The 119,204-nt window shown below is 41.5% G+C and overlaps 2 protein-coding genes across 6 annotated transcripts in view; both read right to left on the reverse strand.

Moving 5' to 3' along the window:
* Positions 1-6,412: 6,412 nt before the first annotated feature.
* On the reverse strand, positions 6,413-88,506 carry QSER1 (glutamine and serine rich 1). 5 transcript variants are annotated; one of them, XM_032799589.2, is made up of 13 exons: positions 88,227-88,506; positions 62,026-62,138; positions 60,711-60,872; positions 50,838-54,542; positions 44,350-44,639; positions 42,349-42,465; positions 41,367-41,500; positions 26,737-26,948; positions 24,042-24,179; positions 22,080-22,177; positions 12,628-12,780; positions 9,876-9,971; positions 6,413-7,576 (listed from the first exon to the last, which is right to left on the reverse strand). In XM_032799589.2, the coding sequence occupies exons 1-13, from the start codon at positions 88,343-88,345 to the stop codon at positions 7,436-7,438; spliced, it is 5,478 nt and encodes a 1,825-aa protein (XP_032655480.1). In that variant the 5' UTR covers positions 88,346-88,506; the 3' UTR covers positions 6,413-7,435. The 5 variants fall into 5 exon arrangements, with proteins under 5 accessions (XP_032655480.1, XP_074921305.1, XP_074921304.1 ...); XM_075065204.1 differs by lacking the exon at positions 88,227-88,506 and adding an exon at positions 63,570-63,656; XM_075065203.1 differs by lacking the exons at positions 6,413-7,576; positions 9,876-9,971 and adding an exon at positions 9,997-10,526.
* Positions 88,507-111,230: 22,724 nt separating this feature from the next.
* PRRG4 (proline rich and Gla domain 4) overlaps positions 111,231-119,204 on the reverse strand; it is a 20,839-nt gene continuing 12,865 nt past the window's right edge. The window contains exons 3-5 of the mRNA XM_032799566.2: positions 118,551-118,599; positions 117,592-117,727; positions 111,231-112,543 (exon numbers count right to left, since the gene is read on the reverse strand). Of these exons, the coding sequence (XP_032655457.1) occupies positions 112,303-112,543; positions 117,592-117,727; positions 118,551-118,599 (426 nt within the window). The 3' untranslated portion in view covers positions 111,231-112,302. The remainder of the gene's footprint in view (positions 112,544-117,591; positions 117,728-118,550; positions 118,600-119,204) is intronic.

A 119,204-nucleotide genomic window follows, 5' to 3' on the forward strand; every position in this document is an offset into this window, starting at 1 on the left:
TGCGGGGCCGCAGCAACCCCTGGAGTGGCGCCACCATGGCGGCTCATATTTAGCCCTGCCGGCCCAACGCTTCTCAGTCCTTCTACCGCCCGTGTCGTCGTGGAACGGTGGAGCTCAGATTATCTATTCTCCCACCTCCCTAGCATTCACTCGTTTCCTCTTGAATTGTATATAGTTTGAACTTAAATAGTAGTTAGTAATTAGTTTTGTTCTTTAGTTGTTTGTAATTAGTTCGTAGGGATCGCGGTTAGCCGTCCCCTACCCTGGCACCGGGCTCATGCCCGGTCGCCAGGCTTCAACCGTGCTGGCCTGCCGTCGCCCGATGCCCCAGGCGACCCGCACGATGTCGTCTGAAGTGTCTGGGCAACTCCACCTGACAGACAGATGCAAGATTTTAATGCGTTCAAGCCCCGCACCAGGAAAGAGAGGAGTTCGCCTTAAACAGTTGCTCATGGAGGCAGCGCTCACTCCACCTTCCTCGCACCGTCTGCGGCACTGGAACAAGCGCCTCCTCGCACCACATCATACACCCTCAAAGAGACACCTCACCCAGTCTCCGGCACCAACTCTGGTCGGCACCGCTCGCGCTTTCAGAGAGGCAAAGAAGCTTAAGCCTCCTGCGGCCTCTATACCAGCCCCAACAGTCAGAGCGCTTCCCCACAGACCGGCCGGCACCGACTCCTGCCGCAGCATCAAGGTCTGTTGCACCGTTGATTCCGGCCCCGACAGGCCGTCGAGTCCGGGTGCCTATTGGCTCCCTGCGCGTGCCGCGTTGAGCTCATTGTGCCTTCAACCCCAGAGACATTCTCAGCCGCCCGAGACCTCATTGCGATGACAGAGCCCGAGCTGCTCCGACCCCTGGCACCGCCGGTAACGGGGTCCCACAATCTCTGGGCAAGCCGCTCTCTCGTGAGACCTTCTCACCCGCACCTGTGGACTTCGTTCCAGGTGAGGTCACACAGACAGTCCGGTCTCACCATCGCTCCGGATCCCGCGGCCGGCTCGCTAGTCCCGTACCGTTCCCTTCACGGTACCTTGGACGTACTCGCGGTACCGCTCACGGATCCCGATCGCCGTCGCGCATTACCGGCGCCGTTCTAGATCTCGGCCCGCCCGGCACTGTACGTCACGGAGCCCGGTCTCGCACGGAAGGGTCCCGCGCCCGGATCGACCTCCAGGCACCGCAGGTCTCGCAGCCGATCTCGGCACAGCGGCCCCGGCACCGTCGATCTCGCGGCCTCGCGCTGGTATGAGCCGGTCGCATTGCACGGATCCGCGGGACTCCCAAAGTATCTATCCCGGCACCACGTGGACGTGATTCACCTGGCTGTAGAGAATCATCTCCCACTCTGCGCCCCGCCGTGGCCAACCCGCCAACCATCCGTTTCCTCCCATGGCGATCGGCGTCTTATTGGATTCGGACCCTCAAGGCCCTCGCAGTGGCCTTTTGGACTCCGTGGGCATGCCACCAGAGCCAGGGGCGTCACCAGCCCCCGCCTCGCTCAGTTCCCTCTGACGAAGGCACCTGAGTCCACGTGAGCAGACCACCTGCGGACACTATGGACAGGACGCGCCTCACCCTGACCAAGCCGCAGATGCCCGGCCCACCGAGTGTTGCTAGGGTAAAAGTCTCCGACGAACGTGCACGCGGCGCGCGCACACCTACTGGAATGGATATGAGCAAGCACTCGAAGAAGAACCTTTGCTTCTCTCTGAAGAAATGTTGGCAACCAAGTTATTTTCAGGATTGAAAAGAGACAAATCCAAAAAATCAAAACACATCAAACAAAGGTAAATCTAATAAATATTCTTCCATTTTATCCTGAAGCTCATTGCACTCTCACAGAACACTGAGGGAATAAAATCGGGGGGTGGAGGGAAAGAGGAGAAGGTCCTTAATTTTGAATGTTCACCAACTACCAGATCATGAAGGTAAGTCAATGCTACCTTATGGTCATAAATTGCTGATATATCTAATTAAATTAGTACAAAAACTTACCCTAGGAGAAGATCGGTGACTACTGATATGATCTCCATTTTACACTAATCACTAAAATGAGACTGGTATGCAAGAGTTAATTTTTGTATTTTTCAAGGGTATTGAAATTTATTACAAATTTGTTTTTTCAATTCTGTATTTTCTTAGACTGATCCATTTACACTGTATTCTCCTGTAATTTTTGCAACTCACACTTCAAAACCAATAAATCCTCAGTTGTCAAGTATGAAAAGCACCCTCATCATTCAAAGTAATGATCCAACCCACCCTAATGTCCACATCAAAAAAAATAAATCCTGCTTCTCATAGTAGGTTGTTTTTTAAAAAGTTGTATGGTTTAGATTTTTCCTTAAGGTTTTTGATGGCTATGAGAAGTCTGCGTTTGTTGTTCTTCCTGACTCATCTTTTATTTTTCTTCTGTCTTAGTTGCTTGCTCTCTGTATTTATCATTTTGCTGTTCCAAGAAATCAAACTATATAAGAAGCCTTAAGAAATTTTGTTCTGCTCTTTTGTTCTCCAAAAAGGAATAAAAGATCTGTTATGATACTCAAGTGAGGGAGAATCCCCAGTGGAAAATAAGTTCTTTGACAGCTTGAATTATTCACCTATTCTTCACAACTATTGATAGTGAGAGCTGCATCCCTGTTGTTCTTTTCCCTTAAGAGGGTTGTACACATTTGGCTCCGTACACCTTCTTTCTTAAAAGTTCCTTCGTAAAATATAGCTTCATTGCATTTGAATGCAGAATTAAAATATTCGCATCCCTCCTTTGCAATATGAAGCCCTCCTCACCAACTGGCTCCCCAAGGGGGTTTGGAGGACAACAGCTGTTGAGGCCTCCATGGAAGTATGGGTCTTGCAGGACTTGTGCTGCACAGGGGTTGGGAAGCAGTGCAGATGCATATGGCCTTCATAAAGATGTCCCAGGCCTCCAGTAGATCTCTCAAGAGCCACCCATTTCTGCTCACAGGGAGTTGGGAGAAGGGCAGGCCATGGTTCCTGGCCAAAGATTCAAAACTTGTGGGCCTTTCAGTCCCCTGTATGGAAATAATATGAATGGGAGATGATTTGGGTTTAAAATATGATGTTTTACCATAACTAGACAAGCAAATCCCTAGCAATATCTTTCTGTAGGCATGACATATTTGTAAAACTTTGTACAGTTATCCACTCTGTACGAAGAGGATATATTTTTCCTGTTTTATCAATGTCCAAAATCTTTTATCTCCTTATTTTACATCTGTTTAGGGACTGCCTTGCTGGTAGTTCTACAGTGGAAGTAGATTTAAAACATTTGGAAACCAGACACAAGTTAAACAAAATTACAGAGTTAAACATGATAGCATGTGTCTGAACTAAAAGAGTATGATGAAACACACTAGATCAGTTACAGAGACTTCTTCATATTAAGTGAGAGATCAGAAAGCATTATGCCTCAAACATGCCAATTTTCTCGGCAGTCTAGCTGTTCAAGTTTTGATGTTTTAATAATAAATCACTGAACATTATGACTTTTTGTTTAAAAAGTGTTTTCATTTTAATGGATTTAGTTAATAACATCAAATGAATGGTACAAAATTGTGTCCTTACTCACATTTCCATACATTGTATTATGGACCACCTGAAAATCTGGACTAAAAATGCATAAGGTGTTTTAGTCCTAACGTAATTTTTGCTATATGTAGAGGAGATATACAGAAACATGCATTTGTTAACAATGACATGTTAACATTAACTTAAACAATAAGATATGTTCAGGTGCGCACTGTATAATAATGCACAGGTGTGTGATACGATGTGAAACCAAATGTCAAGTGCTACCAACAAAAATCAGAAGTGATTGCACACTGACATCTTGGGATGATATTTTTAGTTTGTTTTTTTAAAGTTTGCTTTAAATATTTAATATTTAAAATATATTTTCCCTACAGAAAGCATTTATTGGAAGACAGTCTGGAAGATTTTCCTTTTCTAAAAGTATATCATTTAAACAATATATTAAATATGACACAGGTGATAAGACTCTAGAGGCCCTAAAGCCATTGGAGGTTTTCAGAGACAATCTTTCAACCCAACGGTTTTACTGATTTTTACTAGCAAAACTTTGAAAGTAGCAGCTTGGAGAGCACTCTGCCTTTATTGAAATACTATGCTTTAATTAAAACAAAAACAAGAGAGAGAGGGATGCCATACTGGTTGGGGGAGGAATGGGAACAATTAAAACCTGAATAATTTACCATGGATTTGATTTAATTAGTTTCTCTACTTGCTAATGAAATGTCTATATTGGAGTTTGTTCTTTCCTAGTGCATCTTCTCTTCCAATTTGTTCCTGCAGTCAAGTAAATGCTTGAATTTTCATTGGCAACAGAGGTTAAAGGACTTGGACCCTACTGCAGGAACAAGGAGGAAAGAACATTGGGGTGTGGTTGCAGAATTAACTCTTACCTACCAGTTATCTGAAATTGCAACATAACAAAACAAAGCGAGATATTTGTGCAAAAAAAGTAATTTGTACATTGACATTAATTCTAAATTTGCTTCAGTATAAAAATCCCTCTTCAATTTCCATTGACTAAGTTTTATTCCGCCTGAATGTTCCTTCATTTTCCTAAGATTCCCATATTTTTAAATTCATCCTAGTTTAATTGCCTAAGTAACCCAACCACCATCTTTCTAGCCAAGGGCAGGATGACATGGAGTTCCTTTATATTGCTCTTTAATAGTCTGGAGTGGTTGCTTTTGAGCAAAGCAGGGTGCTTCCTATCTTTTATAGGCAGAGTGCTCTGTCTGCTGGCCTTGGGAACGCAACAGAGCTGGAATTGAAGCCAGGTCTCCCTCCATGGCAGCGCAGAGCACTGCAAATGACTGGCCGTCCCTTTTTCTTTTCAATGTACCTGCTTTTATGAAAAGACCAGCTTCTCCATAAGCCACTGCTTAGTTTCCAATAGTCTGAGGGCTTAGTCTGGGGCTTGGGCTGAAATGACTGGTTTCTTAAAGCTTCCATTCAGGCTCCTACAGGAAGCATAAAGTAGAAACATATAAAATCAAAAATGTAGAAACATCTTCCATTTGTTTTTTTCGTGGGTGTATTAGGAAGGCACCTGTGGCTAACAAGTTCTGACTTTTGTTGTATAACCAAAGAGCCAACCATATTGTTCACTCAATCTATGTCATCATGCTTTTATTTTTAAATGAGAGATTAATGAATATTCTAGATAAACGTCTATATGCTTTAGTGTTCATATTTAAATTAACAGATTTAAAATGAATACTATTAATGTTTGTAACATTGCTGATTGGTACCACCTCATTAGTTTAATTACAAAATCAGGAGGGGAGACGCGGGGAGATGAAGCAGTTCATTCCAGATTCAGTACTGCATGAGAGAAATATAGCAGATCTCCTATCCCATCACACCTCAGCTCCCTCCTTTTCACTGAAAGAGCAAATTACCTGCATGATGCTTCTTAACATTCTACACTTCCTAAGTCAAAATCCATACTGCTCCCCTTGATTATGGTACACATAGCAGTAACATAACGGACCTCCTGTCATGGTAATAAACTGCCTTTTTAAAGCAGGTACAGCATGAAGAAGCTTTAAAGTAAACAAGGGGCATTTACTAACTTCCATTGTTCAGTCAGTCTGTTCATAGTAATGTGGGTACAAACCTTAAAAGGAGAATTATTGCTTTTAACAAGTTGAAAACCTTTGGAAACATGGCAAACATCCAACTTAACAAGGAACTAACTACCAGTTAAAATGACATACATTTTGATTTTCGAAACCCTAATTTGATTATTCAAGATGGTATCACTTCATTTTCACATCTCTTCATTATATTCTTTACAATTCTAAGGTCAAATGAATATATTAGCAGCTAAATAGATCAAAACAGAAAACTGGAAAACAAACCACACTGTATACAAGCATGTCCTATTTGGCCAATCAGTGGTGCACCCTGCTTTCCTGGTTGAAATTAAGGCACTAAGTGGCAGTTAAAGGATAAAAGAATTTTAAAAACCAAAACAAGATATTATCTGAGGAAAGAATGACATGTCTATTTCTTTTGGGCCCCAGCACGTACACAGTTTGAATGACTGAAAGTAAGGCATTCTGTTGGCAAACTTAAAGAACATGTTCTACTGTTTTGAGCCTATTACATTCGTTGTCTGAGTGGGACTAGTGGCACTATTAACTGTTAAGAAACTGGATGGGAGGGATGCTACAAAAGTATGTCTGAAGATCTAAAAGGCACCAAAAAGGAGAATAGCTCTGCCACTGCCAGTTCTAAAAATAACTATGTAAGCTGTGTTTAACACTGCATATAGTCTATTCACAATCATAAATCTTTGTTGACCAGAAGATAAAGTATAGTAGCTTTTCATTTAAACTCTCAGTTAATCAGGGGCCAGTTTAGTAAGAAATTTATTTTCACGTATGAGAAAATAACTGCAGTGTCTAACACAACTACACTTAAAGCAAAATTCGTCTATTATGCATTATTCTGGTTAACACTGAAGAAAACCTGTATAAACAAAAAGGGTTACCTCAAGATATATAGTTTACAATATGAAATCAACATATAAATGAATAAGATTTACTGAAAACAATGAAAAGCGTATTACAAAGATACATGAAACAACTTTAACCACAATATTTTCTCTGTGAAAAATACAACTATTAGTGAGATAAAATGTACAATTGAATTTTTTTTCCAAAAGAACAAACAAAAAACACAGTATAAAGGAAAATATTTTTCTTCAAAACAGGGAAAATAGTTAAGGTCATTGTCTTTCATTACAATATAATTTGACACAAAAAGCAGTCATCGGATTGCACCAACTCCATGTTCAGTCTCCTGAACATGATAATAGTAAAAGGAGTCCATAAAGCATAATTACATTTCTGAATTTTATGATGGCAATATTTGTATACAGAATTTGATGTCACACCAGCTCTGTTTACAAAATGCATAATACTCTAAATTTCATGGCTAGACAGAAATGCAAATATTAGTTTACCCCAGCCCTGACTCTTTTTGGTGTTCACCAGAGTCGGAAACAGCCATAGTATTTTAAGTGTTATCTCTATAGCAATAAAGAAAAAATTATACTTAGTGCATGCTTTATCATTTGTCAAAAACATTTCTGAAAATAAAACTAAGTTACCCAATAGTTTACAAAATACAAAAATCATTATTCAGGTTAAAATGTGGTGATGTTTATGTTTACTTCCATCTCTAAAAGACTCATTTCCTTGGCAGCATCACTTTTCCTTAGCAGGCGCCAAAGTACAAAGTTCCATAAGAGAAATAAAATGCCTGTGAATAAGAACATAGTCTGGTATTGTACAAGAATCAGAGTCTTTCTCTGAGCTTTCTTTTCCATCAGGTTAGTGCTGTAGAAAAATGTCAGATTCTGAAGAAAGTTTGTTATGAACACTTCTGCTGTACATGATTCAAAAGTTCACCAAACTTTTCAAAAAGATCCTCCACCCATTTTATATTTTTCATGCACAGCTGAACAATCTCCTCCTGTCCTAGATCTGCACTCTTTTTCTGAACAGAAGAAATCTATTTGAGAGAAAGAGAGAAAAAAACATATTAGCCTGCTCTGTTACTCATTTAAAATGTAGCATGAAGCTCATAAATACTTCCTTGATCCATATGCTAATGTCTGCAAAGTGGCAGGAATTCTTAGCCAAGCTTTATTTGTCCAGGGCCGTTTCTTCTGCAGACATGGCTAGCTAAGGTCCAGGTCTATTATTCATTACTGAAGTGATCTAGTTAAAAAATACCAATCTAACGTCTGATTTTCCAAGGTGCTAAACACCTTCAACTCCTGGTATCTTAAGAAATGTGTAGGAATGATCATAAGAAATGCCATAAATGTGAACAATGCCGTGTTAAAATATAAGATCCAATAATATAAATAAATGCTAAGATATTTTAAAAAATATATTTAAAAACATGCAGAATTAAAAGACAATACTATCTTATTTGCTAGAGTTTGATAACTAGTTTATAGTTTATGACAGAACTGTAACAATGCAATGCTGGCAGAACTTGTCAACTGATTTTCAGAATTGGCTTTAGGATACTTAAAGAGGAAGTATATCAATAATTAAAGATCTTAGTCTAAAAGAAAGTTCAAGCAATGAAGTACACTATTAAAAAACCTTGAATTTTTCTCCACAAACACAGCACGAAAAAATGTAAAAATAAAAAACAGTTGCGCCTTCTTTAGCAACATTAGGAAGAATGAACTTAAAAACAAATGAATTATTATGAATACACAAATAAGATTTTTTTTATATTAAGTCTAAACTATAATATATTCCCCCCCTCCCCCATTCGTTAAAAACCTTTTAAAAATGCTCTAGCGTTCGTAACATCAATACATCTATAAAAGAGGCAGGATATCAATAGTTAAGTCCTCCCCAACCCTTGCAACCTTATTGTCCAGGGTTTCATGAACCATCAGAATTGAACTCCACTTCTCTTGCTGCAGATCCAATCTAGGGCAAACCCGACTTCCTTCCATGCTCCCTTCACACCAAGTTTTTTCCCTCCCTCTCTCCCTTTTACCTTGTTACAAGATAGCCTAATGCTCATAGTATTTCTGCTACTCTCAGAGGTCCCCACAGTGCTGTGAACATTGGGCTTGCAGAACTGAGTGGTGATTTATTAGTCTGTTTGGAGGTGGAACCAAGACTGTACATGGCTTAGGCATCTCTGAGAATGTGTGCATGTGTATAAGGAACTCAGTGCATTTGCATCCAGGCACTGGCACCAAAGGGCTCTATTGGTAGTTGTGGCCTCTGTTCACCGAGGAAGATAAATCATAGGGAAACCTTGATATGCCAATGCCTTATGCAGAGGCAATGGGCTATCTCTTCTCTTATCCCTGACTCTCTGCACAGCCACAAACACCCCAGTCTCAGGCTCTCCTTCCCCCACCTCAAAGCCACTTCCCTCCAGATCTCCTACATCTTGGCTGGAACACCCTGTGTCTCCCAAAGTCCCATTCAGTCTATCCTTCAGCATCCCTACTCAAACCTTATGGGTCTCTAAAGGTGCCTCTAATCCACAGAGCACAATCCTCATGCCTCTGGCTACCTAGCCTGCCTCACCAAGGGTTTGTGCAAAGCACAGGTGGTGAGACATGTTTTAAAACAGAAACAACTGCTGGTCTGAGCAGTTTTGTCAGTTCATCTTGATGAAACTCAATTAGGTCAATAAGCATATGTGTTTAATTAAAAAAAAAAGCCTTATGTCCAAAATGTTATCAGAATGTGTGTATGTGAGGATGCAATGTGTGTATGTTGGCAAGAAAGAGTGAGAGAGAAATTTGGAGTCTGTGGGGACTGTTTAGTCAGAGGAATGAAGAACTGGTAGAAAAACAGAATATTTTTAAAAACTGGTGTTTTTAAATGCTTCTTCTATTAAAGTTAATATTCTGCTAAAAAAGTTATATAGAAAATCCAGTTGTCCTAGGAAGAGTTACTGTCCCAAATATACAGATTAATTTCAATTACTAAAATACAAAGAGAAAATTTGAATCAAGTTATATGCTAATGCCAACACAGGCTTAACTGTGGAGTCACTTACAATACTTCCATAATATTCCCTATTTTAACATATCAGATTTTGCAGAATAGAAAATCATCACCCACTAATGTCAGCTGTTGATCACCTTGACTTGGCTGCAATAGAATCATTACTTTGGTTGGGTTAAAAATCAGAAACACATTTAGCTGCCTCCTACTCATGTTTTGATAATGCTGTTATATAGAGATAATTTAACTTTCTGCACTACTTCTTAATTAATCTAAAAATAATGCCACATATAAGAAGCAGAACAAATACTCACCTCCTCTTTACATGTCAGATATATGTGGTATTTGTAATGATGGAGTGAGTGATACAAAGAGTACAACTGTATTTTTTCTGGATCTACAGTAAACTCCTGCAGAGAAAATAGTTATTTTTAGGCAAATTAATGATATTTGTTCTGAGATAGGCTTCTTATTACCAAATGGATCATGTCAATTTTAGCAATTCAGAAATAAAAGGTAACTATCATCATGTCTGAAACTGCATCAAGAGATATGTGACACCAAAATTAGTATACCCTTACCCACTTTGTTTCTCATGTAAATTTAATGTCTTCTTTAAAGCTGGGCTTAATAGTTCTTTCAACCACTCTGAATATATGGAAGGTGTGTTAACTTGCCATTTTTCAAGTATTACTAACATCTCTAAAAATAGCAAAAGATATAGCTATTTCTTGGTGTTCACTTAATCTACCAAATTCTGTATAGATTTTTGGAGAAGGGCAGATCTTTGTCTGAGGAACTGTGGAAAGAGCTTGCATATATTGCTGCGATAGTTTTTTCTTTCCAAAATTTACAAAAATATGTGGATATTCACTGGTTGGTGGCATCTCCTGCATCTACTGATGTTAGCTAAACGTGCTTTAGGTATGTCTTCCAGTATCCTGTAAAATCTAGTTCAGACTGTCCTGAAAAAGCCACAAAGATGAGTTATATGAATTTCTCTAATATTTCTTTTCAATATTCTTTTTAACAGTAAGATATGAAACAACTTTTGTCACTGGAGATAAATGAGAAGCTACAACAAAGAATTAATTTATTTATATGCCTGGCCTATGACATGCCTTATGATCAAATTAAAGTTTCTCCAGTGGAAACATTCATTTTTCCATGTACTGTCTAGCAGTTATTGTACAGTTTACAGTAGAAATCTACATCAACTTTAAGTAAATGTTAATATTAAAGGCTAAACTGCCACCAGCTGCATGTAGGGGCAACGTGGTGTTGTGCTCTGCCAGAAGCTGTCCCGTATTCTCCCTTGGCTCTGGTGGGAGAATGATGGAGGGGGGAAATGCACCCTGAACCAGACCTAGTTATGGTCTAACATTTTCCGGCTAGCACAGCTGTGCTTCCTGTTACACTATGGAGATGGGAGGGCCACCATCTAAGGCTGAGTCCATTCCCTCCTCTTGCCTGTGCAAGAGGGGGAGCAGCTGCTCCAAGGAGACTGTTTCATCCTGCTACCTGTGATGCGAGTAAATTGCACAGGGGAGTAAGAGGTTGCCTCATACCTCCTTAATTCTTTGCTTTAGCATACAGGACAGGTCATGATGGATATGTCTACATAGGAATAAAAGATCAGTGGCAACAGCTGTAGCTGGCCCAGGTCAGCTGACTTGGGCTTGTGGGACACAAGCTGTAAGGCTACAAATTGCAGGCTCCCAGAGCTCAAGCTCCAGCCCAAGCTTGGAACATCTACATAGCCAACTTTTCAGCCCCAAAGCCAAGCCCTGTTTCAGCTGACCTGGGCCAACTGTGGGTTTTTTTTATCCCTGTGTAGATGTACTCAATGTGCCCCTACATACATTATTCACATATGCACATGATTCCCTTCAAGAATTGTGTGGAATATTATTTTAATACATGCACCATATTTTGCTTACCTATTTGGAATAAATTATACAGAGTTGCCAAGTTTCTAACTGCAGAAACTGAACACCCTTGCCCTGAGGCCCCACTCCTTCTCCAAGGCCCCGCCCCCACTCTCTCCATCCCCCCTCTCTGCATCGCTCACTCTCCCCTACCCTCACTCATTTTCACTGAGCTGGGGCAGGGGGTTCAGGAGCAGGAGGAGGTGATGGCTCCGGGGTGGGGCTGGGGATGAGGGTTTGGGTTGTGGGAGGGGACTCCAGGCTGAAGCAAGGGATTGGACTATGAGAGTACAGTCACTGGGCTGAGAGTGCAGGCTCCAGGGTGGTACCAGAAATGAGGGATTCAGGGTGTGTGAGGGGGCTCCAGGCTGGGGCAGGGGGGTTGGGTGCGGGAGGGGGTGAGGGCTCTGCCTGGGGATGTGGGCTTTGGGGTGGGGTGGGGCCAGGGATGAGGGATTTGAGGTGTAGGAAGGGGGCTTGTGCTGGGGCAAGGGTGCAGGCTCCAGATGGTGCTTTCCTCAGGTGGCTACCGGGAAGAGGCAACATGTCCATCCAACTCCTAGGTGGAGGTGCGGCCTGGGGGCTCCGCACTGCTCCCACCCACAGGCACTGTCCCCGCAGCTCCCATTGGCCAGGAACCACAGCCAATGGAAGCTGCGGAGTCATTGCTTGGGGCGAGGGGCAGTGTGCAGAACCCCGGTGGCTGCCCCTATGCCTAGGAGCTGGAGGGACATGCTGTCCGATTCCTGGGAGCCACCCAGAGTCGGGTAGGGAGCTTGTCAGCCCTGTGCCAACTGGACCTTTAATGGCCCTGTCAGCAGTGCTCACTGGAGCCGCCAGGGTCCCTTTTTGACCAGCTGTTCCGCTTGAAACTGGACATCCGGCAACCCTATATCTATAATGGTTTAATAATAGAAGGAAACAGGTCACCAAGACAAGTGATTTAATATGCTGTAGATTTCAAACTAATCATTATTTTCAAAATTACTTAATTATTAAATATGTTTACAATTTTATCTTTTTTATATATTTGCAAAAAAAAATAATTACCAACAAAATGCAATCCTTTAAGGTATTTTTTTTCATCTGTCATGCTAGAAATAAGATGGCAGCAGCAATGAATCTTCTAAACACTTACGTGTGCTAACTTAGTGGTTGATTTAGAAGTCCTCAGTGTTTTCTTGTTGTAAGCTTTACCATTCATTCTGATTTTAGAAAGAGCAGCTCCTCCACTTTTTGTTTTAGAATCGCGAGTGATTACTGTCAGTTCAGGAAAGTTTTCCAAAGCACTCTTAAACAGAGCATAAAAGAAAAAAGGATTCTGAATCATGTAAAAATTCCACCAAAAGAGAACTTCTCAATCAATCAGACTGCTGAAAAATTGACCATTATTTTCAGAGAAGTTAAAAGAGTGAAAGCAATCAATCATAAAATATTTTACATACAAGTCTAAAAGCCTCACTCAGTCAATCAGCTATAAGACAGCAACATAAAAAATACAGACACACACACAAAAGTGACTTTTTTTGACTGGCTTTAAAAGTAATGTCTCAAGGGAATCAGGCCCTTTCTCATATCACAGTTGTCATCTTTGTGTTCCTTCATTAAAAAAACAAACTAGCAAGAAATCCAGCAGGCAATTTTGATTGCTTACAATTCTCTATTTTACTTTGCATTCTATCGCTCCTTCCATCCAAGAATCTGTGAGCGTTTTTAAAATATCAATAAATTAGACTTCAATACACCTATGAAGTAGGGAAGCATTATCATCTTCATTTTACAGATGGGGAAATTGAGTCACAGAGAAGTTTTACAGCAACGCACCTCAGTGTCACACAGCCAGTCTATCAGATCCAAGAATAAAACTCAGACTTCTGACTGTTAGTCCTGTACTTAAGCTATCAGACTACTCACTATTTTCTCTACACTGCTCAGAAAGGAAAACACACCCAGTCTCATTAACAAATTTGTTATCCAACAATAGTTGGGAATATTTCAAAAATAAACTTTCCTGTTTTAGACAACAGTGTACACCATTGCAGGAGGATAAATTTGCATTGTAATTAAAGTTACTGCTTTGTAATATAGGTCCTCTGAATTAACAGAGTTAAATTCTCAATTTGCTCCCAAAATGCGAGGTAGTCTTTTGATCGGACTTAATCTCACTGAAAGAACAGTTTGAATACTGCAAATGTTTTAAGATGTGGGAACTCTCTTTATTTTAAATTGAAAACCTCATCAAGGGCTGTCTTTGTTTAACTCCCCTCCACATCTGCACACAAAAATCTGAATTTTGACATCCGTTCAAAAATGTAATACAATTTTGAGAACTTACAATTAAGAAAGTTTTAAATGAATACATTGGTTAGTCAGAGGGTGCACATGAATGAAAAATAAGTCAGAGGGAGACAAACACAAAGCACTGTCTGTTACTAGAAAATTAGAATGGAGGAGGGGGGGGTCAATAAAGAGCAAGACCTTACAAATTTTAAGATTAAAGAAGGAAATAGTAGTAGCTAGATAGCCAAAGGGGTCTGAGATATCCTCTAGAGTGTCAAAAACAAACAAACAAACAAACAAAAAAACACCCAATCCCTTCACAGAGGTCCATTCCTTGACCTAAACTTCTTTAAATGAAAACAAAACCCCCCTGAAAATCCTAATTAAGATTTAGAATGCCTTCTTCTTTCCCCTCCTTCCCAAGTCTATTAGCAGCATCTGAAGCAGCCCTAATTGCTGACACCCAACTAATTCCATATGTTCCCAAATTTTTTTCACATGGATTTTATTAATCATAACATTTGATTTCCAGGTGAAGTAGTGAGCTACATCCATCATAAAAAAACCCTGAACTCTCTACAGGGTATAGAAATAGGCATGCTATTTTGTTTTGATTCCTTTTTTAAATGAGGATTTGTCCATCCCATTTTATACAGGGGCACCAAAAAGCTGTAAAACAGTAGCGACTTTTGGGCACTCTTGATCTGAGTTAGTCAAACTACTAACTCAGAGATGAATGGCAATTATATGTAGCAGTTCCCCACCTTTCAGTTCCCCTTTTTGTAACATGCTTTAGAAGGTCTCTGTATCCAATTCCCAAAACAAACAGTACAAAAGAGACAAAATTCCTACAATTAATTCCCTTGATAGCGGAATGCAAAGGACTGTATGAGTAGAGACACTCAACTGTCCTTTAAGTTCAGATTGTGGTAGCTCTAGAACAAAATCTAAAGTGAAACACAGTAACTATCCTTAGTTGCATGTGTTCTCGTTAATTAATAAAGCTTTTGAAAGTATCCTTCAGGCCTCTGTTGTTGTAGTACTGCCAATACCACATGTTCAAAAACCACGAGTGAGGCCCAAAAAATATATGCAATTGGCATTAAAGTCCAAACCATTTTAAAAAATACCATTTTAATTTATTTATAGTTGCCTTCTGATGTATTTTAGGATTCATGTTTTCAAACTTTTCTCTGCAAACACAAGGGTTAGAAACTTTTTTAAAGTGAAAGCTGAGATTGTCATGTAATCACATGAATCCAAGAGCTGGAGCTTTAAGAAAAATATCAAATATTGCAAGACTTGCGATGAACTCATGACTGCTGGTAACACTGCAGCTGGCTCCAAAAAAATGCAAGCTCCCTCTCCAAAATGTTGCTCTGCTGCTTTAGTTAGAGCATGTGACAGTAATACTTTGGATTCTTGAAACAACTACCCTAACATGGAATCTTCATCTAGAAGATGGAATCACTGCAGTGTTAAATTAACATTTAAGCCTTATCTATACCAGAAAATTATACTGATTTTAATAGTAAACTGGTTTATAATTAAATTGGTGCACCCCCTAGTGCAGATATTCTTACTTGGTTTAAGAGAGCCTTAAGGTCAGTAAGGAGAGGTATTAATAATCTCATTTTAAAGACAGAGAAACTAAGCTAAGAGAGGTTAAGTAACTTGGCCAAGGACATGCAGTTAAGTGAAGAGCCAGGATTAGAATTTAGAGGTCCCAGTTTCCAACCCAGTACTCGTTCCTCTGTATCACTTGCTGGTAGAGCTATATGCTGGCAGAACCCCTTAGTGGAGACACAACATAAACCAACAAAAGGAGTTCAGCTGGCATATAGCTACATTACCTCCCTGAATGACATTAGCTATGCCAAAAGAAGCACTTTTCCGCTGGCACAGTTGCATCTACACTGGGAGTTTTGTCAGCATATCTGTGTCTGCAAGGGTATGTAATTTTCTCACGCCCCTAGCTGACATAGCTATGCTGGCAAAGCTTTGTAGAACAGGCTACGCCTTAAGCCTTAGTTAATTTCATGGGGAAAGGGTATCTATAGTTCATCTTCAGAGAAGGGTTTGGATATATAGAATTTCACATGAAAGATGTGTTGTCACTACATTTGCAACAAATGGCACTAGATGTCATCATTCTGCTATAGATATATCTATAGATCTCCAGCAAAGCATGAGATCATTTCTGAGACACACACTAACTAAATGGTGGTGTATTTTATTTTTACTAACTTCAGTTTTGCATTATGTGTTAAATGAATAACACCTTTTGCAAAAATGTATAATTATTTTAACAAATAATTTTTAAAAGTTCCACTGTATTATGTAATATCTTACTTTCATCCAGAGACAATATATTCATTTAACTGATTATATTTCTTTACTTGCATGAATTACTACATTGTTCAGGGAAATGTGACTATAACAAATTACAGGAAAGAATTCGGCATACAGTTGGACTTACTGCTACTAGAAATTAAGGAGTTAAAATGTTCAAATTAAAACTAATGGTGCCTTATATAGTCTCCAGATGATAAGATGAACTTTTTAATGAACAGTTACAGAATTCAAGGACTCTCCTATCCAGACTCCTACAGTTTCCAGGCACTGGTACTGTGTCCCTGAAAACAAAATGTGCTTAATTAGTGTTTTAACAGATTAGTTACTTTTCCCTTAGTAACAATCTCAGGAGGAAACTAAAAATCCATGTGCAAAAGAGACAGTTGTATTCTGGTACTAGTCAGCTCAAGCGACCAAAATGTAGACTAGTCATAGCAGCAGCCTTCAAGTTAAGAAAAATGACTCCACCAGATTGTTTTTCCCTCCGTGAGTTTAATTTTCTACCTGTTATAGAATTCTCTGTAGAGTTTCACTGCATTCTCTGAATTTCAGTCTTATGCCAGGAAGTTCTGCCTCATCTGTCACTGGCTCAATGCTATTGTCTATTAATATGGAGTAGAACAGACTTCAGACAGGAGCACTGACCCAAAACAGGACTAGTTTTGAACTGGAAGGAGGAGGAGGAAAACACTAGTCATTTCCATGTTCTGGTGGGTCAAGAGAACAAGCTATAAATCAGACTTGCTTAGTGGAAAGAGCCAGATGACTTTGAATGGTAAGTACTTTATAGAAAATGAAACTTCCAAGAAATGAAGCACAATTGATGTTAACTAACAATGCTATTCTGAACAACATTTGTAATAAGTCTAATAAATTACCAAACACGTACATTGTTGAGTTGTATCTAAAAGACTGAGAGTTAATTTACAGAGATGAAACTAACACAGAAAGAATAGTTTAATTTTGTTTACTGAAATAAGATTATAACCGGACAGAGTGGGATTTTATAGCTGTTAGAACTGTGAAGAAAAGTGTATACACAAAGCTGCTGATTTGATTATTGATTGGTGATTTTACTGTATGATTTTGTTTGCAATTCTAAACTCAAATATCCCATATTGTCCATTTCCATTTTAATTAATATATAATTACTATACACGGTTATCAGTACAGAGTATTAAAAAGTATGCAGAAATGAATGGTGCTCCTGAGTAACCAATCCATTTCCATCTTTTACTTGTTGGTTGCCTAGTCTGAATCTCTAATACCTAAACTACTCATTTTTATTAACATTATTATAAAAACAGGCTTTCTTGTTCTAAATAATGGATTAAACTGGATTTTAAAAGTATGTAACCTATTTGGTATCAAACCAATAGAGATGTTCATGTAGGAAATTAGCTTTTCATTACTACAAAATTGCTAACACAGACATGATACGGGCTTGTACTTCTGTACTAGAAATATAGACATACTAACAAAATGAGCCATTTTACAAACATATGCCCTGATCCTGGAATCTGATCCATGTGGGCAGATCCTTCCATACAGATCAAGCTGTAGGATTGGGCCTACATTATCTGATTTAAGAGACATAATTTATTTTCTTTTATTGAGTGAACAGAAAGCAAAAGCTTCTTTATACAGCTGGAATTTGTAACACAATATAGGGAGTAAGTGGATATAATATTATATAACTGTGACAATCTTGTGCATGCTAAAGATGCTTTTCTTCTAACTGGGTGTAATGATTAGCTACAGAAGTATTAGCACAGTGGGAATCAAATTGGCATTATGTCCCTAACTCTCACTGTAAAAACAACAACAATAAAATAAAAATGGAGGCTCAGGGTCAGTTAAACAGACCATTTGTATTTATTATGAGAAGTATCAGAGAGATTTAGACACCCTCCAGGAACTTTGCTGTTGCAATGAGGGAGCCACAGAGGGCTACTGGGAAGATAGGAGCAGGAACTACTGCTTCTGCAGGGAACAGCTTTTCAGTAGTGATGAGATGGGGAGGTAATTAACCCTCTTGTCCCAAAGTCCTAGATTAACAAAGAGAGGAAAACAGGACTGGTGCCTACAACACGGTGGATAAAAATTAATTAAAAAATACCTATTTTTTTAAAAAAATAATTAAATATATTTATCTTTTTAAATATAAACCTATTTAAATTAAATCTGAAAATTATTACAGCCCATGTTAAGGTTTAAATTTAGTAGAATCTATTAAAATAATCTAAATTAAACTAAAAAACTATACTAAGCAGCATATGTTTGCTGCGAAAGTTTTCAAAAAAGTCAAACCACTGAAAGGTAGAAGTCACTAGCTAACACCTGGAAACGGAGTTTGATGATGGGGGGAGGGAGAGCTCAGTGTTTTGTGCATTGGTTGCTAAACCCAGGGTCATGAGTTCAATCACTGAGGGGCCATTTAGGGATGGGGCAAAAATCTGTCTGGGGATTGGTCCTGCTTTGAGCAGGGGGTTGGACTAGATGACCTCCTGAGGTCCCTTCCAACCCTGACATTCTATGTTGAATCTATGATGTGCCGCTAAATCAGCTTTTGTCAGCAGTAGCCTCTTTTGCACATCCAGAGTGTATATTTACTTATTTTCAGTTTATTTAACTAGTTCAGTTTAATGACTGTTCTTCAATGTTAAGAAACACATTGGGAGATGAAAAGGCTAAAAGCTTGTCTTCCTCTTCCAACTGATGAATAAAACTGTGTGAGAGAAGATGAGATCTGTTAGTTCTAAAGTCTTGATGGGACATGTGACCAGAAACAATTAGTTCAATTCACTAATTACAGATAATAGTATTTTTGATAAATCAGTTTTAATTTTCTGCATGTTATAGGGATAGTTTGACAAGATCTTTTTTTCTTATGCAGCCAGCAGATTTATGTTAAAGTATTTTAACTAATAAAAGAACAATTTGAACTCGTGTTTGTACATTTGTAAAAATTCCAATTTCTCCAAATAAAACTTGACAAAAACCAAGAGTAAAAAACAACCCTAAACACTCCATCATCTAGTAAATAAGAAATGCGTCATTCTAACACAATAAAAAAGTGAAAACGAAGAATCTAAATAAATGTTTGTAAAGCTATATAACAGCTTAAATAAACGTGTATAGATATCCTCTTGGTTAGCAAAAAGGATATACACAGATGTAAATCAACATGTTTTAATGGATACCTACCAACGCAAATAAACCCTTCTTTAGGAAACTGACTGGAAAGTGCAAATACAAAACAAAATTAAAAGTGATGATTTAAATCAATCCACCCTAGTCAACAATGCCTTCATCCCTGGAACAAAAAGCCATGATGACACCCACAAAATAGGCAAGGAAATCAGTTAGGAAATAAACATCCCTTATTAGGGCTGTCAAGCCATCAAAAAAATTAAACGTGATTAATCGCACTGTTAAACAATTTATATAAATATTTTTGGATGTCTTCCGCATTTTCAAATATATTGATTTCAGTTACAACACAGTTTGGGTTCTGTAGTTTCTGCATGGGAGTGTTGCTCTTTGAAGACTTCTGAAAGCATGCTCCACACCACATCCCTCTCAGATTTTGGAAGGCACTTCAGATTCTTAAAATCTTAGGTTGAGTGCTGTAGCTACCTTTAGAAATCTCACATTGTTACCTTCTTTGCATTTTGTCAAATCTGCAGTGAAAGTGTTCTTAAAACGAACACATGGTGGGGTCATCATCCAAGACTGCTATAACATGAAATATATGGCAGAATGCGCATAAAACATAGAGCAGGAGACATACAATTCTCCCCCAAGGAGTTCAGTCACAAGTTTAATTAATGCATTTTTTTTTAATGAGCGTCATCAGCACGGAAGCATGTCCTCTGAAATGGTGGCCAAAGCATGAAGGGACATACAAATGTTTAGCATATCTGGCACGTAAATACACCTCTACCCCAATAAAACGCTGTCCTTGGGAGTCAAAAAACTTTACTGCGTTATAGATGAAATGGCATTATATCGAACTTGCTTTGATCCACCAGAGCATGCAGCCCTGCCCCCAGAGCGCTGGTTTACCGCGTTATATCCGAATTTGTGTTATATCAGGTCGTGTTATATCAGGGTAGAGGTGTATCTTGCAATACTGACTACAAATGTGCCATGAAAATGTCTGTTCTCACTTTCAAGTGACATTATAAACAAAAAGTGGGCAGCATTATCTCCTGTAAATGTAAACATATGTGTTTGTCTTAGCAATTGGCTGAACAAGCAATAGGACTGAGTGGACCTATAGGCTCTAAAGTTCTACGTTGTGTTGTTTTGTTTTTGAGTGCAGTTATGTAACAACAACAAAAATCTACATTTGTAAGTTGCCCTTTAACAATAAAGCATTTTTACAGTGCAAATATTTGTAATAAAAAATAATATACAATGAGCACTGTACACTTTATATTCTGTGTTGTAACGGAAATCAATATATTTGAAAATGTAGAAAAATATCCAAAAATATTTAATAAATTTCAATTGGAATTCTATTGTTTAACAGTGTATTTAAAACGGAGATTAATCAACAGCCCTACCCCTTATTATTTTTAGCATAAGGGGGCAAAAATGACACTGATGTTTACCCTTGCTCTCTTCCTCATACAGACACGTATGCACTCAGCCCCAGAGATAGGCAGGTGGTAGGGATGGAACAAACAACTCTCCAAAAAAGTGCCCCAGTCCTGTGGGCAGGAGCAGATTCAAGAAGGTAGGGCACGACAGCTGCAGCCAGTTTCACTGATGCTGGAAACTGCCTGCAGGATGCAGGAAACAGGATTTTATCTCCCGGACTTTGTCTGCTGTCTACAGATAGGGCTGATACAGTGCTTCTTTCTTTATAGATTTTGGGGCCAAAAGAGATCATTATGATCACCTTGTCTTAGCCCATCCATAACACAAGTCACCGGATTTCACCCAGTGATGCTCTGTTCTGCTGAAGCACCAAGTGTAAGACAAGAAGTGGGACTGTGTCTTACCAGCTCCATTTTAAACCCCTGTTGTGATTGAGCTGGGAAAGGAGAGAGAGGGGCAAGAGACAAACCTACTTCCTATGCTTTACCCACAGTGTTTCAAGGAGCTGTTTTGGCAGAAAAATGAAGCAGCATTGGGACAGTCCTGCTTATAAATAACCAGGAGATCAGAGCCTGGGTAGCCAGTTTCCAGAGGCAGTAAAATTAGTCTCTTTTCTCTTTGTCCCTCCTTCAAAACCTACTCCATCCCTCTTGTCTATTTTGGATGGGTTATGCACAGCTGTTTGGAACAGGGAGAAGAGTAGGTGGCACTATAGCCTGTCTTTCCCATCAATACACAAGTTGTGGGGTGGTAGTGCTGGTGTTTCTTGACCCTGACCAGCCCACAACAATTTATTGTCCACTGTTTCAAAGGATGAGACACACTGCGGTTGTCTGACCTATGGTGCTCCCACCCCTTAACTCGGGACTGTGGGTATGAAAGGGTGCTTGACTGTTTCATCTTCCTTGATCTCTCACCTCTGGCTCTAGGGAGCCCTAGTGCTGCCCTCTGCACCTCACCACAGCTGAAGAGCTGGGATGCACGATGGGGCAGCATCATGGGGCAGAAATACAGGTATCCTTTAAAAAAAAAGAAAAAAAGAAAGGCAGCTCCAAAGGGACAGTAGTTTGATTTTCTGATAAGAAACTTGAGAAGCATAGAAGACAAAAAGCTTTAAAATGAACATTAAAGCTTAGGAAGTTAAATTGAACTTTACGCTCTACAGCAGAAACATCTCTACCACAAAATGTTAATATATTCCACTTAGCAAACATTTAACTCAAAGTATCTTTCAAACCTCATATTCCATTCCCAGTACAAATTTTGCCATCTCAGTATACTTGTATATAATTAGTGATTTGTTTAGGAGTTTGTTTTAAAATAATCTGAAATTTTAAAAGGAAATACCTTGAACGTATGCTCCAAACGTAATTTGGAAAGCAGTCTTTTCCTGTTGTCATTCAGCATGCCATCAATTTTTCTCATATGAGGCAAAAGAAGCTCATCTGAAAGACATGAAAAAATACATAATAATTAAGTACAGATGTAAGGCAATTATTTACATAAAACCCTTACGCCAGGTGGGCCACTTTACCCTATTTATTAGCATAAAATAATCAAAGTCCAAAATAATACATTTTGCTCATATACCCTTGCTTTAAATAGGAAAGGGAAATTACATATTGAGATCTACACGTGAAGATATAAAACTCAGTAATTGACTCAAACTTGGCAAATATGGAAAGGCCACATACATTATAATATCCAGGACAACAGTTAAATGTAAATCTAACTGTTATTCTGTTCTTTGATTTGTGATGAAAATTTCAGAAAGGAGACGGACAGGGCAGTGCAGAGAATGAACCTTACAGACAACTTTAAATTGTTCTCTAAATCTCTCCCTGTTATGCAAGACAATTTTCAGTTCAGAAACAGGCTCCTCTCAGCTGAAGAGTCTGTGTGTGTTTCAAACTGCCTGTCATATATTACACATATACACGGCTTAGCTTGGATTTATTATAGGTAGGGGTAGTAGCACTGCCTATTAGTAAGGCTTCCCATCACTTACCATTATATATAGTTACACAATTGCATAAGAGATGTTAGAACCTAGGTAGCAAGGTAGGTGGCCACTGGTGCTTGAGAAGATTGTTCATTAGCTTTTAATTTGTGGCTCAATCCTGCAGTTTTTACTCGCATCAGCAGTCCTATTGCCTTCATTGGGACTGCTGACATGACAGCTGCAGGACTGTGCCCTTTGTGTACACAGAGAGAGGGCAGAGTCTCAAACAGCAAATAGCTTTTGAAATATGGATAAACTGAAATTAGCAACACAGAGCCCCATGTTGTAGCAGCTGTATACTACGTGAAACCCATGCTTTCTATCAGTGTCTCAAGTCTAATGCTTTCTGTGTTAAATTTCCAAGACACAGAACAGATATTTGTATGCTACAGTCCACTACAGTGCATAGTTCTAACAAGTTGAAATTCAAATGACACGCCCACCAAACATCAGTTCTCTTGAAGACAACCTGGACATGTGTGTTCAAACACTAATCTTAAACCGAAACAGCTCAGAAATCAGAACTTCATAAAGTAATGAGTATGTCTCTGCATGAAAAACTAGGCACACAACTGAAATGGTTTTTAAATAAAATTAGCATTTGTAGGTCTATTATTGGTAACGGTGATCTCGATTTAAAAAAAAAAAGTGAGGTTCATTAGTGATGCTAACAGGAGAGGGGCCCAATATAACCAGATGACAAGTCCCTCTGGAGTAGTTTAAAGCAATCGGAATAATACAGTAATATTTTAAACAAAACATTAAGTTAAAAAATTCCTCCATTAAATCCTGATCTGGATTTAAACAATACAGTAATATTAGGGCAGTATGGTAAACTCATTCAGATACATTAGTATTTCACCCACTCATTTATATTGGTGTCCACTTCTCATGAAAGTCATGATGTGATGAAACTGAAATTTGAAGCAAAGTGGTCACAGACGCTATCATGGCAATACTACTACTCTGGCTGCTCTACTGGGGCAAAAAATACTGTTTGCTCTGAACATCTCCCTGTTTAGAACTTTTAGATACAGAGCAAGTACAAACTTAAAACAGTGTCTCACGTGGTACTAAAGCGTGCGGAATCTGGGAAAACAGGAATTTGTGGCAACCTGAAACCAATACAAATTACACATAGTACATTACTTGCATAAAAAAGTGTAGGTTAAGGTACAGCTGTGAAACAAGAAGAGTTTTCATATTTGCTTTATTAATAAAAAAAAGGTACGTAAAATAAAAATAAATAATAATCATGGGGAAAAACAAAGCAGAGCACAAAGAAATTAATGTAAAACACACCGTACCATTGCTCTTTTCCAAGGCTTGCATTGTATCTGGATCTAAGGCAATGCTAACAAGCAGCTCCATATAACTCTTAAAGGTCTCCTTCATAGCTCTTGTGTTCAAAAAGCGGGTGAAAAAAGGAGATGGAGGGACAAGTTCTGAAAAGTAATTGGAATACAATTAATGTTTTCTTCCTCAGATATTCTGAAAACATTTGTATATTAGCATATGTTCCTATTTTGAAACAAAAGGCTTTCATTGTTAAACACAAGCAACCTCTAGTGGTATCCCAAGAGACTACAACACATGTTATTTCTCAACAGAAATAATGTCAAACTTTGCATTTATCAAAACAAGGGAGGTTTATAATGTATCAGAGAAACAGGGCAATATTTCTCAGAAAGATGCAGAATTAGCTGCATTATCAGCATTTAGATACTCTGGTTATAGGAGCCTTCTAAAACTCTGAGGCAGACAAATATCTGAAGAAAAGGGAGGATGAAACATTCCCATCAAGGAAACTAGACTAAACACCAATATTCAGTGGCAACTTAGACATTCTCTGAGACCAACTGATTCAGCTGAGTCAAGGGGTAAAACCTTCAAAAACGCTGAAGTCACTAAGCATCATAAGTACCATTGAAAGTCAATGTCATTTTTTCATGAGCTCATGAAAATACATATAACCAATTATATTAGCAAACAGATATATGTATAGCTACTGTCATTTTCCAAGATGTTTCAAAAGTTTTGTAGTCAGCCATTTCAATCACGCATATATTATACAGAAGTCATTAACACTTCTAAACTGTTTGCTCAGCTTCTTGAGGCACTTTACTGATTCCAGCATGCAATGTTAGAATTTGCAACGAACTAGGTAGTCAGACTGCTCCATTCTGTCAGGTTTCCAAGTTACCATAGGTGACTGTCCTCACCAGAATAGTCCTTACTCTAATAAACTGAAAGCTGTATGTGTTTGAGAGATTGGTACCATGATAAGTTAGATCAAAAATTAAAATTATTTTTAGTTGCGACCTTCAGCACGGGGGCTCTAGACCAGGGGTCGGCAACCTTTCAGAAGTGGTGTGCCTAGTCTTCATTTATTCATTCTTATTTAAGGTTTCACATGCCAGTAATACATTTTAACATTTTTAGAAGGTCTCATTCTATAAGTATATAATATATAACTAAACTATTGTTGTATGTAAAGTAAATAAGGTTTTTAAAATGTTTAAGAATCTTCATTTAAAAATTAAATTAAAATGCAGTGCCCCCTGGGCCGGTGGCCAGGACTCGGGCAGTGTGAGTGCCACTGAAAATCGGCACGCGTGGCATAGGTTGTTTACCCCTGCTCTAGATTATCTGCAGTAACTCATCTTTAGTCTAAGTCAGTGGTTCTCAAGCAGGAGTACCTAGACCCCTGAGGGTATGCAGAAGTCTTCCAGGGGGTACATCAACTCATCTAGATATTTGCCTAGTTTTACAACAGGCTACATAAAAAACACTAGTGAAGTCAGTACAAACTAAAATTTCATACAATGAGTTGTTTATACTGCTCTATATACTATACACTGAAACATAAGTACAATATTTACATTCCAATTGATTTATTTTATAACTATATGGTAAAAATGAGAACATAAGCCATTTTTCAGTACTAGTGTGCTGTGACACTTTTGTATTTTTATGTCTGATTTTGTAAGCAAGTAATGTTTAAATGAGATGTAACTTGGGGGTATGCAAGACAAATCAGACTGCTGAAAGAGGTACAGTAGTCTAAATTCCAGTGGCCAATGTGCCTTGGAAATCCAGCAGCACGGGGTCAGGGTGCTGCCAAGTTTATCTTCATATGCAGGTGACACTTAAACAACAAACTGAGAAAAACAAAACTATGGAAACTCTCTCAAAGTAATCTAAATATAGTACAAACAACCTTTGAAAGGGTTGGTCTACCCAGAAAAATGACTGCAAAAATGGCATCTCAAGGTTCCATGATTATTGTGTGAATGACTCCAGATCAAATCTGGTTGATTTTTCTATCAAAAGATTTTTTTTTTCCTAACTGCCAGTTTTTCAAACTTAACATGAACCTGAAAATCAAGCTCCTTTTTGTTCCAGTTTATGCATCACCACCAGTAATAAAGATTCTGTGCATCCAAATTCTGCCCACTTTTACATCCATGCAACATCAGTGCAGACACTGGGTGTCACAGATGTGGTTGAGGACATAATAAGGAAATTGGTAAGCAATTCTGTTAAGGAGGCATGACAGAATCAACTTCTTCTGCAATAGATGTCCTGGCTCTGTGGGACTAAAAGGAGCTAAGTATTAAAAATTGATTCCTCTCACTCAACTAAGCAAATATGACTCTGAATATACACAAAGAACAGATCTGCTAAGATTAAGATGTGTCATTCTTACATTATCACTCTTTAAAAGCAGAACTGCATTCTGAAGCAACCTTGTAAAATCTGCCCACTCTCAAAGGGAGAGTAAAATATTACATTTTTAATAATGTTAATCATCAAGGTAAAGGGCTGGAAGAACAAACTTTATGTGGAGGGTGTTAAATTTTCATGACAAATTCCCTGCCTTCTAAGGGAATTTTGCATATGACACAACATTTATAGACTATATGTTATAATGTACTTATGATTTCAGTTTAAATTCAGTTAAAAATAAATATAGAAGACTGACAACAGAGCACCACTCACCATCCTCATCACTCTGGGCTTCAGGAGAAGACTCAGATTGGGAAGATGAAAACTCTTCTTTCCATTTTTTCCGTTTCTTTGGTGGTGGTTCAGCCTTTATCTTTGGCTGTTTAGCTTTGGGTTTCACAGAAGAGACTTTTGTTGTTGTAGTTTTTGGTGCTGGAGGATCAGGACCTTTGCTGGTGCTGTTACTTGGTTTGTAATGAATGGGCCTGCAATATTATAATGAACAGTTTTATAAGTCATCAAAATAAATTCACACAGGATCTAATTTTAATAAAAAGAATCAGGGTACTTTTTGTGAGTCACGTAAGTTTACTCATTGCACTCTAGTATGATCATTTTCATTAACACTTAGCACTTAGTTTTACATCTTTGAAGTGCTGTTACACATTAATTAAGCCTCAAAGCTGGCGATTAAGTAGCAGTATTCCCATTTTGCACATGGCAAACTCTCTCGTGCAAGGTTACGGCGAGTCATGGAAGTATCTGGGAGCTACAGATGTATTCCAATCACTGTTTTACTAAGATATTGGTGGTCTTACTAACCTTGAATATCTGATGGAAATTCTATAACCCCTTTTGGCAGACTATGAATCAAGAGTTTGTGGTTGAAATATAATACAGATGAACATAAGAACATATGAATAGTCATACTGGGTTAGACCAAAGGTCCATCCAGCCCAGTATTCTGTCTACTGATAATGGCTAATGCCAGATACCCCAGAGGGAGTGAACCTAACAGGTAACGATCAAGTGATATCTCTCCTGCCATCCATCCCCACCCTCTGACAAACAGAGGCTAGGGACACGATTCCTTACCCATCCTGGCTAGTAGCCATTAATGGACTTAACCTTCATGAATTTATCCAGTTCTTTTTTAAAACGCTGTTATAGTCCTAGCCTTCACAACCTCCTCAGGCAAGGAGTTCCACGGGTTGACTGTGCGCTGTGTGAAGAACTTCCTTTTATTTGTTTTAAACCGGCTGCCCATTAATTTTATTTGGTAGCCCCTAGTTCTTATATTATGGGAACAAGTAAATAACTTTTTCTTATTCACAGTATTCAAGATGTGGGCGTACCATGGATTTATATAAGGGCAAAAAGATACTCTCCATGTTATTCTCTATCTCCTTTTTAATGATTCCTAACATCCTGTTTGCTTTTTTGACTGCCGCTGCACACTGCGTGGACGTCTTCATAGAACTATCCACAATAACTCAAAAATCTCTTTCCTGATTAGCTAAATTAGCCCCCATCATTATTTTTCCCAATGTGCATTACTTTACATTTATCCACATTAAATTTCATTTGCCAGTTTGTTGTCCAATTACTTAGTTTTGTGAGATCTTTCTGAAGTTCTTCATAGTCTGCTTTGGTCTTAACTATCTTGAGCAGTTTAGTATCATTTGCAAACTTTGTCAGCTCACCGTTTACCCCTTTCTCCAGATCATTTATGAATAAGTTGATTAGGACTGGTCCTAGGACTGACCCTTGGGGAACACCACTAGTTATCCCTCTCCATTCTGAAAATTTACCATTTATTCCTATCCATTGTTCCCTGTCTTTTAACCAGTTCTGAATCTATGAAAGGATCTTCCTTCTTATCGAAGATAACTTAATTTATGTAAGAGCCTTTGGTGAGGGACCTTGTCAAAGACTTTCTGAATTCCAAGTACACTATGTCCACTGGATCCCCTTCGTCCACATATTTGTTGATCCCTTCAAAGAACTCTAACAGATTAGTAAGACATCATTTCCCTTTACAGAAACCATGTTGACTTTTGCCCAACAATTTATGTTCTTCTATGTGTCTGACAATTTTATTCTTTACGATTGTTTCAACTAATTTGCCCAGTACTGACTTTAGACTTCCCGGTCTGTAATTGCCAGGATCACTCTAGAGCCTTTTTTAAATATTGGCGTTACATTAGTTATCTTTCAGTCACTGGGTACAGAAACCGATTTTAAGGACCAGTTACAAAAAGACGGTTATTCATCTTTGTAACTGTTGTTCTTCGAGATGTGTTGCTCATATCCATTCCAGTTAGGTCTGCACGTGCCGCATGCACGTTCGTTGGAAGATTTTTACCCTAGCAACACTCGGTGGGCCGGCAGGGCGCCCCCTGGAGTGGCGCCGCTATGGTGCCGGATATATACCCCTGCCGACCCATCCGTCCCTCAGTTCCTTCTTGCCAGCAACTCCGACAGTGGGGAAAGAGGGCGGGTTTGGAAAGGATATGAGCAACACATCTCGAAGAACAGTTACAAAGGTAAGTAACCGTCTTTTCTTCTTCGAGTGATTGCTCATATCCATTCCAGTTAGGTGATTCCTAAGCCTTACTTGGGCAGTGGGATCGGAGTGAGACGTTGCGGAACGTAAGACTGCTGAGCCGAAGGCAGCATCATCTCTGGACTGCTGGACCAATGCAGTGTGATGCAAAGGTGTGGATGGAAGACCAGGTAGCTGCGCGACATATTTCCTGGATGGGAATGTGGGCCAGGAAAGCGACAGATGAGGCATGAGCCCGAGTAGAATGGGCAGTGAGATGGCCAGTTGGAACATGAACCAAGTCATAGCATGTCCGGATACAGGATGTCACCCAAGATGAAATCCGTTGGAAGAGGCTGGCATGGCCTTCATGCGCTCTGCGACAGCTACAAGGAGCTGGGGCGAACGTCAGAAGGGTTTGGTCCTCTCGATATAAAAGGCGAGAGCCCTGCGGACATCCAAAGTACGCAGCTGCTGTTCCCGACGCGATGAGTGTGGCTTCGGGAAAAAGACTGGTAGAAAGATGTCTTGATTAACGTGGAAGGCAGACACCACCTTAGGGAGGAATGCCGGGTGCAGTCGCAGCTGTACCTTGTCCTTGTGGAATACCGTATACGGGGGATCCGCAGTCAAAGCTCGAAGTTCCGAGACACGTCTAGCCGAGGTGATAGCGACCAGGAAGGCTGTCTTCCAGGAAAGGTACAGCAGCGAGCATGTGGCTAAAGGCTCAAAGGGGGGGCCCATAAGCCTAGCTAACACAAGGTTTAGATCCCAGGTAGGGGTTGGACGCTTGACCTGAGGGTACAGCCGCTCCAAGCCTTTGAGGAATCTGGAAACCATGGGATGAGAAAAGATAGAACTGCCAGTTTCCCCAGGGTGGAAGGCAGAAATAGCTGCAAGATGCACCCTTAGAGAAGAAATCGCCAGGTCCTGCTCCTTGAGGGACCATAGATAGCCCAAGACAATGAGGACCGATACACCTTCAGGGATAAAGTTACGCTGAGCGCACCAGTGGGAGAAGCACTTCCACTTGGCGAGATATGTCGTCCGCGTGGAAGGCTTTCTGCTTCCAAGCAGCACCTGTTGTACTGAGGTGGAACAACGCAACTCAGATTGGCTCAACCAGACAGCAGCTATGCTGTCAGATGAAGGGACTGCAGGTCCGGGTGGTGAAGCCTTCCGAAGTCCTGCAGTATGAGGTCCGGGCATAGTGGCAGGGGGATCAAGTCCGCCATAGAGAGGTCAAGCAACAGGGTGTACCAATGTTGTCTTGGCCATGCTAGAGCAATCAGGATTAGTTGGGTTCTGTCCCTGTGGAGCTTGAGTAGGACTCTGTGGACGAGAGGAAAGGGTGGGAAGGCATAAAATAGGTGCCCCTTCCACGGGATTAGGAATATATCTGAGAGGGAGCCCGGGGAGCGACCTTGCAGGGAGCAGAACACCTGGCATTTCCTGTTCTCTCGGGAGGCAAAGAGGTCTATGTGGGGAAACCCCCACTTCCGGAAAACAGAATGGAGAATGTCTGGATGGATGGATCACTCGTGAGACAGGAAGGACCTGCTCAGTTGATCTGTCAGAGTGTTCCGGACTCCTGGGAGAAAGGACGCTACTGGGTCTATTGAGTGGGCTATGCAAAAGTCTCATAGTTGTATCGCTTCTTGACAAATGGGGGAGGATCGTGTCCCTCCCTGCTTGTTTATGTAATACATGGCCGTTGTGTTGTCTGTGAACACTGCAACACAACGACCCTGTAGATGGCGCTGGAACACCTGGCACGCCAGTCGAACTGCTCTCAGTTCTCGGACATTTATGTGCAACGCCAACTCCCGAGACGACCAAGGGCCTTAAGTGTGAAGGTGCCCTAGGTGACCACCCCAGCCAAGAGATGACGCGTCCATTGTTAGGGACGCGGAAGGCTGTGGTGGATGGAAGGACAGGCCTGCACACACCAGGGATGGCGTCAGCCACCAGTCGAGGGAGCCGAGGATGCTCGGTGGAATTGTGATTACAATATCTATGGTGTCTCTGCTTGGACGGTAGGCTGAGGCGAGCCACGTCTGAAGGGGACATATGCGCAGTCTGGCGTGCTTTGTTACGAATGTGCATGCAGCCATGTGACCGAGGAGGCCAAGGCAAGTGCGAGCTGAGGTCATCGGGAAGGTTTGAAGTCTTTGTATAAGTGAGACTATTGCCTGAAAACGAGGTAGAGGCAAACTGGCCGTTGCAAGATTGGCGTCCAGAGTGGCCCAGATGAACTCTATCCTTTGCTTCAGCATTACAGTAGATTTTTCCAAACTGATTATCAGGCCTAGACACGTGAATAGGTCCTTGATGATGTTCACGTGACTGGTGACCTGTGCCTTGGAGGTCCCTCGAATAAGCCAGTCGTCAAGGTATGGGAAGACGTGTATTCGATGATGACGGAGGGAGGCGGCGACTACCGCCATACACTTCGTGAATACCCGAGGGGCTGTGGAGAGGACAAAGGGAAGGACCATAAACTGATAGTGTTGATGGCTCACCACAAAGCATAGATACCGTCTGTGCGGAGGGTAAATTGCAATTGGAAATACGCGTCCTTCATATCGAGAGCGGTGTACCAATCTCCAGGATCCTGGGATGGGATGATGGTCCCCAGGGATACCATGCGGAACTTGAACTTCTTCATAAACTTGTTCAGTTGTCGTGGGTCTAGGATAGGCCGGAGGCCCCCTTTCGCCTTGGGGGTTAGGAAATATCGGGAATAAAACCCCTTGCCCCTTAATTCCTTCGGTATCTCCTCGATAGCCCCCATCGCAAGGAGTCTCCGAATGTCTTGCAGGAGGAGTTGCTCATGAGAGGGGTCCCTGAAGAGGGACGAGGAGGGGAGCTGGGGGAGACGGGGTGAAGTAAACTGAAGATGGTATCCAAACTCCATCATGCGTAGGACCCAAAGATCCAAGGTTAATTGGGACCACGCAGGGAGGAATGGGGAAAGGTGGTTGTAAAACGGAAAAGGATCCTGGGAGACAACTGGTACACTGCTCTTGGGCGTACCCTCAAAAGTTTGATTTGGGTCCCGCTGTTGGCTTGGTGGGACCGGAATTGTTACCCCCATGAGGTCCAGACTGACGTCTGCGGCTGTTACGACCTCGCCTTCTGGTAAAGTCTTGCCTTGGCCTTGGCGGGGGGTAAGGGCGCTGAGGTTGGGAGCAGAAGGATCTTCTTTGAGTCTGTGGCGTATGAATTCCGAGCGAACGCATGATTACATGATTGTCTTTCAGATTCTGTAGCCTAGGATCCGTCTTCTGTGAGAACAGGCCCTGGCCATCAAATGGTAAGTCTTGTATAGTGTGCTGAAGTTCAGGTGGCAGGCCTGACACTTGCAGCCATGGTATACGTCGCATGGCGATTCCAGAGGCGACCGTTCTAGCTGCCAAATCCGCGGCGTCCAGCGAGGCCTGGTCCATGCTACTTTCTTTCCTTCCTCCAGCAGTGCTGTAAATTCCTGGCGGGAGTCTTGCGGGACCAGCTCTGTAAACTTTCCTACCGCCTCCCAGGTGTTGTAATTGTATCTACTCAGCAGAGCTTGTTGGTTCGCCACCCTGAGTTGGAGGCCTCCCGCGGAATAGATTTTCTGTCCCAACAAGGCCATATGCCTAGCCTCCCTTGATTTAGGTGCAGGGGCTTGTTGGCCGTGGCGCTCCCGCTCATTGATGGACTGTACCACCAATGAACGGGGAGGGGGATGCACACATAGGTACTCATATCCTTTGGATGGCACCATGTATTTCTGTTCGACCCCTCTGACTGTGGGTGGGATGGATGCTGGGGATTCCCAGATGGTATCTGCCCTAGCCTGGATCGAACGAATGAATGGCAGGGCCACTCTGGTTGGTGCCTCCACCGACAAGATACTTATCACCGGGTCCTCCACCTGTGGAACCTCCTCTACCGGCAAGGTGATATTCTGGGCGACATGCCGTAGGAAGACCTGGTGTGACCTGAGGTCAATTGGAGGCGGGCCCGACGATGATGTCCCCGCTACTGCTTCATCCGGAGAGGAGGAGGGTGAAAGCCCCAGGACAAGTGGATCCTGTACTGACTCCTGATCCTGGGGGACATCAGGAGCCAGTAGATCATGGGGGTCCGGTGTGGGGGCAGCAGCTTCCTCTGTACCAGCAGGGGGAGGTCGGCTGACAGTAGCCTCTGGTACGCGGTGTTCTGACGGACCGGAGCGTGATGGCACAGCTAGTTCACCTTGGGCTTGGTGATAACCCCAAGGCGTCCAAAAGGACCACTGATGAGGTCCCTGGTCTGGGCCATGGGATCCTTGGGCGAACCTGCTGTGAGTGTCCGAATCCCCATAGGAAGCACTGTCCGCATGGGATGATATGGATGGGTGCCGAGAAGGACATGGAGGAGCTGAGATTGTTTGGGGAGGGTCTCTGCGACTAGTCGAACTGTCTCCAAGCGGCACCGGAGAACGGTACCAGGAGTCGTACCGGTACCGAGAGTGAGACTGGGACCTGCTACCCGCGCGGTGCCGGGAGGTCGACCAGTACCTTGAATCCCTGCGCCAGGATCGGCTGCGAGATGAGCGGTGCTGCGAGCGGTGCTGGGACCTGGATGGGTGCTGAGAGTATCGATTCAGAGAACAGGATCTCGAGCGGTGCCGCGAGTACGACCGGTACCTAGATGGAGAGCGGTATCGGGACTGCGAGCGGCGTTGGGACCGGGATCGATGACAGGACTGAGAGTGTCTGCGGGACCTGGATCATGACCGGCGACATTCAGCGGTGCCGGGAGAGGATGGTCTCAGCAGGGCGGGCTTGCCTAATGATTGGACAACCCGTACTGGCAGTGCCGGGGGTTGAGGCAGCTCGGGCTCTGTCAAGGCAATCAACTCCCTTGCCGAAGAGAACGTCTCCGGCGTGGAGGGCACGATGAGCTCAACCACAGCGTGTGCTGGGGAGCTAGTAGGCACCAGACTTGACGGCTCTTGCGAGACCAGAATCAACGGCGCAGAAGACGTCGGTGCAGCGGCAGTTGACGGTGCCGGGTGGTCTGACTTAGTTAGGCGCTCTGACTGCAGCGTAGGCACGGGAGCCGCAGGAGTCTTATGCTTCTTTATCCTCGGGGAGAGAGAGCGGTGCCAGGCAGGAGCCTGGGCTGGTGATGGCTGGCCTTCACGGTGCCCAAGCGCTCCGGTGCGGAGGAGGCACTTGTCCCCGGTGTGGCAGTCGGTGCCGAAGATGGAGGAGTTAGAGCTGCCTCCATCAGGAGCTTCTTGAGACGAATGTCCCACTCCTTTTTTGTCCGGGGCTTGAAAGCCTTGCAGATGTGGCAATTGTCTAGGTGGGATTTGCCCAAGCACTTGAGACAGGAGTCGTGAGGATCTCCTGTGGGCATTGGCCTATGACAGGCCAAGCATGGTTTGAAGCCCGGTGAACCGGGCATGGGCCCCGGTACCAGGTAAGGGGAAGGGGCTAATCTCCGATCCCTCTTAACTATATACAATAACTACTACAAAGAACTAATAAAACTAACTAGAAATATAGAATATTGAACTATATACACAATAACGATTAGAACGAGCGATAGCTAGGGAGGTGAAAATCAGCTAAGCCGCGCTCCACTGTTCCAACGACCGACTCGGGCGGTAAGAAGGAACTGAGGGGCGGATGGGTCAGCAACGGTATATATCTGGCACCATAGCAGCGCCACTCCAGGGGATGCCCTGCTGGCCCACTGAGTGTTGCTAGGGTAAAAATCTTCCGACGAACGTGCATGCGGCACGCACACACCTAACTGGAATGGATATGAGCAAGCACTTGAAGAAGAACCATAGTTAGTAGTTCTGCAATTTCACATTTGAATTCTTTCAGAACTCCTGGGTGAACGCCATCTGGTCCCGGTGACTTGTTACCGTTATCAATTAATTCCCAAACCTCCTCTAGTGACACCTCAATCTATGACAATTCCTCAGATTTGTCACCTACAAAAGCCGGCTCAGGTTTGAGAATCATCCCTACATCCTCAGCCGTGAAGACTGAAGCAAAGAATTCATTTAGTTTCTTCGCAATGACTTTATCGTCTTTAAGTGCTCCTTTTGTATCTCAATCGTGCAGAGGCCCAATTGGTTGTTTAGCAGGCTTCCTGCTTCTGGTGTACTTAAAAAACATTTTGTTATTACCTTTTTGTTTTTGGCTAGTTGTTCTTCAAAATTCTTTTTGGCTTTTCTTATTACATTTTTACACTTAATTTGGCAGTGTTTATCCTCCTTTTTATTTACCTCACTAGGATTTGACTTCCACTTTTTAAAAGATGCCTTTTTATCTCCCACAGCTTCCTTTACATGGTTGTGAAGCCATGGTGGCTCTTTTTTAGTTCTTTCATTGTGTTTTTTAATTTGGGGGTATACATTTAAATTGGACCTCTATTGTGGTGTCTTTGAAAAGCGTCCATGCAGCTTGCAGGGATTTCACTCTAATCACTGTGCCTGTTAATTTCTCTTTAACTAATCCCCTCATTTTTGCACAGTTCTCCTTTCTGAAATTAAATGCCACAGTGTTGGGCTGTTGAGGTGTTCTTCCCACTACATGAATGTTAAAAGTTACTATATTATGGTCACTATTTCCAAGCAGTCCTGTTATAGTTACCTCTTGACCCAGATCCTGAGGTGACATGTTCCCAGTCAATATGGGGATAATTGAAATCCCCCACTATTATTGAGTTTTTTATTTTGATAGCCTCTCCAATCTCCCTCAGCATTTCATCGTCACTATCACTATCCTGGTCAGGTGGTCGATAATAGATCCTAAAGTTATATTCTTATTAGAGCATGAAATTACTATCCACAGAGATTTTATGGAACACGTGGATTCACTTAAGATTTTTACTTCATTTGATTCTACATTTTCTTTTACATATAGTGCCCCTCCTCTCCCTCCCCACCTCCCAGGGCCTGTTCTGTTCTTCCGATATTTTTTGTACTCCTGAATGTGTCTCATTGATTGTCCTCACTCCATGAGGTTTCTGTGTTGCCTATTATATCAATATCCTCCTTTAACACAAGGCACTCTAGTTCACCCATCTTATTATTTAGACTTCTAGCATTTGTATACAAGCACTTTAAAAACTTGTCCCTGTTTATTTGTCTGCCCTTTTCTGGTGTGTCAGATTCTTTTTTATGTGAATGTTTCTTGTCTGATCTGGCCCCTACTTTATCCTCTTCCATTCTCTCCTCCTGACTAAAAGCTAGAGGATCTCTATCAATAGACTCTCCCGTACTTTAATTTTCACAACCATATATGAATGTGTGACATTTCACATTCCTGCATAAATACTAGGTGAGGTTTAATGTAATGAATGAGAATTTTATTTTGTATCCTCTCATCGCTACCCCGGTGGCTCTGCAGAACAATACATTGCAGTATTTAAAACTATTTAAATATAAAAAATAAAATAAAATAAAACAAAACCACATTTCTAAACACTATAAAACAAAAATAAGAGGAATTAAACTGAATACAAAGGAGAAAATATATAAATATAGTCATCACACTCCAACATTGGAGAGGGAAAGTTTTAGACTTAGAACTGTCCACAAAGGCACAGTCACCTGATGACCTAAAATGCAATGGTGTAATCCCTCAGGGGCAGATGAATCACAGTTAAAAACTCCATCAGAAGAAAGTTCAAGAAGGAGATCTCAGATATAGAATGACAGAAATGTAGGGATAAAAAGGACCTCAGAAGGTCATCTAATCCAGCCCTCTGTAGTGAGGCAGGACCAAGTATAGCTAGAACATCTCTGACAGGTGTCTGTCCAACCGGTACTTAAAAATCTATAGTGATGATTATTCCACAACCTCCCTTGGAAGTCTGTTCCAGAGCTTAACTAACCTTATAGTTAGAAAGTGTATCCTAATAGCTAAACTACATTTCTATTGCTGCAGATAAAGCCCATCACTTTTCCTATCTTCAGTGCACATGGACAATTGATCACCGTTCTCTTTATACCAGCCCTTAACATATCAGGTCCCCATTCAGTCTTCTTTTCTCAAGACTAAACAAGCCCAGTTTAATTTTCTCCTCATTGGTCTTTTATCATTTTTGTTGCTGTCCACTGGACTCTCTCCAATTTGTCCACATCTTAAAGTGTGGTGCGCAGACTTGGACACAGTATTCCAGCTGAGGCCTCACCAGTGCAGAGTAGAGTGGCACAATTACCTCTTGTGTCTTACATATGGCACTCCTGTTAACACATTCCAGAATGATATTCGCCTTTTTCACAACTGCATTGCATTGACGACTCCTATTCAATTCGTGATCCGCTATAACCCCCAGATCTTTTTCAGCGGTACTACTGCTGAATAGGGTGACCAGATAGCAAGTATGAAAAATCATGATGGGAGTGGGAGGTGATAGGAGCCTATACAAGACAAAGCCCTGAATATAAGGATTATCCCTATAAAATCAGGACATCTGGTCACCATACCACGAAGTCAGTTATTCCCCATTATATAGTTGTGCATTTGATTTTTCCTTCCTAAGTGTAGTACTTTGCACTTGTCTTTACTGAATTTCATCTTTTTGATTTCAGATTAATTCTCCAATTTGTCAAGGCCTCTTTGAAATCAAATTCTGTCTTTCAAAGCACTTGTAATCCCTCTAAGATTGGTATCATCCATAAATTGCATAAGCATTCTCTCTACTCCATTACCTAAGTCATTAATGAAAATATTGAATAGTGTTAGACCCAGGACAGACTCCTGTAGGACTCCACTAGATAAACAGCAAACCTTTGATAACTCTCTGAGTACAGTCTTTCAACCAGTTTTCCATCCACCTTATAGTAATTTCATCTAGATCACATTTCTCTAGTTTTCTTATCAGAATGTCACGTGGAACTCATGTCAAAAGCCTTACTAAAATCAAGATATGTCACGTCCACAATTTCCTCCCTATCCAGTAGGCTAGTAACCCTATCAAAGAAGGAACTTAGATTGTTTTGGAATGATTTGTTCTCGGCAAATCCGTGTTGGCTATTACTTATAACCCTATTATCCCTTAGGTGCTCACAAACTGATTAATAATTGGTTCCAGTATCTTTCTAGATATCAAAGTTAGGCTGACTGATCTACAATTCCCCAGATCTTCTTTTTCCTCTTTTAAAAAAAGTAATACATTTGCCTTTTTCCAGTCCTCTGCGATCTCAGCTGTCCTCTCTGAGTTCTTGAAGATAATCACTAATGATTCTGGGATTACTTCTGCTGTTTCCTTAAGTACCTTAAGGGGAATTTTGTCAGGCCCTGCCAACTTGAATACAACTAACTTATCTAAATATTCTTTAACCTGTTCTTTCCTTATTTTGGCTTGTGTTCCATCCCCTTTGTTGTTAATAAAAGGTGTGTAAAGTATCTAGCCACAATTATACCTTTTAGAGAATACTGAAGCAAAACAGGCATTAAATAACTCAGCATTCCTCTTGTCATCCATTATCAGCTCTTCTTCCCTGCTAAGGAGTGGACCTATACCTTCCTTCATCTTTCTCTTGCCTCTAATGTATTTATGGAACCTCTTCTTTCCTTTTATGTCGCTTGCTATGTGTAACTAACTTTGTCCTGCAGCCTTTCTGATTTCATCCCTACATATTTGTGCTATTCTTTTGTATTCAAGATGGGAGCCATAACGGCCTCTTACTATTTTATCAGGATTGCTGTTGTGCCTTAAAACAAAGCCAAGGCCAACATGATAAAAGGCTTTACCAATAGGGTGGTCGCTTTATAGGCAGCCATTGTAAAGAATAATGGAAAGAGGAGGCATAATGTGACATGATTACTCAAATCAATAAGTAAACATACTGTCATATTCATAACAAGTTATGAGCCAATGAGCAACACTGTGTAGTTCCACTAAGAGAGAAATACAATAACTGAACTTCTTGGCATTAAGAGATGTATTGCTGTTGCAAGGTTGGCATGCGATATATAAGGGAGCAGTCTGTGAAAATGTACAAATGAAATACTTTCAAACTAAGTATGATACATGGCTTTCCTTGGAAAGAACATGACTTAAAATGTTGACAAAATTATTTAGTTTGCTATTTACTGCCAAACAAGCCCCCTCTATGAGCAGTGATATAATAGAAGGAAGAGCATCTTTCTGACAACAATCTCTACTACTCAAGAGCCAAACTTTTATCTTCCCAGAGTTGAGAATAACGTATGCTACTTCTGAGGCATCCAGACAGCATTATCATCCAAGCAATCTGGAAATACAGACTTAACTTGCAAAGTCCACAAGGGAAGAGAGATGTAATTGTGTACCAACAGCATATGTATATATTACTAATTCTCTCACCTGGAGGCCTTCATTTATGTTGAGTAAGAAGTAAGGGAAGATAGACATTTGAGTCATGTGGCATTCCAAATTCTTCATAGCTGTAATGGAAAACTACACCTCTACCCTGATATAACGCGGTCCTCGGGAGCCAAAATATCTCAGCATGTTACAGGTGGGGCTGCGTTATATCAGGGTAGGGAGAGGAACCACTCCCCGCCCCAGCTCACCTTTGCTCTGCCTCTGCCTCCTCCCTAAGCGTGCCGCCGCCGCTCTGCTTCTCTTTCCCTCCCTCCATCCCTTTCAGGCTTGCCCCACCAATCAGCTGTTTGGTCTGGCAAGCCTGGAAGGGGGTGAGAGAAGTGGAGCGGTGGCGGTGTGCTCAGGGGAGGAGGCACAGATGAGCTGGAGCAGGGAGCAAACTTCAGGAACAAACTTTTGTAACAAAGCCTTTTGTACTTTCCAGATTGCTGGAGGCTCTTTTCCCATTTGTAAAGCCATCTATAAGAACGAAAAAATTATTAGCTAAAAATTGTGCTTATTCTCCTTCTAAAATTTATTCATTTTTTTCTTGAGAGAGAAACTGGATATAAATTCTCCAGATTCCAACTACACCACTATTATGCGCTGATGGCACAAGGATATTAACTACGAGGTATATTCAGCACAGATCTATAGACTAAACTTCAAAATTTATTTCTTCAAGATCTTTGAAGCTGACCTAGCCAGCTCCATCTATGCTGTGATGCAACAGCTACTGTACCATGCAATCAAATCATAAAAACCTGACAAATTTCATTTCAGCAATTTGTCACTTTTTTCAAAGTTTCATTTATCATCATGCCTTTGGTAGTATGAAAATAATTTTTAAAAACAAAACCACCAAATATCAGAAAAATGACTTCCCATAGTGTCTAGTGCTAGCTCTCTGTGACAGTAGAGTTCCCAGAGTACCTGACATTACAGCACGATACTTGGAGCTATGTGAAAACAAAAAGTTCAGTAGTAACTAGTGAACTGGACAAAGATTACATTCTCCTCTGCTCCCGCCCGTTACTTGCTGCGGCCTTCCCTGGGGCCCCCCCACCCCAGCTCATCTCCATTCCGCTTCCTCCCATGAGCACGCTGCAGCTCCATTTCTCCCCCCTCCCTCCCAGGCTTGCTGCACCAATCAGCTGTTTGGTGCAGCCAGCCACGGAGGGGACAGAAGTGGAGCTGAGCGGCGTACTTGTGAGAGGAGGAGGCGGAGCAGAGGTGAGCTGGGGCAGGGACCGATTCCTCTGCACACACCTCTGCCCCTCACCTCTGCTCGCTTCCTCCCATGAGCACGTCGCAGCTCCGCTTCACCCCTCCCTCCCCCAGGCTTGCCACACCAACCAGCTGATTGGTGCAGCAGGCCTGGGAGGGAGGAGAAGCGGAGCTGTGGCACGTTCAGGGGAGGACGCGGGGCAGAGCAGAGGTGAGCTGGGGCAGGGACCGATTCCTCTGCACACACCTCTGCCCCTCACCTCTGCTCGCTTCCTCCCATGAGCACGTCGCAGCTCCGCTTCACCCCTCCCTCCCCCAGGCTTGCCACACCAACCAGCTGATTGGTGCAGCAGGCCTGGGAGGGAGGAGAAGCGGAGCTGTGGCACACTCATGGGAGGAGGCAGAGTGGAGGTGAGCTGGGGTGGGGGGCCCTGGGGAGGGCCACAGCAAGTAACGGGCAGAAACAGAGGAACCACTTGCGGTAACACGAATTCAGATATAACAAGGTAAAGCAGCTCTGTTGCCTGGAGCGCTGCTTTACTGCGTTATATCCGAATTTGCATTATATCCGGGTACAGGTGTACTGTAATCCATAGAAGCAAATGGGAAGAGTTACTAGCTGCTGTAGAAACTTTAACTAATTGCTCAAAGCAAGTAATTCAAAGTTTCCACTTAATGCTGCGGTAATGTCATTTTTGAGTAAGATATTCTGAAATATTAGCACGTGTGTATGGCTCATGCCAAACCAATACAATAAAATAAAAAGTGATCTGAAAATAAATACCTTGCAGATTGTACAGGTTTACTTCGTGGTTTTTTTGAACAGACTCTGACATACTCCTTTTTGTTTGCATTTTCAATGAACTTCACATACACCCGTTTGTATTTCATTTTTGCATCCCCAAAATACCCAAGATACTGTGAAAAGCAAAACAAAAACATATAAACACAGAGATTTTCCAATTAAAGTTATTTTGCTAAGCGAAGTGATTCAATTTATCATGTACACATGTAAATACTAAGACCATCTATTTGGAAACAAAAGCAATCTACTCTAAAACTGCTGTAATTTAGGAGGGAACTGCGTCTGGATTTTAAATATCCTTAAAATATAAATGAGTAAATAAGACAATATAGACACTGGTCTTGGTTTTCTCCTGCATCTGAGCTCTGCTAGGCACAGGGTGAGGGGCACATCAGGGAGCAGGTTACTTGGCTGGTCTGCACTTACACTTGCACGGATGAGCAACGGGGGGGAAATCCTACTTTATACTGTCAATATATGGTCCATAAAGGGTCCTACACTAGCTGATCTTCAGAGTGGAGCTCCACTCCACCCTACCTCCTTTCTACCTCTTTGTCCCATAAACACTGCCAGGATGCAAGTATGGGGAAAGAGCACAGGACCCAGCTTTATCCCAGCTAAGAACTCCTCCTTGCTAGGGGAATGCTAAATTGGGCAGTTGAGACCAGAATCTGGTTTTTTTGCATGATATGCATGGCACAAAGAAACCAGAATGAAAATGAGAACTGGCCCTGAATATACGACAGCAATTCTTATTGTCATTCTGCTGAAAGTATCAGAAGGACCCACTCACCATTCATTTCTAGCCCTAGAGTTAGGGAGATCTTTGCAGAAATGCTAGTGCAGAGAGTAAACAGAAATGTCATGTTCCTTTAATGCTCCAGGGTCAGAAATTTTCTTTTGTGCGAGTAGGGGCCCAACCAAAAGTCACTGTGGTTTTACAAGGAATCTTCATACTTACACTATTAGTAGCAGCAAACTCTCTCTGTCCATCTCGAACTTCAGGAACGAACTTTTGTAACAAAGCCTTTTGTACTTTCCAGATTGCTGGAGGCTCTTTTCCCATTTGTAAAGCCATCTACAAGAACAAAAAAATTATTAGCTTAAAATTGTGCTTATTCTCCTTCTAAAATTTATTCATTTTTTTCTTGAGAGAGAAACTGGATATAAATTCTCCAGATTCCAACTACACCACTATTATGAGCTGATGGCACAAGGATATTAACTAAGAGGTATATTCAGCACAGATCTATAGACTAAACTTCAAAATTTATTTCTTCAAGATCTTTGAAGCTGACCTAGCCAGCTCCATCTATGCTGTGATGCCACAGCTACTGTACCATGCAATCAAATCATAAAAACCTGACAAATTTCATTTCAGCAATTTGTCACTTTTTTCAAAGTATCTTTTATTGTCATGCCTTTGGTAGTATGAAAATAGTTTTTAAAAAACAAAACCACCAAATACCAGATAAATGACTTCCTATAGTCTCTAGTGTTAGCTCTCTGTGATGGTAGAGTTCCCAGAGTACCTGACATGACAGCACGATATTTGCAGTTAAGTGAAAACAAAAAGTTCAGTTGTAACTAGTGAACTGGACGAAGATTACATTTACAGTTCAACTTTTAGTTCAATAACAATTAGCTCAAATAGATTATCTTCTTAAAACATTTGTGTCTTAAATATTTTAAACATATCTATAATTACCACTGTCCAGCCATTAGAAATCCATCATTTAAATATTAATCTATAAAGATTCTCATATTTTAAGGGAACATTTTAAGTGTAGAAAAAACTTTAAAGTGTATTTTCAAATGGTTATAAAATGAAAAAAACCCTGCAAGATTAGGATTCAACACTGCAAAGTGAGAATATTTTAAAACTAGTTATTCCTTAAACTTACCTGACAAACCTAGCAAATAATTAACAGAACTTTAATTTTAAAAATTTCACTTCAAAAGGGTCCATTGGAAGGCAAAGAAAACATATATTTAGGAATGATTTTTAAAGTGACATGTAAAAGTAATAATCAAATCTGTGAGCTAGAACAGTAGCAGAGGAGTGGACATGAGGAAGACAAAACAGAAGAATTAGAAATGGAGAAAACAAATAAGGTTTCCTTAAACTCTGCAGACCTTATGAAGGGTTGCAGTGGATCCACATGGACGCCACTCCTTGTTAGAGTAGCAAACAAAGCCTTCACAAAAATAAAAAAATGAAAATCCTGAAACAAAAAGCTAAGGCACGTCTACACGAACAGTGCTGCAGCTGTAATGATGCAGCTGCGCTGCTGCAGCATGTCTACTGAAGACACTCTATGCTGACAGAAGAGAGCTCTCCTGTTGGCATAATAAAACTACCTCTGTGAGCAGCAGAAACTATGTCGGTGGGAGAAGCTCTCCTACCAACACAGCGCTGCGCACACAAGCGCTTATGTCATTGTAACTTGTGTAGCTCGGTGGGGTGGTTTATTCATACCCCTGAGCGACATAAATTATGCTGACATAGGCTATATCTACACTACAGCCTAAGACACATAATTCTTCAATACCACACTCCTGAAAGCTTATCAAAGTCTTCAGTAAGAATGTATTCTGGTGAGCTCAAGAATCCTTGAAAACTTTAGCTCTTTTGCAAAAGGTTAAAAGACATATAGCAAATCTGGAAGACTTCTGTCAACTAAATGTATGTATGTCTATTGACAATTTTGAGATCTAATTGAGATTATCTGCTACAGTTATTTACCTTTATCATTTAACTTGTATGTATGCTTGACACATAATTAAAGTGATGCATATTCCCTACCCAAAACTAGAACCACACTTGTATGCCATCTTGGCAGCATCACAAATATGTTGAGCTATGCAGTAGAATATTAGCCTCTGCCTTTTGGTAGTTTGATTGTTGATGTCTGCTTCAGGGTGTATGTTGGTAATTACTCAGAACAAACATTTGGATTACCTTTAGCATATCTATATCTTCAATCTTCACTACAAATTCATCACGTTCTCTGTACATGCCCTCTCCTCCACTGTCCGTATTCTCCTCATCAGTACATCCTTCTATTGCAACAGCTGCCTGTATTTTTGCTAACTGGTCTGAAGTCACACCATCCTGGTCAGCTATCTTTACGAGTTCTGCTGAACTTGTTTTCTCCTGAACATTTACCACAGGAGCAGTAGTGTTTGGAGATTCCTGCTTTACAAGAGCAGTGGTGTTGGCAGTAGTAGCAACTGCCATTTTTTCAGTTTCTGAAGCAAAAAACAAGCAAGCATCGGTTATATGAATCATCAAGGATCAGCAACATAAGAAGGAAATTATGTTTATTTTATTTACTTTCCCAAACAATACATACAAAAAGCCCCCATTCTATAAGTTACAATAGTAAAGTTAACTAGCCCTAAGTTAAACCTGTATCTAAAAAGTTAAAATAATTAGTATTAAGTCTGTATGTTTGCAGGAAACTGATTTTGTTATAGCTATAGTGCATAGACACTATGGTGATATGTGCCTTAGAACACATTGTTATTACACAGAGGACCAACAGGAACACACTGTTTTGCTCTGTAGAACAAAGCAAATGGCAGACTCTAACAGATTACTATTTTGGATTTTGTTGGCCTCTGCTGATACCAACTACATCTTCATCATTTTCATCAAATAAAGAAAAAGGAAAGTGGCTGCCATGTATAACACAAAACCTAAATCAAACATGAAAAAGTATTTTCTTGGTGGCACTTCTGGGTCACTCTCATTTTGCATCTTCCAATAAATTAACTGGTGGTCTCAGATTAGATTTTAACATTCTTAACAATCCTATAGTACAATTTAACACAAAGTAATGCTTTGCAATGAGAATTAATGGTACAAAGTGAAGGAATGAAAAGCACTCCACTTCTGTAGCCACATTTAGTGGAAATTTCCAGTTCCTCAAATGATTATTATTCCCTTTCCCCTTCAAGAAAGAAGACCTCTTTAGATATTGTATTACCATCTGCCCTCAAGACATACTTGCCTTAACTCTGTTTTGCTAATCTAACTAAACAATGCAAGCCATCATTTTATTGCTAATATCACACTTAGTGAACTAGCATCAAAGGTTGGGACGTATCCTTTAAAAACACAAAAAATAAATGTATCATTTCACATGATAAATTTCAAACAATGAGGTACAGGAAAAAGAATATTCTATATAAATCATGATTATAAAATAATCCTCAAACAAGTTAACTGGATATTTAAATTATTGCATCTATATTACAAAAGTGCATATTTGGAAATAGGAGTCATTAAAATAATCACTACTGCCAAATTTGAATAATGTATATGAAAAGAGGTTACAGTGCATGCAGAATAAAATATTTCCTGTCACATGACTGCAAGTATAGTAGATGCATTGGTCCAGTGAAAGCTGCAACACTTATTTAATATAAAAGTTGGTATATAATTATTTTCTAAGTACATCTAGAACTTTCCCAAGAGCAGTAAAATATGTATGAGGTACACTAGTGTTACCATGGTAGAAAGGTATACATATTAATTGTGAATATTTTTACATTTTTATATTGTTGAGTGTAAAAATAAACAGATGTACAATTGCACATATATAAGGGAATCAGTACTGACTCTGCATGACCAGCATGTTGCAGAATGTCAATTATTGTTATTTTGGATAAGGTACAAATAGTACTCCTTACAACAGAAAAGGAATTTGGTAGCACACATACGTATTATAATTTTATACAAAATAGTGAAAAGATAGTACAACCATATTTTTAAAACAAAGTATGAAGAAAAAAAGGTTAAAATAAAGCTTCACTTACTTTTCTCAGAACAATGTTCTGAATGTTCAACAAAAGGGAAACTCCTTTTGTACATATGCTCTGTAAAAAGTTCTTAAATGTAATTTTTGATTTAAAAAGATGTACACATTATCTTTGGCTAGAAGTACTAACTGGGAGACTGTCCACACTGCTTTAACATTCAGAAAAAATACCGGCTATTTAAACATTTTAAAAATTCAGTATTTTGCACTGAGAGAAATGAACGAAGCTTTATTTTAAGATGTTTCCTTCCTCTGCTCAAAAACAGAAGTTATAAACTAATCAGTTTAATTAAATATACCCACAAAAGCAAACATGACAGTTATTTAATCAAAATTGTTTCCTTTGTACTAAATTCAGAGTACAATAAATCCTTTTGTATTAGCTTGTTATGCCAAATTATTATTTTCTAAATTAAAAACAAACTTTTGGGTCACATTAGCTACAGCACATCAATTTACACTTATTTCATTTCAGTAAAAACATCCAGAAATTATTTATAGTGAAAGAATTAAAATCAAATCTTAATTATATTGGCCCTGGTCAGAGTTAATTCGGGCATATGTAAATTTGCACATAGAAATGGTTTTACTAAGTACATATATTCCTCTTCAACAAGATTACTTTTGATAAATATGAACTGTGGAGCAGACTGCTTTAAAATCATTAAGTAATTTTTCCAATGGCTGGAAGAAGAAGATGGATGATATTTGTAACAGAGTCTCTCTGGAGAGCCAACTTTGCTGGGTGGGGGCTGCTTGCCACACAGAGTTACCACCACAAAGTTAGGCCAGTCTGAGCTCTAGCCCCTTAGGATATGTCTACATAGCAAAGAACAGTCTGTGGCTGGTCCGTGCCGGCTGACTTGGGCTCAAGAGGCTTGGGCTACAGGGCTGTTTCATTGCTGTGTACACTTCCAGGCTAGGACCCTGCAGAGTATTAGGGTCCCAGAGCACCCAAGCCCAGAAGCCTACCCAACAATGAAACAGCCCTGCAGCCTGAGCCCTGCAAGACCAAGTAGGTTGGCACAAGCCAGTCGCCGGTTTTTCTTTGCTGTGTAGACATACCCTTAGTCCTTGCAGTGGGCTGCACCCTTGTAGTCCTGCTTACTTTGTGATGGGTGCGGAAAAGCAAAAGTCCAAATTCAGGAAAGAAAAAGCCCCTCCTGGGGTCAACAGAAAGTGAAAAGTTCAGAAGCACCACCTTACTTCAGGAGTGCCTAGGTAGCAACTTTACTGGAGTTCTTACGGCCAGATAGCTGCGTCAATCTCTCCGTAGCAGGCTTGCCCCGGTGTTTGCTAGACTCCTCGCAGAGCTGGCAGGGTCTCTCGCATGGGGGGTTCCTCCCGCTGCTTCAGGACCACTCCAGATGTTACCTTCTCAGGGCTTCCCCCTGGCTGACTACAGTTTCCTCCTTTTAAAGCCCTCCTCCCTACCATGCATGATTGGCAGGGCTGAGGCTACCTTTGCACACACTGCCTCCCTAATCTCTTTGCTGTCAGTGCAGGATTTATACACCCTATCATAGTATTACAGAGCAAAAGAGACAAATATTCCACAGCTAGGGAGAAAGAAACAAATACCGCTCAAAGTCTGGAGGATAGAGCTGAAATTCAGAGGGATCTTACCGGACAACTGGGCTATAGGCAACGAAATGAAATTTAACAAAGACAAACGTAAGGTACACTTAGGGGAAAAAACCAAATGCACAAATACAGAATGGAGGATAACTGGTTTGGCAGCAGCACTAACGAAAAGGATCTGGGAGTTGTGGTGACAACCTGAACATGCCTCAGCAATGTGATGCTGTTGCAAACAACAACAACAACAAAAAAAATGCAATTTTAGGTTGCATTAACAGAGGCATAGCCTGTAAGTCCCAGGAGGTGAAAGTATTGCTCTACTCAGTGTTGATTAGGCCTCAGCTGGAGTACTATGTCCAATTTTGGTAACCAATGTATAGGAAGGATGTAGAAACTGGAAAGATCCAGAGGCAAGCAACAATGATCAAAAGGATGGAATGCATGATCAAAAGGATGGAATGCAAGCCGTATAAGCAAAGGCTGAAGTTACTGGGTATGTTTAGTTTGGAAAAGACAAGATTAAGCGGGGGGATACATGGTAGTGGTCTTCAAATACTTGAAAGGCTGCCATAAAAAAGATGGAGAAAAGTTGTTCTCTCTTGCCTCAGAGGACAGGAAAGGAGGCAATGGGTTCAAACTACAGCATAGCAGATTTAGATTAAATCTCAGGAAAAACTTCCTAAGTGTAAGAACAGTAGGACAATGGAAACTAGGGAGGTTGTGGAAGCTCATTCACTGGAGATTTTCAAAAGGAGGCTGGAGAGCTATCCATCTTGGATGGTCTAGACCCAACAAATCCTGCATCTTGGCAGAGGATTAGATTACATGGCCCTTACAGCCCCTTCCAACCTATGATTCTATGACTCCCAAGACTAGCTATAAGAGATTCTTCAGAGATGCCACATGCGGGCAGAGGTACATTCCAAATACACTGTATTTGAGATATGAAGGTAGCTTCTGTGAACAGCAACAAAGAATTTACTGAACTTAACATATATATGGAAACCCTGGCCCATATTCTTCTAGGAAGCATCCCTGTTAACATAGGGATCTTTATGGATATATTTTTAGCATGGAGCTCCAGGACAACACTCTATTCTAATTCAGTGCACTTAAAGTATCAATACTTTCTTATAAAAAGCAATGATCAACATGCTCTAAGCATGTTCTATGTATAAAAAGTTGTTATAAGAGACAAAGTGGCACTGAACTCTACGTGTCAAAATTCTTTCAGAGATGCATACATTTTTAGTGATAACTAGGTCTCTTAAGTGGTATCCAGTAATTTACAAACTTAATGGATCCACCATTTCCCCTAGTCCCCAAAGATTCATGGCTTGGACATTCTTTTGGGGAAGGAGGTCTGGATACAGTTCCTCTGTGAATAATAAATGCCTCTACTCTTGACTTGGCTAGAGACACTGCTGTAAGATTACTGGAGGCATTCCTTTTCCCAAGGGTCTGTGAGCCAGCTACAGAGAGTTGCCACCAAACTAATGGACGGGTCTGAAAGTTCTACAAATTTGTCTCTGGAGAGACACAATTATAGCTGAATGTAAAGTGTGTGGCAGCATTAAGTCTCATTTAATATGCATGTAATATTAAAGGGCAGAAGAAACACAAACTGGACAAGCATTCAAAAAGATTGCTTATAGGAAATCAAAAGGAGCCAGAACCACTAAAGTAACTGGGTACTCTTTATGTTGTTATCCTTTAAAGCATTTGGGCAAATGATGATGAAGCCAAGCCTGCTGAGGCAGACCCTGACCTCCGTTAGTAGAATCTGCCCTTTTTGCTTCTTGGAGTCTGATGAGTTCTTCATTGTGAACTTCTGGCCAAGTGTTGCCTGGAAACCCTATGACTGGCATTTGAAGGTGAAAGCGTGTTTCTCTCCAGATGTTGCATAGAGACCCTGAGACCTGAAAGTGATCATGAAGTCTAAGATGTGCATTGTCTTGCCATTGAACAAATTATGCCCCTCAAAAGAGTAGATCTAGACTTCCGCTGGAAAGTCAGAGAAATCTAGTCACAAGGACCAGCAATATAGTGACTGCAGTCACTGTCTTTGCTAAAACAATAGCAGCATCACAGTCTGCAGGGCAGGTCCAGCACTTGTCAAATGCTAGTTACCACCGGTTTTGCCTCCTATTTATCAACAGTGTCACGAAAACATAAAAGTATTTTAAAATGTAGAAAAGAAAAGAAAACAGTTTGCTGAAAATACTTCCAGAGGAAGCACCAGTAATTAAAATGTATGATTGCTGACAAGAATTCTACGATATACAGAATAGACACATTAATATTAGCGGAAGAACTATATATAAAATATAAATAGTGCCATCACTACCATCCCATGTTGCATTAGTTAGGACATTTACCTTTCAAAAATTCTATTTCTCTAAAGTCATCTACTTTATGCTTAATAGTATAAAGTCTGAACTCCTCCTATTTAGAAAAGTACAGATAAAACACATTCTCAGCTGGCCAGTGTAAAAATAAATGTTTTTATAAATAACTCTAATCACTGAAAGAACATACGCAGTTCCATCAAGGTAAAAACAATATTTTCTGGAAGTAACTCAACTATGTCATCATGATGAAATTTCTTTAAAGACACTGTTGCATTTTTACACTCTTTACTGTCCATGTGATGGAACATTTGGTACTAGATTGTTGAGTTTTACAGGCAAAACCTTATCTACCATTTTGAGTTAGAAAATAATAGAGTTGACATCAGTTTACTAAAATACAAGTTTCTACATTCCATGCCAAAATCATCTTTTATACTGAAAAAGAAATATTTAAGGATATATTTTCAAAACATTGTACACGGATTTAGCCACATAACTTCCACTATTGTGGAAAACACTAATTTAGTTAAATCTCAGTTCAATAATTTGAATATTACTTCTAAATTTTAGTGTGACCTAACGAAGGTCTTTTGAAAGATATGTTTACCTAAAACTAAAGATATCTAAATTAAAAAGTAAAGTATATGCAAAATCTACAGAATTATGTCTTTGAAAGTAAACAACTATTTTACCTGATTTGTTTTTTTTGTCAGCAGTATCATCCAAAGCTGATAATGCGGTAGAAATGCTCTTCTGAAGATCGTGGTTACCCCCTACAGAATCATCTTCATCAGAAGAAAATGAAGGCAATGTTTCCAAATTTTTCTTAAGTTCATCATCAACTTTTTTGGTTGGACTTTCACAGCCACCCTCAACAGACAAAGGAGCTGCTGCTGGCTGTGGCTTTGAAGGTGGCTGGGGACCTGGGGCACGGACTATCTGGGTAACTGTCCGCCTAGTCCTGTTAGGCATTCGTACAGCAGGTGCTGAAAACTGTTGCCTGGGCCCAGATTTTAAAAAGTCTAAAAAAGATGCAAGGAATCCTGTTTTGACTTCTGGTTGCTTTTCTTCCACTTCTTTAATTTTTTGCCTCATTCTTTCTTGGTGTTGATAAATATCATAACTTTCAGAAACAGGAGAAGAATACGGTAAACATATGTCAGTTCCTCTTACATTCTGACGTTTGCATTGTCCACTTCGTTTCAGTTGTTTCTGGCTTGCACTGTCATCTTCTGTAGAATTTTTTATTTGGCTTTTTCCTTTACTTTTTTTCTTTTGAAAGTTCCCTTGACATAAATCTTGGTTCTCTTCTTCAGTTTTGCTACCACTTCCATCTCCTGGTTGTAGCACAGATATTGGTTGCAATGGACCTTTAATCTTGTTACCTACTACAATGCCATCATCACAACCCATATTAAAATCATTATCTGATGTAACGCTCTCTTCACTTAGACTCCGACCACTTGAAACAAATTCTGAGTCTCTAGCATTCAGTGTACCATCAATGGGAACATCATTGTCTTCTTCAGATTCATGACTAATGCTAGACTGTTTCTTAACTTTGCCAGAACCTTGTTCTTGCTCCTCCTGACTAGGTCCGAGGGCTGGAGAAGTCATTCTAGCTGACATGTTTTGGTCAGAAGTTTCCATATGTTGATCAAGGATCACATGTTTTGATTGTATTGTAGACACTGTTGTAAGGTTTACAGTAACTTGGCTTCCATTTAGAGAAATATTATTTATGCTGTGTGGTTTTCCAACTACAGTGGGTGAGGAGCTGAAACTAGGAGATATGTGACATACACCTATTGACTGGAACTGAGATTTGGAATCATCACCATTTTCAACAGATTGAATTTCTTCTTCATGAGATGTGGATTTGGCAAATTCTGATGGTGTGACCCCACACACTGCTGCTGTTGCTGCTAAGATGTCATCCACATTAGACAATATATTCCTCTCATCACTGAGAAGCATAGACTCTGGAAAACATATCGAACCAAGAGAAACAAACTGATTCTTTGATTCATGTTGATTTGGTTGAGTAAAATGGTCTTTTGATGTCATATGTTGCTGTAGTGGTTTTGAGGACTCAGAAATGTCCATTTTAATAACTTCTGCATTTTGAGGATGAAGCTGTTGCTGAGAATGACCCCCATTACTTTGAATAATGTGACTATCCATTTGAAGGAACTGATGTGCTACCTGCTGAGGACTCTGTATTCGTCGCACATGTGGAGATGCCTTTGCTTGTCCTAAGCCTGACTGCAGTATTGATTGCTGAAGAATTTGTAAGTCACAGGCAGATTCCAGAAGTACCTGTGCATTAGGCAAACATAGTTGATTGCAATGCCTCAAGGCATGAGCTTGAATCTGTGATGATGTACTAATGACTTGGCCCTGCTGTTCTTGGGCCTTAGTTTCATGTACCTTATGCATAAGAGAATGCTGCTGGTTTAGTTCTTTAGCATTTACACTTACTTGTGTTGTCTGCATTAAATTAGCTGCCTTTTTAATATCATGGCTTATTACATTAGTGATATGGCCAATCTGCTGAGTAAGCTGTGCCACAGAACCAACCATCCTCTCATCTTTTTTCGACCCTTGAAGAGTAAGCCCAATGACTTGATCTTCAAGACGAGAATTACTTCTGATTACACTTTGAGAATATCTGTCATCTGCCTTTGAGACCCTATAGGCAGCATCCTGAGCATTAATTTCACTATCAGTTAGCCTTTGGGTAGAGGATTCAAGAGAAGCTTGCTGTTGTAATGCCTGTAAATCTTGCATTGACAATTCATCTTCCTGTTTTGATGAAGCATACAAGTTAGAGTCAGATTTCCTTTTAACATATGTTTTTCTATCTGAGGAAGATCTATTGTTCTGCAGTGTCTGTGAATGAGCTGGGGATGCAAAAGTAGGAGACTGAACAGCTGTCAAAAACTTTTGAGACTGTGGAGAAGATGATTCTTGTGTCTGAGAATTCTGAGAAGAACGTAAAGAAATATAGTTCTGGTTTGGGCTTGAGGCTGACAAATTTTGAATACGAGGGGACGAAGAAAATGGAAGAGAAGGTGAAGTTAATGTTAAAGATTGCCCTGACGTATAACTTTCTGAAGGACTAACAGCTGACAAAACCTGTGATTGAGATGAATAACTAACCTGTGATTGGTTAACGGGAGATAAACCCTGAGAGTGATTAGAAGAATAACTCTGAGATTGGCTAACTGAAGAAAGATCCCTTGTTTGACCAGAGTAGTTCTCATTTGGAACTGAAGTTAATACCTGTTGATCTGCAGAGTAACTTAGTGTTGTCTGACTATCAGAAGTTATAGTTTGCGACTGCCCAGAAAAAGTCAGTGTTTTATATAATGAGGGCAGCTTCTCAACCTTGCTAGATGAGAAAACTTGTGAATGACTGACAGATGGCATATTCTGTGACTGTGTGGAAACATAGTTTTGGGATTGGCTGACTGACAACAGACTTGGTAGCTGTGCTGTAGAATAGATTTGTGCTTGGCCTGCTATTACTGAACTCTGGTTTTGTGCAGATTTGGAATAGCTTTGTGTCTGCACAGGAGAGACTACATTTTGAGGTTTGGGTGTCTTTGTTGACCTTGATAGCTGCTTTGTAGAACCGTTTTTTGCTTTTGCTGTAGAAGTAGATGGGAAACCAGGTGATGGAATTGCAGATGTATAAGACTGAGCAAGTTCCACTGAGACTTGAGAGGTCTTCTGTTGTGATCCTCCATTGCTCACCTGAGTAGCATCTCCAACTGGACTGCAGGGCAGTGCTGACTGCCTGGATGTATCCTGAAAATTAACTCCACTTGTACTTGATAAATAACTGTGTAAGGAATGCTGTGAACCAGTCAGTTGTGCCTGAACAGACTGTGTACTTGAAGGCCGCTGATGGTGTTTAATAACACTACATTCTCGCTGAAGTGCTCTATCAATGGAGGCAGTAGAACCAGAAAAGACAGATGTGCTATATGCCTGAGAAGCCTGCTGAGCTCCTCCAAGTGTTGAAGGCAACAAACTAAACTGAGGTTGCAAGAGATGGGGTGCGGACTCTTGAGCAGAACGGTATGTTGATGACTGAGGTGGTATGCTGGTACTTAAAACAGAGCTGCCTAAGCGCTCAAATGTCAAAGCAGTTGGAACTGTGCCTTGTGAAGTCTTGATTTGCAGTAAAGGGTCATGAGCAGTTAAAAGACCATTTGATGTAGCACTGAATGTTGCATCTTGAAGTGTGAGAGATGGAGTAGTAGCAAAGTTTCTACTGCTGAAAGAATTGGGATGCTGATAAGCTGATAATGCAGATGTTGGTGGAAATGTTCCAGAGGTTGGCAATGCTCCAGTAACAAATAGTTCTGTTGCTGCTGAGGAATGCACACCTGGGGAGTTAAAAAAAAAGTGTAAAAAAACTTTATAAGTAATAGTATTTTGTACTTCCATGGCTCATTTTATTGTACAATCTCAAAGCCCTTTACAAGTGTAAATTCAGACTCAACACTGCTGTGATGGAAATAAGTAGTGTTATTCTTCGATTTAAGCAAAAATACATCACAAAATGTTTACTTGCACACCTATGAATATACAAGGACACATTTTCAGAGTCTGTTTTTCAAACTGGGCCTCCATTTTTGCAGGCATAAAGAACTCTACACTGCAGTTAATTGCCAAGAATAAGCACAAACTGAAATTATGTATTGTTGGTCAAAATGTGCCAAAAAAAAAAAAGAAAAAAAGAGAGCTCTGTTTGAAACCTCAGGCACCTTTATATTTATTTTTATCTATTTAGTTGCTTTGATTTTAATCTATATGAAATGCCACACATCTACAACTCTTAATATACATTAAAATACACCATAGAAGTAAAAAAACATATATCAAAGCAGTAGCACTTTTCTTACTCCTTCTCTCCCCACCCTAACACACCTCATATAATCATCAGACAACAGAACACAACGGCTTAAGGAAGCTATAGAACACTTCTTTCAGTAATGTACAGATCTCATTAAGTGATGGTCACTCATGAACACCTGGGCTAAAAGGAAAAAAATGTCTGTTACTGTGAAAAAAAATTACATTGCACTCCTAAAAGATGCACTTTTATAAATCTATATCAAAACATTCATTGAATTGGAGTTCTGTCAACAGTTTTTACAACTTATTTTCTGAGAAACTGCATTTATTTTGCTGCATGTATACTTTTCAAAGGAGGCTTTGCTCTGAGGGGTTGAAAAGAAATGCATTTATATTACATTTGTATGTATAAAATGGAATAAAAGCATCCATGACATCCACACTATGAGTATCAGATGTAAAGGTCTGACATTCACTACTTGCAGCCTTGCTTTGCTGCACCATCCTTAGCTGATAAAAAAATCAATTGAATATAAATTCTGTATTACTTGAATTATAATACAAGAATTATCTTATTAGATTTAAGCCTAGATACAATCATATTATTCAATGACTTCTTGCACTTCAATAGCACTTCCCATCCCAGGAGCTCAAAGAGCTTTACCAACACTGGATATTAAGATTCACAACATCCCAGAGTAAGAAATTATTATCATCCCTATTTTAGAGATAGTAAACAGAAGCATTGAATATTTAAGTGATTTGCCTGAAGTCTTACAGGAATCTAAGGAAAAGCTAGAGAACCTTGGTTCTACTCCTCACTTCCAGTCCATATCCACAAAAGTATCCTTCCATTAACAAATAATGAAAGCCCTCAAACAGATTTATATAATCTTACATTTAAAAATATATGCAATTAGTCAATTAATCCCTGGAGCCCTACCCTGCTGCTATTGAAAGTTAAATGCAGTGCTCTTACTGACTTTCATGGGAACCAGATTGGGCATAGGGCAGTGATTCATATAGTTCAACTTTCAGTTCAGTGGCTGAGAGGAAAAAAACCAGCTTTTTAGCTTTGAACTACTATTTGAGAATAAGTAAAATCCTCACTAAGAAGAATTTCAGTTTTGACACAATTACCTCAGCAAATAAATTCCATTTAAAATAATTTAAAATATTTCAGTTGTTTCATGTTTTATAGCTGCAGCAGGGCACCATTACAGCTTAATCTCAAAACTGCTTAGACAGCATCAACTGAGGCAGCTCAAGAGGGCATTTGGATGGCCTTTCAGTTCAACAGAAATTAAATCCTTATAATAAAAAGAGAAGCATTTTAGCACCAATTTAAAATTTGCAAGCTGTACAAAGAAATATGTTATATACTATTGGTAAATATATCTATATGGATACAGTAAATAGAAATTTTAAGTAACATTCAAACATCAATCAGATTCTCCCAAGCACAGAAATATTTATTGCCATAGAGGCAGAAGGACTACTGTATTAAAAAACAAACAAACAAAACCAAAAAACCTCATGGTTACCTACCTTCTTGTAACAGTTCTTTGGGATGTGTTGTTCACGTCCATTCCAAGTAGGCGTGCACGTGCCGCGTGCAGTTGTCAGAAGGTTTTTCCCCTAGTGATACCCGTTGGGTTGGCTGTGGAGGCACCTGGAGTGGCACCTTCACGCCGGTATATATAGGTCCCTGCCACCTGCCACCTCTTCAGTTCCTTCTTGCCAGATACTCCGACAGAGGGGAGGCAGGTGTGTCTTGGAATGGACATGAGCAGCACATCTAGAAAAACAATAGTTACAAGAAGGTAAGTAACCGTTTTTTCTTCTTCAAGTGCTTGCTCACGTCGATTCCAAGTAGGTGACTCCCAAGCATTTCCAAGAGGAGGGGTCGGAGTTCATGGAATTGCTGGTTGAAGCACCACTCTGCTGACTGCTGCATCTTCCCTGGCATGCATGGTAATGAGAGGTGAAAATGTGGATTGATGACCATGTCACTGCCCTGCAGGTCTTCTGGATCGGGACCTGGGCCAGAAATGCCACCGAAGATGTCTGCGCCCTTGTAGAATGTGCTGTTAGTGCTAGAGCAGGTATCTTTGCCAAATGATAACATGGTGTAAGGAGGGTCAGAAGTTAAGGCCTTAAGCTCAGACACTCTCCTAGTTAATGTTATTGCGACCAGGAATGCCACTCTCCATGACAGACAGAATAACAAGCAAGTCACTAAGGGCTTGAAGGGGGGCCTATTAGTCTTGAAAGAATCAGATTGAAGTCCCAAGCCGGGATCAGCTGCCTAACTTGCGGGTATAATCTGTCAAGACCTTTAAGAAACTGATCCACCATCAGGTTGGAGAAGACTGATTGGCCAGCCACTCCTGGGTAGACTGCTGAAATGGCAGCTAGGTCAACCCTTATTGATGAGACCGACAGGCCCTGCTTCTTTAAATGCAGCAGACAGTGTAAGGTGAGAGGTATCAATGTCTGCAATGAAAAGGTACGGGCCTGCGAACCACCAGATTGAGAATCTTTCCCACTTGGCCAGGTAGGTGGCCCTGATGGAGGGTTTCCTACTGCTAAGGAGAACCTCCCTAATGGGATCGGAGCACATTAGTTCTACTTGGTTTAACCAGGAAGCTTCCAAGCTATAATGTGGAAAAAGACTCGAGGCTGGAACACTGGAGACGGTCGTGGTCTTGAGTGATCAGGTCCAGAAGGGCAATGAGATTGGGGTATCCACCGACAGCTCCAGGAGCATGGTATACCAGTCCTGGAGAGGCACAGCTGGCGCTATCAGTATGACTGATCTCCCTCTCCTCTCCCTGCGGATCTTGAGCAGAATCTTGTGGACGAGTGGGAAAGGCAGGAGCACGTACAGCAGGTGGTCTGTCCAAGGAAAGAGGAACGCGTCCACAAGGGAGCCCAGGTTGTGATTCTGGAAGGAACAGAACTGCAGGCACTGTCTGTTGCTTTCTGTAGTGAACAGGTCGATCTGGGGAACTCCCTGCTTTTGGAAAATGCTATTCACCATATCTGGGCGAATGGACCACTTGTGGTTGTGGACTGATCTGCTGAATTGGAGAGAATATCCCACTTCGATTTGAGGTTATCTGGGTTGACGCATGACAGACGATTCACAAAACAGGGCGAAGGGTCCAGTGAGTGGACTGGTGTGTTGCCCCTGGGAGCACCATCAAAAGGCTTGCTTAAAGCCTTATGACTGCCTCGCTGAGCCCTCACCTTGATTGGGCAGTGGATGGTGATGAGCTTATGCCTACCATGCCCGCCCCACTTCCCAGAAAAGTCCTGCCTAGGCTGGGGAAGGTAGAAGTGCTGAGGGAGTTGTGGCTTAAAGTGTTTTTTCTGGGTGGCAGGGGTATGCAGACCCAGCAATTTCAATGTTTCCCATGAATCCTTTAGGCTATGGAGCCTGGAATCTGTTTACTCAGAAAACAGCCCCATGCCGTCAAAGGGCAAGTCTTCAATTGTTTGTTGGACCCCTGGGGGAAAGCCCGACACCTGGAGCCATAAGCTCTTCCTCATGGCTATGGCGGAGGACATGGTTCATGTGGCAGAGTCTGCTGCATCCGTAGTCAAGAGGGATAGGAAAGTAGTTGGTTAAGTACAAAAAGGAGCTAATGAGGAACAGTCAAACCATACTTTTTAGGTGACAAATCTGAGGAACTGCCCCAGATTGAGGTGTCAGTAGAGGAGGTTTTGGCACAAATTGATAAATTAAACAATAGTAAGTCACCAGGACCAGATGGTATTCACCAAGATTTCTGAAGGAACTCAAATATGAAATTGCAGAATTACTAACTATGGTATGTAACCTATTGCTTAACTCAGCCTCTTTACTAGATGACTGGAGAATAGCTAATGTAATGCCAATTTTTAAAAAAGGTTCCAGAGGTTATCCTAGCAATTATAAGCCGGTAAGCCTAACTTCAGTACCAGGAAAACTGGTTGAAACTATAGTAGAGAACAGAATTATCAGACACACAGGTGGACACAATATGGTGGGGAAGCATCTACATGGCTTTTGTAAAGGGAAATGATGCCTCACCAACCTATTAGAATTGTTTGAGGGGGTCAACAAGCACGTAGACAAAGGTGATTCAGTGAATATAGCTGAACAAGGTCCCTTACCAAAGACTCTTTGGCAAAATAAGCAGTCATGGGATAAGAGGTAAGATCCTCTCATGGATCAGTAGCTGGTTAAAATACAGGAAACAAGGGCTAGGAATAAATGGTCAGTTTTCACACTGGAGAGAGGTAAATAATGGGTCTCCCAAGGATCTGTACTAGATCACTGCTGTTCAACATATTCATAAATGATCTAGAAAAAGGGGTAAATGGTGAGGAGGCAAAGTTTGCAGAGGATACAAAATTACACAAGATAGTTAAAGTCCAATGCTGACAGCGAAGAGTTACAAAGAGAACTCACTAAAGGCAGTAACTGGCAACAAAATGACAGATGGCATTCAGGGTTCAACAGTGCAAAATAATGCACCTTGGAAAACATAATCCTAACTACGTGTAATGATGGGGACTAAATTAGTTGTTACCACTCAAGAAAGAGACCTGGGGGTCATCATGGAGATTCTCTGAAAACATCCACTCAGTGTGCAGTAGCAGTCAAATGAGCTAACAAAATGTCAGCAACCACTAGGAAAGGGATAGATAATAAGATAGATAATATCATCTTCATGTCACTATATAAATTCATGGTATGCCAATGTCTTTAATACTGCATGAAATTCTGGGGCATCCCATCTGAAAAGAGATATATTAGAATTGGAAAAGGTACAGAGAAAAGAACAAAAATTATTAGGGGTATGGAAGCTGTTCCATATGAGAAAAACTTAAAGGCTGGGACTGTTCAGTTCAGAAGAGAGATGATTAAAGGGGGCTATGAGTGATATGGAGAAAGTAAATAAGGAACTGGGAACTGTTATTTGCCCCTAAACATAACACAGCACAAGAACTAGTGGGTCACCCACTGAAATTAATAGGCACCAGATATCAAACAAAAAGAACAACTTCACACAACGCACAGCCAACCTGCGAAACTTGTTGCCAGGGGATGTTGTGAAGGCCAATAGTATAAACTGGGTTTAAAAAAGAATTAGATAAATTCAAGGAGAATAGGGCCATCAATGGTTATTAATCAAGACGGTCACAGATGCAATCACATGCTTTGGGTATCCCTCAATCTCCAACTGCCAGAATCTGGGAATGGACAACATGGAATGCATCACTCAAAACTGCCCTGTTCTGCTCATTCCTTCGGAAGCTTCTGGGGTTGGCCACAATCAGAATACAGGATACTGGACTAGGTGGACCGTTGGTCTGACCATATTTGTTTTGTCAATTTTGAAAATTTGAATGAAAAGCTTGGCTTGGGTTATAATAGTGCAAAATAAAATGGATGTGGAAGATGTGCATTTTTTCATAATTGTAAAATTCAAAAGTGGCTGAGAAGCCTTTTTTTTAAAAAACTCAAGAAATATTCACTACTGGGCTAAGAGGAAATTTTTCACTAAGTTAAGAATAATGAAGAGAGGAGTTTAAGAAAGAATTCTCACCTCAGTCTTATTTATTACATCACCACAACTCTCTTTTAAATACATACACACATATATAATAATTTACAAGTGTGCTAAAAATTAAGAAAACATCACCTGTCTGCCATGATGGAGCCCTGAATTGTGGTAAAAGTGTAGCTCCTGAAGCAGCAGCCTGAGCAGTGCGAGACTCAATTGCAGAGAGAAAGTTCATAACTGAAGTTTCTTTAGTGTTACTTCCAGCACTGTGCATACTAGTATCAAATATTCCAGAAAGACCTTGGAAAAAAACAAATATCCAAATCACAATGAATTCCTATTACAAATTTAAATGCAAGCCACAGTCAGAGATATCACTGCTACGTAAACACTATAAAGCCTTTCACTTTGTTTAAAAAAAACACATTTGTGAATGAAATGTTAACACCTGCTGTTAAAAAAACTACAATAAATTTGTTCAAAATTTTAATTTACTAGTGGTCAGCCATATATTAAAACACTATACTATAACTCAATCTATGTCAGTAAGAAGCAAAGTTAATCAGTTTTAAGTTTGATACGCATTTCTCTCTCCTCCAGGTTTTGGCCCACTGTTCTTTTTGTAAAGTCTTCTTCTTTCATATGCAATACAAGTTGATATCTAGATTGCAGAACACAGGCTCACATTTTTATGAAGTGATGACCAATTAGGTTTCATCATTTACTTATAAGTCATTCACTATTAGCACATTTTAAAGCTACATTTTTAGCTAGCCTTTAATATTACACCATAAGGTTGCACAAACTAGTAAGAACAATTGTGAGTCCAGACTTGCCTGAATTAGGCTTCTAAGTATCTGATTTGCACAAAAATTGTTGGCACAATTTCAGCAGCTGGCTTTGGAGACCAACTGAATATTTGACTCTTACATGTAGAATAGGTTAACACTTAGATACTTATTGAACTTACAGTCATTGAAAATTTGATGCTCAATATCTGAAAGAAAAACTCAGCACTTTTTTCTTTTTAATTTAACGCTCATAGAACTAGTAAGTCAGATTGTGAAGCACTGAACTTCCTAAGAGCAGCAGAGAATCCTGTGGCACCTTATAGACTAACAGACGTTTTGGAGCGTGAGCTTTCGTGGGTGAATACCCACTTCGTCAGACCTGCGTCTATAAGGTGCCACAGGATTCTCTGCTGCTTTTACAGATCTAGACTAACACAGCTACCCCTCTGATACTGAACTTCCTAGTTACCTTCCCCATTGTGAACTCATGACAAACTCATGGTTGAAGGCTCAGTAAATTGCTGAAATAGTAAATTCACTCGAAATAGCCTTTGCCACACCTTGCATTACAGGCTCCTTAGAACCATATAATTAATCAGTTTAAAGATGTAGTATTTAACAGAGCAGTTATTTAAATTGATTTTCATACAATAGACATTTACCAGTAGGATGGTGGGTGGTAGCATATCCTGGAAGCTGATGAGAAGCTGCATATGTCTGTCTGTGAAGAAGATCCGTTTCCGAGTGTGATGGATGTCCTCCTCCATAGCTTAAGCTAAACGAAGAAATTAAATGTGGGAAACAAAACACACAACCAAAGAAACAAGTTGATGAAACTCTGACAAGAAGCCAAAGAAGTTATATAAAGGAAAAATATCAAGGCTTGATATTTGTGTTTGACAAAAAGTGTAGGGTAATTAAAAATTGGTATTACATGAACCAGCTGGCCAGATCAAAGCTTGGGTTCACAATAACAAAAAATCCACATTGCATTAACTTGAGAAAAAAGTGATATTTGCTTAGTTTAGTGATGGCAAGGACTATACATTTTTTGAAATTTACTGCTTCATTATCTGCATTAGTGGGCCACTACCTATACGTGAGTCATTACACCATAAAACGTCAATTTCTTGCTCAATTTAAACTCATTTGTGTAAGTTGAATATTATTTTAAATATAAATATGTTAAAATGGCTAAACTATAGCAAGAATGAAAGAACATTTAAAAGGTTTTGTTTATTACTAGAATAAAACAGAAAAAGATAAAACTGATAGCAATAGCAAGTGGGAATATGGCCCAAAACCCCATTCTTTTGGGCCTCCACTAGTAAATATAATTAAATAAAAATTGTAGATCATGTTTAACTTTTATAAGTCATTTGAATTATCAAGCAGTTTTATCATTTTTATTGCCAGCAAAAGTGCTTAAGTGATACAAACAGTTAAAATACGCTATGTCTAGATCTTTGCCAATATCAATCATGCCAATGCATAAAATAAACTGAGAAAAGCAACAAACTAATGTTTACCAATTAGAAAAGCAGATAATTGGTGGGGGGGCAGAAATTACTTTCAAGTTTCTAGAGGCTCAGTTCTGCAGGAGCAACAGGAACACTGAATCATCAATGGACTTCTGACCATGGTGCAATATGATCAGGTTCAACCATTTAAAAGTCATGAGTCAGAACCAAAAAACCCATGAGATTATTTTAAAATATATCATGATTTTTAAGCCAATAAATTATAGCTTTTTCATTTGTCTTCTACATATTGAGCCTTTAGGGGACAACTGCCTGAACCTGTGTGTATCTGATTATTTCAAGCATAAAATTCAATGTTAAACTCATGCCCCCTGTCCCCTCAAAAAAAAAAAGGCAGGCCTCCCTGGAGGCTGCTGAGAAAGGGACTCCACTAACCTCTGCTGTCCCCTGGAATGTGAAGGCAGCCACTTTGTATAAGGGAAAAACTGAGCGTTTGATGCAGCAATCATGACATGGGAAACTTTCAAAAAGTTACCAAATATTGCAAGAATTGGCAACTCTGTGAGCTTTGCTCCTTTGTTTTCACTAAAGATGACATGAGCAAACAGTGTACAGATTTGGTAGGTCAGCAAGAACACTGTGCCCACTACACAACATGAGGCACCGAGCACCTTCCTGTGAGGGATATTGCTTTATTAGAATTTCCAGGCACATTTCTGTCATACCTGGCCCTTGTGATTGTGTCAGTCCTCAGTTTTTCTTCCAAATGCAGTGCTTAAGCACTCTCTTGTAGCTACCATTCCAGGATGCCAAAAAGAGTAACTAGGGAATCATGGTGGGTGAGGTAATATCTTTTATTGGACCAGCTTCTGTTTGTGCGAGAGACCACAACACAGAGCTCTTCAGGTCTGGGAAATGTATTCAGAGGGTCACAGCTAAATAAAAGGTGTAACAGATTGTTTAGCATAAACAGTTAACACGTATTTCAAGGAACTATTCTAGGTGAAATGTGTGTTGATTACTTATGCTAACAATTTGTTCCACCTTGTATTTAGCTGTGACACTCTAAATACATTTCCCAGACCTTAAGAAGAGCTCTGTGTTGTGTAAGCTCAAAAGTTTGTGTCTCTCACCAACAGAAGCTGGTCCAATAACAGCTATTACTTTGCCCAAATTGTTTCACTAATATCCTGGGACCAACATAGCTACAACAACATTGCATACAAAAAGATTAAATTAAAATCCTAAAACTGGCGACTGTGCACATCATTTGGTCTCACTACATAGCACATCATCACCTATGTGCAGGTGATAATTATTTTCCCCTAATCATCAATGCTCAATTTGGCACCAGCCCAAAGAGTTCTTCACACTGTTGAGTGCTGTGCAAATTTCTTCATATTGCTCAGTAGGAAGAATACACTAAGTGCTCTACCCTACCACTTTGGCAATATTTCTTTCGGAAATATATAGGATTCTATCCTGGCATCTTATTATAAATTATTAAGGAAAAAGTATTAAAGTTGAAAATATTTGAGATTACTTCTTTTGTAGTTCCACCTTTAGCTGTGACAATACTAAGAAATCACTTGAGTTTGGTTCTTGTGCAGTGACACAAGAAATGTTTACTGATTTGTATCCTTCTTAAGAATAGTTGGCAAACATAACTGTATTTCATTATGGGTAAAGTTATTTTCTGTTCTCTCATTCTAAAAACTGTTATATTTCCAGCCCAACAGATAATTTTATAATACACACACAGCCCATGTAAACATATGTTTAACTTTTACATTTATATATCAAGACTGGATTGTAATGGAAAAAACAATTCTAAACTGATCATCAATTCAAATTATACAAGTATTGTTAGCAAGAATTGTATTCAGTGATACAAATTCTAACCTTGTGCGATCTTCTGATCTAGAAGAAGGAATTTTCAACTTTGGTTACAATAAGTACAATTTTCAGTAACATCCATAAAAACACACAATTGATTCTTTTCCTTGTTTTTGAAAGTTGAGCTATAAATTCTCACTACATAAATTACTTCTAAGGCAGAATATCTTGTTTTTCCTTCTATAAGCAATTACAAGTAGCTGGAGTATCCTTGATTTTGCAGAAATTCTCTGGGGCAAAAGGACCCTCACTGCATGGCAGACAACCTTCTAAGGGAGGCCTCAGGCACAATGTTTAATGTGATCTGAAAAAAGTGGGGGTTTCTAAGATCGACCTCCACATTTGCCCATCTCCCTGACAGCAATTAATTCCATCCCCAAATCAATCCTGCTCCCTTCAGCCCTCCATGAATTCGGTCCCAACCACTGTTCCACCCCACCTAACCCCCATCAATTCTGCTTGCCCCCAACTCCACCTCTGCTCCTCCTACAATTCTTCATACCCTATCCCAGGCTTGGAGGAGACTGCAGTGGGGTTCCCTCTTCCTCGTCTCAGGCCAGGGAGAAGGGAAGGAGGAGGAGCAGAGAGCAGACTGACCTGTTGCTCACAGAAAAGGAAGGAAGGAAGAGAGGAGCCTCCTTGAACTGCTGTGCATCCGAAGAAGTGAGCTGTAGCTAAGGAAAAGCTCATGCCAAAATAAATTTGTTAGGGCTTGGCTACACTCACACTTTACAGCGCTGCAACTTTCGCGCTCAGGGGTGTGAAAAAACACCCCCCTGAGCGCTGCAAGATACAGCGCTGTAAAGCCTCAGTGTAATCAGGGCGGCAGCACTGGGAGCGCGGCTCCCAGTGCTGCACTCTACACCTGTAAAGGATGTGGTTTACATGCAGCGCTGGGAGAGCTCTCTCCCAGCGCTGCCGCTCCGACCACACACACACTTCAAAGTGCTGCCATGGTAGCGCTCCTGCAGCGCTGCTGCGGCAGCGCTTTGAAATTCCAAGTGTAGCCATACCCTTAGTCTCTAAGGTGCCACAAGTACTCCTGTTCTTTTTGTGCTCTTTCTGTTCCCTTTTTTCCCTTGCCTCTTGGGAGAATAATGTCACATTGCTGAATAGAGAGGGAGGAGAGCTCTGCCTCCTTCTTGCTGCATCCATGATTGGCTGCTTCTCCCAAAAATGCAGGTAAGTGAGGAAAGAGCCAGCCAATCAAAAGGGTTTCCCATGAGGTTTGCTTTTCAAGAAATTTTATAAAAAGAATAAGGAGTCCGGTGGCACCTTAAAGACTAACAGATTTTTTTGGATATAAGCTTTCGCGGGTAAAAAACCTCAAATTTTATGTCCTGCATCCACAATGCGTTTTGACCTGGCGCACTAGAAGCAACGCAAGCCCTGGAAAAGTTGTGGGGCATACTGCCTCAAATATTTTCCCTATGCAACAGACAATTCCTTCCACACTGTGAAAAATCCACATTGGCATAATGGGTAACTTTCTGTTTCTTTTGATTCTGTATAGATTTCTTAAAAAAAAACTATTAGAATTGTTACCCTACCATTGTCTAGAGATGTTGCTATCCTCTTTTAAAACACAAACAAACCTACAGCAGCCCCTTCTAACATGGTAACCGCTTAATTGTGTGGTATTAAATTCCTTATAATAGAAATGAGAAAGTGAGCATGGCTTACTTAAGTTGAGTGTTAAATATTTTTGGAACATTAAATAGCAATTGAGGCTAGTCATGAGATATTATTAGAGATGTTTATAACCACTATATCAAGTAAAATTAGCTAATATAGAAGCTAGGATATGAAGGATTATTCAACAAAAGTGAGAACTTTCATGAAATTGTTTAAAATAAGTGATCAAACTGAGTATACAATGGACTAGATGTCCATGGTATCATTCAAATTTATATTTATAATTTTGCTTTGTACATTAAATCTATCATGCATCCATGTGCTTAAAAAACATATTTCATAAAGATACCCAAGGCCATAATCTTATTTCAGATTGTTGGTGCTTGTGTTCAGACACAGCACATGAGTTACATGATCTGCAGGGATATGTGTGGTTTTCTGAGATAAGAATCTACACTGTTAACAATTTATTGCACAATAATTGCTAGCTAATTGTTTTTATTAAATACAATATTTTGAGACTGAGGCTGCATTAACTCCTGACATGGGTGGTTGAGAAAGCATAACAGAAGTGTTGGGTTCTTCAGATATCTTCCATGACATATATAAATATGAAACTTTTATTATTATTGTTGTTAGAACTTTGACATTCCAGTAAAAATGCATTTTAGATAGTGGACATACTTGAGATAATGGTATAAGTTCTGTTGTGCTTTTTGTTATGAAGTGTGCCATTTTGGGGTAGCTTGTCATTATAGCTCCTGTTCAAGTAGTTTTTGTCATTCAGAGACTTCTACCTCACCAAACTAACATAGGAGGTTATCTTGCTGTGTTTGGATGTAATGTTACATTTCCATTACAAAAAAGGAAGGGTGGATAAGAGAAGTAATAGGCGAAAGATTTATACGAACTGAATACTACTACTAAAAACAGTCTGCATCAAGGATCAGAATAACCAAATATTGTTTAACATTTCAAAATATTCCAACAGACCACTTTGGAAATGAAAAGGAGAAACAAAAAGAAACAAAAAGAAAAGGAATAACGAAACAAAAAGAAAAAAAAAAAAGAAAAGAAACGAAAAGAGAAACTATTTTAAATTAGTCCCTTTCCAGAGATTTTATATCAAGTACTATTATTAACTTTTTATTGCCATAACAAGGCTAACAACAAAAACTCTTCAGCACTAATGAAAGTGAAATTCATGTATTTACTTTTACCTCTACTAAAATACCTCAATCCTGATGTACAACAGCCGATCATGCTGTTGTGGTACTAAGCCTCTTTTGCACCAAGAATGCTAACTATCTCAAATCGAAAGGATTAGCCTAATTTACAAGAAAAAATTTTAGATGCAATTTAAATACTAGTGTTTATTTATTTATTTATTTATTTAAAGGCACTTCTATAGTACTCATCAAGTACTTATAGCACTCATCAATCTATTATCTCTATGTCTTGAATGAATTTAGTCTCCAGAGGCAAAAGCTAGCAAATTGAATCACAATAGCCGCCACTCCAGAGTTTCCCTGCAGTCTCATTTGTAGCAGATTTTGTATGTCTCCTAATTTCAGGAGCAAGTGCAGGGGACTTTATACTTACAAGACAACAAGATTTTGTTGCAATAAACGCTGTCTAGACATGGAGCTTTTTTCAGGATTGCTTTTCAGACTATAGCATTTTCTCCCAAGAAATGTCACTTTCTTACAGTTCATACAGCAAAGCATTCACAAGCAAAAAATATTTTAATATTTTATTTTTGACAAGTTTTTAGAGATTACCTTTAAAGGGTGTTAAAGAGAGTGCTAGCATATGGAGAGAGGATAGTTTTGACTAGCTACCTACTGTTCTTTCAACATCCAGCAAATTTAGCAGTTCCTAAGCAAACCTCATCAAAAAGTTAAGTGATTGAACTACAGATCAAACTTTTGGCAAGCTAAGATTAAAAAAGAACTTTCAGAACTTTTAGAGAGCAAAAGAGCCTTTTGTGGGTCAAATGAACCTGCCACCTTGCTCTGAAGCAGCAACAGTTCCTGCTTCTGTTGATGGAAAAATTAGATCCTTTAAAATCAATGGACATTTTCTAAGTCCTAATATTGCACAAGCTGCTCGAGATGGGAAATTGTATACTATCAGCCTAGGTAACAACACTGCAGACGCTTGTAGACCCCACTAAAACTTCTAACGCTGATGCCTCTACTCAGACACACAAGCAGAAAATTGATTATATTTTTTTCCCCAGGCTCCATACATGTCTGCAGAAGATAACAAAGCTCTCTGACTAACAAGCTTGAACTCTAGAAGAATCAAATCAAAGAAAAAATAAATGGTTTGACTCCCAGAGGGAGAAGAAGGAGGTGATTTGACCTCCTTTCTTAAGCAGCTGATTCCTGACTTAGTGAAAGCAGGAACAGTTCATTGAACAGGCCTGATGCATTGCAAGAAGACCGCTATTCAAGGACTATGAACAAATGCACACAAAAGCAATTAATTTTAAGTCGCTGAAACAGATATAAACATAATCATATCAGCAGCTAGACAGGTAGAGGAAGTGCTCTTAAAAAAGTCACTTGGTATTTTGTTCTTAACCAGACTGGTGGTACACGGAGCGCAGGAAAGCAAAAATTATCATTATTACTCTGAAAAAGGATTTCAGTGGCGGGGTGGGGGGGGAGAGAAGGGGAACACTGATGCTGTGATTCTTTCCCAGGCTGTGAGGCACCTCACTACCACTTGCCCTTAGCTTGAGGAAGCCTTGTCTGGGCCTCCAGGGGTCAGCTCCCCAAATGCATCCATCCCAGGCAAAACAAGCACTCCTCTTTGGGCCTCCCAGACCCAGCTGTGACTCTACAGTATAGTGATTGGCACAATCCAACCTCCAAGTCCTCTAAGCCTTCCTCTGGAGTGACCAGCCCCTGGTCCACTCGACGCTTGCAGTATTCATAGATTCACTGCTTCCAGTAAAACAGTACACCCAGCTTTTCAGTTCCACCTCATATCACTGCTCCAGGTAACACAAAACGCAGATATGTTTATTGTGAAATCAAATATAAGTTTATTTAGCAAAACACAGAGATTCAAGTAGTAGCAAACAGAAGTATCGGGGACAAATGGGTACATATAAATTAAAATCAAAGCAGGCATTCTAGAGCTGAGACCTAATTAACAAGATACTCATGTGTTTTAGAGCAGTGGTTTTGAAACTTTTCTTCTGGCGACCCACATGAAGAAAATTGTTAATGCCCATAACCCAATGGAGCTGCGGGCTGAAGGGTTTGGGGTGTGGGAGGGGATCAGGACTGAGGCAAAGGGTTGGAGTGCGGGGGTGAGGGCCGCAGGGTGGGGCTGAGAATGAGTGGCTGAGGGTGTGGGAGGGGGCTTTGGGGTGAGTAAGAGGGTTGGGTACAGGAGAAGGGTCAAGGCTCTGGGCTGGAGGTGCAGGCTCTAGGGTGGGGATGGGGATGGAGGGTTGGGGTGCAGGAAGGGGTTCTGAGTTGGGGGGGCTCAGGGCTGGGGAAGGGGACTGAGGCACAGGGTTGGGGCGCAGGCTTACCTGGGGCAGCTCCTGGTCAGCAGTGCAGCAGGGGTGCTAAGGCAGGCTTCCTGCCTGTCCCGGCACTGCAGACCACGCTGCGCCCCAGAAGTGGCCAGCAGCAGGTCCAGCTCCTAGGCAGAGGCATGCAAGCAGCTCGGTGTGGCTCTTGCTGGCAGGCACAGACACTGCCCCTCCACCCACCCCCAAGCTCCCCTTGGCTGGTTCCAGCAAGCACAGACACTCCCCCGCCAACCCAGCTCTCCCGGCTGGACATGCAGTTGGAAAACCACTGTTTTAGAGTACTGCTCACCACAAATCCTTGCAGCTCTTTACAGTCAGCCTTGACTGTGACCCTCCTTTCATGACACAAGCACACTGTCAGCTTGTCTCCTAGGTGAAGGACTCTGTGTGTTCCTTTGCACTCCAAGATATATCATGACAATCCTTAGCTTTTATTCATAAACAGGACAGCACCATGTTGTTTATTTCATTCTGCAGATTTCCTTTCTTGTAGATTGCACAATATCTTAGTTTGCACCTGGCTCAGTATACAGCGAGACATACAATAAACAATACACAAATGGCCAGACAGGGAGATAGGTGCTTGTTACCTCCTGTCTCATAGGGACATTTTTAAGGTGTATCATCACCTGGTAACCTGCCTAAACTTCAAAACCTTAAGAACATAACTTTTAGAATAGCTACGTTTTGCAGTGATGACGACGACCAGTGGCCTACTGGCTCTTGGTTGAGATCTCACATCATCCTTCAGTGACATATTATGCCAGGGGTCGGCAACCTTTCAGAAGTGGTGTGCCGAGTCTTCATTTATTCACTTCAATTTAAAGTTTTGCATGCCGGTAATACATTTTAATGTTTTTTAGAAGGTCTCTCTCTATAAGTCTATACATTAAATAACTAAACTACTGTTTGTAAAGCAAACAAGGTTTTCAAAACGTTTAAGAAGCTTCATTTAAAATTAAATTAAAATGCTGATCTCATGCCTCCGGCCTGCTCAGCCTGCTGCGGGCCTGGGGTTCTGTCACCTAGCCGGCAGCAGGCTGAGAGGGGCCTGGGGTAGGACCAGCTGCAATGGGCCGGCAGCGCAGAACCCCAGGCTGACAGCGGGCTGAGCGGGGGCCAGCAGCCAGGACCCAGAACTAGCAGCAGGCTGAGCTGGTTCCATCCGCTGGTCTACTGCCAGCCAAGGTCCGCAGCTGCTGGCCACTCAGCCGCGCCACCAGGTCTGGGGTCCCGGCCCTGCCCACATAGAGTGGGTACCTACCTTCTCCCTGGTTCTGGCCCTTCTCTTCCTCTCTCTCGCATCTGCAGCTGAGGTGAAGGAGCAGCTAGGGTTGAGGTGCAGTGTCTGGCCCAGGAGCTAGAATGACAGAGGAGGCTCAGGGTTGGGACAGGAGGTTTGGGTGTGGAGTGCTACCTGATAGCATCCCATTTGGTGAGGGGTGCAGTGGAAACGTGGGGGGGGGGGTTGCAAGAGCTCCTGTTTGGTGCTACAGGGTGGGATGTGGAGGGTGTAGAAGATCACGGCATGGGTGTGGTGGGGCTGGGTATATGTGGGGAGTGCAGGAGTCAGGGCAGGGTGTGTGTGAGGGGGTGACAGGAGTCATGGCAGAGGCTAGGAGGGGTGTGAGGGGGGTGCAGAAAGTCAGGGGTATAGGGGGCTGGTATGTGTAGAGGGATGCCAGAGTCAGGGCTGGAGTCATGGGGGGGATGCAGGGACTGGGGTGTGAGGGGGGTGTACGGGCCAGTGCAGAGGGCTGGAACGGGGGGGGGGGGTGGCTCCCAGCCACCTGCCCTGAGCAGCTCAAGGCAGGCAGCTGGAGGGATACACTCTCATTCCACCCCCCTTCCCCAAGGCCCCGCTCCTGCCTCTTCTCCACCTCCTTCCCGGTCTGAGCAATGAGGGCGCTGGGACTCCTCTTCTTCACTCCCTCGCAAGGGCCATTGGCGGCAGGGAAGGAGAGGAAGCAGGGCACGAACCAGCATGCTGGGGGAAGAGGCGGGGGACGGGGAAGCTTGGCTGCCGGCAGAGCCTGCCCTAAAGCAGCAGTCGGCAGGACCAAGCTTGCTTCTGCCCCCTACCGTGCCAGAGAGAGCAGTAGGCAGAGGGGCGGAGAAGAGCGGGCTGGGCCAGGCAGGATTTTTAATGGCACATTGCTGCCTGCTGGGGTCCTGGCCATTGGCCCCGCTCAGCCCGCTACTGGGATTCTGCAGCGGGCTGAGCAGGGCCAGCGGCAGCCACAGTGTGCCATTAAAAATCAGCTTGCATGCCATCTTTGGCACGCGTGCCATAGGTTGCTGACCCCTGTATTATGCATATATCTGACCCAGGGATCCCTATAAAAGTTTATGTACCGTTGGGCCCTTTGCCAGTTGGCACCAAGGGGTCCCTGTATTACAGATGCCTCTATCCTTTCCCCTGAAAAACGAAGGCATTCTAAAATAGAATCTCTTCTGGGCAACAATTAGATGCGAGACTGCTAACAAAATCTACTAAAGACTCTCAATCTCTAGGAAAAATATTGAGAAACTTGATTCTGACTAATTAGTAATACTGTTCTCTCTAAATTATAGCAGATATATAAGTTATTTGTAAACTGAGGTGTATTTTACAACTCATTTTTCTTTAGCCAATATATCTGCCTTTATTTTAATCTCTATGCATATAAATTCAGCTTGTTTGTATTTACTATTGATATTTAATGCCCAGAATGAAAATATGCTAATAATGATATCTGTCCTTATCTATAACCTGTGTTTATTCAGTGTCCCTGAGAATATTACTTGAGGATATTACTCAAACATAATATACATGACGCTTAGGACGGAAGGAAGATCACATGACTATGAACTTGAACTGTTTACTGTAACAGTAACACAATTCAGCATCATTTGCTATACTCTGGGTACTGATTTTAGTGTTACTGAATTTTAATTTATCTGCATCAAGGCAATGGTCCATCTAGCTCTGTATCCTGCCTGCTAACAGTGGCCAGTGCCAGATGCTCCAGAGGGAATGAACAAAACAGGGCAATTAGCGAGTGATTCATCCTCGGCAGTCACAGGTTTAGGGACCCTCAGAGCATGGGGTTGCATCCCTGAACATCTTGGCTACCAGGCATCAATGGACCCATCCTCCATGAACCCAATTCTTTTTTTAAACCCAGTTATATTTTTGGTCTTCACACCATCCCCTGACAAGAAGTTCCACAGGTTGATTATGTTTTGACTGAAGAACTACTTCCTATTGCTTGTTTTAAATATATTGCCTATTAATTTAATTGGGTGACTCCTGGTTCTTGTGTTATGTGAACTATAAATAACACTTCCTTATTCACTTTCTCCACTCCATTCAAGATTTTATAGACCTGTATCAAACCCCCCACTTAGTTGTCTATCTTCTAAATTGAACAGTCCCAGTAGTCTTAATCTCTCCTCATATGGAAGCTGTTCCATACCACTAATCATTTCTGTTGCCCTTCTCTGTCTGTCTCTCTCTTTTTTTTAAAAAAAAAAAAGATGGAGTGACCACAACTGCACACAGTATTCAAGTGTGGGTTTACCATGGATTTATATAGTGGCATGATGATATTTTCTGTCTTATTATCTAGCCCTTTCCTAATGGTTCCTAACAATCTGTTGGGGTTTGTTTTGTTTGACTACTAGTGCACACTGAGCAGATGTTTTCAGAGAACTATCCACAAAGATTCCCAGATCTTTTTCTTGAATGGTAACAGCTAATTTAAACTCCATCATTTTGTATGTATAGATGGGATGTTTTCCAAGGTGCATTTCTTTGAACTTTTCAACTCAGAATTTCATCTGCCATTTTGTTGCCAGTCACTGCCTTTATTGAGTTCCCTTTGTAACTCTTTACACAAGATAGTTGAAATCCAAAGCTGACTGTAATTTTGTGTCCTCTACAAACTTTTCCCAGTTTTATGAGTGTGTTGAACAGCACTGGGTCCCAGTGCAGATCCGTGGCGGTCCCACTATTTACCTCTCTCCACTGTGAAAACTGAACATTTATTCCTAGCCTATTTTTCCTATCTTTTACCCAGCTACTGATCCATGAGAGGACTTTCCCTCTTATCCCATGACCGCTTACTTTGCTTAAAAGCCTTTGGTGAGGGACCCTGTCAAAAGTCCAAGTACATTATATCCACTGGATCACCCTATCTGTGTGCTCAGAGAATTCTAATAGATTGATGAGGAATGATTTCCCTTTACAAAAGCCATGTTGACTCTTCCCCAACGTATTGTGTCCATCTACGTGTCCCATAATTTTGTTCATTACTATAGTTTCAACCAATTTGCCTAGTACTGAAGTTAGGCTTACCAGCTTGTAATTGCCAGGATTGCCTCTGGAATCCTTTTTTTTAAAATTGGCATTACATTTGCTACCCTCCAGCTAACTGGTATAGAGGCTGATTTAAGCAATGGACTACATACCACCAATGGTAGTTCTGCAATTTCATATTTGAGTTCCTTCAGAAAACTTAGATCAACACCATCTGGTCTTGGTGGCTTATTACTATTAAATTTATCAATGTGCCAAAACCTCCTTTATTGATTCTGCAATCCAGGACAGTTCTTCCAATTTGTCACCTAAAAAGAATGATTTGAGTGTAGGGATCTCCTCCATATCCTCTGCAGTGACAACCATTTCAAAGAATTCATTTAGCTCAGTGATACTCATATTGAGGTTCAGGAGCCATAAGCTGATGTTTAATGTCTCCTGTGACTCTCTGCAGCACATGATATTAAAACACTGTGTGATTTCATTATTAACTGATCAGTAAATGTAGAATAATTGGGCTGTCATTTTGATGTGAGGAAAAAATATAATTAAGACTCACAGCAAAATGACCACAGTAGTGTGAAGTCATTATTTAATTTACTATATCTCTATATAGAAATGTATATACAATTATGCAGTCATTTTGTTGTGAGAATTATATATATTACTTTCACAGTAAAATGACTGCAAAAATTATATATATATTTCAATATAGAGATAGATAGACATAGTAAATTAAATAATGAATTCACACTACTGTGGCTCTTCTGGGTAATCTTGATTGCTAACTTGGCTCCTGAGCCACTGAGGTCTGAGTATCACTGATTTAGCTTCTCCATGGTGGCCTTGTCTGAATGCTCCTTTACCAGTTTATTTAATGTCCCCACTGATTCTTTGGCAGGCTTTCTGCTTCTGATTTATTTTTTTTTTATTGCTGTTGGTTTTTGTGACTCTTGCTAGTTGCTCTTCATACCCTTTTTAGGCCTAATTATACTTTTACACTTGACTTGCCAGAGTTTATGATCCTCTCTATTTTCCTCAGTAGGATCTGACTTCCGATTTTTAAAGGATGTCTTTGTGTATCTCACCATCTCCTTTACTGTTTGAGCCATGTTGGCATTTTTTGGTCCTCTTGCTGTTATAATTAATTTATTTATTTGGCTAGGTATGCATTCAGTGATCCATTAAAGCTTAACTCATAATCATTGTCTCCTGGGCTAATAAACTCTAAAGTTGAAAGCAGAGGTGTATCAGCCCAGGCAATGTTATAACCTCAAATAGTCTCCACTTTCAATTATCCTGCACAACTATGGAGAGTATGTTTGAGATGCCTGTGAGTTGGATGGAACACCGCTCAAGACATTTTTGTGAAATTTTCATCATTTCCTAGCTCTCAATCACTCAGATGTGAACCTTCAATAAAAAGAAGTTTAGAGGTCAGCTTGTCTACGTATGAATGGATTGGGTGAATACAGAGCCAAATTCCATAATTTATGTGGGTCTGTTTTGTTTTATAGTGAACATATTTTGTATTTTAAAAAGCAAAACAACACTTTCAAAGCTAAAAGGAAACAGTTTTCCTTTTATTTTGTTTTTCTTATGGCTGAATTCTTTGACTTTAAAAAAAGTCCACGGTAACTGAAGGTCAAGGTATTCTTACAGCTACTAAGTATTTTAATACTTGAATGCAAGTACTGGCTTGTCTGCTTAACATAAAAACCACCTACAGAGTTCTTAATAGCAAAGACAATTACAATGCCATTTTCATGAAATTAGTTCAAATACATTTTGAAATATATATTTGAAAATAATTTATATCTACATCACTAATTTTAAACTTCAATATTAGTGATCGCGAAAGGTGAGTTTGAATTTTTGACCTTATTGGCTTCTTTTTGGTGTATAAAAACAGTTTGAATTATTTTTTTGTTGTTGTTAAACACACACATTCAAAATTCAGTAAAGCTGGTCAAAATTTTCCAAATTTCAACAGAAAAAAAAGGGACACATTTTCCACAATTCTTGTAGCTGTTTTTCAATCAGCTCTAAAATTCAGGACTATCTACCCAGGAAGCAACTGGAAAAGTGGTGGGATTATAACATCAGAGAAACACTGAAAATTTATTAATTGAAAGAGAAGTAGTCATTTTTATCCAAGATTAAAATTCTGATTTCATTAAATCCTATTTAACAAACACCCAGACCCGCTCACTTAGCGCTGAGAAATCTCCCAAAGTTACAATCTTTAAGGTAAACAAACCAAAACAGGCAAAAGAAGACTTTACACTCTTGATATTTTCAAGTTAAAAAACAAGCATTATTTTATTTGGCTGGAATGTTGGAAAGAAGGCGATTGTCAGGCTCTTTTATATATCATTAATGAACAAACAAGGGCACAAATCTAGTTTGCTTTTATTTTGTAGTTCTCCTTTAAAGGTCACAGTTTATTTTAAAAGAAAGTTAAATTACAGTGTATCACCAACCACTGCAAAGGGAGAACTTCCAGTCTCTTCCCTTCCCATCCTCACTGCTGGAAAAGAACAGAAAGCTTCCAAGTAACTTCCTTTCACCTCTTCCAATTTTTGCAATCTCTCCTTCAGATCATATTGGTACCTCTGCTGCTGTTCACAGCTTTCCTAAGTGGCAGGCGACAGCAAGATCTGACTTGTTTCACTGCTACCAATAGCCATTCTGAATATTAGTTGTGACACCGACCAGAGTATCATATATCTTAGGGTATGGCTACACTTGAAATTTCAAAGCGCGAGCGCCAGCGCTGGGAGAGAGCTCTCCCAGCACTGCATGTAAACCACATCCTCTACGGGCTGCGGCACTGAGTACACTGAGGCTTTACAGCACTGTATCTTGCAGTGCTCTGGGGGGTGTTTTTTCACACCCCTGAGCGCGAAAGTTGCAGCGCTGTAAAGTACCAGTGTAGCCATATCCTTACTCGGTGGCCGTCTGGAACCTTGAGAGCCCCACTGACAATTATTGTTGGGGAAGAATGACTACTCTCTTCCTTCCCCACCTAAAACTAGCATTCTAGTATTGCAACACAGTGAAACAAGACTCCAGCCAGTTTAATTGCTGCTGTTCAAAACCCCATTGGACAGCTGTGAAATTGATGAGATCGTGGCAATTCCAGTTTACTGCTAATTTAGTTTAGAAAGTTGCATATTCAGTCTGATCCACATTGGGGCATTGGTTCTCAAAGGAGAACAATGTCATATAATGAATCATGGACATCACTTCCTGAAGCACCTAAGCTTGAGAAATCTCCCAAGAAAATTAATGAAATCAAAGCCCAATACGTTGGTTCAGGTCATATAGCTCGCCATCTGATGCTTGGGATAGGATTGGAGGTTTAATATTTGGAAATTTTCCCCAAGTCATCATCAGACTATTCATTCATGCAATTTAAGGTTGTGGCACACCGCTCGACAGAGTCAGGGACTTGTTTTGATCATCTGACCAGGCTTTCTAAGGTTGATGGTACCAGAGCATTCCTAGGGAAGTTTGAGGAAGAATATTGTCCTTGTAACGGAATATTGCATTGTTTGGTTAGAGTTTATGATGATTTTTTTGGCCTCAAATATCCACAGAATAGTCCCAAGGCACCTTCCTCCTGAAGTCTGTCTTTCCAAATCACTGTGGTTTATGAATGAACTATGCAAACTGAGGCAGGAGGAAAGAAAGCTTGAGCACCAGTTGGAGAAGCTGCAATTTGAATCTGACTGACCAACTGCAAAGATTTCTGAAGTCCAATGGTGTGGCTGTACTGAAGTCAGAATAGAGGGATTTTGCCTTCATGATAATATCTGCAAAGTTTCAATCAGTGGATCTGTTTTGAGTGGTAAATAGTTTGGTTTATCTACATTGCATTTACTCAGTGGCTGTTCAAGTGCCTTCAATTGTAAGGAAACTCTGTACTACTTTCCAAATAAAATCAGGCAGAGTCATTCACAAGGACAACACAATCTCTCAGAAGGAAAAAAACTGGCTCTGACCTGTTTCCCTCAAATTATTCTTAAAGTAAGGGTATTCAGCAATACTTCTAAACAGTTAATAACCATCAAGAATACTAGCACTCGATTCTGCTGTGGCACAGATGTCACTATTTGTACTGTTCATAATATAGGACAAAACATATCAGTCGATTGTCATTGGTATTAGGTACACCACCAAAGGAAGATGGTTATAAGTGCATAGTTTACTATTTTATTAGAGTGTAAGTTTCTTCTGGCGCGGACCATTTCTAGTTTGTGCAGCACCTAACACGAGGGTCTGGATTCTGATGTAGGTGTGTTGCAATAAAATCACACATCCCTCCTCCAAATACATGCTCTTATAAACTTCAATTTAAATCTAAAAAAAAACCCCACAAACAACAATTTAATCAATTTCATTTTCAAATTTCATGTTTGGGGCTCACACAGTTCTCTTGATGACTAGCCTGCTGCCCCTCCCTAAAATCTTGGGGAAAGCCATGGATAAATTATATTAGTGTGGTTTACTTCACAAAAGAATTCCCACTTTTCTTGTATTGTTTTGATTTTCTGGGGCTCTTTCCTCATGAGGGGTCAACTTTTTTATTTTATTATAGGGCTGTCAATCAATTAAACAAAATTGTGATTAATCGCGCTGTTAAAAAATACATTTAAAATATTTTTGGATATTTACTACATTTTTTAAAATATCAATTTCACTTACAACAAAATACAGTGTACAGTGATCACTTTAAATTTATTTTTTATGACAAATATTTGCACTGTAAAAAAATTATATTTTTCAATTCACCTCATACAAGAACTGTAATACAATCTTTGTCATGAAATCAAACTTATAAATGTAGAATTATGTACAAAAAAACGGCATTCAAAAATAAAACAATGTAAAATTTTAGACCTTACAAGTCCGCTCAGTCCTACTTCTTGGTGAGCCAATCACTCAGACAAACAAGGTTGGTTCCAATTTGCACGGGATAATGCTGCCTGCTTCTTGTTTACAATGTCACCTGAAAGTGAGAACTGTCACATGGCACTGCTGTAGCTGCCATTGCAAGATATTTACATGCCAGATGCACTAAAGATTCACATGTCCCTTCATGCTTCAACCACCATTACAGAGGATATGCTTCCATGCTGATGATGAGTTCTGCTTGACAACTATCCAAATCAGCGCGGACCAATGCATGTTTATTTTCATCATCCGAGTAAGATGCCACCAGCAGCAGGTTCAGTTTCTCTTTTGCTAGTTTGCGTTCTGCACTTTCCATATCGGAGTGTTGCTCTTTTAAGACTTCTAAAAGCATGCTCCATACCTCATCTCTCTCAGATTTTTATGGTACTTCAGATTCTTAAACCTTGGGTCGAGTGCTTAGCAATCTTTAGAAATCTCACATCAGTACTTTCTTAGCATTTTGTCAAATCTGCTGTGAAAGGTGTTCTTAAAACAAACAAGTGCTGGGTCATCACCCGAGACCGCTATAACATGAAATATACGCAGAATGCAGGTAAAACAGAGCAGGAGACATACAATTCTCCCCCCAAGGAGTACAGTCACAAATTTAATTGACACTTTTTTTTAATGAGCATCATCAGCATTGAAGCATGTCATCTGGAATGGTGGCCGAAGCATGGAAGGGGCATATGAATGTTTAGCTTATCTGGCATGTAAATACCTTGCAACACTGGTTACAAAAGAGCCATGCAAATACCTGTTCTCTCTTTTAGGTGACATTGTAACAGTGGACTTGTAGGCTCTAAAGTTTTACACTGTTTTGCTTTTGAGTGCAGTTATGTAACCAAAAAAAAAAAATCTGCATTTGTAAGTTACGCTTTCACAATAAGGAGATTGTACTTCAGTACTTGTATGAGATGAACTGAAAAATACTATTTCTTTTATCATTTTTACAGTGCATATAATCAAAAATAATATAAAGTGAGCACTGTGCTCTTTGTATTCTGCGTTGTAATTGAAATCAATATTGAAAATGTAGAAAAACATCCAAAAAATTTTAATAAATTTCAGTTGGTATTCTATTGTTATAAGTGCAATTAATCACAATTAATTTTTTTAATTGCGATTAATTTTTCTTAGTTAATCGCATGAGTTACCCGCGATTGACAGCCCTATTTTATTATCGTGTCATTTTGTTATCTTCTGCCATCAATTATCTCTTCTTCCCACCTCCAGGATAACAACTATGATGTCATTAATAAATAATACTTAGCCCTTATACAGAACTTTTAACTCAGATCACCAAGCACTGCACAAGGGAGGGTAAAAGACCAGTGACCCCAAAATTTATTGCTAATGTGTTCATTGTTAAAAGTATACTTTCTGATATTTGGAATTGTGCTCTATGGAAAATAGCATAATGGTTGAGGCCTATTTTACTATGGCTGGCGTGATATGCTTGCATAAAATTATATTAGTGAAATATATCAGTAAAGATTTAAAATTATATTTTAAAAGCATACTATTAGCTCATGAATTGGATTAATTCCATTAGCATTTTATTAAAAATAAAATGAATTTCAGCAATTGAGATTGTGATGCTAGCAAACCGGGTGCCAGCTCAGGTCACAACTCCCAGCCAATTCAGTTGGGTGTTCGTACAGATCAAAGTGCGTTCAGATGTTTAAACTTCATGAAAACTAGTGGAATGATACTTGTATTGTTTTCACTTATCTGTTCCTGTCATAATGTAACAGCAAACATTACCCTGTAACTAAATAACCCGTCAAAGAAATCTTGTGAAATGCTTATGAAGGACCTAAAGACTTAACAGAAAGAGCTAATTTCAAAGTAAATGGCCATTATGTATAATGGTCGGAGGTCAAAATACTAAGTGCATTCCTCACACACCATCATCAAAAGAAAATCCCAAGTGGGTAGAGACACTGTCAGCTTGCTTACTGAGTAAGATACTATAAATATGGGTTCAAGAAAAGATTCTCTTTCTCTGAAGAATCTGGACTCTTACAGAGACGTGTGCCAGATGCAAAGTCGAGATTTCCCAGAAACAATCTGAGTACCATGAAAAGACTTTTGAGAAACAGGCAGTTTATTACACAACTGCCACCATTTGGAGTTACAAACTGTGATTCACATTTACATGTATTTTACCTGCCATAGCCTTTTAATAACGCTCATTCTTTTTCCTTAGCTAATAAACCTATAGTTAGTTTACTATATAATTGGCTGTCAGTGTTCTCTTTGGAGAAAAATCTGAAGTACTAATTGATCTGGTAAATGACTAGTCTCTTGGGACTCAGATAAACCTGATGTAGTGTGATTTTTAAGTGTTTAAGTGATCTTTTTATCAGAAAGTTCACTTTGCTTGGGTGGCAAGATAGACTGGAGAGTCTAAGGGGACGACTGTCTGTGACTCCATGACAAGATTGGTATAGTGATCCAGAAGCTTACATTTGTTACTGGCTTGATGAAATCTAATTATAGAACATACCACAAGTGTGGGATATCTGCCCTTGTTTTCTGACAGTCTGCCCCAACACAGGCACTCAGTCATGAGCCACTCCAGAGAGCATGACAGCATGAGATACTTAAAAAAAATAGTATCATGCTGCCATAACTTGTCTTGAGTGGACACAACTGAACACTAATGTCAAAATACCAATCCACAGGAAAGTTTTGCATTTTATTTCTTAATGTACATTTTATATTCTAATTATATGGAAATACTGTGTTAATGCAACTTAACCATAGAAGAGTCAGGATGTTCACATTTATGTTTCCTGGATCAACTGTAATTAAGTCACTTTGAGCATAAACATTTTGCATTTAATAATTCCTTTCATCATAAAGCAGAATCTCAAAGCATTTTTCAGTTACTTAACCCTCATAACACCCTGTGAAGTATTACATGGGGAAACCAAGACAGTCACAAAAAGCTAGATTTTTCAGAAGAGGTCAGCACCCACCATTGGGATCAGATTTTCAAGGGCTTAGATCCTATATAGGCACCTAAATAAGGGTCAGATTTTCAAGATTTTATGTAGCAGCTCCCATTGTGATACTCGTGGCTAGATTTTCAAAAGAGCTAAGAACGTAACATGCTGAGCTTTTTTGAAAACCTGGCCCTTAGTGACTCAGCCAACACCCTACTACACATCAGGAGCAAAGTCAGGAGCAGAACCAGTACTCACTTCTGACCGCAAGGCAATATGCTCCCACATATCCAGTTGGAGGATCTCGCCCTCAATTTTTTTTTTCTCCTTAAATCTACATCTCAAACTTAATGTGGCATTAACAGGATGAGTTCGTTTGATTTTTGCAATTCGTGGTCCTTAAAGGAAAAAACATCCTAGGACATTCATATAAGACTATGTAGCATTTAGTTGAGTATATAATCATTTCAATAAAATCAGTTGTGGTTGTTTCACTATAGCTCTATCAGAAAGCGGTGCACAGCTCAAAAGCTACAGAAAAATGATGGCATCCCATTTTAAGAAAAAAATAACTTTATTATTTAAAACAAATTCCTTAAATATACCAGAAGCATTAGTCTTCATTTAGGATTTAATGTGTCTTAAACCTGATGTCTAAAACAAAAACAATTAGCATTTTAAGAGTACAAAAATAAAATGTAAAAAATTGCCTTAACTGGTATAAAATTTTGAGTCTCTTAAAGAAAAAAACCACAGTGGGAGTTTTAGGAAAAAAGATCAGAGGAAAACGCTAGCAGTCTGGGGGGACTGACTGGCTCAGATGATTGGTAACTTCTAGGTTACTAGTTTCAGTAAGGACTAAAGGTGGTTGACAAATAATGGCTATTTGAAAGCCTGTGAGAAGCAGGAAGCCTCAGAAGCTCACTTCGACTGGGGGGAAGAGGGGTGCACTGAGCAGGGAGAGTCAGGGGCAGTGGGACAATGTCAAGATGTCAGGGATAGGATGGGGAGTGGTTCCTACCTGCTCCCCAGACGAATCTCAAGCATTGAGGTGGCCATTCCAGCACTTCAGAGTCCTGCTCTCACTACCCCCTCTCCTTGCACACAGATTACAATGAACAACAAGCACTTCAGCAGAAATATAGATCAGCCTCCACAATATTTCCATTGCAGGGGTGCTTACACCTAAAACCTCATGGTTCTACTGCCCTGATCAGAAGTCAGTTTGGTAGTATCATTATTCCTGTTGCCAGTAGACAAGTGAACACAAACCTAAAGAGCCCCACTTCTAAATAGTGCCCATGGCAGTCTCAACAGAGAGTCCAATAACTGGATGGATACAGAAAACAAATTATCTTCCAATTCCTAGCAGTGGTCTTTTCAGATCAGGAATGAGCCACACTGGTGAGTCTGCATGGAGAAGCTTGCATTGCTGTGAGCTATGCTGTATCTGTTCTCTAGATAAAAACAGAAGCCCTCAATCTCCAGAGTTGTCAGTCAAGTCAACACTACAGTCACACACACATAAATTCAGCCATAAAAGTTAATCTCCCCCCCCCCCCCACTAGAAAGTTCATGAGGACCTGGCCATGGTTTATAATGGAAGAACACTCTCAACCACAACTAGTATTAAACTTTAGGCAACACAATCTCAAATGCCTGAGAAGGGGCCAAGAGTGCCACATGATCCTGAAGTTCAGAGAACACACCTGATTTTCATGGCCTGGCCCATATCCTTGAAACCTTTCAGGATAGCTAAGGAAATCCCACAGCTATTTTGAATTTCTCAGCACTGTATCTGTAACAAATTACACAAGAAGTGATATTCTTTTCCACTCACTGACTACTGAAACACCAAATAAACCTGGAGTCAGAAGATTCCATGGAAGACGTGGAGAGAAATCTAAAGTAAGGAACGTAGATGAGAAATTGTACATTCTTTGTACAAACGTTCACATCATTTAAAATTCAATAGTTGTAGGTGTTTTTACCTAATGAAAGAAGTGATCTTTCTAAATCCACCCTCCTTCCTAATAGCCCATCCTGCCAGTTTCATCAGAATGCTCCAATACAAACAAAGGCTAGGCAAAAAAGACAGAAGAAACAAACAAAGAAAGCGAAAATGCTGCTGCTCTGGCCTGTGATACAGAAAGGGATTAATTTTTCAAAGAAGCAGGAAGGAAGAAGAAAAAAGACCCCAAAACATTTAGGAACTGGATGTCTTTTTGCACTGGTAAAAGGATATGTAGACTGTCTTCTCTAGAGGCATTTGTTTCAGGAACCTATTCAGTGGCCTATGTGAAGTGTTCTTATGGACAAAGACCTACACCAAAAATAAAAACAACCAAAACTGGCATCTTCATAGGTACTCTAAAGAGGTCAAGGACTGAACTAGCATGGAGACTGAGGCCATGTCTACACTGCACTTTCGACAGTAAAATTTTTGTCTGTCACGGCTGTGCGAAAAAAAAAATCCCCCTGACCAACAAAAGTTTTACCCACAAAAAGCACTTGTGTGGACAGCACTTTGTCAGTGGGAGATGCTCTCGTTGGGGGTGGTTTTATTTTGTTGCCAGGAGAAAGCTCAGAAAGAGCAGCTACACTGTATACCTTACAACAGCACTGCTGTAGCAGCACAGCTGTGTGGCTGGAAGGTGCACAGTATAGACCAGAGGTTGGCAACCTTTCAGAAGTGGTGTGCCGAATCTTCACTTATTCACTCTGATTTAAAGTTTTGCATGCCAGTAATACATTTTAACATTTTTAGAAGGTCTCCTTCTATAAGTCTATAATATATGACTAAACTATTGTTGTATGTAAAGTAAAAAAGGTTTCTAAAATGTTTAAGAAGCTTCATTTAAAATTAAATTAAAAGGCAGAGCCTCCCGGAATGGTGGCCAGGACCCAGGCAGTGTGCGTGCCACTGAAAATCAATTTGCGAGCCACCTTTGGCACACGTGCCATAGAATGCCTACTCCTGATCTAGGCATAACCTGACTTACTGTCTCACATTTAGAAGTTCTCCCTGCAATTCAGGACCTGGTGGGGCACAACGAGGTATATCACTCCTCTTTTACATCTACACTGCATTCTTCCTTCAGCAGCGTGTAAAGTATGTATTTGTTAGCCACTCTAGCACGGGTTTAAGTAGCAGTGTAGAACAGCTTAGTAAGTGGGGTACAGACACTCCTGAAGGCTGTGGGTATGTACTCAAGTACATGTCTACACTGCTGTTTTTAACTGTGTAGTATCCAGCTAACTCCCAGCTGCTGGAGCTTTTCCACATCACAGGAAAAGACTTCAGCAGTGAGCAAAGGCTCTGGCAGCTCCTGGATGCTGGATCCCTTCCCCGCTGCAGGTAAAGACTGGCAGCGAGGGAGGTTCTGGCCACTCTGTTGCAGGGAAAGGCTCCAACAGTGGGGATCAGTTTTTCCCCTCTACCTTCTTTCACCAGAGCCTTTCCTCATGGCAATGAAAGTCTCCGGCAGCAGTAAGTTGCTGAAACTTTTCCCCGCTGCCAGAGCTTTTCACTGACATGCGTAGCTAGCTACATATACCATATACGCTGCAAAAAGTGGTGTGCAATGTAGATGTAGCCTTAGGCTTACTTTTAACCTGTCCTCTAAATAGTTTTATTTCAGTTTGCCACTGAAAATTGACATTAAATGATGATTCATAAGAGAACTGGTATTGAAAGCTTTGGCTAGATGAATCCAATGTAATATCAAGATTCCTTTTTTGTTGTATAGTTCATTTTGAATTTCTAGCAAGCCTATCACACATCAGGATCTGTGGATAACTGAAGGCTATGGGGTGAGAGAGCAGTTCAGTCTCTTGCTACTTCAATCTTTGACCTTCTTGCTCCCCCCTAGAAGCAGGCCTTCAAAAATAGTGGACACACACCAGCAGGGCACTGTGGGGATCCTTACACTGTCTCTACCTATGTTGAACTTGCAACATGAATAAGTGTTAGACTTTAGTTTTAAGTGCTGTCAGTAAGTTTGGCCAATATGACTTATTTTTAATGTGCTTACAATGTTTATTTAATCATTAGTTTGTGTTTTTCTCTTAAGTGTTTAAAATATTCAGTAAAGAAAAAGGCTTTAGTTTCAGGCCTCTAAAATATCATTACACTATAGAGAGCACTTAAAACAAAAATAACATTAACTGACAAATACCTCATTTGTTTATACCTTTCACAATAATTTAACTTGGTTAAATATATATTTTTATATTTGTGCTTATTTTAACATGTATTATTTATCTAGAGTTTGTATAATCTATAATACAAAAAAATATTTGCAAACCAATGAGTCTAGACTGTGACCTACAGCTCCACAGAGTTGTTACAATATGGTGTCAGTCTTCATATGAGAAAAAATGTGCAGATTAATAATCCTTAGAGATTATTTGTTGTTTTCAAATTTACTGTATATGCCAACAGCAAAGTGCTAAACCTCCATTTTGGTGAGTTCCAATATTCATTGTCACTGTATGTAATCTGAATAACTGAAGAGTTGCTATATAAACATGGAATGCATTAAATATGAAACTCTTGCAGGGAGAATGGATGTAGACAGAGCAAGCTGTATTTTAAACCACTTAACAAGGGTGAGATGAACCCTAAACTCCTCAATACAGGAAACCCCACTTTCAGAACCCAGGGAAAACCCATCCCATTACAGCAGTGGGAGGAGGAGTGGAAAAGGGCGATTTTAAGTTTAAGTGGCCAAATATTAGTACAACAACAAGAGATTCCATTTTCATGTTATGCTTACATTAACACTGTATTTTGCCTTTATATATTACAGTAATTTGGAGCTGCACATATACCTAAGATAAACAGATAATAGAAGTAATAATAAAATAAAAATAAAATAATAATAAGCCAAAACAGAGACTGACCACTTGAAAATTTTTAGGATTTGTATTTTTCGAAGTTAACAAAGTTAACCTGGGTTATACAATATATAAGCAAACCTGACCCTATAAAATCTTTTGTAAATAATATTTTTACTTTTAATTTTTTTCTCCCAGCTTTTTAAAAAAGGGGCTGAATCCTCTTGGACAAGTTTCTGCACAGAGGGAGTACTGCACTTCTGAAAATAGACATTTATAAGGAAAAGGAGACCCTGAACAACAGGAGAGTAATAAGAAGACTCTATAATCCAAAATAAAGGATGAAACAAAGCTGCGACTATAGCGAAGACGTTTGGGGTGAGATCATTAACAAAGGAGCTTCCCCATGGTGGTTTAGGATGAGGTCACCAGAAGCTCTCAATGTCCCAGCATTTGTAGCCTCGCAATCCAGGGGCTGCACCTACAAGACAGTATTGTTCTTGACACCGCATCTCTCATTAGTCCATGCAGTTAACAAATTGGACCACGCCTTCCACTGGGCCGCTTTTAATATTGCCGTTTCGCAGTTTAATGCGCTGCGAAAATGTTACTCCTTTGTACAGATCGCGAAACACGTTCGCTATACTGGGCTTCCCTAGGAATCGCTGGAGGGAAACATGAACTCTTGAACCCTAGTTGCATATTTAACACAGACCTTTGGAGAAGGGGGAAGCCAGCAACTTTCCCTGCTCAGATTAGCCTCCCTCACTGACTGCTCAGAACCCGGTACAAACTCCAGCCCTGGGACCGCAGATTAAAGGAAAGACTCCTCCTTCCAGCCTGCATCCACCCCCCGGGGCCCACTGCTGCGGGAGGAGAGAAAAAAAAGCTGCCCTGGCCATTGCGAACGTGCGTGGGCCGGGCTGCTGGGACGCCAGCTCGCCCCCGCCAGCAGCGCGCCGTGGCCCAGTTACTGCCCCGCGGCCTTGCTCCTTACCGCCGCCCCAGAGCCCGGCTCCGTGCCCCGCGGCTCCCTCCTACAGCCCCCGCTCCCCGGAGGACGCCCCTCGGGCCCTCCCCACCCGCGGGAAGTTCTTCTCCGCCCCGCTTGGCTCGCACCGCGCGGAGCAGGGCCCCCCCAGAGAGGGCGCCGCGGCCGGAGAGCCCCACGCCCCCATGTGGGGAAGGCCCCGTCTCAGTCCCCGGCCTTTCCTGGTGCAGCCCCCCGGCGGACCCTCCTTACCTGGGCTTGAGGCTGCCCGCGCCTCGCTCGTAGGCCCAGGCGGCGGCTGGCTGCGCGGCGGCGGCTGGAGCCAGCGGGTCGGCGAAGCTGGCAGTCGGCGGGTAGTTCCTGTCCATCATCGGGGCAGCGAGCGGGGCGCGGGGGCTGCGCTCGGGCGCTGTGTGCGGGGCGGCGGCAACGGGCACCGAGCCAGGGCGGGGGGAGCGCCCCCCTCTTCCCTCATGCGGGGCGGCACCGCCGCGTCCCCCCGCCGCTCCGGGCCAGCCGCCGAGCGCCTCCTCCCCCCGCCGGCTCAGCTCCGGCGGCGGCCGGCGGGCGGCCAGGGGAGCTGCACTCGGAGGAGCGCGGTGGCAGGGCTGCGAGCGCCCAGGCAGAGACCATGTCGGGCTGCTCTTCCCAGGATGCACCTCCCCCCATCTGCAGCTCACTGGGGCTGATGGGCTTCGGCTCCCGCGGCCAGGGGGCAAGGGAGGCCGGGGGGCGGGATTGCCTGGCGGGGCAAACACTACAGGGCAGCAGCAAGATGGGTCGGGGCAGGGTGTGGCTGTAATCTAGCCTCGGAGAAAGGGGGTGGCTTTAATCCTTGTTGAAAGGGGGCCGCAGCCTACCTATAGGGGTGAGTCGAAAATATGGTGGGGAGATGTAATCCAGATGGGGAGGGGTGGTAACCAGCCCCAGAGAGGAGCTTTAATCCAGACCATGAATGCGAGGGGGGGTATTTAATCGGGTGATAATCTGGAGTCCCTGTGTGTGTGGGAGAGGGAGAGGAGTGCTAATCCCAGGGATTCCCAAGTCTCAAGACAGAATAGTGTGCGGAGGTGAGTGTCCCTCAGTGGCGTCCCAGTCGAGGGAAGACTGAGGACTTAGCTACACTGGAGAGTTGCAGCACTGGTGGTGGCTTTACAGCGCTGCAACTCACTCACTGTCCCCACTTGCAAGGCACATACAGCGCTGTATCTCCCTGGCTACAGCACTGGCTGTACTCCACCTTGGTCTGGGGAATAACGACTGCAGCGCTGGTGATGCAGTGCTGCTCCACCAGTGTGGCCACCAAAAGTGCTGTTATTGGCCTCCAGAGGTAGTCGGAAGTATCCCAGAATGCATGTTCAGCCACTCTGCTCATCAGTTCGAAATCTATTGCCCTGGCCTCAGGTGACCTGCCCTTTAAATGCCCCAGGAATTTTAAAAATCCCCTTCCTGTTTGCTCAGCCATGTGTGGAGTGCAATCAGTGAACCTTTCCAGGTGACCATGGCTCCATGCGCCAAATGAGCCCCAGCATGGAGCAATGGCGAGTTGCTGGACCTCATCAGTGTTTGGGGGGAGGAAGCTGTGCAGTCCCAGCTTCGCTCCAGCCATAGGAATTGCAGTACCTTTGGGCAGGTATCAAGGGCCATGCTGGAAAGGGGCGATGACCAGGACGTGCTGCAGTGCAGGGTTAAAGTGAAAGAACTGCGGAATGTCTATTGCAAAGCCCATGAGGGAAACTGCCGCTCCAGTGCTGCTCCCGCGACCTGCCGTTTTTACAAAGAGCTGGACGCGATACTTGGGGGTGACTCCACCACCAATCCAAGGACCACGATGGACATTTCAGAGCTCGGGGAGGAGGAGGAGGAGAGAGGGAGGAGGAAACTGAGAGTACGGGTACTGGGGTGGGGGGAGACACCCCGGAGTCCCTGCAGCCAGGAGCTCTTCTCAAGCCAAGAGGAAAGGAGCCAGTTGCAGCAGCCGGTACTTGGTGGAGGACAAACAGAGAAGCAGGTTCCCGGTAAGCGGCTTTTATTTTCAGGATGGAAATTTTTCAGGAGAGGAGGGAGGATTCTGCATGCATGCATGCCTAGATGTGGAATAGCGAGGGGCTGGGGGACCATTGCTGCACACAGGCAAGCTGCATAGGGGCCAGGGCGGAATCCGCATTGCTGTAGAAGACCCTCCCGCTCTTCCCAGGTAACCCACAGCAGCGAGATATCTTCCAGGATCAACTCCTGTGGAAACTGTTGGGAGAGTGTTCAGTGTAGGTGCCCCCTGCAGCTGTTTGCTTTCCTTAATGCACAGAAACCCCGAGGACAGTACAGCCCTTAAGGAGTCAGTCCCCCTTACCATTTTGGGGCTCTTGTGGGTTATGTGCGCTCTCTTTGGTATGGGAAAACTATGCAATTATGAAGAATGTTACTCCTTCACTGTGTGGAAATAACTGTCTGAGATATAAACAATGCTACCTCTGTTAAATGTTGCCTTTTTTGCCTTTCCACAAGCAACCTTGAGTTCTCGGCTCCCCATGTTATCAACAGCTCAAAGACTCCAAAACCTCCGGAAGAAGCCGCGAAAAAGCAAAGAAGACCTGCTGCAAGCAGTTATGGATCACTCTGCCACAGAGAATCAAAAAGTGCAGGACTGGAGGGAAAGGGAAAGCAGGATCCGCCAGAAAAACGCAGTTGGACAGAAAAAACAAAAGTAGCCGTAAGGATCCTGGCACACCAAGCGGACTTATCCAGGCACTCGTAGCCATGCAGGCAGAGCTCCACCGTGCCACCCCCCCACCCCGCCCCGCATCCCAAAGCTCTTTCCCTTGTGCCCCAATGTCACTCAAAACACCCTTCCCCCAGCATCCAGGTTCTTACCACACCAGCTGCCTCCAACACCTGTAGTTCATCACCAACCAGCCCTGAGAACTACACCCTTACCCTCTGCACTCAACCCATCATCCCATGCAGTATTTTCATCTTGAAGTGCAGCAGTCATTGCACAGCACTCCGACGGACATATTCCAAACCTGTACTGTACAGTTCCCCACCCATCCCCGTGCCTTTTAGGTCCCAAAATGGTGTCTGTCAGTAAAGTTATTTTTTTTCAATAAATGAATTCTTGGCTTTGAAAGCAGTCTTTATTATTGCAGAAAGTCAAAGATACCTTACCCAGGAAAAAACAGGCACTGCAAATCAGCTAGGAAAAACAGATTCCTACTAACATTGTAACCATTCCACTCACTCCCCGTGCAAGGCACCAAACATTACTGTTTTTTCAACCTCAGATTCCTCCCTCAAGACATCCCTAATCTTGAAGCCCGTACTGGCCTCTCTAGTACCCTGCTCTCTGGCTATGCAAATTCAGCCTCCAGGCTTGAACCTCGGAGGCCATGCCTGACTGAAGTTTCACCCTTCCCTTTACAAATTATGAGGGTACAGCATGCGATATAACCGTGGGATGCGCTTTCCCCTCAAGTCTAGCTTCCCATACAGAGATTCCACCGCCCTTTAAAAGCCAAAAGCACACTCCACAGTCATTCGGCACCCGGCTCAGCTGTAGTTGAAACGTCTTCTCCTGTCAAGCTTCCTGTATACGGTTTCATGAGCCCAAGGCATTAACGGGTAAGCGGGGTCTCCAAGGATCACCAAGGGCATTTCCAAATGTCCCTACTGTGATCTCCGGTCTGGGAAAAAAGCCTGGCCTGCAGCTTCCTGAAGAGGCCAGTGTTCCGAAAATGCGTGCATCATGCACCTTTCTGGGCCAGCCGTTGTTAATGTCATGAAACGCCCACGGTGATCCACAAGCACCAGGAGAACCATAGAGAAATACCCCTTCCAATTAACGTACTCGAGAGCTAGGTGGTGGTGCCAGAATAGAATATGCGTCCCATCTATCGCCCCCTCCACAGTTAGGGAAACCCATTGTGCAACCCATCCCACAATGTCCTGCACGTTCCCCAAGTCATGGTTCTTAGGCAGGATGCGATAATGGTCCTGCAAACTTGCATCAACACGATTCCAACAGTCGACTTTCCCACTCCAAACTGGTCCCCGACGATCGGTAGCGTCTGGATTTCCAGCTTCCAGATTACAATAGCCACCCACTTCTCCACCGTCAGGCAGCTCTCAATCTCATGTCCTTGCAGACCGCAGGGCGGGGGCGAGCTCCGCACACAGTCCCATGAAAGTGGCTTTTCTCATCCGAAAGTCTGCAGCCACTGCTCTCCATCCAACTTCCATGACAAGTGATCCCACCACTCAGTGCTTGTTTCCCAAGCTCAAAAGCGGTGTTCCACGTTGCAGCAATTTCCAGAATGCCAGAAGCAATTTAGGTCATACGCGTCAGGCGACTCGCTATCGTCACAGACTCCTCAATCACTTGGATCTTAAGGAATAGCTCAACTGCCAAATGTGATGTGCTGGCAGTGATCGCTATCCTGGAGAAGGAGGATGATTCCTCAACTCCCTACTGGCATTTCCCATGAAAGCCTCCAGCTCATACGTGGTGGCCCCCGCACCTTGACAAATATTTCAATGGGGGAAGGTGTGATTGTAGCTTATATTCTTCAACCAGGTGAGAGATGTCCCACTCCGAAGTTTACATTCAAAAGCAGGTGCCAGCAGGAAGGATTGTGTAATGATAAGATTCTGACTTCTTTTCCCCCCCAGCTATCACCATCACCACAGACGTTTCCTAATTCTCATCCCTAGGGGTGGATTATCTTTTGGGGATTAATTAAAAGCGTTACACAGTTTTCTCCCACTGTTGAGGAAAGGCCTTGTTGTGAGTGTGTGTGTATGCTGCTGATATTTACATCTCACTCAGGCTTTGTAAAATTTCCCTCAATCCCTGCTATTCCAAGTTGAGAACAGTCTGTGCAGACAGTTCTGTTTCCTGGAAGTTGTTGTATTGTTCCTTCAACAGCAGGAATAATAAAAGAATCAGTTCCTCACATACCAGCAGACAGCATAGATTTAAAACTATTCAGAGAAGGAGAGGACCATTGGAAACAAAATCAAATACCTTGACATTTTTGCACTACATGTGGCTTAAGTGTAAACAACTTCTAAACCTGTTACAATAATAATAATACAAGATTTAACTTAAGTACAATTAGATAAGTTATGCTTGATTTCACATTTTTCTCCTTTGTTCTTTTATCATAATATTTGTTCTATTAAAATATCTGATCCCTTTCCTCTCAAGAAAAATTAATATATTTGACGCCACCTTGTTCCCGTCACCCCACAATATTTTTGTCACCACATCATGTTGTTATCTCTTAATAAACATAAATGCCATTACTTTGCATGGAGTTTTATGGAGAATTAAATAAAACAAGGTCCGCTACAAAGATTGTAAAATCTAGGATACCTGAGCTAGTGGAGACCTCACTGGAAGCTCCATTCAGCTGCAGAGATCCACCCATGGATGTCATTGCAGGATTGGGGCTACAAACCTAGAATAGGAATATAGATAGAGAAAGTTGGTTAGTGAAAGGAGAGATGAAAGGAGAGATGTGTGGAGAGATGAAAGGAGAGATGAAAGGAGAGATGTGTGTAGTAAGGCAAAAGAAGAGGAGTTCTCAGGAGAGATTCGATGGTGCAATTTGAGGATGGATGGTGAAGAGATAAGAGTGGTGTTTCACATGTAGGGAATAGCATGTAAAAGTCAAGAGAAGGAGGAGAGGATGAAAAACAAGGTGAGAAGAGCACAGGCCATGAAATGAGGAGTAGAGACCTGACAGGTTGGTGGTGCAGAGCTTCAAAAATGAAGATAAGGAATTTAAATTTTAGAAGAAATGAATTTGAGGGAGTTGAATGGTCAAAACAACAGAAATAGATTAAATAATCTTATTATTGTGCAGAGGTTAAGAGAGAGTCAAGAATTTGTTTATAATAGTCTAGGCAGGATAGAACTATGGCTTGAACCAGTTGTGATAGTGGAGAGAAACATAAAGGTGCAGATTTTATAAATGTTTTAAAGGCAGAAGCAACAAGATTGGGCAAAAGTCTGTATATGAGCAGATAAAGGAAGGGAGGAGTGAAAGATTAACCAAGTCTGTGAGTGACCAATTCCAAAACAAAACAAAAACAGTAGAGTGGTCAGTATTAATGAAGGAAGGGGGAAGGCTAGAGAGTTAGGATCATAGGCTAGGAGTTCAGTTTTTGCCATGTTCAGTTTAAGGAAGCAGCAAGTCACCCATAAGGAGACAAGAAGAAATGAGGCCCTGGACGAAAGGGGAGAGGTAGATGTGAGAGTTATCAGTACAGAGGTTGTAAGAATCCATGAGAGTTCATAAAGTCACACAAGGGCAAGGGTAAAGAGGAAAAGACAGGGGACCAAAGACAATGAGTTTTCCTTATTCTTCCATATGACAGCACCTGTATTGCTGGAGCCACCTTGGAAGAGAGTGGGTGAGATGAGTCACCCACTGGAGAAGATATAGGTTGCTATTTACATATGAATTAAATGTGATGACAAAAAGTAACTGTCAGTTTTATGCTAATGCCCAAGTAAATATACAGTAGAGGCTATTGAAAGTAGCATTTCCAGCAGGAAAGGATTTACATATTGTCTTGATTTCCCTGCAGGATCTCAAGTAATCTCCATTACAATATTACAATGACAATACATTGTTTCCTTCAAAAGTGTGTGGCAGGGGGGAGGGGGAAGAATTCAGACACCCATACCACACACAGTGCCTTGCCGACCTTTAGTGTTTGCTATAAAGAAAGTATGCTAATACAGGGCTTCCATATAAGTTTTGTAACCACAAGTATAGATCAGCAACATACTAATAAATGGCAGAGCTACCAGTGAACTATGTAGGTCATCTCAAATTAATGACAATAGAAGCTGTAGTATCCTAGCCCACTGTATATTTTGTTTATACTATATTGATTAGAAAACAGGTATTAAAGAGAAAATGTACATTTTAATATTATGGTGTGTGACTCTCCATGTAAAGTCATGGTAAATAAGATCACATGACTTTACAGTTAAGAAAAACAGTCCAACACACATACTAGTATACCACATTAATTAAATATCAGGCTGCTACAAACACAACATTTCCCAAACTATTGCTGAGGTAGATCAGGTATCATTTATAAGGGAAGCTGAGTGACATCTGCTGATTTGTTTAATTTCTTTGAAGTAATTGCAGCTGAGATTGATGAATAAACAGGGTGTAATTTGCATCACCAAGGTCCATAAGTGGAGAATAAAGCCAATTTATTTAATAGTTGCACTTTATGCACACAGTATAAATCCACTTGCTCTGATGAAAGCCCTGAGACCTTTGCAGCTTTTTAACACACTAACTTGGGTTGCTTGCTGCTGTTCTATATCTGGGAAATCTATATTGAAGTGTGTTTGTCTCAGTGTTTTACATTTTTGTGATTTATTTGAAGGATATCATTTTCTCAGTCTTTTAACACAAATGGGCTCAGAAAGGATCCCACTTAAAAATAATCAGCTCTTTATAGTCCCTGATCTTGATATTTTATCTCTCAAGGTTTCACTGAAAGGTCTTTCAGTGATCTCTTTAATGATTCTTTGATTGTCCTAATCTCTATTTTATGTTCAGTACTTAAGTTTATTTAAATATATATAGTGAAATGTACATACTAAGACAAGGAGTATGTGTTGTGATTTAAGCTAGTGTGTTTAGGGTTTAACTTTGTGTGTTTAGGGTTTAACTTTTATACTAGTGTAAAATATTTAGATTATTTTGTTTCTTGTGTTAACAAATAACACTTCAGTTTCAAATACAAAAATTATCTTCCTTTCATGAGCCAAGCTTTAACTGGCTTTATATAACAGGGACCTGATTTTCAGAGATATTGAACACTTGCAACCCAAACTGAAGACAGTAGGAGCTGCAAGTGCTATTGTTTCTTGTAACATTAAATACTTGGAGTTGATTTCAAAGAAACTTTTCTGAGATATGTGCCAAAGCAATTTCTGAATCTATGGAGATAAGTTAAAAAAAAATTTTTCTTTTATACATTAGAAAACTAGATGGAGTTAAGAGATTTAACAGCTGAAATTCATAGTTTGGCCTGCTGAGATTTTTTTTGAAGCTCATTGGTTGCCACTTAGTTTCTATAGAATTTAAGATCTTATTTAAAAAAAAACAATTACTGTTTAGAATGTATTTTCCTTTCCTCACACAGGGTTTTCCCCTGGAAGTGGAGTTCTGACTCTGATTTTCCTAAGAATTGTCCTATGCGGGAGGAGGCAGAATTTACTTTCTCAGAAAATTGATTGGGTTCAGTTCTCTAAACCTGCAGATCGTGGGAGTGCTATTGGAGCCAACTACATCAATATGGAGGCCTTATGTCCCTCTGCACTCTACTGGTGCTGCCCAGGAATGCTGCCCCTAGATATTGATGGTTGTGGGTCACTGTTGGTCACTACTTGAGGTTGTATTATTAGCTCAACATTGTCTTTATCAGAGATTGTGCCACAGATGCTTCATCCATTCTACTCATGCTAGAAAGCGCTCTCCCCTTCCATGGCCTCATAAGGAAGATACCCTGGAAATGGGTCCCCTCTGCTTTTGAAAGTGGAGGTGACTCTCCAGCCCAAAGTTTCTAGCCCTTACAAATATGAAACTGTGCAATGCTGTCTTTCTGAGTCTACAGAGAGGGAGCTTGAAACTGTAGCTCTGAATAATGGTAGAGAAACAAATAAAACCAAACACTTGGAAAATGTTGTGGATATACTGAAAGCAACAATATTCTGATTCTTATAGAATTATACTTCATACCTTGAATACAGTGAATGTCCAGAATTCTTTTCCAGGTCAGAACACTAATTATTAACCCTTTTATTGCTGAACTGTATTACTACTTACCATTTTCACAAAATTATCCACATATTGTATTTATTCAGTAGGGTTGAAAATCATAGAAGTTACATATGGAAAGGACATACTGGGTCTGTGGGTTGCACGAAAGTTATGAATTGCATGGAAGACGTTAATCTGAGTTTTCGCTAACTTTTCCTTTTAGGCTTTTACTCCATGCCGCTTAGAGGGTGTTCTAAATTGTAGTAGTGTCCACGCTAGGATAGGATTTTGTTGTTAAACACAGACAACAGTGAAGACTTTGGTACTTACGTTACTTTCTGTGTCAAATAGACTGCAAATAGGGCTGTTGGGTTCCATGTTTAATGTCTCTGCAATTTGAAATCATATCCACTCCCTTTACTATTAATATTTTTTTTCCACACTGGCCCTGAACACAATGCCTGGGATTTCAAAATTAACCTGGGTTTTTTCTGCAAGCTGAATTTTGCCATTAGTTACATTAATGCTATTTCTCATTTTCCACAAATTCTGCACTTGGTTTTCTAGCCCTGAGGTCAGAATTTGTCTGTAGAATCTTTATCATATATTGATATCTTCATTTATTTGAAATTAATTTGAACCTGTTTATGCCAGTAGCAAATCTGAGTATCATAAACAGATTATATTATTGTTTTAATTCCTTTGTTCATCATCATGTGCAGAGGACAGGTCTGTATATTACTGTGTAATGATTCCAACAGATCTAGGACTTTAAAAACAAAGCTGGGCAAAACCTTTGGAATAAAGCAGATTAAACTTTTCTAGTTATAAAGTCAAATTGATGCCCATATGTTCATAGTCCTTCATAAGACGAGCAGGGAGTGGGTTTATTCTAGAAAGGAATTTATGGTTTTATTCAAAACCATGCAGAACACTAAGGTTTCATATAGTTGTAACCCAAAACCAAGCAAAATGTATCAGATTCTGCAGAGTTTCACTTTGAGTTTTCTGATTTGTTTTAACTTGAAACACTGAATATTAAAGGTTGCGTGGGGACCAAACTGCAAAGAATTGACAAACTACAAGCAAAGTGGATTTTGCATGGTTTGAATGGTAACCCTCAGGTTAGAAAGCAGGGCTATGAATAGCTGAAGCAAAGCTGAATTAAACACATTACCTGGAATAGGCATAGGAAATAGTATTTTTCTTTTTTTAATTTAGTCTCCCTGAGAGTGGTGAAAAATACATTGCTAAGAGGAGGCCCGAGCAACAGTGGTGCTGAGCTTTTCATAGCATGGATCTTGTTCCTGCCCACTTTTCCATCCCATTCATAACTATATCAGGGAAGTCACAAATACAGCAATACCTACATGGAAATTAATATAAAGAAAATATATTTTCATGTGTTGAACTTTTCTCATGGTATGCTTATGTTAGGAAGGAGATACATTTTTCTCATCCATCTTTGTTAAATTTCCTCCTGATCTGCTCTGTTTTTCAGCCTGGCTACACCCCCTACTTCCCAAATGCTAGCAGTGGTCCTGTCTTATCTTCTACTCTCTTTTGCTCCTGGACATCCTTTTCTTTTTCCTCTACATGTTACTTCAACTGCTTTGTTCATTTTTCTCAAATGGGCTACCTAGTTGTCATCTGTAGATGTTTCTCTGCTGCTTCTGGCTCCCATCTGTGATAGCTCCTGGTGTTGGCTAGCAGCCTGTTTTGCTGTTCCCTGTGTTCCCTTCGTTGGTGCAATAACTGACCCCTATTGAAGGCAGCAAGGATGGTCTAGTCTAGACGCAATAAATCAACCCGAGTGTTCTCCCATCAACTCCTGTACTCCAGCGCCATGAGAGGCGCAGACAGAGTCAACAGGGGAGCAGTTGGCTCACTGCGAAGACACCAAGGTAAGTCGATCTAAGAACATCGACTTCAGCTATGTTATTCATGTAGCTGAAGTTGCGTAACTTAAATTGGTCCCCTCTCTCTTCCACTCCCCGCCCCTGTGTAGACCAGGGCAATATAAACTTCTTGACTAAGGAAATGGAACTTGCAACCTGTGACCTATCAGCTTTCTGCAGATCACCCCTGAGCAAGAGCTGTTGTGTTAGGCAGTCACAGAATAATCCCTTGAGTGACTAGATTAGGTAGTTAATTATAAAGAGTGTTCTAGTGTGTTAACAGCAATTTTTGGCCCTTAGATCTTTTATGTGTATTTGTTTTCAGTTGAGTTTAAAGTTTCTGTTGCAGGGTGAATAAGTATTTCTCCCTTCTGCTGTGGTTGGGTTTTGAAAGCATTTACTTTGAGAGATTACTTTTCATGTTAACATAGAAACTGGCACATCTTCAGCATTACATGAGGGGGGGAAAAAAAGCAAGCACTCAGTGTCAAATATGCGGTACAGTTTCTTGTTATGGCAGAGGGTTTAGGGCAGAATGAAATACTCTAGTAAGATTAGGCAATAAAAACATATTAGAGTAACACTGTTTTGGAAACAGATTTATTATATGTATTACAAAGCAGTCAGGAGTTACAGTTAAAATTACAGATAGAATAGCCAGTGCATTTGGGGAATGTCTGCAGGTTCTGAAGACAAGTTAATAAATGGATTTTCTTGCTATGAAAATTTTACAGCTGATAAATCTGTTACAGACATGAATACAAAAATAACTTCAAATGAGGCAGAATGTTTTAAAGCATAGGTTCTCAACATCAGGTTCACAACTCACCCATCCCTCTTTTATGGCTAGATGGAGGGGCCCCAAAACTTTTCTGTTGTAATATGGGATCACAATATGAAAAAGGTTGATAATCATAGTTTTAAAAGAACTACTGACCACAATAATCTAGTGGTTTAATTATTTGCTTACAGGTGTTCCCTCTTTTCCCCCCAAGACTGGTGGTACCAATCTAACCAAAGGTAAAATTCTACTATGCTGCACTAGCTAGGGCTGGGCTTTGTTTCAAGAAAGAGCTATCCCATTAAAATAAACTCTAGTTAATAACTAACTGTGCATGTAAAATTAAAACATGCAATCTTCCCTATGCAATTTTGATAGCAGCATGGTTGTAGGCATATTCAAAGTACCCAGTAAATTTTGATTAGTCATTTCATTTTGCATCCAAACCTACTCTCCTTGAAGTCAATGAGAAATTTGCCATTGACTTCAATGGGAGCAGGATCTTACCCCTCAAGCCCTTCATGAGTCAGGGGGTATTTCTCTGACTCACTTTTCTTTGACAGTACTTAAGGTTTTGCTCCTTCACTATGCCCATAAAAAAGTGAATATATATTTCATTAGATCTCAAAATGCATTATGAAAAGGTAGATATCCTCACCTTACCCAACTAAAGAGCAGTCAAGGGATTTGTCCAACATATTCAGTTGGCAGAACTGGAAAAAACCTAGAAACGGTAATATCCAGCCATTTGTGTGACGGATATGGCAATATCCTGCAATGTCCTTAAAATACCTTATAGTATTAAGTTTATGTATTATTGTGTACTGTGATTGTATGTAATTTCTTCATGGGGGAAGTATGACAGAGATTGTAACATCATGCAGTATCTTTGGGATCCATTGTTTAAAATGAATGTGTTATTCCAGATGGGAGGGCTACCAAAGCTCATCCAGGAACTAAAAAAAGTGGGTGGTGATTAAGGCAACTCAGTTTGTAACCACCTGAGAGAGGTATCACCTCCTGTGGAGGCTCACATATATTAAATCAAACCAGATTCTCTAGAGTCCAACAGACAAAGAAAGGACTTTTGGATAGTCTGAAATTAAACTGACTTAAAGCTTTCTTTCTGTTCCAGCAAACATACAGAATCTTTCTATCCAAGGATTGGGGTCCCCCTCCATTAGGGAAGGGTTGGAAGAACTTGACCTTACTAAGGTGTCCGTAGGATTAATGGGTGACCTCTGATAAGCTTATTAGCACGTGTACAGGTTTGTATTCTTAACATGTTTTTCTGTAATTTCACCTTAAGTGTGCGTGCTTATCTAAAGAACTGTGTGGTAACTTGTGATTGCTGTCAATTACAGCTGTTCCTAGCTTTCAAAGAGAAAGCAACACTCAAGACGGTGGCCTGGTTAGGCAGTCTGCTTTGCCGGGAATATTAGAGTGTAAGCAGGAAACTATGCAGCTTGGAAAAACGCCAGTGAGAAGGGTAAAGACATGTCTCTCACAAGAGAAGAGATGGCTGAGGAGCCTAGAGCAGGTGCCCTTGAGGGACCACAGAAAGGGAACACAGGTGTGCTTTCCCTGAACTGAGAGAACTTGCTCCAACTAATATTCCAAACAGAATAGCAATACAATTTTACAAATCACTCTCCAGGGATGGGTGAAGAATTTTGAAGTTGGGTTGGTTTAAAGCCTTACAATTGAAATATTAAAGAGAAATTAAAGGCAATGGGTACAGAAGTGATGTATCATTTCATCTTAGATCTGTTCTGTGAAAACAGAAGTAAAAGCACACTATCAACAAATACATTTTAAATGTAAGAAATTGGGACTTGAGTTTATAGCTCTTAACAAACCCTCACTCTGTTCACTTTTAAAATATCACCCCCTCCACCTCACATAGGCCTGTTCCAAAAGACAAAAATCAGATGCACTTATTATATTGAATATCAACAATGCATTTTATTTCCCTTACTCCTCCAAACCCCATTTAAAAATGCTCTCCAATAAATATTTAGTCTCTCACTCTCTAATAATAATTGTACTTCTAAAGAGCAAAGCAGGTAAAATTACAAATGTGATAGTTCTGAATACGAGTCCCCCCATCCCCTTAGTGTATCAGTTATATTTGAAAATGTTTCCCATAGTATCTATGTTTAAATGAATATCCCTTAACAGAAGATCAAAGAGGATAGGAATGAAGGTAAGGAAGGCTTGGGGCATGAGAGAATCAACTTTGAAAAATTCTTTTTATAGAGAAACTATTCCCACTCACTTCTTACTTTAAAAAGTTTAATTTCACAATAGTTTGATTACATTGTCTACAACTATGCAAACATTTAAAGAATGAGAATAGTTTAGTGTTTTGTAAACTGACATTCTAAATGAACGATAAACAGCTATCAGTTGAAATATCTAGTGACTAATTCAAAAATTAGCATTAGTAAAAGACGGTTACTCACCTTTGTAACTGTTGTTCAACGAGATGTGTTGCTCATATCCATTCCAATTAGGTGCGTGCGCGCTGTGTGCACATTCGTCGGAAGATTTTTACCCAAGCAACACTCAGTGGGTCGGCTGGGCGCCCCCTGGAGTGGCGCCGCCATGGTGCTGGATATATACCTCTGCCAACCCGGCCCTTCAGTTCCTTCTTGCCAGCTACTCCGACAGAGGGAAAGGAGGGTGGGTTTGGAATGGATATGAGCAACACATCTCAAAGAACAACAGTTACAAAAGGTGAGTAACCGTCTTTTCTTCTTCGAGTGCTTGCTCATATCAATTCCAATTAGGTGATTCCCAAGCCCTTACCGAGTGGGGTGGCTCAGTTATGTGCAGAATGCAAACTGCTCGAGCCAAAGGCTGCATCATCGTGGACGTTGAACCAGAGCGTAATGAGAGGCAAAGGTGTGACCGGGACCAGTAGCTTTCGCACATATTCCTGGGAGTCGGTACATGAGCCGAGGAAGGCGGCATATGAAGCCTGAGCTCTGGTAGAATGGGTGAGTGGCGAGGAACTGAGCAAGTCCATAACAAGTTACAGATGCACACCCGATCACCCAAGATGAGATCCTCTGGGAGGAGACACGGTAGCCCTAACATTTGTCTCCACCGTGACGAGAGTTGGGGCATTTTATGAAAGGGTTTTGTAGCTCGATATAAAATGAGAGGCTTCTATGGACGTTAGGGAGTGCAATTTTTGCACCCGTTGTGATGAGTGTGGCTTCGCGAAAGAAGACCGAAAAGAAGATATCCTGGTTGACATGAAAGGCCGAAACCACTTGAGGAAAGGAACGTCAGGTGTGGTCCCAAACTGCACTTTGTTCCTGTGAAACACAATAGTACAGTGGTCCATCGTGGAGAGCCCGAAGCTCGGAAGCTCGTCTGCCAATGATAATGGCTACGAGGAAAGCTGTCTTCCAGGACAGTAAGTAGCGAGCAGTTCAACGGCTCCAAGGGGCAGACATGAGTCTGCGTTAGAAACAGGTTGAGGTCCCGTTGGGGCGGAGGCGTCGTACTTGTGGGGTATAGGCACTCCAGAGCCCTTGAGAACCTAGAGACCAAGGTGCGGAGAAACAAGCGGCCACGCTCCGCCTGGTGAAGGTAGAGATGGCCGCTAAGTGGCCCCTCAATGATGATACCCTAGGCCCTGCTGATAATGTTTGAGTACCGAGGTAGTCCAAGATGGTGGGGCATCGGACCTTGTGTGGAATGAACATTTTCTGCGTTCACACCAGCAGTGAGAAACACTTCTACTTGGCCAGATACGTCGGACCAAGTGCAAGGTTTCCTGCTTACCAGGATATTGTTGTACTGAGGCAGAGCACGTAACTCTGACTGGCTTAACCACACAGCAAGCCATTGCCTGAGTTGAAGGGAACTTGCAGCGTCTGGTGGTGAAGTCTGCTGTGGTCCTGAGTTATGAGCTGGGTAAAGAGGCAGGGTAATTGGCTTGTCTATCGAGAGTCGAGCAACAGGAGTGTACCAGGCTGCCTGGCCACGCTGGAGCGATCAGATCAAGTGAGCGCCATCCCTGTGGAGCTTTAGGAGACCCTTGAACCAGCCAGAACGGTGGGAAGGTAAGAGCAGTTGGTCGTCCAAGATCAGAAAGCATCTGAGATCAAGCCTGGGAAGCCTTGGAAGGAGCAGAACATCTGGATTCCTATTCTTCAGGAAGCGAAAGAGGTCATGCGGGGAAATCCCCACTTCCGGAAAAACAGGAATAAATAATGTCGGACGAATTGACCACTCGTGAACAGGAAGGATCTGCTGAGTTCAATCCCGCCAGAGTGTTCCAAACCACCTGGAAAAAAAGGACGCTACCAGGCTCTATCGAGTGGCTATACAAGAGACCGAGTTGGATGGCGCTCCTTGACAAAGGGGGAGCGACCATGCCCTCAATGCTTGTTGTATGTAATACATGGCCGTTGGCTCATGATTACAGACACACAACGACCTTGTACGTCCTGTTGAAACGCCTGGCCACAAGGCGGACCGCTGCAGCTCTCAACATTGATGTGCAAGGCCAGGCTCCTGAGATGGCAAAGGTCTTGAGTGCAAAGATGTTCAGTGAGCACCCAGCCGAGAGATGACGTCAGGGACATAGAGGCTGGTGTGGATGAACGCATCCCTACACACACCAGGAAGGCGGTCAGCCCACAGTCGAGGAGCCTAGGATGCTCGGGCGAATGGGACTGATCATGTCTATGGCATTCTGCCCGGGTGTTATACCGAGGTGAGCCAAGATTGGAGGGACGGAGGCGTTAGCCTGGCGATGTTGTCACACCGAACGTGCAGGCAGCCATGTGACCAAGAGACCGAGACAAATGCGAGCCAAAGTCGTTGGGAAGTTCTGTAGGCTTTGGATAATTGTTACCATTGCCGACACCGAGTCAGTGGTAAGCAGGCCTGGCGAGATTGGAGTCCGGATGGCCCAATTAAGTCTATCCCTCGGGGGAACCAGATGGATTTCTCTTATTGATCATCAGCGCTAAATGTATGTAATAGGTCGTTGACGATGCTAGCATGATGCGTAGACTTGTGTCTCAGAGGTCCTTCGGTATGAGCCAATCGTGCCAGAGACGAGAAAGACGTGTATCTGGTGCACGGGAGGAGGCGGCGACTACAGCATGCACTTGTTGTGAATACTCTCAGTGCTTAGAGCGTAGACGTAAACTGGAAATTGCGTTGGTTACAAACGGATGGTACCGCCTGTGTGCGAGCATAAATGGCAGATGTGAAATACGTTCCTTCATTCGGGACAAGGATGGGATAGATTGGTCCCCAGGAATACAATGTGAACTTCAACATTATCATGAATTTGTGAGTTCTTGCAGGTCCGAGGATAGGTTTGAGACCTCCCTTCACCTTTTGAGGGATTAGGAAATAGTGGAGAGAACGCCTTCCCCCTTTCGTCTTCTGGTACTTCCTTATGGCTCCGATGGTAAGGAGCGTCTGCACCTCTTGTAAGGGAATTGCTCGTGAGAGGGGGCCTGAAGAGGATGAGGCTGGGGGTTGAAGGGGCGAAAGAAACTGGAGGCGTACCCAATTCCACTGTGCGATAGGACCCAACGATCTGAAGTTACTGGACCATGCAGGGAAAAAGGAGAGCAGTTGAAAAAGGAGGAAAGGATCCTGAAAGAACTGGTATGCCATCCTCAGCGCACTTCAAAAGTTGGTTTGGCCCATAGGCGTTTGAGGGACCCCTGATTCTGGCCCATTGGGTCCAGACCGCCGTCGTACGATTTGCCTCAGCGCGCCCTCTGCGAAGTCCTTGTCTTGGTCTTAGGCAAGGGGATAAGGCGGTGAGGCTGGGACGGAAGGACCTGCGTGAGTCACCGGTGTGTTGCATCCCGACGGGAGAACAGGCATATGACTGTTGGCCCCAAGGCTCTGCAGCCTGGTCAGTCTTTTCAGAGAACAGGCCTGACCGTCAAAGGGCAGGTCCTGGTATGGTAGGTTTGTACTCAGGTGGAAGGCCTGACACGTGAAGCCTGATAATCCGCCTATGCGACACACTTAAGCCAAATCTGGCTGTGAGTCAGCGACGATCCAGGGAGGCGGCTGGAGAGAAGTTTCTCGCCACCTTCTTCCCTTTCTCAAAGGCAGCAAACTCTGGCAGGAATCTTCGGGATATACTCCTTGAATTTCTCAACCGCCGTCAGGTGGTATAATTGTACGCGCTGAGCAGGGTTGCTGGTTTGCCACCCTGGGTTGGAGGCCCCCAGTAGAGTATACCTTGCGGCCCAATAAGTCCATGCACCTAGCCTCCTTTGATTTTGGAGCAGGAGCTTGCTGGCCATGGCGTTCCCTTTCACTGACTGATTGCAAGACAAGGGAGCAGGGAGGAGGGTGCACGTACAGGTACTCATACCCCTTAGAGGGTACCATGTACTTCCGCTCAACTCCCCTGGCCGTAGGCGTAATAGATGCTGGAGATTGCCAGATGGTATTGGCGTTTGCTTGTATCGTACGGATAAACGGCAAGGCCACTCTTGTGGAGGTGTCAGCTGACAGGATATCCACCACCGGATCCTGTATCTCCAGGACCTCCTCCACTTGAAGATTCATATTCAGGGCCACCGGCCAGAGGAGGTCCTGATGTGCCCGCAGGTCAATTGGAGGAGGGCCCGAGGAGGATATCCCCACCACCGCTTCATCTGGAGAGGAGGAAGAGGAAAGGCCAGGGACAAGAGGGTCCTGCATGGGCTCCTGTTCTTGAGTAACGTCAGTCTCAGGTGGAACTTGAGACACTGCCAGCTGAATGAGAGCCTCCTCTGTACCCGCGGGAGGGGGGCGGCTGATAGTTGCCTCCGGCACCCGGTGTTCCGATGGTGCGGAGCGGGATGGCACTGGAGGCGCACCTTGGGCTTGATGGTATGCCCAAGGTGTCCAGAATGACCACTGATGGGGACCCTGTTCCTGGGCCTGGGTCTCCTGGAAGACACGGCCGGGCACATCTGAGTCACGGTCCTGTGCATAGGAAGCACGGTCCGCGTGAGATGACACAGATGTGTGACGAGGTGGCCAAGGAGGAGCCGAAAAACCCTGGGAAGGGTCTCCATCTCTAAACAACCTCTCCCTGTGTGGCACCGGAGAGCGGTACCAGTTGCCATACAGGTACTGGGAACGAGACTGGGACCTGCAACCGGAGCGGTGCCAGGAGGTCGACCAGGATCTGGAGGCTCGATGTCTGGAGCAGCTGCGAGAGGCGTGGTGCCGGGAACGGTAATGGGAGTTGGATCGGCGCCGAGAGTATCTAGCCAGCGAACGGGACGCTGAGCGGTGCCGCGAGTGCAACTGCTACCGAGATGGAGAGTGGTGCCGGGACTGCGAGCGGCGTCGGGACCAAGCGTGCTGGTGGGATGGTGATGGTGATCGATGCCTTTCGACGGTGCTGACAGAGGGTGGCCTCAGCAGGGCAGGCTTGCCTATTGATTGAATGACCCTCACTGGCGGTGCCGGGGGTTGAGGCAGCGTGGACTCCATCAGCGTGATCAGCTCCTTCGCTGTAGAAAAGGTCTCCAGCGTGGAGAGAATTGTGAGCTCAACCACAGTGTGCACCGGGGAGCTTTCAGGCACCGGAATTGATGGTGCCGAAGCTGTCGGTGCCGCAGCAGGTATCGGTGCCAGTCGGTCTGGCTTAGGCGGGTGCTCCAACTGCAGTGCAGGTGGCACGGAAGCTGCAGGAGTCTTATGCTTCTTAACCCATGGAGAGAGGGAACAGTGCCGAGCAGACAACGGTGCCAGCGATGGTTGGTGCCGAGGGGCCTTAGCGGTATTGGCTCGATCCGGTGCCAAAGTGACGCTTCTGCTTGATGCAGACTGTCCAGCGCTCGGTGCCGCGGGAGGAGGAGTAAGAGCTGCCTCCATCAAGAGCTGTTTCAGACGAAAGTCCCGCTCCTTCTTCGTCCTGGGCTTAAAGGATTTACAGATCCGGCACTTATCCGAGAGGTGGGATTCCCCAAGGCACTTAAGGCAAGAGTCGTGGGGATTTCCCATTGGCATTGGCCTGTGGCAGGTTGAGCACAGTTTGAAGCCCGGTAAACCGGGCATGGGGCCTGGTACCAGGTGCGGGAAAGGGGCTAATTCCCAAACCCCTCTCAACTATATACACTAACTATAACAAAGAATGAATAAAACTAACTATAACTATAGAATTTATAACTATATACACGAGAATTAATAAAAGAACTACGAGTAGCTAGGGAGGTGGAGATCAGCTAAGCCGCGCTCCACTGTTCCAACGACTGACATGGGCAGTAAGAAGGAACTGAAGGGCCGTTGGGTCGGCAGGGGTATATATCCGGCGTCATAGCGGCGCCACTCCAGGGGGCGCCCAGCCAACCCACCAACTGTTGCTAGGGTAAAAATCTTCTGACGAATGTGCACGCAGCGCGTGCACACCTGATTGGAATCGATATAAGCAAGCACTTGAAGAAGAACTAGTGGCTTTGTATTTCGTAGTCCAAGTAAGTGTTGATCCTTTAAACAAACTGTAAAATTACACAAGCTGCTTTGTCCAAAATAACCTATAAAGTATGCTCAACAAGGTTATACCCCTATTTTATTTTAAAGAAGTAATCTGTAAAATGTTTTAATCAATTTTAAAAAATAGTTTGGCTTTACAAAGTTTAGACAAATTGTGTTTAACCAGGCAGTGCACATCTTCAACTCTTAACGAGGGCTGTTGATTAATAACAGTTAACTCATATGATTAACTCAAATTAAGCACGATTAATCTCACTGTTAAACAAACAAAGACATGAAATATTAATTATCTTTCTACTTTTCAATATAAGATTCATTAAAACAGAAAGAAGTCACAGTCCCTTATTATTAATTACAATTCACGTTAAAAATTAAACAAGAATAATCTTCAATACACCTCACAAATAGTATGCAAACCCTATCTGCAAAGGTGACATACAAATATAGTTTTTGTTATCATAATGTACTCTAAATTAACAAAAACAAGTACAAACTTAGAGCCTACAACACCACTCAGTCCACTGTCAGCTTCCAATTGGCTAGAGAAACAATTCCTACATTTATTGAATAATCCCACTCTTAATTCACATATGCAGACCCGAAGAGAACCAGGCGTTCACATGGCACTGTTTGTAGCGGTGTTGCAAGTATTACATCAGAATATGCACAGTTCATATGCCCTTCATGCTTTAGTCACCAATTCAGAATGGATCGCAGCTATGATGTTAAAAAAAAATCCAGTAAATTATAAATGTAAGCTCCAATTCTGTTTGACCACCATCTGACATATTGATGTATAGCAACGCCTCAGATATGAACCCAGCCATCTGTCATTTTAAGAACACTTTAAGCAATGAACAATTTGCAAAGAGGATATGTGAAATTGTAAAAATAGCTATAGCACTGAATCCCAAGGTTTAAGAATCCGAGGTGCAATCCAAAGTCGGAGGGAGAGGTGGACAATCTTCAAAGTCTAAAAAAGCACACCCAGAGCAAACTAGTGACACAAAAAAAAAAATCAAACTCTGCGGTCCATGCACCAATGAAAAATGACCGTCGCTCGCTTGACTAGTATCAAAGAACCCTTATAGCATGAACATGCCTGTAATGGGTTGAAGGTCAAATGAACTCAAGCACGGCACGTAAAGACTTGATCGCTACAAATCCATGTTATCCTGTTCCATCTTCAGTGACAATTGTAGTTTTTTTTCTGTCCCGGTACAAGAACTGACAGATGATCTTCCTCAAATGAACCAAAACTTTTTTCAGGATGGGGCTGAAATAGACCACGGACTTTAGCAATAAATTTTAATATTTATTTTTGAATACAGGTTTTTTTTGGACATAATTCTACATTTGTAAGTTCATGATAGAGATTTCATGATAGAGATTTCACTACAGTATTTGTATTAAGTGAATTGAAAAACACTTTTTTTCAGTGCAAATATTTAATCAAATAAATATAAAGTGAGGACTGTACACTTTGTATTCTGTATTGTAGTTTAAATCAGTATTTGAAAATGTAGTAAACATCCAAAAATATTTAAATAAATGGTATTCCATTATTAACAGTGCGATTAATTGTGCAAATAATCATGTTGTGTGATTGTGATTAATTTTTTTAATTGCTTGACAGCCCTACTTTTAACTAGATTGTTGGGGGCTTTTTAAGCTTGTTTCCCAGTAATAGTTGAACAGGTGATTTAGAGAAGCACTTACATCTTCTCATTCACTTCCCATTGTTGAAATGATTTCATTAATAATCCCATCATATGAAGTTTAACAAAAGAGTGGTTCACCTTTTAGAGTATAGGGTGGTACTTTACAAAACTATAATCTCTGTTGCACCAATTGGTGCTCTTCAAATTCAGGATGAATTTATCATACCAAGAGTCATCTTCCTTGTATTACCTTTTTTTTCCAAATCAGCGCTTATGCTCCATCCAGTTTTGGTATAATAATTGAAAAAGCATGGATTTACAGAAGGCACGTATACTGAAGCCAGGTGCATTGACTCTGGCAGAAACTGATGGACATCCATTAGTTGACAAAAATGGTGTAAGAAAAGTAGGTAGACCAATACCCACAATATTTCAAAACTGTAATTTGCTTATGTCCACATTTTTTCTTTGTTGTCAGCAATCATCCATTTATGGATGATTATGAATCCTTTTATGAATTAAGAGTCAGATTCTACATTCAAGTGACTATTCTGGCCTTATTTCATATAATGTTTTATTTATATTTTTAAAAAAATGATGAAATGTTTCTGGCACATGTACAAGATACAATAATTGAGACCAATGACCCAAACCTCTCTAGACCTTTCCCCTTCAAATCTCTCCGATCCAATTACGAATCTCTCTTCACCCAGCAAAAGCCTGGGAGAGCAAATGAGCCTTGCAAAGCGAGTAGAAGGTTAACAGACTTGGGGTATACAGATGACAAGTTAATGCGATGGTCAAGCACCTCTCACTCACGATGTGTGGTTTCCACTCTCCTTGTGATTAAGCCATGAGACTCTTGGCTCACACTTCATATATCAGCTGATCAGTTGAGATGCAGTCTTTGAAGTAGATTGGACACAATCTTTAAGGCTTCAGCAGTTAAAAATTATCCATGGCACTCTTCAGCCAAGAATCTCAGAGCACTCAAAGTATGAATGGCAATGACTTAAACATCACAGTACTCTGAGGTAGGTATTATACTTTTCAATCTGTAAAATGGGTAAGGCACAGAGAGGTTAAGTGACTTGCCATCAGCTATAAGCAAGTCTGACAGAGACAGAAGAGAAACCAATTTGACTCCCAATCCTGTCAGTCAGTAACAAGAAAATAATTATCCATCCACTTAAGTCAATGCGAGTTACTTATAGGCAAGATTGGCCTTATGTAGTACTCTGAGTGCACCCTATATCTTTCAAGTATTCCAGCAATTTCTCTTTAGATGAGAGATTTTTAGATTTAAGACAGTGATATGGAGTCATTATTAGTTTCTCACTGAACTTCTCTGTCAAAAAAAATTGTTACAAGTAAACATTCAACCTGTAAATGTAAACAGTGACTGAATACAACTGAACCATTTTAAATACAAGTTGAAATTTAATTTGCTGCTATTGAACCATTGGCCAAGATTTTCAAAAGCGACTCAGCTTCTGAATGTCCAACTGGTGATACGTTAAAGAGTTCCAATTTTAAAAGTGTCTCCCACTGGAGCTCCAGAAATGAAGGTAAACAAAGTCATTAGTCACTCACTTTTGAAAATCTTGTCCATTGTCTTCTGATTACTAGACATTCTATGGATGAGAGATTTCTAAAATCTCAACATTCCAGCAGGGCAATGTAAATGACCTGTATAAGCATGCAGGAACAACTTTTGGACTCATTTTATCAGCCAGAAGTCTTGACTTTAAGCCTCCAAGACTAAGGTAGTCAATGGAAGTTGTGTTCAAGGAGAAGTTGCTTCCCCAGACAATGCTTTGAAAATTCACACTTTGTATATTAAGGTGGAGATGTGGAAGGAGAGAAATAATCCTACTAGTTACCAACTAGCCATTGCTATGGGTGGGTTGTTAATGGAATCTAGGGAAAGACATCTGTCTGACTTGCCTAGCAATAACTACTGTTCTGCAACAGAGAGCAGTAAATAGGTGACGAAGTTGAGAAGAATACATGTAGTCGTTATTTTAGATAACCCCAACTATGATTTTCATATAGAGAATATCCTCTGTCCTCCTAAGCATGGCTTCCTGCCATGTAAAATCTACATTATTGCAGTATTGTCTCATATTGCCCAGTTAATGTTTAAAATTAGACAAATTAATACAGAAACCATAACACTATACAAGCTTGACAGATTAACTAGCTTTCATCAATACAGCCCATTACTACTTCTAGAACCAGTACAAAACCCACCTAGCAACCAAATGAGGTATCTATTTTGTTAGTTATTCAATGCTTAATATATTCACAGTGGTTTAAAGTTTTAATTTAAAAAATGGTTAGTGTTAAGTCAGATTTTAATATTAAAAATATTTTTCTTTCTGAATAAACAGTAAATAAAACTAGTAAAGGAATAACAGTAGTTTGATACTTGGCTCAAAATGCATGGGAGCTCAAAGATTAGTATCTTTATGCATGGTTCAGCTCTAGCACCAAAAACCTGTATAAACAAGTTTCATGCTGGAAAAAGACATCAAACTTTTGCAAAACAATAATTTCATTTCCATTATGAAATAATTCACTTGCTCCTAGCTGTGCTGAAGAGCTGTAAGTCTTTCACATTTGTGAAAAATGTCCTGCAAGGTACTGCCCCTTTTCAAATGTACATCTTCCAATAAAGATTAATTCCCCACTCCTCCAAAGTCAAGTTTGAGACGATGTGGCAGGAAGTGACATAGACTTTTTAAACATCTTAAACCCTTTTGCAGGCCCCGGATATGGTGGTGGTGGGACATCATATTTTCCACCTAATGTCACAGCTTCTTCATAAGTTGGCAGTCCTGACTCATCACCTGTTCTTAGAGGGAGTGGGTTTAAAGAAACCTCTTCATGTCTTCTAAAGATGATAGATGAATGTCTTCTACTTCTCACACTGTCTGAGTACCTAACAGAGTTAAAAGTATTATGAATGACATTTTCATTTTTATATATGAAGGAGAGGATTACATAGCCTTTTGCCAAAGCAAGTACATTTTTAATAATCTTAAACAGCATGGGCCAAATGGTTATCCCCAGAACCTAGGCAGAGTTAAGTGCTGCAGAAATTCACAGAGACAAGGATGGGGTAGAATCCTCCTCTAGGACCCACTATGACAGTAACTTCACGGCAATGGCTGGAGTAGCTCCTGTAACTCTGTTACCCATTCATACTTGTAAGGTTGAGAGGAGTAAAGAGGAGGAGGGCTAGAGGATCCATGTAGCAGTGGGTCCTCCAAATTACTTCAGCTCCCTATCCCAGAAGAACTATGCAAAGGTCCACCCCTCCTTTGAGTTGCAGAATTGTGCCTCTTTCACTAGAAGAGGGGCTTCTATGCTTATAGAAGTCGACAGGATTTGCTTTTAACAGGTAGAGAAGAGGCCTTTAAAAGGATTCCAACACAAGTAGTTACAAATCAGATTTTCTCTCTCAATAGATATTTAAGTTGCAAAGATATTTACTGTCATAAATAGTGTAACTCAATTTACTGTCATTTTATGTACACTTTTATTTAATATATCATCAAAATTCAGTGCAGTTTTCTGCACTTTAGATCACTGGGATATTTCCATGTATGCCACAGTGTGCATGTTAAAAAAAAAAAAAAAAGTGCTGTTTACAAGAACTGACAAGCACTGTTCAAGATCATTAAGTGCTGATTACTTATATAGTTGATCTCAAGTTTAGTGTTTCAAATACTAGTACACAGTCTAGTTTTTAAATCATATTCCAGAATCATATGTAAAATAAATATCTTAAGTAATAATAGAATATTAATAAAATATATTTGTTTCTTAAATACTCAATGTTCTATGGAGTTTATGGGTGCTTCAAAATGATAGTGGTAAAGCTTTTAGTCATAAGGGAAGTCTTAGGCTTTGTCTACACTTGCAAGTTGCAGCGCTGGTGAGGGGGTTACAGCGCTGCAACTTAGCAGGTGTCTACACTTAAAAGCTCAGCCAGCGCTGCAACTCCCTGTTTGCAGCGCTGGCTGACAACCGTGGTCTGCTTCTGGTGTAGCGAGGACCAGCGCTGGTGATTGCAGCGCTGGTCATCAGGTGTGGACACTCCCAGCGTTTTACTGGCCTCCAGGGTATTAGGACTATCCCACATTCCTCTTCAGCCCTCTTGCTCATCACTTCGCACTCCACTGCCCTGGGCTCAGAGCCTGGAGAGAGGGGGAGGTTGTAGAAGGAACCCGAGAGGGAGGCTACTGAGTGTTGGAGATCTCCAGGAGTCATGCAGGCAGGAGCTATTTTCCAGCTAGGAAGAAGCTAGCGCTCATCGAGGCTGCTGGACTTGTAGTGAGGAACCAGCAGAGGAGCTGTCCTGGTAAGAAGCTTTTATTATAAGGATGCAAATGTATTTGGAGCAGGGGGGACTATATGGATGCCTCAAAGCAGCCAATGTAAACATTGATTTCCGCTGTAGCTGCTCTTTGCTTTCACAAGCCACAAGAACCCATGGCTTACCAGAGTGAAGCAACCCCCACCCCTTCCCAGGTGAGCTGCATGTGCAAGATGGTCTGGAAGTACTGCTGTGGCAGAGTGTGGGTGTAGGGTTCAAGTTATTCCTCTGTAGGCTGCTCTTGCTTCTCCCACAGTCATCAGAAACCCCATGGCTTCCACAGTGAAGCAACCCCACCCTTCCAGGTGAGCTGTGTTGTGCAAGATGGCTCTGAGAGTCAGTTCGCTGTGGCAGATGTGGGTGTAGGTCAGTGTTATTCTCCTGTAGCTGCTCTTTGCTTTCCAAACCACAGAAAACGCATGGCTTCCAGAGTGAAGCAACCCCACCCCACCCCTTCCCAGGTGAGCCACGAGCAGCCCCCCTTCCACTGTGAGCCGCGTGTGGGGAAACTCGCCATCTCTATCTGCAGCTGTGGCCTTCTCTGTGCTATGCTCAGAATGTTAAATGATGCTACAAAACTCTTTAAACAATGCAGGCTCTGTATTAACATTTACTCTGTTTTTTTTTTAAAGTGACACTTGAATACTGCTCATCATGCAAGAATCTGAAAGACAGCAAAGCTAAGAAGAAAAACCAAGGAAGACAAAAGAGATGGTGAAAGCAGTTAGAATCTGTATTCCACAGAAAATAAAAAGTTGCAGACTGGAGGGATAAGAAACCATGAAAAAGGAACAGGCTGCCAGATAAAGGAGAAGGCTGCAGAGAAAGAAAATTCTCTACCAAGAGAAGCACAGATCGGCAGGGATGACTTAAAAAGGGGGAAAAAACCTCTCATTTCTTCATGTATTATTTTCCATAACTATATGAATAATAAATTATATATCATTGCTCATATAGACTGTGATCTGGTTATTATAGAGTCTGTTTCACATGTGTGGGTCCGCCGCCACTCCCTGGGGGTGTGCAATGTGTTTGCTATCCAGCTGCTCCTGCAGAGTTAATGCCCTGGAAATCAGGCAGCAGTGGAATGGGCTGGCTGAAGGCAGGCAGGGTACTGGAGAGTAGGGTTCTGGCGCAGGCAGGCGCAAGGGATGTGGGCTGGTTGGAGACAAGGGGTGTGGGAGGCGGGCTGGCTCAGGCAGTGGGGTGCAGCAGGGGTTGACTGAAACAGGCAGGGGTGGGGCGGTGGGCAGAGTGTGCAGAGCTGCGTGCGGCAGCAGTGTGTGGGGGGCTGGCTGTGCCTGGGCAGAGGGTGTTGGCAGGGTTGGCTGGAAGACAGGCACAGGGTGTTTGGCAGAGGTGGCTGTGGGCAGGGGTGCAGAGCTGGCTGCAGGCAGAGGGGCTGGACTGGCGTGTGAGCAGGTCATGTGGGTGCAGCAAGGCAACTGGAACCCCAGCCCTTTAAGTAGCCCCCAAAGCTCCTTTCTACTCCGGGGACCTTTAATAGCCGCGGGACGCGCGGGAATGCAAGAGGGAGGCGGGGCTCCAGTGGCTATTTGAAGGACCAGGGTGGCAGAGGCAGCTGGAGCCCCAGGACTTTAAATACCCCTCACTGCCGCAGGGCTCAGGGGCTATTTAAAGGGCGGCAGAGGCTCCAGCGGGGGTCCGGGGCTTGCCGTGCTCTGGCCGGAGCTCCAGCCGGGTCGGCGGCTTGCCGTGCTCTGGGCCGGAGCTCCAGCCGGGGTCGCGGGCTTGCCGTGCTCTGGCCGGAGGGCGGCAGGCTCCGCGACTCTGTTCTCCTGGCCGGAGCGCGGCGACAAAGCCCCACGCCCCACTCTCATGGCTGGAGCCACCGGCGCGGAGCACTGCAGCCCCGGCCGCCCGGCTGAGCTCTAGCAGGAGAGCGGGCCATTGCCGCGTCTCCACCGGCAGCTTCACTTCAAAGAAGCGGGACGCATGGAGCAGACCGCAGCTGGAGAGCGGGTAAGTTTTTTTTTTTTTTTTAAAAAAAGAGGTTGCCTAAGGTGGCGGGGCGCCTCTTAGGCATAGGGTCCGATCGCTCAGGCAAATCAACGGTCGTTGAACAGGAAGCGGAATGACCCGCACCCTTCCGTCCCCTTCCCACAACCCACAGCGACAAAATGGGACGAGGTGCTCTGTGGGATAGCTGCCCACAATGCACCACTCACAACAGCGCTGCAACTGGTGCAAGTGTGGACACACTGCAGTGCTGGTCGCTGTCAGTGTGGACACACTGCAGCGCTGGCCGTACACAGCTGTACGACCACAGCTGTAACGGCCAGCGCTGCAAAACTGTAAGTGTAGACAAAGTCTTAGTGTGGGTAGTATCACAGATTATACTTTGATGGTGTACATAACCCTGGGGAAAAAAAAATATCAGACTTTATGGTTCCATCCTTTCATCTCCCTGTATAGAAACAAGAACACATGCTTATACTGCAAATAGATACACATTTGGTTCATGAAATTCACAGAAGTTCACCTACAACAGCCCTGGAGGAGCAGATATCCAATAGCACTATACTTGATAATTTTATGTTTAAAGATGTATTTTCAATTAAAAATGCATTGTTTACTTCTTTGTAAATAACTGTATTTTTAAAAAACTGATGCAGTTGAAAGGAAAGTAACCAAAACTGCCATAGATTTTAAAAACTGAAAGAAAATTGCAGAGGAGATTTATACTAACAAGCTGGCCAAACAAGTTTTTGAAGTCTGAAAGATCTATTACATATCATTTAGTCCACAAATGAGATTGAGTAAACTAAAATCTGATTTATCTTTATTTCCCTCTTTTAGCTACTCACAGAGTCCACTTAACTCTTTAAATACAATTGCCTAAAACAAGTATTTCAATTCAGTGATGAACAAATGGAATACTTAGTGCCATCTGTAAGCCTCTCACATTGTTTACTGCTGTGAATTTATGCTTGCAAGCCTACATTTATTGCTATGTATCTCCTGCTTTACAGCACATTATATTTATCACAGCACAAAATATTCATGAATCTCAGATAAACATACTAGTTACTAACTGTGCCAATTAAGGAAATTCCACTGTATTACACTAGTAGTTTTCATTGTGAAGCTCATAGAAAGGCTGTCTTTAGGAGTCTGTGAATCCTCAGCAAGCTAATTCTTTGGAAAAAGTTAAGTCTACTCATACTTCCTCTAGCATAATTCAATCTCTCCAGCAGTTACAAATCCTAATATCTAAAACTATTCTTAAAACCAGTTCACCCTCCTCCATTGCAGGTTTCAAAAACCAGATCTGGCTCAGGGCTCCCTCATGCTGAAACCATTTTTCTTGGTAAAGATTTTGGGACACAGCAAAATATTGTTTAAACAGGATCTCTCACCCATACAAAGGTTATTTGTTTTATATATTTTCTTGTGATTTATAGTTACAATCTTGTATAACCTTAACTCTAAGAATGGATATTTGCAAAAGCATTTAGTAGTGACCTAACACTGTCAATAGTAACATTTCCATTCACTTCACTGAGAGCAGAATGATTTTGAAAATTCCACCTATATTACTAAAGTTTTTTCTATGAAAGTAAAGTGAAATATTCTCAATTCCTTACCCAGGTGGTTGTCTTGCTTTGCATCTGTTTTTCCAGAAATAATAAATAAGTAATCCAGTTAAAACCAACAGAACTCCAGTAGCAACTAGGCCAGTCAGAAGTCCTGTAACATCAATTTTTTGTGTAGCTTCACCACCTGAACAGAAATCAGTAATTATTTCCAGTTCACTAACACTATAGCATTATTAACAATGCTCCAGCAGTGGTGGTCTTCTCTCTTTATGAAAATTTGAGAGAGATGTTATAGTAAGATTAATAGTAGTAGTTCCTTTCTATTAGTCTTCTCACATGACAAGCCATCACATCAATCCGACACTTTAATGCCCACCCCAAGACATTAATACCTACCCCAACCGAAAGCAAAAATTAACAAATATTCTTCTCCTAGGTCATTTATATATGCATATTTTTGAGATTCTCCACCACTCCATCCCCACCAATTGTTATTTCACACACTTATTGCATCTTTTATCAGATGAAGTCCTTCAGAGCAGATCTTGACTTTCACTCTGTATAGCACCCCATAGTGAGGTCCTGATCCTAACTGGGGCCTCTATAAACTATTGCAATACAAAATAAAAACAGAAGTAAGAAGCACCAGAATTATAGCTGTAAAGTTTCTATATTGTCTAATGCATACAAGGAAATGGATAGCTTAATTCACATTTCAATATGCAATAGTAAAGGGCCAGAGGCCTCCAACTCCCCGAACTTCACACATATATTAGATAATATATAATACACATTTCTGTATATAAAATATAAACACAAAAATGCACAAAAAATATAAAAATACAGTAATCAACGGTTATAAAACTGTGCCAGCTGAATACTTAGTTATGACCAGATGACAAATTACAACATATTTAGAGGGGGAGGGAGGGTCTAGAATGTATGTGTGAGGGGAGCAATATTCAATGTAATGGAAAGAAACGAGATAAGTCAAGATCAGAGCTTACCAAATTTTGTGCTGGGTCCTTTAATGGAATATTCTTTCCAAAAAGTCATCTATGAAAATAAATTTTTTGTTTTTAAATAGTTCAAGCCTGTATGTGATGTACAACTTAAATAAGAGATTGAGGACAGAATTCAGACATGGCATAAATGGGCACAACTCCCACTGAAGTCAAAAGTTGCACCTTTTTACCCCAGGGCTGAAATTCCACTTGTATATTCAGGTATAACATCATAAAAAACTGCCATATTAGAACAAACCAATGGTCCACCTAAACCAATAGAAAGAAATGCCAGCTGTTTAAAAGAAAGGGAAAGAGACAAATCAAGAACACCTCTAAATTGCAATACTATATCATACAGAGAAATTTCTTCTTGATACCACTTAATAATTAGCTTAGACTGACTATGGAGATTGGTGGTACTTGTAATTTATCCTAGTTAGTGTAAATTCCAATGCTATTCATGCAAGTGTCTGATCTTACAAAGCTACTTGCCTCAATAATATCCTTGAACAGTGAGTTCCATAGGTTAATATGATGCATATAAGGCCTGGTCTACACTACGCGTTTAAATCGATTTAAAGAGCGTTAAATCGATTTAACGCTGTACCCGTCCACACTACAACACCCTTTATATCGATATAAAGGGCTCTTTAA

The sequence above is a fragment of the Chelonoidis abingdonii genome, chromosome 4 (assembly GCF_003597395.2).
Source record: "Chelonoidis abingdonii isolate Lonesome George chromosome 4, CheloAbing_2.0, whole genome shotgun sequence".
Taxonomy (NCBI): domain Eukaryota; kingdom Metazoa; phylum Chordata; order Testudines; family Testudinidae; genus Chelonoidis; species Chelonoidis abingdonii.

Coding starts and splice junctions, on each gene's coding strand:
- QSER1 (XM_032799589.2), bottom strand. CDS start 88,345: ATGATGGACAGGAACTACCCGCCGACTGCCAGCTTCGCCGACCCGCTG. Junction 62,139..88,226: donor GCGGGCAGCCTCAAGCCCAG/GTAAGGAGGGTC, acceptor TTCTTCGTTTAG/CTTAAGCTATGGAGGAGGAC. Junction 24,180..26,736: donor AGCCCAGAGTGATGAGGATG/GTGAGTGGTGCT, acceptor ATTACTTTTCAG/AACTTGTCCCTCCATCTCCT.